General features: G+C 36.7%; 1 protein-coding gene and 1 non-coding gene across 2 annotated transcripts; one reads left to right on the top strand and one right to left on the bottom strand.

Annotated features, from left to right (window-relative positions):
• Window positions 1-1,931: 1,931 nt before the first annotated feature.
• DKK2 (dickkopf WNT signaling pathway inhibitor 2) lies at window positions 1,932-117,067 on the bottom strand. Its single transcript, XM_037829027.1, has 4 exons — window positions 116,611-117,067; window positions 5,894-6,044; window positions 4,689-4,844; window positions 1,932-2,366 (listed from the first exon to the last, which is right to left on the bottom strand). The coding sequence occupies exons 1-4, from the start codon at window positions 116,830-116,832 to the stop codon at window positions 2,116-2,118; spliced, it is 780 nt and encodes a 259-aa protein (XP_037684955.1). The 5' UTR covers window positions 116,833-117,067; the 3' UTR covers window positions 1,932-2,115.
• On the top strand, window positions 52,565-52,676 carry LOC119530742. The gene has a single exon (XR_005216124.1). It is a non-coding gene; the product is annotated as a U5 spliceosomal RNA (small nuclear RNA).
• Window positions 117,068-144,179: the final 27,112 nt, after the last annotated feature.

Here is a 144,179-nt window from a genome sequence, read left to right on the forward strand (position 1 = left end):
TTTCCCCTAAATTACAAAGTCAATAGCTGCAAATATATTCTGCTACAAAGCTTTCTGTAAGAAATATCTCTATAAGAAAATACATCTCATTAACATTTCCTGTAAATAAATTATTTCAAATAACAATTTTTGATGGGTGAACATAAGGAGAATAACTCAGAAACCAGATTGTAGATGTAATTGCTATATAGGAAATGCTTGACTTAAATGCTCCATTTTTGTGTCTCCAAGCTCATAGAAACCTGCTTGTATGGACTTTGGCTCTTAGGTAGGTTAGCTGATATATATATATATATATATATATTTTTAGCCAACTTGTGGGGAAAGTGTAAATCTTCATCATTCTAGTAAATGAGTGTAGGAAGCTGAAATTCTTAATAGATATTCAGACACAGGTTCAATTTCTACTGGGAGAAAAAGAATTTGAGATAGCAGATGGGGTTCAAGAAAAGAAAAGGAGTGACTTGTTTATAAAAAAAAAAGTCAAAAGTAACAGCTATGAGATAATCTTTTTTTTCCCTTTTATGCTCTAGACATAACATTTAGAACTGAGTGAGTAAAAGGTAATAAAGTGGTTTCAAGGAATTTAGAAACTGTGGTTTCTATAGATTAGCAATATGTAGATTTTGCAAGTTATTTAATTTATATTTTTAACCTCAGTGGGTGCAGAAGGCATAAGCTATATCTTTGGCAATAAAACAGCTGTTGTTGAGAGAGAATGGTGTAGAAAAATCAGATGGTGCTTATGGTGGGTAATGGAACTTCACTACACTATCTGCCTTGGAAGTCCATTTCATGAGACCTCCTCATACTAAAATTATTTTAAGACCTCAAAAATATAAAATAAAACTTTGGAGGATAATAAGGGTAACCGATCTCACACTATATTCATCTCGCTAGTAAATTTTGTTATAGCAGATCCCATGGAGAATTTCCATTTGGGGTGGATAGCCCCTGGGTTCAAAGTCAAAAAGCCAGCATGTGCTGCAGACTTATGACTGACGTGCTCTCCAAATGTGGATAAAAAGTTTTCCCCACTTCCTTGCTGTGATTGAGTGAAGGAAAGATAAAGCCCAAGTCTCTATTGTCAGTTTTACCTTATTGTATTGCAAAGTATGTAAAGAATAAAGGTATTTACCAGTCTAACTCTATCAAAACATGGGGAATTCCAAACCTTTAAAAATTAATGATCTCTCCACTAGCTTTTTTCCCTACTTATTTTGGAGCCCTTCAAATTTTTGGCATCTGAAAATTCTGCTCTGTACTATTCTATGCTATTCACAATTATTGGCTATAGTTTTGTAAATAAAACGTATTCAGGGTAAGATTTGCATATAATCAAGAGATGCAATGTATTTCATTTTAAATCTGACTGAGCTGTTTTTTGTCCTATCATGCCAGTTCTTATTAATTATAGGTGAATTTAAATTTTTGAAAAATATAAATAAGCAGTTTGAGGGAAAAACTTTTTTTCCCCTAAAGGGCTTGACAAAGGACCTGGAATTATTTTGAAATTATTTGGAGAGTTTTGTGTGCTTTTTTTCCATCTACCAAGGCCTTTAATTGAGAAGTAGAAATAGTGTTCCAAATTAATAAGTGATTCTGGGTTATAAATTAACTATGATCCATGCTTTCATTCCTTTTTCACCAACTCTTTTCATGTTGTAGAGCCTATTATACATCAAGGTATACTGGGAGAGGAATATTTTGTGAAACTACATCTTTGAATAGAAATATGGCTTTTAGGTTATTTTTATAGGCAATCACCAACTTGAAGGAAACCCATCCTCCAGCACCACCTAAACTTCCAGAGTTACATGGTATCCGTCAGTGATTTCCACCGTGTGCTTTTTTTTATTAATAATAGCATTTTCACAAATGTGTACAGTATTTACATAAACAAGATGCATAATGGAAACACACCGGTTGCACAGCATTTGTCACCCATTGTAAACCGCTCAGTTCTCTTTTTCTCTCTCTTTCTGTGATCTGTATTCTTACCACACTCCTCATTTTAGCCCTTTTTGTGGGTTCCAACCCTCATTTTCCACCATGCTATAATGCATTAAATACACAAATTCACAGTCTGCTAGTCATGCTTTTCCCCATCAGTGATCAGATTTTCTGACACACATGAAGTCTGGCTTTGGAAGAGTAGGTGGCATCCTTCCATACTTTACAAGACAGGCCCTTTGCGCAGTCACACCGCTGGAAAATTTCCAGCCCATGAGAGCCCTTCTTGCGCTGCTTGGTACAGACCTCCCCCTGATGGAGCACTGGTTTGCAGATTTTGGTCCAGAAATGACGAGCACAGCAAAACCCTTCAATGCAGTCTGATGATCGCAGGCAGGGGTCTCCTTCATGCCCTACGGAGATGATGACCAAAAGATATTACCCTGGCACTCTAGAAAAAGTTCTACTTTGCAATCAGAAGGGTTTAAATTACTTTTACTTACACTACCTTTCACGATTTACCATTTACAACAGAAAGTCTTAGATTCATACCAATTAGATCTTCCTCTAATCTCTTAGATCCATTATTGTCTATTTCCATTATTTTGGTTATGAATATCAAATTTAATGAATATCCATCTTCTCTTTGCTTTGTCCTGGTCTGATTTTTAGGTATTTCTCTGATCTTTTTATTTATTTTTCTGTCAGATGAGTGAAAAAATAAAAAGAATTACTTCCAAATTAGTTAAGTAGATATCTTCTGGGAAGGTCTGTGCAAAATTCTAATTTAAGGAGAAGAGTAAAATTCTTTGTGTCCAACCAGCAAAATGGAAACTCTCATTATTTAAAACAGAAGATATTTAGTGGTAGAACTAAGAAGTACTGGAGGATGGCAAGGCAGCTCAGAGATCAGCAGCGGCAGGCAACCATTACCACATTGGGAATGGAGGGTTAAATCCCAGGGCTGGAATCATGAGCCACGACTAATCCTAACAGGCCTATCTAGCAAGAGCTGAAGCCATTAAGGAAACACAGCTGTGTCAGAAACAGTACCTGAGCAGGTGAAGAGGGGGAAGGCATGGCTTGCTCCTTCTGCCTTTCAATCTCCCTCCATGGCCAAACCCAGACAGAGGGGGAGCCTGCTAAAAGCCATCCATAGGGCAGGGCAGAAAGGGGCAAATATAATTCATGGGAGAGTAAACAGGCCTAGGGGGAGCCCAGAAACCCATTATTAAAAAAACATGGAGCTACAAATCTGGATGTTACTTAGAACAAAAGATTAAGTTAGCAACTAGCACCCACCCATCATGGTTGGGTTGCAATCTGCCTAAAGCAGGAGCCAGCAAACTTTATCTGTAAAAGAGAGTAAATATTTTAGGATTTTGAGGACATATGATCTCTGTTGCAGTGCCTCAACTCTGCCATGGTATTGCAAAAGCAGCCAGAGAAGATGCATAGATGAATGGGCATGTCTTTGTTCCAGTACAACATTATTTACAAAACTAGTTTGCAGGACAAGACACATTGGGCTTATGGGCCATAGTTTGCCAATTGCTGGTCTAGAATTCTGTCATCCAGAATGGTGTCATTTGGACACAACTCACTAGTCCTCAGCATAAGATTCCTTCCAGTTTACCACCAGAAAATAAGTATAATTAAATAAAAGTAATTAGTACATTTGGAACTATACTGTGACATAGACACCTGTTGGGATAAAGAAAGATACTGATGTAACAGCAAATGCATGTGTATTTGGTGGAAAAGAAATAGGAGACATGGGAAAAGGACTTAGACCTTCAGGGAGTGGAAACAAAGAATAACTGAAGAGGAGTTATTTGTTAATCTCTCTTGCACTATCCACGTGACCACTAGTGTTTCAGGCCAGACAAATAGATCAGATATGCTATGGAACACTAGCTCTGCAGGGCATAAATATGTGGGGAAATGGTTCTGTGGTCAAACAAGCCGGGAAAATACAGTGTTAAAAAAAAAGTTGACCAGTGTTCCTCGTTGCTGTAATCCTCAGAGCCTTCTATACACCAATGTTTATTGTAAAGTTCCAATAACGGGGCAAGGCATTATAATAAAATGCATATAACCACTTTTATTTCACAGACTTTTATTCACAGAATATCTTTAAAAATGGAGAACTCCTTAGACTAAATAATTACACACTTTAAAAATTTTACTATTAGTGATTAGGTTTCCCAAATATTTTGATACCAAAAAGGGGACTGTATGGTTATGCAGAATATCACTAGAAATTAGTCATTTTTGGTAGATTGGTTCATGAATAATAGATTGTGCTTTAATGAAATAAAGTTTCTGAATATGCAAAGGTGAGAAAAAGACTCAAAAGATTAGGGATCCAAGCATACATCGGCAAGCACTTTTCCATTAATTTTTCAGAATATTTTACCCTCGTATATGTGACAGAAACAATCGTATAGTAGATTTCTTCTGAATTTCATGGAAAAAGGAAGATCTGTTTAGAAAATAGTACAGCTGATAAGGGTACTGCAATTTTCCTGAGATATATTTTCTGACAGTTTAATCTCAGAAGCCTCTAATATCCTTAAAAGTAGGAATTAATCATTTTGGTTAAAATCTTGCCATTGAAGTACTTTCCTTATAACTTTTTTCCTAAAAACCAAAGGGATTAATTCCCTAGATTTTTCTTTTGCTTCCTTATAAAACAAGAAAAAAAATAAACTTAGAACTGCAGATAGCCTTGCCTTTTATGTGCGACATCTTGGAGTGTGGCCTTCCTAGATTCTGCCATCCCAAGTCGTGGTCTGAGTAATGACCGTGGTTTCGATCTCTGTGCCGAGTGCCGTCCAGAGCTGGGATGTGAGGAGTCAAAATGCTTTCAGTGACTGGGATGCAGATGCCTGGGGGGTCATGCAAGAGATAAGACTAATTAAATTCTGCAGTGAGGTACTTATCCGAGTATTATCTTGATATGATGTATGAAGTCATGTCTCTATCCATTTATTTACTGAAATTGAGTATAACATAGTTTGGATCTGGAGCCAGGCTTCTTTGATTTGAATCCTGGCTCTTTCAAGACCAAGTGACCTTAGGTGAAAACAAGAATTAAGACAGAATCAGTTTCACTGGGTTATTGTGAATACATGTGAAGTGCTTAGAACAGTTCCATAGGAAAGAACTATGCAAGTCATATCTTTAAATTATTTGACCAGAGATCCACTTTCAGGGTCCAAGGTGCTTTGCTCAATCAACATTGCAATCCTAGTCTAGACTGTAAACATTTCTGATGATGTGAAGTCTCCTGCTCAAGGGACTCACAGTAGGACTATGCACAGAGATCAGGAATAGGCATGGGATAATAATATGCCTGATTATGTTTCATGTGACTGAATATATGTTTCTGATTACTTTCTGCAATGATTTAATCTTTTTGTCATGTGTTGTCTATGATTGTTCCATTCCCTCATTAATGCTGAATTGCCTGCCTATAGATCCACTGAGACTGGTTGGGGTCATGCTTATGTAAAGACTGAGGGATAGAATTCTGTGCCTGTTTTTGGAGGAACCAATCATGCCACCACCAGGAGTGGGCCACAGAGTGGGACCTTCTAAAGATGAGGCCTTGAATTTACTAAATTACGACAGATTCCTTTCTTTGGTTCTTTTGTACATATTCACTGACATGTTTAGTTAAATAAAACATTTACCTATTTATATGCAACACTTCCATATGGCAGCACCCTAGATCAGCATAGATCAGGAATTTCAGAAGGCAATCGCAGCATGGGAAAACTAAGCTTTGGTAGGTAATCCAAGTCACTTACACATATTTAACTCCAACCAGTCCTAAAAGACTCCCTACATCTCAGAGGAGAAGTGAGTCTTACTTGCAATTCAGACCTCCCACGTGAAAAGAATGAGCCCATCAGTATGTGCAGAGATTTCTTACCATTATTGCAACGGGTTCCAGGGCAACACATGCCATCTCTATGGCAGCGCTTCTTTTTCCTTCGACACACCATGCAGGCTGACGATCCTTGGTGGGGACTGTGGCAATACCTCCCAACTTCACATTCCTTGTCACTGCTGCAAGGGTAGGCCTGTCATGAAGTAAAACAACAGCAGCAAAAGCAAAGTATATTAGATACTGTTACATTTATGAAAAATTACTGTGGCCAATCATGATGAAAATATATCACAATATGCCCTTCCTACATGGAAATATACCATCATAATAATGTTCTGAACATAGATCCTGTCAAGTGGCAAATATTGATTGTTGATGGTGGCAAAGATAAAGAAAATGTCAATGCTATTCAAATATTTTCATTGATACAACTTTGGAGTTAGGATTTAGACTTTGTTGTTGCTTGGCAGAGTCCTTTGACAATGTCTTGAGAGCTCAGAAACTGTCATAATCATTGTGTTGCTTTTGGTTTAAGGTGCGAATGACACAGTCATCGTAGCCACTCTGCTTTTCCTCTGCTAAATAAGGATGAGGGTAATAAAACAACATTGCAAAAGGCTGTGCTGGACACTAAAAAATATCTCCTTCCCAAGTATAAAATGATTTTAAGAGTTACTCCTCACAATTTCTGCCTGGGAGGAGCAAGGGGGAAAAGCAGTTTGAGGCAATGAACAGCAGGGCACTGTGCTGGTTTGAAGCTGTTATGTCCCCCAGAAAAGGCTATATTCTTTTTATCCATCCCTTTGGATGTGGACCTATTGTAGGTGAGACCTTTTGATTAGGTTATTTCAATTGAGATGTGACCCACCCAATTCAAAGTGGGTCTTAATCCTTTACTGGAATCCTTTATAAGGATAAAAGATAGAATAAAGCCAAGAGAGCTCAGAGAGAGAAACACCCAGAGAAGCTTAAAGGAAAGCCTCTGGAGAGCTGAGAGAGCCACTGAAGCCAGGAACTGAAAGCAATAAAACCCAGGAGAAAAGGACCAGCACACCGGCTATGTGCCTTGCTATCTGACAGGAAACCCAGATGCTAGTGGTCTTTCGTCAGAGAAGGTATTGTCCTGTTGATGCCTTAATTTGGAAATTTTCATGGCCTTACAACTGTAAATTTGTAAACTAATAAATCCCCATTGTCAAAGCCAACCCATTTCTGGTACACTGCATTCTGGCAGCTTTAGCAAACCAAAACAGGCGCAAAGGAATCAAGAAGCATCCTCATTCCAAACACGATGATAAGCAGTAGCAGAGTTCTGAGTGGTCAGAGAAATGCTAAACTCCAGTTATAGCCTCGTTCTCCAGAAGCAAGAATAGCCCTACAGGCTACCACACCTGTAATTTATACAGGAAGGACTGCTGTTCATGCACTTCTCTACCAGGTTACACGACCAGAAGGCTACTTAAAGCATTGTTATGTATTATTACAAAAAACAGAAGCGTGTACTCCAGTTATGTACTCCTTGCCTCTTGGAAGTTTTTGGAACATGGAAAATGTCCTTGTTTTCAAAGACAGAGAGATGAGAAACTAAACAGATGCACCACTCATCAAACTTACTCAATTTCAAGGCACTCTGAGAGGAAGTCTTATTTACGAGCCTTTTTTATAGTTGATTGTTTTCTTGATTTTCAGAGTAATGAATAATTATTCTTTTTAATATTTTAGTCATTTTTATGCAGGCATAAATGATGAATATAAAACTATGGGATAAAACTTTCGTGACTCTCAAGTAATTAGTGTGATTTGAGTGTTTTATTTATGAAATTAGGATTGATGTTCAAACACAGCATGCATTGGTTATTCCTTTCCCCTTATCTCTCTCTCTCTCTCTCTGTGTTTCTTCCATTACCTTTCCTTCCCTTGCTCATCTAGTGCACATGTGTGTACACGCTCACCCCTATGTGTTTTCCATTTAGAGCTGATCATTTTCAGTTAAAAAAATGAAATAAATATGACGTTGATGTGTGAGTTTGAAAACATTGCATATGTGTTCTACGGGAAAAATAGACTTATCATTATTTCAATTTACTGTTTTCCCTTAAAGGAATGACATTTAAAAACCACTAACTTCAAATTGAAAGATTGCCTTGGAAAGAATGTACAGTGGCAATGTTTAATGCATGCCTTATAATTGGAGCCAGAAAAAGCTATAAAATGAATTTGCATATTATTGTCCCATTTGGTAACTCCATGTTTAGTCCTAAGAGAATCTGAATAAGACTGAATTCAGAGTATTAGGCTATTTTTAAAGAATCCCAGACTGATGAAAACAAAACAAATGTCACTTCCTGCCTTACCACACACTTTCCCCCAAGCACTTTACCCCCTTCATATTTAAGTCCAATAATTTTAACTGAAATACAAATCACATGTTTCTGATTCATTTACATTTGTTTCACCAAGTTGTTTCCTAAGAAACATTTGATGTCTTAAAAGTTTCTTTCCTTTCTCAAAAATAGGACATGTTCTTTCAATGGAAATAAACCCATGAAACCTAAAACATCATGTGCAATTTACATCTCAAACAACAAATCTTCAAGTGATTCTGAATATGGAATAATACTTGGTTCCAGCCCTAAAAAAACAAATCTATGTGATAGACAGCAAGTTGTTTGCTAAAAACAGTTCATTTACACAGAAAAACATGGACGGTGCATCATCTTCCCATTTTCATTTCATGGGAAATAGAAAATATTTGATGCAGAAGATATTAGAAAAAGCAAAATGCACAAGAGTCCTGCTACATGATTGGGATCACAGTAAAATTCTCACAAAAATTCAGTTTTTAAAGAGGGAAGCTTAATTTGTCTAAGTCATAAAATATATTTTATTATGTAGTTTTATTATGCTCCAATATATCTTTTAATTAGCTTGAAGCAGAAACAATGCAGGCAAAGAAATAATACAAGGACATTATTTTAAAAGAGCTGAAGGTTTTAGAGAAAGTGAACTTGGACTTGGAATGGAATCCCAGGATACACTATTAGGAGGAATTTTTTGAGATTTTAAAAAAATTAGATTTATAATTGAAATGCAAGGTTACATTATGTGACTTCTAATAAGCTTATGGAACTCCTGGCTTCAATAAACAGTGTTTATTTATGAGTGAATTCAAGAAAAGAGTAGCTAAATTGATGTAAAGCACGTTTTAGGTAAAGCAAGTGATATTTGGGGCATGCTTATGTTCTGAAATCAATGTTTTATTCAACCACAGTTCTTGCCCTGGCATGATGATTAGCAAGAAAACATACAGCAAGGAAATTTGGATCTGGCCCATTAGTAGTTTTTCTCGTGTTTCCCGTCTAATGCATTAGTTTTCAGTAAAATGTTTTGAAACAGGCATGTTCAACTTAACTATGTAGGCTCTGCAGTTTGCCACTGGGCTGTTTCTTACATTAACCCCTTTAACGAGTCTAGGAATACAATCACAGTAGGCAAAAGAGAAAGAGAGGGAGACAGGCATGTGTTTAAGGGCAGTTATGGAAGGGACTTTGATAAAGTGATGACTGTGACAATGAATGGATGGCGAAGGGAATTACAGACACTAATCCAAGTGCCATTCAGAAACTGACACATACAAAATCTTTATTTTCCATTTACTTTGCGCTACAAAGTCTGTTACCTGGTCCCATTTAATCATGGTTTTGTGACAAAAAGAAAGTGGTCTAAGTTTTCACATAATAGAAACAAAATGTTTCCCTGTTACTTATTCTGCAGGTGAATAAGAAGGCCAATTTTTTTTACTTGCTATAAAAATTATTAATGGTGGATTTTTTTTCATTGGTGGAATTTTATGGATCTTCATTGACATAAGCTTCAGCAAATGGATTAGAAAACATTTCTTTTTTTTCTAAAGCTATTGGGAATGGAGCGAAAAAATTAGGAAGGCATCTTAGCATGCCTGTCTCATACTAAAATGTTCCAGAATTGAATTAGAAAGTTGGCTCTGCGAGCATCTAGGATGCTTAGCTTCATGTAGAGTCATTCATTACTCAGCCTCAGTCATGATTAGGAGATGGATTAATTTGAGATGCGTAATAATAGCAGATGATCAGCCATAAATTAAAAATGTAGGAAAGCTGTCCATGATTGGGCCAAAAAACAAAGAAGTTTTGTCCAGCCCTTCTCTGGCCTAAAAATAGAGTGGTTTCCACAAATAGCAGTGCTAGTTATAACTACAACCATGAAATGAACTAAAAAAAGAGTGAGGACACTGGGAACAACTTGTAATTAAAATCTATTATAAATGAGTATTTCTTTTTGGCATAAAGTATTTATTTTTAAAGTCTATTTCCTCTGTACTAAGTTAGAATCATTATTTAAAATGTTAGCAATGAAGTGAAGTGAGGTTAAGTAACTTCTTCAAAGTGAGCTTTGTTTACACGTAAGAACTTGGGGATCCTGAACCCCATTCTGCCTTTCTGTCATGACTAACAGCACTTAAAAATGGGAGTTTAACATGTATTTAGATAAGGTGTTTGAATGATGACCTATGCACCGAATTTAGATATTAGAAAAATAATCTTGGCCACTACTATTTTCTAGAAGCCTCCAAATAGCAACAGCGCATCTTGCTGCAGCTATTGGAAAGACAGAACACTGGCAGAAAACACGGACAAATCTGTAAACATTTCCTCATTCTATTTCTTCATGACAGTTTTATGCCCACTTAAACTTGATGCAACTCAGAGTTACAAGACAAGTCCATTGTGCAAACAATGATACTTAAATAATTTTCTAATGAGCACAGTAAAATTAATTTTGCAGTTACTGTGTCTTATTTGGACTGAGTCTCATTTTTCCCCCAATTATTCTCAAAATTGTGGAGAGAAAAGACCTATTAAATCAAAACTTAACATATAAGGTTGAATGTATTCTTATTTTTCAATTACTGACCATCAACTAGAACATACAAATGCAACAATGAAGAAATAAGATCCCTAAGAAAAATGAAATAAGAAACAGTGTTTCAGGTATCTTATCAGTACTGACCATTGAATAGACCTTTGACCATAACTGAAACCTTAGTTTAACCACCAGGTTTTCTAAATAATGACATTGTTCCTGTTTAATAATGGGGGAAAAAAAAAGGAGAGAAGCAAATTGTTCATGTAGGATGGCCACCCATCAAGATTCTTGCAAGACCGTCCTAGTTTTGTTGTTGTTCTAATCAGGACAATCCTTTGTTCCCACAAGCACTGTTTGTAAAAATCTCACAAGTTTTCTGGAGCCAGAAAAGCATCATCAGCTGGGCAGGGAGAAGAAAGCCTGCAGGGATGACCCAGCTGTGGGAATGAAAAACATTTGGGGCAAATGGATAGAGGGAGGTAGCAGCTAAGGGCTGGGGACTAGATCGTATCTGTGCTGTCTGAGTACAGCAGAAGGTTGACAATTATTTTTGGGAAATCAGATCAAATTGGCTTCTCCGAGGCCCTTGGAGAATAGATTAATTTCCTTTGACATGACATTCCACATGATAGAACTATGTGTCCATGAACATGCAAGGAACACTACCCTTTCAGGTGGTCATTTCAAAATCAAATGTTAAAATTACAACTGCAGAAGGTGCAAGGACATATAACTATCCAGCTGATGTACAGTTATGTACTATGTGACAACGGTTGTGTAATCTGATCTTTTCCTTTGTCCACAATTACCTCTAGGGACTTGAGGTATACTGAATACATCTTAAGGTCAGGAGGATAGAGCTAAATTAAATTTGAGGGAAAAAGTTCAGATATTTCATGATTTTTGGATTTCTAGTCATAGGTTTGATAAGGCAGCTGCTTGGGTATTCATTTAAACACTCAATAAATATTTATTCAATATTTATTTATTGGGCACCAAACTACAAACCAGTTTGATCTACAAATGTTTTGCTTGTACAACTTCTAAACCAATTTTGTAAAACACATATCCTTTCACACACTTGACATCTAAATTTTTTAAGTTTGTTTTAATATAATACAGATTTAAATGTTTTATAAGATGAAGTTCACAATAATTTCACACAATTCAATCAAATATCCTTTAACTCTCATATTGATCAATGCATACTTATGTTGAAACAAATCCCAACGTATTTATCAATAGGTTTTTTCCTTGAAAAAATTAGGTAGTCTTGGGAAACACTCAGTTGCAGCTGAAAATATACAAATCATTAATTTCCACTAGTTTGAATGTTCTGTATTTAGAACTTTCCAACTGGAGCTGAACTTTACTTCTAAAGAATTATAGATAAGGCAAGGAAAGAAACGATCCTTGTGGGTTTAAGATGTCCCAATCAAACATTAAGAATGCCTTTATTAAAACCCATATTCTAAATTTTACTTTATCATCTAAAAGGTTTTGGTATCTCTGGCTAATGCACAATATTACAGTTTGGAATACATGAGGGTTTTGCCTTTTTTTCCATAAAATGGCAGAAGACAGTGTACTCTCAGGCATATTACCAGGCCATTTTAGGGAAATGCACACATGGAAGTTGAGAATCTTGAAATTGATTCTCTTGAAACAATCCATGCTATGCCCTCAATGGAAAATCTTTGAGGACCTTCTATACCCATTCATTTTACAGACTAATGTCTACAAATGTCATTTTATAGACATTTAGCTTTTGATATTAAAATTCAGAGCCTAGAGAATTTCCACTAATACTGTTTGGATTATAAATTAGGTATGATGGAATTCTACCAATGGCCCATTAGCTTCCCCAGTGTATTCAGAAATCCTCACTTAAATCCCAAGAAACAAAAATTCTGTGAAATAAAGGCAAGGTTCTTTCTAACTTGGGCTGCTCCACACTGTTCTTTGTATAACATTAAGCAGAAAGGAGATTCTAAGGAATTCCCACTTTGCACATAGACCACATCCTCATTTGTAACATGCACATTGTTGTTATTGATGTTTTTTTGTGAATGGGGAGAGCTAACCCTTTCCATATGTTCTCAGCACCTAGAGAAATGTAAATTATGTGGTTCACCTGGCTTTTGGTTATTTCATTTGTTTTGACCCATTTCTCCCTCATCTGGAATATACTTCTCTCTGATGCTTGAGAAGCAGTATCTTAGGAAGTGGTTTAGAAGCAGTGGCTAGAGTATACTCCCTATATAATTATAAAGCCCTTTATAATTCTGTTATTGCCTGAGTGTAATTGTTCTAAACAAAAGAGGGGAAGAAATTGCACAATTTCAAGGTCTGTTCCAGATCCAGATTGAATGGATTGAATGTCTGTAATGTAAATTTTTCATTGTAGTTTCAGAAATTTGCCTGACCTCATGATCTTCAGAAAGGTAACACAGTAGGAAGAATTTTGGAGTTATCCTGGAATTTGAATAATGCCTCCAAAGTTAATTTGTTGTATGACCCCAGACAATTACTTAACTGAGCCTGTTTCCTCCTTGATAAAATGAATATAATTTCTATCTTACAGCAGTGTTTCCCAACTTATCTTATAGTAAAAACCTCATGAAATTTCTTTGAAAACTCTTATACACACTCTTATTCCTTCTCCTAGAAATTCTAATTCTGTAGAACTGAATGCTGCCTGGGAATTTTATTTTAATAAGCACTGTCCTGGTGATCTTATGATAAGGGAAGATGGGGAAACACTGCTTTATACAATTGTTGCAAAGATTAATGATGCCTTCTGTGCATATATCATATAGACAGGCCTGGTCTGTATGCAATAGGGACTCAATATCATCTCCCAGAAATACATGATTCTAAGTAGGGGGCTGATTCCCTGACAACAGCATGAGTCTAAGTAAGAGACTCACCGACAACAACAACTATTTCAATGAAGTTTCATCTTCACTCCTAGGACTTAGCCACTGTGTTTAAGAGTGGGTTTGAGGCTTTCTAAAGCTATGTGAAAAAGTAAAGTAAAACACCTAGCAAACACACCCGTGTGCTTTGGGAGGAACAGTGCAGACTCAGAACTGTCAACACAGCCATTAAGGCTGGATTGTTTCATATCCTCATGTGGTGTACACCTGTGTGTTGTTGGCAATGCACAGCTTGGTGGTTTGCTTCTCATCTTGTATCCTGTGGGTCTTTACAAAACAATTACTCACCCTCCCCATATCAAGCATGATAAATAGATGATGTGTTTTTATTATTTTCTATTATTTGTAGAGCATCAAATTTCTCTTTTCCAGTGAAAATCACATATTTAAAATTCAAAAACTCGTACCTAGGTAGATATGAAAGCAACATACTTTCCAATCATTGTTTAGAACAGACACTGTTTATGATTATAGAATAAATCAAGGTTGTTAAATATTTCTATGCCCAAATTACTTAAAAAGTTTAAATGCTATTTTAGTTTGAGTCATTTTTCACTTACATCATGAATTTTGAAATTATGAGGTTCATTTGAGTATATATACATGTATATTTGAATAGACATATACCTACATATATACATATGTATGTGTATGTTTATAAACTTTTCTGAGGAAGTATACCCAAGAAATGGGCAACAGAGTTCACCCATGGGAAAGTGGACAGGGTTATTGGGAACAAAGGAAAGAGGAAAATTTGATTTCCAAGTAAATTCTTTTACATATTTTATAGTTTATTATAAATTTTTTATAAATTTACAGTTTACTATAAAAATATATTATAATATATTACCTATTAAAATTAACACAATTTTTAAAAGAAGAAATGTTATGGTATTCAAAGTGAAATTTCTCACTGTCTGCTAACTTATGCCTCTTGGTTTTCATATTAGGAAGACTTGGCAACTTATAACAACTTGGATTTCCCAGAGCCCTGGCTCTTTGCAAGAGGTAACCAGTCTGAACTTTATTGATTAAAATATTTCTGTTTTGTTTCATAAAGATCACCTTAGCAGAATCAGTGTGGTGGTTTGAAGCTGTATGTACTCTGTTCTTAAATCTAAGCCACTTCTGTGGATGTAAACCCATTGTGATTAGGACCTTTTAATAAGGCTACTGCAGTTAAGGTGTGACTCACCTCATTCAGGATCAGTCTAAATCCTATTACTGGAGTCCTTTATAATTGGAATGAATACAGAGAGAGAAAAAGCCTTGGAAGCAAGAAGCTGAAAACAATGAAACCTGGAAGAGAAGGGAGAGACCAACAGATGCCGCCATGTGGCAGAGGAGCCAAGGATCGCCAGCAGCCAGTCTTCGGGAAAAAAGCATCACCTTGATGATGCCTTGATTTGGACATTTTCCAGGCCTCAAACTGTAAGCTAATATATTCCCATTGTTTAAGCCAACCCATTTCAAGGTATCTGCTTTGAGCAGTCTAAGAAACTAAAATACACATATGCATACACACATATATATGAAAACACTGTATTGTTCCAACAATTAGTTGAGCTAATATTTTTTGGTCTTATTGACTTCATTTAGTAAGGAACATGTAAACTTTAATATTCTCAAATATTGTTCATTTTCCTTCATTTACTCTAGAAATCTGGCCAGGCTAAGAGACATATAGCCACTCACTGCATTCTATTCTTTTGAGGGAACAGCTGATGGAAGCAGATAAAATTTGAAAGATTGCTCTTTATGTTTTGGATGATGGATAAAATCACAGAAAATATAATCCTCAATATTCAATCTGTAATGAAAGAACTTTTAATTTAAGTTTAATATATTAAGCCCTATATTAATATTGCTTGAAAATATAAAATGTTTCCATTTGAGTGTAGAGGTGTAAATAAGAGGGCAGGCAGTGTTTTATCCCTTCAGCTGTGCTGGTATAGAGCCGCAATGACTTGAGAAGACACATGGTCCAAAATGATGACTCAGAAGTTTGGAGCAAGAGGTTTCCCCAACAATGATAGCCACAAAGATTCAGTTGACTGAAAAAACTTTTGATTAAACCTAAGATGAAGAAGTGGTTCACAATTGTAGCACAGAACTGTGCCTAAGTAACTCAGTTTTGTTGGCTTCTGTCATTTGGAAGAAAACAGACAGGAAGTTTGTGAAAAGTCTCGTACTAGCATCATTACAATAGGGTATATTGCCTTGAGTTATCAAAGGACTGAGATGCAAGTTCTATGTGGAACAGAATGAAGGACTGTAACTCCTGAAATTTGAACGACTAACTTGTCTGCTAGTAAGAGAGAGATGAATAAAGTTAACTCATATGTTATTTTGATATCTTTATGCTTGCTAATTTCTTAGCCTTTTTTCCTTCTATAGGTATCTCAATTGTATATTTTATAACCTGTAAAATAAATAAGGATCTGTGCTCTCTACCAGTGTTTCATTTTCATTTATTTGGAATGATCAGCTGATACAGTAGATACCACATAGCAATTCATGAAAGGAACACTTGTAAGTCTAATCAACTCTGTTTTCCTAAGATTATGACAAACTGTTGGGGAGAGTTTGAATCAGTTTGATTCCCTAATATAAGAATAGAGTTAGAGCAGCTTGGTGGAATAGTTGTTTGATATTCTGACAAATGAAATTACAATGGTCAAGGCTACCAATTTATTTCAGAAATTTATAAGATGATTGGGTTGAAAAACCCAAACTTGGAGAATATTTTTATTTTGCTTTCTGATAATAACAATAATATGACCATGCATTGTTTATTAAAGAAAAATACTTTCCAAAAATTATGTCAATACACACATGGCCTTACTTTCTCAACTTCCTGCCCCAAAGAGCCAATTTAAGTTCTTATTGTGTGGAAGAAGGAAGGAAAGTCAGTACAAAAGAGCAAAGAAGATTTACATCTACTGAACAACATGGTATATAGAAAGACATCAGTCATTGACTTGTAATCTATTTATATTAAAAGTCTATTTAACTGCTGTTAGAGGATTGGAAAGGGAGGAAATTATGAGCCAGATGCCAGATCCTTTGGTTTTGTGACCCTGGTGCTCAAATCTCAGCCTCAGAAATGTGGTACAGCTTGTGATGACATATTCAATGTGTTAGCAATCCCAAGGAGAACATACTGAAGATGTCGGCCCCCCACTCCCACCACCCACATCACAGTACATCTGCTCTGTTGTATATGACAAGCACAATGTCAAGAGTGCAAGAGAGGTCACATGATTTGTTACTAGATGAAAAAAATGAAATTATGTCTCAAAGTTTATGTAACTTTCCTTCCATCCCATTAGTTCTTTCAGCCTATCCAAAGAATACGTTCCCCTGTATTGCTGCTGCCTCTTTTGTTGGCCCTTGTTCATTGCTAAGGATCCCCACAATCACTGGCACCGGACACTAACACCTCTGTGTCTGGCCTCACATTCTAGCAGCCTTTGCAGCGAGTAAGGGGCTTTAAAATGTGAGGTGGGTGGGGGAGAGTGGGAAAGAGAAGTGGGGTGCAGATAAGAAGGCCAAGATCCCTCCAGGGAATGAGACAGCTATGTTCTGTCTCAAAACACTTCAAGTGCTATTTTGGTTAATAGAAAGTCTAGGCAACCAAAGAGCACAAAATTCTTCAGCCAAATGGTTGATAGGGTTTTTACATAACTCTGCTAAGGTCAGTCTCTAATCCTATAATTTTTCAATTTTCTTTCCTCACATGCAACAGCATGTATTAGAATTATATGAAATGCTGTCCTGTTTTGTTTCAATGTAAGAAGGAAACTATATCACAATGAAGAGGATCAGGAAACATCTTTGTTCTTAGCGTGACATATGATTCCTGTGACCCTTGCCTCTCGCTCCAGTGCCTGCATCATCTACTCCAGCTTCTCAGGGCTACTTGCATGTTCCTTGGTCAGCCGTACTCCTTCATGATTCTATGCATTTGCAGACACTTTTCCTCTGACACAAACACCCTTCCTCCATTCACTTCATCAACAGAATCATCCCAACTCATCATTCAGAGATTATATCAAGTGACTTCATGTCTGGGAAACCTTCCAGTTTGGCCCCCCAAAACCCAGCTAAAAGTTGAATGTCCTTTGAGTATGCACCGTGCTTTTACCTCTTGTTATCTGTATCATGGTATAGCTCACGTACTATTGAATTCTTAGTCTGCTTACTTTATAATCATGAGTATGAGAATTCTCTTTCATCTCTGTATTCCCAGTGCTCACATAATGCCTAGAATGTATTTAGCAGTCCATATTTTGATCACTAATGAAATAATGAATGAGATTTTGTTGCATCAGTGCTTGGAAATTTTATCATCTCCTGCCTGGTTCTTATGTGAGCATAAGAACCAGGCAGGAGATGGTAAAAAGAGAGAGCTTGAAAATTAGGAGGTGGTTTTATAGATACTTTGAAATAGAGTTTTAAAAATCAGCTAAAACCTACATAAACCATCTATAACCTATAGCTATATAGCTAAGGACATCGTATGTATCCAAGAAGAAAGGAAGTTGGCTGGTGAGCAATTTCCCAGCCAACAACATGGCTGCAAGTCTTTCATGTTGAGCTATCAGGTTAAAATTTCAAGTGGCATTATCAGTTCCTTTAGACGACATAGATTACCTTTCACGGATCATGTTTTCCACATATAAATTATCTAAATGTGAAAGTAGGCTCTTTCATTCTAAGCAGTGTCAGTTCTATCTCTGCCACGGCAATAATGCTGTGCTAGAAGCCAAGCTTGGCAGTAACTGCATTTCACCCCTTTCCTGAATGCCCTCAGGAAATTATTTAAGCCTAGTGTGGGGAGGGATATGGCAATGGGTACTGCTGAAGTTAGGATGGACCTGGTGACACTCTCCATCCTAAATGCTTCTAACTTTTCTTTGTCCTTGTCTTTAAATATTTTTCTTGTTGGTAGATACATCTGATAGTGTTCCTGGTTAAGTTCTACTGCTATGAGGCATTATTGCAATGAATCAAGAAAGTGAGTAACTCATTATGGCTATTTTTAAACATCTGGTTGGTATGTAGATGAAACACTAAGAGGATCACATTACTTGATATGCCTTAGTCACAGCAATAAAGTGACCAGCACATAACAATTAAAGCACTTTTTCCAGATGCTTGCCTCATGGAATGCCAACACTGAAACACTTACTGATATCTAGTTTTGTATGTTCCTAAACAAAGTCAGTTAGAGAAGGTTCTTAGCAGCTCTGCTAAATTCATTAAATCTCATTGGTATGTAAATTTTCACCAGAAATGTGGACAGTCTTCTTAGGTTTTCATTTCAAATTCCACAATTCAAATGTCTACAATTCTTGTACTTATCTAACTTCCCTCTTTGTGCCCACCCCACTGTAATTTTAGAAACACCCACACATATTTCAGGCCCTGTCCCAAGTATAAGAAAATGCCTTGTCCCAAGTATAACAAACTATAGAAATTTGCAAAAATATTTCTTCAGCCTAAGCTAGGTTCATATTTGATATTTGTAGAAAAATGATATAAGTCTATTACCTGCCCAAAGACCTATTTACCCCATGTTTTAAGTCCAGGCAGGGATGTCACTGTGTATATGAAAATGTTAAGCCCTTATAAGCCTCCTATGAAGTGCAGCTACAGAGACTAGAGACTAGAGTGATTGGATTCCCTTGTTCTGTAGGGATAGGAAAGACACAGTCACACCTGGGCACAGCAGGTATCAGATGGATGGATTACAGCCTGACTGTAACATTTCCTGGGTTTTAATGCGATCACCAGAACTTTATCCACAAAAACAAGTCAAGTTGTTTCCACATCAACAGCAGATGAAGTGATTTTTATTACAAAAGCCAGCACCAGCCAGGCTCTTGTCTGAGGGCAGATCAAAAGCATAAGCATCTGGTCATATACTGCTTTTCATCCTCCCTCCTTGAGCACAGCCCTGTCTAATACATGCTGATCGAATTCTGCCTGGGTTTAAAAGAAGGTGACTTGCAAAAGCCAAGAATGAATGCTTGAAATAGGACCGCATATTCCATAGTAATGAGAATTGGAACTGTACTTCTATAAATGGCATATAGAAAACTGTTTACAACTTGCAAATGATGCTTCCAAGAAGCATTAGAATCACTTTCTTATATAGAAACATTAATAAATAACAGCAAATTTGCTAAAAAGTCCAGGCCTGCTTCCTGGGGAACCTTCCAAATATAAATCACAGATATTTTTTTTTTTTTAATCTTCATTTTATTGAGATATATTCACATACCACGCAGTCATACAAAACAAATCGTACTTTCGATTGTTTACAGTACCATTACATAGTTGTACATTCATCACCTAAATCAATCCCTGACACCTTCATTAGCACTCACACAAAAATAACAAGAATAATAATTAGAGTGAAAAAGAGCAATTGAAGTAAAAAAGAACACTGGGTACCTTTGTCTGTTTGTTTCCTTCCCCTATTTTTCTACTCATCCATCCATAAACTAGACAAAGTGGAGTGTGGTCCTTATGGCTTTCCCAATCCCATTGTCACCCCTCATAAGTTACATTTTTAAAATCACAGATATTTAAAACAAAGTTTCACAGAATGAATCAGTTAGAGGTGTAATTAGCCATTGCTGGTTATATAATAATAATTAATATTAACACTTAACAGCAACTGTGCATAGAGCTTTTTGTTTTCAAAGCAGTGAACTTCTTAAGTATTAACAAATTAATTCTCTCTGTCACAATCTGCCAACATATGTTTGGGGAGCTCTAGGGGGAACTTTCATATCCATGTGTTTTATCCTGTTAACACTTTTGCTAGATAAACATGTTTGGATGTACAGCGATGGAGTAATAAAACACACCCATGTCCTAGAGTCTGGCTGGTTCTTTGCTGAGTCCTCAACCAATACCCAATCAAAGGCAGAAATGTGTTTCCAGTGATAGAGCTGTATGGTTTTCATTGAAGACAGACTTTGCCGAAAATAATGCAAAAATTGTCTGGGAATCTGGGTGTATAACCTGGGTGTGGTGAAGCGAACTTTTCACAATTCTCACTAGAGTTCAGTAATTCTCCACATACCCTCAGCCCAACCTTGGGTCCTTAAAATTACCATCTCACCAGCCAGAAAATTCCTCCTGTTAACAGATGTCACAGTTTCTAGATCTTCTCTAAAGACTGCACATTTTTTCATGAGACCTGAAAATAACAGGCTTCTGAAAACTACAGATATTTTGCAGATGTGCTCTTTACAAAATGATTTCACAATTTGCACAGGCACTTTATCAATGCATCACCATATACTGACAAAGACCAACTAATGATGGAAACCCAAGGCAACTTCTAATTGTACTCACTTTTCTTTGATGAGTTCCAAAATTTTAAAAATTCAAGAATTCCATTTATTAGAGATTTAATGATATTAAGGGATTATTATTAATTCTTATTTTTTATAAAAGAATGGCAGTTATTTTAAAGAATTACCTTCTGTTAAAGGAGCAATGAAAATGTTTATGGATACAATAATGTGATGTCTAAGATTTATTTTCAAATGCTTCATGGGAGCCAGGGATGAGTGTGAGAGTGTGAATGAAACAAGATTAGCCATGAGATGAAAATTGTTGAAGCTGGGAGATGGCACACTATCCTCTCTAATTGTGCATATGTTTAAAATTCCCATTAACAAAAAGCCTCAAGAATTTCTGCAACAAATTCTCCAAATTCATACAGCACCCTACTCCAGACATAATTTCAAATCTCTTGGTTCTCACATATGAAGTATAGGCAGCATCCTGACAATGTAGAATCAAAATCTCCTCTTTTTGAAATGGCAGCCTCTGATAAGGTTGAATCAGGCTGAAAAGTTCTTCAGTGGTCTGAGCAAACTCCTGATCTCCAGCAAGCTGGATCTGTAGGCAGAGGTATCTATTATATCCATTATTTAATTTGATTTATAAATCGGTATGCTAGTCCCTGGTCCTTTAATCTATAAAGTGCAGATTTTCCCAGGAGCCATCAGAAAAATAGCTCATTCCAAGCCATTGGAATTCATCGACTATTTACTGAAGGCTATTTATGTAGGTACCTTAGGGGAAGTAAAGGTGATTAAGACATGGCCATTGCCCTCAAGAGATTCATATTTTACAGGGCAGAAATAAGCAATTGTGTTCATGGATAGTCACAACCCTTTTGGTGATGATATGCTTACTCTTGACCCTTGTATTTTCAAGGAATACACAGGAACACCATCATATTGGAATGGGCAAAGGACGAAAAAGATAAGAATTGATAGGATTAGACTGAATCTAAATGAAAATTTTCTAGATTCATGAGTCTCTTGCCTTTTTTTTCTTTTCTTTTTTTTTTTGTTTTTTTTTGTTTGTTTGTTTGTTTGTTTTGTTTTGTTTTGTTTTGGTCTTGGAATGACTTGGGTATGTGTGACCCAAAGGTGTGGGATTGTATCTCTCTCTATTAACTACATCAGCCGAAGCCAATGAGCCAATGTTCCACTCCTTCCACCCCAACCGTTCACCCAGTAACAGTTGCTTGAAAGGTACTATAAAGATAAAATGTACTCTATGAAATGTCACATTGTTTGGAAACATTTGAAGAATGAGTATCTAGTTGGACTGACAGAGCTCTCTGTTTTTCAAAAAAAATAAAAGTAACTAAGGACAGTTACTCCCTAAGCGGCCCTCCTATAAGCTCACACACCTTTTGGCTGGCCAACAGCTTTCACACACATTCTCTCACTTGATTAGGGAGGTGAGTTGGGTAGGCTTTATTAACTTCAGCTTTACAGGTGAGGAAGTCTACTCAGACTTTTAGAGCAGTGGTTTTTAAGTCCTGGAGCCAGAAACAAAAATTTAGAGTTAGTTTTCTAACTCAAAATTCTTTACTACACTAGTGGTTCTCAAACTTTAGCCTGCATCATAATCACCTAAAGGGCTTGTTAAAACACATAGTGCACCCTCAAAGTTTTTGATTGAGAAGGTGTGGGGAGGGACCTGAGAATCTGCATTTCTAATAAGTTCCCAAATGACGCTGATGTTGCTGGTCCAAGGACCATGCTTTGAGAACTTTGCTAAACTCAGTTGTCCATTTGCCTGTATTCTTCTCACAGCTTTTGTTAATTCAATCATGATGACTAAATATTTAAACAAGTAGGTTTATAGGGGATGTCTGCTGTCTATACCTCCCAGGTTTACTGGTTGGATCAACATTAAAATGAAACCGTGTAAGTGAAAGCACTTCGTCAGCTTTAAAAATTATCTTGTGAATTAGATTCACATTTCTTGCTGAGGATCAGTCCTTTTACTAACCTACCTGAGTTTATTATCTTCTTCTAACCTGTCTGTGGAAACTGATAAAATGTGTAAATTTTTATTTCCAGAAGGCCAGAACTGGGAGCTATTTCCTATCATAGGAATGACACATAAAGCCTGGTATATGATCATCGTTAAATGCTTGTTCAATGAATTCCTTTACCTAACAATCAAAGGTAAGAGGGCTTCTTTTTGTATAACTTGAGGTACTGCCAAATCTGTGGCTGTGAAGCCAACAGTATAATTTATATTTTGGATGGAGTTTTACACATAGGTTATTCCTTAGTTGGATCAGGTTTCATGCCAGTGTCTCCATCTAATTGCACTCAAAGTTCTTTTTAAAAGCACTGAAGACACTGCCTGGGGCATCTCCTCTTCTCCTAGAGTCCAAACAATGCAACTCTGCCTGAGTTGATGCCAATGTTTTAGCATCAACCCCAAACCATTTTCTTTGCCCCCTCCTCTTTGAGTGTTTGTATGTGTGTATAGATGACAACCTGTAAGATAACCAACAATGTATATTCCAACATCTGCCCACCAGATCTGTGGAGCACCATGTGTTCGTCCTCCTGGTCACTTAACTTGAAATTGGGCAAGGAAGAAGATTGCAAGGGAGTAAACGGTAGATCTGACAATGTCTTGTTTCTAAAGTGCTGGGATCCTTTAATCTTCCTTCTTTCTTTGATGTCTGAAATTTCTTTTCTATGCAGTGACAGTGGGACTAAATGCTACACCAGGAAACCATTTAGCAGTAAAGGGTATATGTTACAAACACCTGCAGAGCCTGTGATACCAGGTGACTTGAATTACACATTTCTAGATCTCTGCCCTGAGGCGGCTATTTTGACTCTTTTTGTCACCTTGGCTAAAATATGGGAGCTTTGGTCACATTACTATGATTTCTATTTATTCTCTGCCCATATATCAAATAAAGGAGGGAAAACCAGGAACAACACACACACATACACATACAAACCTTCATAGCTCTTAAGAATATAAAAGTGATTGTTTGCAAACAGATAGAATCTTTGCTCAAATGGTTTTTGGATTCAAAAAAGAGATAATGCTTTGAGGTTAAAGTAGCTCTGGGACTGTAAGACACAGTTCTGGGTTCAAGTTCTGACTGTCATCAGTTAGCATGGAGACTGTACATACCACTTAACCTTGGTTTGCTTCTGGTTTTTCATCTATACAATGAAGGAAATTAGCTTTTAAAATGTCAGTTTTTGTTTATAAAAAAAATTTGTTAAGCTTTTTTGCAGCTGTAAAAAATTACTGTATTTCCAGGGGCTATTAGTCATTAATCTGCTTTTCTTTTACATACAGAAAGAGTATGATATGGCTGCCATTCATTGCTTGTTTCCATCTAGTGACAGAATATTTGATAAATATGAAATAGCATCAGCATTGTCAACACAGCCTGGTACTACAAGAAAATTCTGTTAATAGCTAATATTTATTGAGTGTCTGCTATGAACCATGTTCTGTGTTACAGTCTATAAGAAATAATGTGTGTGAAGGCTCATGGATAGTGTAAAAAGTGTCAAGGATTAAAAAAATATTAACAGTTCAATTCCAAATTGCTGTGTGTGTGTGTGTGTGTGTGTGTGTGTGTGTGAGTGTGCTTTTATAATCAAAAATGTCGGTAGATAAATGTCACTAGATAAATGTTTCACTAAAGTCATTATAGGTAGGGATGATTCTATGGAGATCTTCATAATATATTATAAATGCTATTCTGTTTCTTTTTCATAGCAGTTCATAGTGACAGTTGCTCAGGTCAAAAACATTAGAGCTACCCTTGGTTCCTCTCTTTCAAATCCATCTGCAAATCCTGTCAGCTCTGTCTTCAAAGTATTTTTAGAATCCAACTCGTCTCTCCATCTGTACTGCAACCACTCAGGTCCAAGTCTTCATCCCTGATGCCCTTCCATCACAATATTCTCCTGCATCATTTTAGTCTCAACAGAGCAGCCCAGAGTGTGCCCAGGAATGGAAGTCCTATGCGTCAGTTCCTTTGCTAAAAACTGTCCAATGGCTTCCCATCTCACTCTGCAGAAGGCCTGAGACCATTCTGTCTCTTGTGATCTCATCCTCTGCTGCTTCTTACCACTCACCCTTTGGCTCACTCTGCTCCAGTCACACTGGTCTTATGATTATTCCTACACATGAGACATCCTTAGACTCAGTCTTAGAGCTTCTGCAGTGGCTGTTCTCTCTTCCTCAAAGGCTTTGTCCCAGAAAGCCAAATGGCTCACTCCCTCACCTCCTTCAAAACTGCTCATATATCACCTTCTTATAGAGGCCCCTCTGAAAACCAACTTTACCACCTTCTCCCCCTTTCCTGCTTGTTTTTCTCTATTGATAGTATTTCTCATTATCTAATATGTTATGTATTTTAATTGTTTATCTGTTTATTGCCTATCGCCTCTCAGTGAAATGTAAGTCCTATGAATGAGAGTAGAGATTATTTATTTATTTATTTATTTATTTTTAATGGCTATATTTCCCATCTCTAGAATGGTGTCTGGAGTATAGTAGAAGCATAATAAATGAATGAATATATGTATTTTATTAACTTAGTTTTGTACATTCAGCATTAAGGAAATCATTTTTCCTCCACATTGCTTTCTTGTTTTTAGGTTCTATAGACTCTTGGTCCTTTATTTATTTTTCTTTTCTCTTGTAAAGTGTGCTTTACTATCTGAATAAATTGTTATCCTGAGTTTGGATAGTGAGAAATTAGATAGAGAATGCATTTTTTTTTTTTTTATTTCTCCCCATCTATTTAGCAACTTTTCTTTAGAAAATCTCTTATAGAAAAAAATTTCAGGATATTTGTTTTTCTTATTCCTTTGCTATGTTTTGTTTGGAATTTTTTTAAATTTTTTGATAAATAAAGTTAATTTAAAAAATTAAAAAAAAATTAAAAAGTGCCTAACTATTCTCAATCTCTCTTTCATTACTAAATTTCTTAAAAGAATAGTCTACACATGTAGCCTCCTCTTTCTGGCCACTAATTTACTCCTTGTTTTATCATTTAATCTAAAATCAATGCTACCAGTGTACAGATTACACCACTCACTCTTGGTCACCCTTAACATTCTGACAGCAAAATTCAAAGGGTTATTCTTGATTGTATTCCTTCTGTTGGAATTACTTTCCAATCATTTTCCCCTTAACTTCTAGCACACATCATTTTGATCCCCCTCTGCCCACTTTAGATGGCTCTTCCTCATCTCCTCATTCTCTCACCTTTCTAACAGGCCTGGCCTCAGAAAGTTTATTTACCTATAGACTCTTTCTCTCCAGAATTCTATCCACTTGCATGGCTTTCAATATCTTGTGCAGATGGTACTATAAACAGTGATGACTTCTAAAACTTGTCTCTTGAGACTCCAGACATTTCCCATTTTCAGCCTAACATCATCTTCTGGATGTCTTCTAGCATCCTAAATGCCACATGCTTATATTTGCACTCATTAAGATTCAATGAAAACCATCTCTTCTTCATGGCTCTCCTACTTTTAAGGAAATTCTCCAAACAAGGTGAACATTTAGAGTAGTGACTCAGGGTGTGGGGTAAGAGGTTCTGGATGGAAGGAAGAGAAGCCATGCTTAGAGTATTTTAAACTTTATCTCTTACATTTTATTTTCTTATGCAAAACATTCTAACATTCTTACATTCTGGATGGTGGAAACCTGGGAACTGAATTACTGTTTTTTAATTTTTAGTGTTTTAAAATTTTCCAAAAATATTTATCTTTTAAGAAAAAACCATTAATGTCTATCATTTGAAAAAAAAAATTGTATAAAGTGAAAAATAATGCAGTCATTTTCTTATTTTTTTCTGAACACTGTTAAGCACAAATATAATTGGAAACAACTGCATTTGGTGTGGTGTTGATTAAGCAACTGAAAAACTAAAGAATCTTGGATTTGAATAAGATCTTAGCAGTTATTTAATTTGACATGAGTCTTTTACTCAGTATCTTTGACATGTGACCATCCAGCCTTGGCTCCAATAAGGAAATCATGACCTCAAGAGACTGTCCATTCCATTTTGGAAAATTAATTGTTAAGCTGCTCTTCTCCATATGAACTAAAATTCTCATTCCCCTTCCAGTACTATCCACTATTCTTGGTTCTGTTTGGTAAATTTATTCTGAATAAATCTCACACTCTTATTACTACAGCGATTTCATTAACTTTCTGTGATTGCCTCTTAAACTACTAGAAAGTCTCCTCCTAGCTTTGGGCAAATTCCTCATTGGAAATGACCTGTTTCTATTTCAGATATTCTGGTATTACCTAGTATAAGGGTATTGTAGCACATTTTTTAACCATAGGAATTGGGAATTTAATGAACCCCCCAACTTAAAAAAGATGAAGTTGAAGAGCATTAACTACTTTTCCTGTCAACAACTTTTTGGTGAAGAATAATGTCCTGTCCCCTTCAAAATGAAGAGTAATATTGATTCTAACATTCCTTATTTTTATTAAGGTTAAAGTTTAAATGACAGCTACTTACATGTCAATAAGTATTCAGTGAATCCATAAAGTAAAAACAACCTTCTCAAAAATAAAAATAACCACAAATCCTTAAAATGATGATGATTTCTTTAATTCCATGAATAGAAATAAGAAGTTAAAAGTTGTTGGTCAGTTGTTCTAGAGAAAGGCCTGAGCATTTTCTAATCTTCCAGCACCTTATCCATGAATTCTCAAGAGGAACCAGTAATCACAGTTGCCAATTTGGTTAGGATTTGTAGAGACTCCTAACAAAATCCAGTCTGCTTTTGTTAGTCCAAATTCTCCAAAATTTTATTTTGCTTTCTCATCTTGCCAACATGTGTTGGTCAGTTTGCTTCTAAAAAAATTATGCAAAACTTAAATGTGCAATCTTTACTTTATTTTTAAGAGAAAAGATTCTGTTTTATCTTGAAAAAAAAAATTCCTGATATATTTTTCTTTGTCTTTTGCAAGTTTGTATCTAATTTCCTGCTTTAGCTTAGTTATTTCTTGGTATTCCTCCTAGGTAACCCCTTTTATTTTGTGGTATTCCCATTTGTATTTCAACTCCTTGTTCATTTTTCTCTGTAGACAACCAGGTGTTAAGCTTACGAACACCAGATGTTTGCATAAGATTTAGAGATGCTGTTACCAGGGCAACCAGCATGGAGGGCCGGCTAACCCATCACTGTGCTCACTACTCCAAAGGAAGGATTGGGCTTCACCTTTTTCTATGCAAATAAAATAGAAAAAAAAAAAAAAAAACTCGCAAATTTAGAAAGGTAGGTAGAACATCCCTCTGCTGTAAACTCTGTTTATATCTTTCCAGCAGTTCTGCTCTTTAAAAGAACAAAGTAGCAAATGTTTTATAAAGAACAATGGGAAACAGAGAAGGCTCTAGCCACTTGGAGATCAATTACGTTGTGAAGATTTTCAATGTTATGAATGACTTGCCTCACTTTGTAGATGAAAAGGGAAACTTTGAGTATACCTGTCCTTCCTACCCCTCCCTCAGTAGCTCAGAGTCTGAGAGACTGTGTGTACCCAGGCGAGGCAGCCCCTGATATTCAGGGTGTTCTGCAGAAAGGGGAATTCTTTGGCCTCCTTCTGTCATTCCAGAACCACAGAATCATAGAACATAGAGCTGACAATAATGTAACACAACCCTTTCATTTTCAGGTAATGCAATTAAGTATTTTAACCTACAAAGCTCTACTCATTTGTCTTAAGAGTCTAGCCAATTTGTCTTACGCTCTTGACATGAGCTTTCTTATGATGTGAAAGGCTTACTGTGCAATGTGGCAGGAAAACCCGAGTCTTGGATAACGTATGAGTACCATCTTTCACTAACTGCCACCTAAGCCTCAGTTTCCACAAATACATAAAGGGTATAATAAAATTACTATACTACTTACCACACCATGAGCAGCCATGTGAGATAATGTGTTAATTAAAGTGCATTTTAAAAGACTGTAAAAGTGTTAATATTGTTTCATTAATTTATATAAAAAACAGAATGGAATATAGCCTACAAGATGGAAAGTCAGTCTCATATCTCAGATGTAGCCAGCGTCACCACTATGCCATATAAAATGGCACAGACAAAAGACTTAGAAAGCAAGTGATTATAATGACTTTGCATATGAACTTGGAGATTTCAAGTTGCCATTTTGTTTGCCAATTCATTTTTCCTGACAGAATATTATCATTGCTTCCTTGTATGTTCCATTTGGACTTTCAAAAAGTTTATCATAGGAAAATAAGAAAGGAAAAAAAATGACTACTGTAATTGAATTTTCATCAATGCACAATAAATTCTTTAATATACCACTCCATGATTTGAAATGATAGGCTAAATCAGATTTGAGAAATATCCATTTTTATGTGATTAAGAAAAGAAGATCTTTGGAAGTTCATGGTATACAAAAATCTCCATCAGTGTTAAACAGAAGTCCATGTTTGTAGAGACTAAAATGGAAACATTTCCGGACACTTTGGAGGGATTTCCCCATTGTGGAATATGACCTCACAAGTTCATAATTAATAACACTGCTTTGCTTTAACTTGAGAGCCTCGAGAAATTGTGCAATGAGGCAACTTTGTATGCCCTCCCAATGGAAATTTGTTTTATTTATAAATCAGTTTTATTTATAAATCAAGGAATAATGAACAAGACATTTTGTGCTAGATTTTAATGTTAATTATCTTTAAAAATAACAACTTACTGGAAATGTAATGAGTTTTATTTTTTCTTTTATTATTATACTGATCCCCCCCCAAAAAAAAACTGAAGGGTAATTTTGCCATTCTTCCCCACCCATATTTTCCTAACTATTATTTTGAAATTATAAGGTAACTTATCTATATAACTAAAAGTCTCTGAAAATATGTATTATGAACACATTTTAAAACAGACTCACTTGCTGGCTCCATTTACTGTGGTAAAGCATGATATTTGGGAGATTTATGGGTCTGGCAAAAGAACAAACACACCACAATGTGGCTCTTGGACAACTGTTTTCCCTTCTACAGGATCACACCCAACATGTATCAGCACACTACCCACAACTCATCTTTCACACCCCATGATACAAAGATAGTATCAAATTATTACTGTTTTCCAACAAGGGTAAACAAATACATGATGTACCATGGAAACCTTTGGCCAAACTGCAGCTGAACCTAGATAGAGCAGATGGTTTTATTCGTCATAATCAGAAATATAAAGAAAGCAAATGAAAATATTTCTCAGTAGTAAGCTATTGCCATTGACTATAGAATACTGATTAAAAAGAGAAACACTAAATTTAAGTTACAGCGTAACCCAGAGAAGATCATCCCTCTGTGGAGCCTTCTTTCCCAACCCTCCCTTTCACACCCCAGCCCCAGAGACAGAATTCACCTACTCCCACTGGGTCCATATATCTTTATTGTGGCATTGATCTCATTATACTCTAGTTTGTAGAAGTTTGCAAAAGCAAGTATTTTACCCATCTCTGTATGTAAATCAATGAACCAGTTTCTGATATTCTGTTATTCAGTTAATAATTACAGAATTCTGAAATTGTCACTAATTTAATCTAGATGTTAAGCAAATATAGTCCATGTTTGTTAAGATAATACTCTCTTAGTATTTTGAAAAAGAATTCTTCAGAAAATTTAGTTGATCACTGCTATTGATGTAAAAAGACTGAGAATTTATTCAGAATTGTCTGCATTCTAAACCTTTTTCTTTGTCTTTTTTTCTGTTTTTTTTTTTTTTTTTCCTGTTTTTGGCCATTCCTATGGTCTAGGATAGAAATGATTGTTGCCATGATAATGTATATTAAAACATATTTACATAGTTGATGTTACATGGTCTTTGGATAGGACTGTTTTACTATCTTTTATCTTTGTTGAGAGCTTTATTAACAAAATACTAATTATTCCAATCTCAAATGACTATTAATCGCAATTCTTTCTTAAAGGATCATTCAGAAATAGATGTAAACCTGAGATCTATGAGATTTATTAGAGTAGGTCAGCATTACATATTATCTATGATTTGAAATATTTGCACCTATTATTCAAGAAACAAGGGTGATATTGTCACTATTCATCTCCATTCATGCTATATCTTCCTCACCCCACAAATAAAGTGAAATAAAATAATCCTGTTGGACTGAATATAATATAGGCACATGAAGTCTAAGTTCATAGATTCATGCCAGGCAAGATTTTCAAAAAATATAGTTCTCCAATCTTAATTAGCTAAGGAGAGGCAAAATTTATATACTTGAGCACATCTGCTTCTAATTTTTGGTATGCAGTTCAACCAATTGTCCTTATGCCTAATAGATTCCGTTTTCCTCAAGTTCTCTCCATCCCTTAAAAAACAAAATGCAAAGAAAGGTTGTTATTAGGAGAGCAAAAAAATGACATTAAATTTAGACTTGTCTAAATGTAATGTCTTATTAGATAACTATATCAAGTAGAAATATCTTGGAAAATCAAAAATATGTCCAATTATTGTTTTTGACTTTTTTGAAATCACAAGACGTCTATAAAAAGACATTTTATTTGCTTGTTTTGGAAAATGTTCCAAACATACAACAGGGTTTTCCTAGTGGATTAAGAATGAAATATCCCAAGTCTCAACATCATAAAAATTCATTACATTAAGTTATTGTGTAACTGCCTGATTGCCTCACATAAGTTTATGTTCTTGATTTATCTCATTTTTTCCTCCTCAGGGACTGTGGAAAATTGGTCTTCCATGCCATTAAGAAATAGTTGTCTTGTAGTACTCATTGCAAGGAAAGTACCCCTTTTCCTTTCATGTAATTCTTTTCATTTATCTGGGAAGTCTACTTGATCTTTCATGCCTATTTTTTCAAATGTTACTCAAGAGGATACAGAGATTAAGTGGGACCTAGACCCAGATTTGTAAAATTCCCGTAAGTAACTTCACTCTTGAAACAGAATGATCAGATGGGAATTTCAAACTTTAAAAAAAATTATTTGGATTCTGCTTGATAAGGAATAACGTAAAAAATCTCAACCATGAGCAAAGCCACAACAATAAAAGTTTGTAAACAGGCAGAATATTTTTAAAAGTTTATAATTGGTTAAAGCTCACTCCTCTTTCACTCAGTCACTCACTCATTCATTCATTTGGTCATTCAACAAAGCTTGTTTGTTGTTGCCCCTCATAAAGTCTATTTGCCCTTTCTACCATAGGGAGTACAGAGACTCAATTAGATCACAAACAACAAAACTCAAGTAATTTTAAACTGTGATTTCTGAGTGTATTCAGTATGTTGTCAATTTATGAAACAATTGGCTCACTGAAGTGAAAACTGAACTGAGAGTTGTTAACAGGCAAAAATGATAAAACTAGTTATGAATAGACAGAAAAACTTGGGATGTCTAGATATCCATAAACATACATTTATTTTCTGAACAGCGATTTATGTCACATTAAATAAATAGTCAACTAGATCTAGTAGACACTGCCTGAAGTTTCAGGGTGTGTCATTTGACATTCATATTATTATTAAATATGCAAAATTTCTTTGCATTGTTATAATTCATAATTTGAGTAAATACTTATAATTAATTAAATTCTCTCTACTAAGAGAGTCTTAACAATGGTAATTAATTAAACTGTAAAAGAACAATGATGTGACCAGGCTAATATGTTTCCTACTTTCCTCTTCCTCTCTGGTTTGTTCATTCCATTGTCAAAAGTCTGATCTACTTGAGAAACATATTTAACAGCACAATTCACTGTATCGTTAGTATTCATTATAACTATACATATTTGGAGGGTCCAGGCATTTGATTTTATTCTTTTCTTTCTTTTTATCTGGATTTTTCTTTTTTTACAGGTTGATACATGAAGAGGTTATTTCTAATCCATCTACTTGCTAGAATTTTAATTAACATTTTAATAAAGGAGAATGTTCATATTAGTATTAAATACCAATTTTGGCCTGACATTATATGTGAATATTCACACCATTTCACATTATCTTGCTCTGGAAAAATCAAGAGTTGACTAAACTTCTGTGTGTTTTAAAATAGTAATCCTAAGCTTATTAAAGCTTTCAACACAAAAAAAAATGTTTTGATGCTGTTGAGAAGTTGATATATGTTGAGGGTTGTCTAGTGCAAATTTTTTTAGAGTTGAAAATATTTAATATTTAATTGATAGTAACCATGTTTTTAACACCATATTAATTTTCTTAAATTTTTAATCTTATTATAACTTCTATGACCTTGACACTTTCACAATAAACTGGTTTTAAAATTCCAACATTTGAACAACCATATAACAGTAAATTATAAAATGTTTTAAACTTCCAAAGGAATTTCAAACTCTAAATTTGCAGCCACCAACAGCTTATTCTAAAAACAAAAAAGTCTGGTAATAGCTAAGAGTCACAGACTTTCTTAGAAAGCATGGGTTTTCTCTTTCTTGTGTCTCTTACATTAATAGTTTAGTTATACTCATTTATAGGTTAGATACACAATAATAAACTGCTTATGCAAATGTATAGGTATTCAAAATATGTTTCATAACTTTTTCAACTGACCCAAAATTGCCACAGAATCTTTCTATGCCATCACTAGTTGTGCAACTCAGGCAAATACAAAGAAACCAACTGTCAATTATATACACAATAGTTAAGATCATGCGCTATTGGATTTTTGTTTCCACCAATTACAAAACTGTGTGTCTTTGGGCAAGTTACTTTCCCTCTTTGTGTCTGAGTTTCCTCATCTGTGAAATTTTACATCATGGAGTTTCTCTGAGAATGATATGATGTGATACATGCAAAGCACTTAGAACAACGTCTGACACTTAAGTGCTGTAAGTGTTAGATATTGCTAGTACTATTTTTGTCACTCAAGGTAAGATTGAAAAATTAAATCCATGGAAAATGCCCATTATTCAGTAGGTCAAAACCATCATTTTGTTTTTCCTTATCAAACAGTAGACTGGTTTAGGGCTCTATGATCTTGGATGGGAAAAAAATGACACCTTTATTTTCACTAACCTCTAACTGCATGGCCTTCAATTGTGAATATACACAACACATCACGGTGGTGTTAATAGTATCTCTGACTTCATCAACAATCGAAATCACAGGCATATTTATATCCTATTACAGTTATTGCTGCATCTCAAGATACTGTTTCCACTCATCACCATTTAAAAATTATTGTAACTTTTACCTACAGCTAGATCTTGTTATTTAATATGTAAAGAAAGAAACACATATTGCTTTATTATAAATTTGGTTAATCATACTTCAATATAATTGGTGTTCCTTTTAATTCAATTACTTTATTTAAACATCATTCTGAGAAATGTTCCCTAGGATTTATCAGATTGTCAGAGGGGCCTTATATACTTGACCTATTGATCAAGTATTTGAATGAGTAAAGTTGTGCCTTATTTACTCTCTCTTCTCTTTCTGACATTCAGTTGGATGTACCAATATGCCACAAAAATGACAAAAGGGTGATCAACTGAAGAAAGAAAAGATATGATTATTCACAATTATCAGAGTTACTAGAGCTGTTCTATTTTGGAATTTAAATCAAGAATGTGAATTGGTTTGCAAACAAGGGCAGATTTCTGTCCAAGAAATCTGAAGAAAAGTATCCAAATTAGTGTTCATTACTACTCAACCTACTTAATTTCAAATAGAGTAAAGGTAAAAGAAGAAATGTATTCATCTTTCTCTTCCCTCATTTTTCTTATACTCCCATATCCTCTTTCATTTATGTCTTATGCATTTTATTTCTTGATTTTTAAATACCACTAAGATAGCGGTTCTGGAGACACAAAATACAAATATGCTTTAACTTTGTTTTGTTAGTATCCAGATAATTAATACTTCATGGTTTTTCAAATAGCTAATATCAGTCATTGTGCTTTAAACTTTGGCAGCATATCCTTTTGTGAGCCTAATGTGTCATTTCCACAAGTCTGGTAACAATAGATTTCCTCAAAATGTCAAAGCCAGGAATTATACAGGTCATCCCAATTAAAAAGAAATAAAACATTGTGGGACATCATGTCAAAAATAAGACAATGCATGCAACCTCCTTCACTTGCTTTTAATCTTTTATATAATTATTCCAGTTTTCTTCCAAAAATTATTAAATCCTCTGAGAAAAAGGACTTGATTCTATTTGAAATCCAGTGAAAAGTCCAGTGGTATAAAGCATAATTTAAGATTTAAAATAATTTGGGAAAACAGAAAGGATTTTAAGTATATGGTTTCAAATGAACTTGGCTTTAGATGTTTATAACAAGTCATGGGTAATTAACTTATATTAGAAAGATGGCTTAAATTATGAGATAACAACCACTTAGTAATTTAACACTATAATTTGCCAAAAACAAGTAGCTAATATACCTATTCTAGTAAAACATTGGCTTTTATGAAGTAATATTTCTTCACTTAAGAACAACAAAAGTTTCTCACTTTAAATCAGACTCTGAGTTTAAACAAAAGTCTGAAATTCCTTGATCCTTTCACGCAGTTTTCATACATGGAATTTATATGAGAACAGGCACTATAGGCTGAAGTTTGTGTAGCGTATACTTTAGGCACTAGTCACAAAATCTGCAACTGAATACCAACCTAATTAATTTCCTGGGGGTTTTCTCTTTATTAGCCAACTCTACCCCTTCTATATCTTCAACCATTCTAAATTTCCCAAGAACGCACTTGTGTTTTTTATTTAAATCTCATCTGTTAGGAAGTAAACCAAATGTCTTGACCATGGTTCACAAATAGTCATGTTTGAATGAGCATATTGTAAGCCTCTGGGTTCTTTCTTTCTTCAAACAATGTGCATCTTAATGAAGAGCCTGGAAGTCATAATTCTCCAGAGGCTTTTCAGCCATAGGTTTCTGGTTTACAATAAAGTAGAAGTAGAAGAAAAGTCACAATGAAGAGCTGTCTTCAAAGAATTATCTTTATTGTTATAATCCATTTGTGTAATACAGAAGCACCCAATTTAATTTTTATTTTTAATGTAGAAAATACTTTCTCTAAAGCATTACTGCTGATAGGAACAAGGGTTGATTACACTGAACTTCTTCAGTGGATTCATTCATTCATTCATTCATTCATTCATTCTGAGCATTTATCATGGGTCAGGCAATGCTATAGACACTGGCTATGCGATGGTGGGAGAAGACAAGCACAGTGTTTGCTCTCATGTAGCTTACTATGTAAGGGAGTGGACAGAGATTGATAAATAGGATAAAATTACACAACTACTTAGGTAAGTATCTAAAGCCCACAGCTCTGTCTTCCCTGCTGGATATTTTGATAAATCTGGTACCTAGCACACAATATGTGGCAGTTAATAGACTTGAGAAATATTTTTTTAAAAAAGAAAGTAAGAAGAAAGGAAGCAAGAAAGGGGAGAAGGACAAAGAAGAAAGGAAACATCAGAGGGTGAGGCACAAGATTTGAAGATAACTAAGTCAGTTAGAGCCCATCTACTTCTGTGGCTCCTCAAACTTTTTCCAGAGATTGCAGGTCATTTCATTTGGGTTTTTATCCCATTTTTACAAAAGCAGATAATAAACCCAGGATACTTAAACCAGGATGATATAATCATATCTCAAACCAAACTGCTCTCTAGTATACTATATTCACACACAAATATGTATATACGTTCTCTTCACTGAAGACGTCTTGATTGTGATTAAAATTTAAAATAAGAGTCTAGATAGTGGGAACATACTTCATATATTTTTGATAGTGATACAAATATCACCTTTACTTTTTTTATTATATACTAACTGCAGCCCCTGGTAACCTGTATTCTAATTTCTGTCTCTATGAATTTGTTTATTCTAATTATTTCGTATCGGTGAGATCACGCATCTGTCCCTTTGTGTCTGACTTATTTCACTAAATATTGTCATATCATCAGAACTTCATTCCATTTTAGGGCTGAATAATATTCCATTGTATGGATATATCACATTTTATGTATCAATTTATCTGTTGATGTACACTCAGGTTGCTACCATCTTTTTTTGGCACATGTGAATTGCTGCTATAAAAAGTGTGCAAATATCTGTTCAATTCCCAGCTTCTAACTCTTTTGGGTATGTACCTAAAAGTGAGACTGCTGGGCCAGATATGAATTCTATACTTAACTTTCTGAGGAAACACCAAACTGTTTTCCACAGTGACTGCAAATTTTACATTCCAATCAACAATGAACAAGGGTTCCTATTTATTCACATCCACATACTCTCCAAAATTTTTTATTTTCTGTTTTTGTTTTGTTCTGTTTTGTTGTAGCCATTTGAGTTGGTGTGAAATGGTGGTATGCCATTGTGGCTTTGATTTGTATTTCCTTAATGGTAATGATGTTGAGCATCTTTTCATATGCTTATTGACCATTTGTATATCTTCTTTGGAGTAGTGTTTATTCCAGCATTTGCCCATTTTTTAATAGGATTATTTTGTTGACTTGCAGGATTTTTAAAAATATATTCTGGGTATTAAACTAGTATCAGATATGTGGTTTCCAAACATTTTCTCCCATTCTGTAGGTTGTCTTTTTACCTTCATGATGAAGTTCTTTGATGCAAAAAAGTTTTAAATTTTTATGATATCACATTTTCTTTTTTTTTTTTTTCTTTTTTTGCTCATGCTTTTGGGGTGAAGTCTAAGAAAACATGGCCTAACACAAGTTCCTGAAGATGCTGCCATATTTTATTCTAGAAGTTTTATAGTTTTGTTTCTTATATAGAGTTCTTTGATCTATTTTGGGTCAATTTTTCTGTATCATGTGAGGTAAGGGTCCACAACCATTTTTTTGCATATGGATATCCAGTTTTCCCAGCCAAGCTCATTGAGTAGACTGGCACCTTTGTCAGTGAACAATTTGCTATACATGTGAGGCTTTATTTCTGAACTCTCAATTCAATTCCATAGGTCTGTATGTCTCTCCTTAGGTCAGTACCATGATGTTTTGATTATTGTAGCTTGGTAATAAGTTTGAAATTTGGAAGTGTGAGTCCTCCTACTTGACTCTTGTTCTTGAAGATGGTTTGGGCTATATGGGGCATGGGGCTTAAATTTAACATCCTAAATGCATAACAATCATGTTTGATTTGATACTAACTTAACTTTAATAGCATATACATACACACCATTTCTCTACCCCTCAGTCCTCCCACATTTTTGTTGGATTTGTTACAAATTATGTATTTATATATTGTATGTCCAAAAACATAGATATATCTTCGCAATTTATGCATTTGCATTATAGATCATGTAAGAATTAAAAGGTGGAGTTACATACCAAAAAATATAATTCAGTAGTTCGAGTGAGCATATAAAGTTATCTATATAGTTACCTTTACTGGAGGTCTTCGTTGCTTTATGGCCCTTTGATCCACTATCTAGTGTCATTTCCTTTCAGTCTGAAGAATTCCCATTAGCATTGCTTGTTCAGCAATTCTAATGGTGACTGATTCCTTCAGCTTTTGTTTATCTGGGAACTCCTTAATCTCTCCTACTTTTTATAAAGATAGTCTCAGTGGATAATAAATTATTTGTTGGCAGTTGTTTTCTTTAAGAACTTTAAATATTTCATCCCACTGCCTTCTTGCCTCCATGTTTTCTGATGAGAAGTCAGCATTTACTCTTTTTGGGACTCCCTTGTACATAACAACTTGTTTTTCTCTTTCACCTATCAGAATTCTCTCCTTTTCCTTAGCATTGGACTATTGTATGTCAGGTCATTGTTCTCTTTGAGTTTATCCAGTTTGGGATTCATGGGATTCTTTAATGTATACATTCATGTCTTTTAGTAAATTTAGGAAGTTTTCTGCTATTATTTCTTTGAATCTTCCTTCTGCCCCTTTCTTTTTTTCTTTTGGAACTCCCATAACACATATATTGGTAGACTTGATTGTGTCCCACAAATTTCTTGGGTTCTGTTCAGTTATTGTGTTTTTCAACTCCAATATTTCTGTTTCGTTGCTTTTTAAAATTTATCTCTCTTTATTGAGCTTCTGATATTGTTCATACATTGTTTTCTTCATATCTGTTCTAGTTTGCTAATGCTGCAGAATGCAAAACACCAGAGATGGATAGGCTTTTATAAAATGGGGGTTTATTTCACTACATAGTTACAGTCTTAAGGCCACAAAACGTCCAAGGTAACACATCAGTAATCGGGTACCTTCACTGGAGATGGCCAATGGCGTCCGGAAAACCTCTCTTAGCTGGGAAGGCACATGGCTGGCGTCTGCTCCAAAGTTCTGGTTTCAAAATGGCTTTCTCCCGGGATGTTCCTCTCTAGCAAGCTTGCTCCTCTTAAAAATGTCACTCATAGCTGTACTCCGTTCAGTCTCTTTGAGTCAGCATGTTTTATATGGCTCCACTGATCAAGGCCCACCCTGAATGGGTGGGGTCACACCTCCATGGGAGTATCCCACCAAAGTCACCACCCACAGCTGGGTGGGGCACATTCCAAGCAAATCTAACCAGCACCAAAACGTCTGTCCCACAAGACCACAAAGATAATGGCATTTGGGGGACACAATACATTCAAACTGGCACATTCCACCCCCTGGACCCCAAAATGACATTATCTTTTCAAATACAAAATACATTCATTTCATCACAATATCACAAAAACTTAAACCATTTCAGTAACAAAAGTTAAGTACAAAATCCCATCAAAATCAAATATAGGTGTGGTCAGTCCTAAGGCATACTTTTCCTTTAGCTTTGGATCTGTGGACTTAGCACAAGTTATATGCTTCCAGTATACAAAGGAGGGACATTCATAGGATAAACATTCCCATTGCCATAAGGAGAAACAATAAGGAAAACAGGGTTAACAGGACCAAAACAGTTTCTAAAACCTGCAGGACAAACTCCATTAGATTTCAAAGTCTGAGAGTCATTTACAGAACAACATTGCATCCTTGGGGCTTGAGAGAGCGGGAGCCTAACCCTTCCCAAGGGCCTTTTTGGCAGCTGTTTCTTCTCCAAATGCTTGGGTGAGTGCTCCAACATTTCCACACATTGGGGAGACCACCTTCTCGGCTCCACCCTCCTCAAACCTCGGGGAAGCTCCCGGATTCCCTTCCATCTCCGGGGCACAAGCTCAACCACTTCAGAACAGTGTGGTGGCAGCCAGGCTCTCCCCAATTCCCTGGAAATGTGCTCCAACCTCTTTGGGACCTGAGGTGGCAAAACTCTTCCAGAGCATCGAGGCGGAAAGCCCGCCCTTGACCTCCAGGGCAAACTCACCCTTTCCATGCATGTGGGCTGCTCCGTTCTCCCAGCCCGAGACCTCCTAACTCCAGACCTCAACCTCCATGGCTCTGTCTTTGAAGAGATTTTTCCTTTAATTTTTTCCTTGTCTGTCTCCTCCAGTCCAGGCAGGCAATGGCTCTGTCTATAAAGATCTCGCAAAAATTCTGTTGGCTTTGCATGAAGCATGCAGGGGTCAAAGCCATCAGACAACAGGATTTTCCACAAATCCTTTCTGCTTAACTCCTTTTCCAATCTTGGCTTGTACTGAAATGGCGGCTGGGTTCCATGTTTGGTTACATCCTCACGTTGGGCTGTAGCTTCTGGGATTCCACCCCCTAGAAGCCTGTAATTTTCCAAGCCATCAACTTCTGGCTTCTTTGAACCCAAGAGTTCAGTTCTAAGTTTATCTCTCTCTGTTCGCATTTTACTATAAACTGCAAGGAGAAGCCAGGATATGTCCTCCACACGTAGTCTGGAGATCTCCTCAGCTAAGTATTCCAGGTTGTTGCTTCCAAATTCTTCCTTCCCTCTGACACCAGGACTCAATTTTGCCAAATTCTGTGCCACTTTAAAACAAGGATCGCCTTTCTTCCAGTTTACAACACATTCATCATTTCTGTTCAAGTCCTCATCAGAAGTATCTTTAGAGTCCATATTTCCACAAACAGTCTCTTTAAAGCAGTTTTGGCCTTTTTTATCAAGCTCCTCACAATTCTTCCAGAGTCTTCCCCTTATTCATTTGAAAAGCCGTTCCAACATGTTTGGTATTTGCAAACACAGCAGCAAAAGCACCCCACTTCTCCGGTACCAAAATCTGTTTTAGTTTGCTAATGCTGCAGAATGCAAAACACCAGAGATGGATAGGCTTTTATAAAATGGGGGTTTATTTCACTACATAGTTACAGTCTTAAGGCCACAAAACGTCCAAGGTAACACATCAGTAATCGGGTACCTTCACTGGAGATGGCCAATGGCGTCCGGAAAACCTCTCTTAGCTGGGAAGGCACATGGCTGGCGTCTGCTCCAAAGTTCTGGTTTCAAAATGGCTTTCTCCCGGGATGTTCCTCTCTAGCAAGCTTGCTCCTCTTAAAAATGTCACTCATAGCTGTACTCCGTTCAGTCTCTTTGAGTCAGCATGTTTTATATGGCTCCACTGATCAAGGCCCACCCTGAATGGGTGGGGTCACACCTCCATGGGAGTATCCCACCAAAGTCACCACCCACAGCTGGGTGGGGCACATTCCAAGCAAATCTAACCAGCACCAAAACGTCTGTCCCACAAGACCACAAAGATAATGGCATTTGGGGGACACAATACATTCAAACTGGCACAATATCCTATAGTACTTTCTCCATGTTTTCCATTATCTCCTCAAGCATGTTTAGGAACACTTTTTTTGGTCTTTGTCCAGCATGTCCAAAGTCTGGTTTTCTTCATTGATTGCTTCTGGTTTTTATCTTGTTCCTTTCAATGGGTCATCATTTCCTTTTTCTGTGTGTGTCTTGTAATCTCTTGTCGCACTCCATACATTTTAATATTTTAAAGTGTTAACCATTGGATTTAGTCCTTGAGCTTCCTTAAGTTTGTATATAGCTAGTGGTATTACAGAGATTTCCTTGCGTTCCAGGATCTAACCAAAACAAATAAACCAATACCAAAAACAAAAACAAAAACAAAAAAAAAAAAAAACAAGCAAAAAAACCCTTTCACATTGTTTTAATTGTCTCTGCATTGGCTAGTGCTCTCCTTCAGAATTTAGCCCTCCTATCATAAGATCAGTCTAAAGTGAAAGTGAAGTTCAGGGTCCTCTCCCTCTTTTCTGGGTCTGTGTCTTGTCCTGGGCTTGTACTAGACTCTGGAACTAGGAACTCCCCCAATTTACAGGAATTTGAATGCTCTCTAGAAATAGCCTTTAACTGTTTCTTGTACTAATTTAGCTGTCTGCAAGCTGCCTCTGCTTGAAGGTCAAGTTCTTGGAAGGCTTTCCAGAGACAAGTTTCCTGGTTCAGTCTTTTAGGCTTCTACTCAGTATACTGGCACCAACATAAAGGCACCTGAGTATGTGCCTCAGGATTACTCTGCTCCCTCTGGAACAGGGCCAAGAGTCCACAATGGGAACTCAAGCTGGCTCAACACCACACCTTGGAAGGGGAGAGGAAGGGCCACCAAGGGCACCACAGGCTCCTCCTACTTTTTAAAAAGCCAATTCGGAAACCCTTTAACTGTTTTCCAGAGTTTTGAGGAAGAATGCTCTGCCAGTTTTTGCTAGGTCTTCAAAGATTCAGTGGAGGAACAGCACCCTGGAGTATCTTATATTGCCTTCTTGGTCACCAGAACATATTTACTTTTCATTTAAGTTGTTTTGAAACATAGTCTACCCAACAGATACTAGAAATACATAATGCATAAAATGGACTGTGTAATGAAGTAACTGGTTCTTCATTTTCCATATGGCTTTCTGGGCAGCTTAGCTTTGGATGTGTTGACAAGATTCTTGAGCTGTTGTCACCCACGAGGCTTACAGAAAATTGAATATCTGGCTCTGGTTATAGTTTCTTCAAGTTAAGGGGAAGGAGTTAATACTATTGACTCCCTTACTCAAGAGAAGATAAAAAGACACTCCCTCAAGATATACTGTCATATTCTTCTTCCTTTTCCCATGTTACCAATTTGGATTTCACAGAAGCATATCTGGTCAACTAATGGACACTCCCAAAGTTAAACAAAAAAACTCCAGGAAAAGTTTTAGCATTTGACCTAAAATAAATCTGAATTTATTCCTGGAATTAAGTTGAGTGCTTGGTTCCTAGAGAATGCGATAACTTATGTTTCTTTTTCTTTTTTTAATTTAAGAATCAATTACCTCAAAGAAATGGTTTCATAATCCCCGTTCAGAGTTGAAGCTGGAATTCCCATACTGTGTCTTTACTCAAACTTCTGGTCTGTGTTTTGGGACTCCACTCTGTCATCCTACATAGCCTAGACTATATCCCAGCTTCCCCTACTTCTTATCTATGAGTATTTTCTCTGGCTCTTCCACCCTCAGGACCAACTGGCTCAGTACTGCTGATGTTCCCCTTTCCCAGTCTATCATTTCCCACAATTCCTAGTGTTCCACACAGAAATCCAGCCCCATGCCAACTCCAGAATTCCTCAAGAAGGACTTTATTCTGAAAATCAATGGGATAACTTGAACCAAATGTAGTATTTTAGTAGGGAGGAGGAGGGAGTGGGACAGTTTTTTAAGAATGGTAGGATATGTTTTCCCTTTTGATATATTTTTGCCTGGGTTTCTTTCTGGCTTCCGACAATAAAACCTTTGAAAGCTTTTGAAATTTACCCTAAGTGCTTTCTTCAGGAGTGAGAAACATTCTATTGCCTTCTGAACTAAAGAGAGCAGGAGATAAAAACAATTTGGAATTGACTAGTGGTAGCAGTGGAAAGGAACTCACGAAAGGAGACACAGTCTTTGGAGCAGAGAAATATTCCCAGGAGTTTAAATTGATCAGAGATTCTCCCTCCCCCTCATAACTCATACTTTTGCCCCAGACCCATTCTGTGAGACCCCTACCCCAGGGACTAAACCAGTGAATCAGACATGGAGAAATTCTTGTTTCCACTATAGAGCTGGATGGCGAGTAAGAAGGAAGACTCTTAATACACATTTTCAGGGTTATTATGAGTTGGATAGATCTTCATGAAAATCCAGCTGCAGCTGCTATCCTTATTTCCACCAGAACATGTATTTTGAGTTTGGTTCAAACTCAGTACCACTCACACTCAAGCTAGGTGGTTTAGGTTTGAATGCCGGTTCTAACCCTTAGGAGATGCACAGCCTTCAACAACTTATCTAACCTCAGTTTTCACATCCATAAACTGTTGTTTACCTAACAGGACTATTGTGAGAATTAAATGAATTAATAAATGTAAAGAACTGAGAACATTTTCTGCAACTATATGGGATCATTAAATAAATTTGAACAAATTTTTGGAAGCCTTCTGAATGCTTGTGTAGCTGAAAACTTGGAATTGTAGTTCATTTAGAAGATAGAAAAATGGGTATCCATTTTTGCTATAATCACATTAAAGCATCAGTGAGATTCAATGAGATGATGTGTACAAAATTCTCATACTTGGCATAAAACAGACATTCAACAATAACTGCTATTATTATTATTTTTTTTTCATTATTTTGCATGACCACTTTTTATTACATTTCCTCACACAGTATATCAGGATTGGCAGTCCTTATTCTTATCATATAGCTTCTCAGATAGCTGACTTTTGGTGAAATGAAAATGCTTTTGGTCAAAATGCAATCTTATTGTTACTGCTGTGGCATAGTTTGTGAATTCCTATATCTGCACATGGCCTTATTGAATCCATAGAATGTTAGGACTGTGGCAATACTGGCATTGCTGATCATTGGAAAAATCTTTAATCAGTTCAGAAATTGCAAATCAACACCTAAAATTTATCTTGTACCTAAATATGGGAAAAGTGTCGGCCACAGTTCACATCTGAGAGGGCTGTTTAAAAAATATTGCTAGTAATTGCATTTGAACCCTTATTTGAGAAGGACCAAAGAAGTGAAGTTTTCAAAATGTCAACACAAGTATTTGGAAACAGAAAAAAAGGAATCAAATAACTTTTGTTATTTTTAAACTTTTAAAGTACCAAATTAGGTTTTGTTTTGCTTTGCTTTACTGAAGTAAACATTTGTTTGAGTGGCCATCTTAGAATCTATTCTAGCACTGACTTTGTCACAGTGTGCAAACATTTTTTTTCTTTGTGTTTTCTCTGTATAAACATAGAGAATGTGATTTTCCACATGCTCTCTGTCATTTGCATTGCTCTGGGAATTTGAATAGTCTGAGATATACAGTATCCATGAGTCAGGATAAGCCCTACTATTAACTTGCTAAGAGATACTGAGCTATTCCCTCTAAAATATATGATTTCTTTGTGTTACAGATTCATCTTTCTTAAAAGAAAACCATTCTGTGTTCCTCTTCATACTTCCTATACTATGAAGTAGAACCTTAAAACAAATAGTAGCCACATAATTCAATTTAATGTATTTCAAAAGCAATTATTAAAGAGCTTATATCTATGCCCTGCTAAAGGCTGGTGAAGGAAAGGACTATAAGATTAAGGGCACACTGATGGGACAGAGCATAGAAATCCCTGCACCCAAGATCATCAAAACCAAATACATGTGCAAAACTACCTATAACATACTTCAAATTACATAAATGCTATATGATGCTTTAAAATTTTCAGAAAAATTATGCTTTAGCTAAACAAAATCACCCTTCATCCTGAGTATGAGCGATGTTGCTGTAACTTATTTCTACCGTCTATTTTATAGTGTTCTTTGATCCATTCTTTGCATTCTTCTTGTCTGAAAGCAATATTCTTGATATGTTTAATAAGGAGACCCCTCCTTTGTTCCTAGATGCCTTGGCTGCTAATCAACAAAAGCCATTGAAAGACTTAATTCTCTAGGCTTGGCACTACATCAGTCTGGAAGTAGTTTACATGCGGAGTTCTTTAGAGTAAATACTCATTAGAGGTTCCGTTGGCTCATGTTGGTCACCCACATTTTGCAGTGGGTGGCCCAGTTGGCATCCTCATTATTTTATTTTCCACCCCTGAAAATAATCTAGATACAGCAACCTGAGACTACTTCTGTGGTATTGCAAGTCTATTGTAAAGAAACATCCACTTATTCGTGTTGCTAGTTAATAGATTCAGAGAAGTAAGGGCCTCCAGCTGCTGATGCTCTAATAAATTTTTGCTGATACACCATTTTCAGTGCAACCTCCTGAAATGCATGCTAATCACTTCAAGGGTAATTCACTGGTAATTTCTCACACCTGAGAACACAAAGACTTGACAACTTAGAGAATCCTACCCCACCCCCCTCTCTATCCCATCCCTTTCCTGTCCTCTCATCTTTATACAAATGAACAAGCCATTTCACAGAAGTAAATCTATCAAAGTTATTAACAAATTAAAAAGCAAGACTCCTGTTTCTTCATTTACTACCTAGATAGATTTTTACTACCTGGAGCTTCCTCATTGTTTTTTGTTGGATTAAGCAAGCAGTCTAGGATTTCATCATCTTTCTAGATTTAGCAATGAAAGCTTTCAAGAACAAAATCTCAATTAATGTTTCTTGACTGTCTATTAAGTACAAAGTAAATTACTGTTAAAACACAGGACGATAAGACATATCTCTTTATTCTTGTTGTTCATGCATTCTTGCTATGAAACCAATATACATGAGCTGGTACTTTTTCCCTTAGTGATTATTATTACAATAAGCACCCTCAAAATGTGTATTATAATGATGCCTATTTTGTGGGATATTTGTTAATATAAGAATTAAAATCATATCATGTAAAGCTCTATAAATAGTGGCTTGCTTTTTACTCTAAGTATCAATGTATAAGAAGTTATTGCATTCTTGTTATATTAAAAGCATTAATTTTCAGTAAGAAAACATTCAATATATTGTGTTTTACAATGTATAAAATTAAAATTATTTTCTTAATTTCCCCCTCTATGACAGAGAATGGAAAGGAGATGTGGCATCAGAGGATAAGGGAATGTGACCATCTAATATATGCTGGGCATTATGTTGGTATATTTACCTTCATTATCTCATTAATTATCCATAATGACCCCACAAGATACACATTGTTTTGCCTGTTTTGCAATAATAATAATAGCAACAACAACAAATGTTAAATAACTTGCCCAAGGAGTGAGAATTTGAAGGCAAATTCATCTGTCTCAAAACTTACATTCTTTCCATTCCTTGAGTTCTAATTAGACTGTTTAATATACTTTTTTTTTCAATGACAGGAAGAGTTTAGGAAACATCTTGCCATCTTGTGTAAAATCATGCAGTATCTTGGATTATAACTGCGACTAAGATTTAATAACTGCGGTAAAAACAACCAGCAAGGTATTCGCCTGTCTAGCATAAACAGGCAGTTCCATGGTAAATTACATACTCCTTTCTGATCCTAGAAGAGCCCCATATCACTATCGGACAGTGTTGCTGAATATGGCCCAAACCATGAGGGCTTGCACGTGTTCAGGATCTGCTCTGCCAAGTGTGTAACACACGGTAGGTGCTATGCTATTCCCAGACTTACCACTGACTTACCAAAACTTGCTGCACTTGTGGACAGATACAATTTCTGTCTTCTCCCATGCATCACAGTATCCAGGTGTTTGTTAAACTTGACATTTGACCACATCAGACCTTTTCACATTTTCAAATTTAGATTCATAAGGAGACAATTCATAAAACTAGTTGACTTAAGTATTTTCCTACCATAAGTCTTAAAGTACTCATCCACAAACCTACACATAAACTTTCCTTTGTGGGTATGTATTATTATTATTACTACTACACCAATCTATATTATAGAAAGTTCTTTCATATAAGAGGCTATGAAACCTCTCAAAGTCTTAATTTTAGCAAGACTATTGCTGTATAGCTAGACATGTTTGTTTTATTTCACTATCAGTGAGGTTTAAAATGCAGCACATTCTATGGCAGCAGTATTATTTATTCCAACTTAGACTATATGGCTGTAAACCTATAATATCTATACACCTGTATTTGTACCTGTATAGATATATACCTATAAATATATGTATGTATTCATTTACAGAAACATTTATGCATATGTTCATATGTTATCATAATTAAAAGATTTAATATTTAGGCTTAAACCTTTTGAACTTTGTTAAACTTTTCAACATTTCTGTATTTTATATATTGGCTATTTTGTCATGTGTTACGTCTGCGTAAATAACAAGGTGAAGCCAATGGAAGACACCTGGTTAACTTTCATTGCGCATTACATAAGATACCGCAACCCTGAAGTGTAACAAGTAATAATTCTGTAAGGTTTTTTTTTGGGGGGGGGGAGGGGGGTGCAGACAAGTAATACTACTTTTCTATTCTGGATGATGTACTATGATTAAATACGATAATATATGCTAAATCATTTGTAAACTAGACATCATAGAACATCATTTGTTTATTTAAAAACAAATGTATTAAATAGGTTTTATGTGTAAAAGTAAATCAATGTACTGCAGTATTGCTGGCATTTTCAATAACAATGCTACTAGTAAGAATGAGGTTCTAGGTGCCAGGTACTATTAGGCACTTGCAGAATGCAAAGATATAGAAGGGGTAGTCTAGGCCAATACAAAATTTATTATCTAGAAATGTTACACTGAGCTTTGCCAATTTTTTTAAAAAGTCATACATTCTCATTTTATCCTTACAACAGCAATAATGAGTAATAATTTTTATCTGTCACTCAAAGAGGACAAGTGATGTGAGCAAGGGCTCAATACAGGTCAGGACTCCAACTCTTGAACATGCTGTCCAATTTGAAGAAGCAAGTAGATGAAAAGTGTCTACTCATAAGTTTGCCCATGCAGGGTACAACAGATTTTTAAGAATTATTTAAAATATTGATTTACTCTGCTGTTTAATTATCAGAGGATTAGAAGAGTAAAGCCAATTTGTGCCCTGTGAATACTTGAAGAAATGTTCTGAATTGAAAAAAACAATGAATCAACAATAAAATTATTCTGATTTCATATCAACACATTTTGCAAATAAATATTTCCAGTCTTTGAGAAAATAAAGACTTTGCTTACAAAATGTTACATTTTATCCATCATTCAGTCTAAAACCTTAAAAAAAGCAATTACACAAATGAAAACATCCTTCTGTAGTGTTTAAAGCCTGTACCTGTGCTTGAATTCCTTTGGAAACCATGTGAGTCCAGGTACTACATGTGTCACCTTGCATGTGTGCCCATTTCTACTTTAATCTGATTTTAACTGAATTGCCAAAATAGTCTTGCAATCATTCCCTGGAGCAGAGGAGCCTTATTCTCTCTCTACACTGAGCCTTACTTTAAGCAATCATCTTCTTCTTTCCTGTCCTTTGCCTCCAACCTGATCTTTGCCTATTTGAAATCCTATCTGCACTTTAAGGTTACTGCAAAGCCCATCTTTATGATTTTGATCAATAATGCCTTCCACAATGATTCCAGAGGGCAGTGATTTTTCTTCTTCACGGAAACATTCTTGTTTTTAATTTCATTTATTATTCATCATATTTATTTGATACTTATTTTAATATATTTATATTTTATGTACACATCTTACCTCTGCAGCTAAATTATAGGTTTTGAGACACCAGGAATTATGCATTTTTTTCCCCTTTGGGGTCATGGTAACAACTAGGGCAATAACTAAAATGTAATGTACTCAATAAATATCGAATGATCAATACAAATAATATCAATGAATTCAACACCAATATCACTCTAATGACATATAATTCTAACATTCTAGCTAGCTTAACTAATATTCCAAGATTTGTAATAATCCAATGTATACCAGTGTTAAAATCTTATTAAATAGGGCTTACTCTAACTTGTGATTCTCTCGTTTATTTACTTGCTTATTTTCTTCCTCCATCCTGAGACCAGAACTTCTATGAAAGCAAAGACCTGTCTACTTTTTTTATTCCCAGGCATTTATTGAATTCATGTAGAAGTAAGGAAAGAGGGAAGGGAGGAAGATAGGGAGGAAATGTACAGGATCTGTTTACGTACATTCCTGCTTTTACCACATATTTACTAAATAGAAGATCAACATGTCTCATTCCCTACTTTCTGGTGCTCCTTTTACACCAGATCTGAAATAAACCCAGATGAATTGCAGCTGCTTATAGAGTACATTACATAACCTAGAGAAGACTAAAAATGTTGTACCTGTTTCTTTCTCTTTCTTGCTCATTAATTAAAGTGATAACCATGAAAAACACATAAGTTGACCTTTGAAAAGCAGATTTAGGTCTTTTCTAAATATATAAGAATACATAAATTCCATACTTTCCATTCACATATTAAGCAACAAACCCCATAACATGGATCTGCTGAAACCTTAGTTTACAAAAGAAAGAAACTACCTTTCCCTCTTTCCCGTCTAGAGCACTAGAGCATGGTGATGATACTGTAGGTCACGCAAAGCAACAGAAAAAGCTTGGAAAGAAGAAAGGAAACAAGGAAGGAAGGAAGGAAGGGAGGGAGGATGGAAGGGAGGGATGAGGGAAGGAGGGAGGAAAGAATGTAGTTTTAGGATCATTTAAAAAAAAAAATAGAAGATGACAGACTTTTCAACAAATGGTGCTAGAGCAATTAGATACGCATAGACAAAAAAAAAAAAAGAACCTTAATCTAAGTCTCCCAAACCTATTAAAAAATTAACTCAAAATAGATCACAGACTTAAATGTAAAATGTAAAACTACAAAATTTTCAGAAAAAAATCACAGGAGAAAATCTTGGGTATTTAGGGGTAGACAAAGAGTTCTTAGATTTGACACCAAAAGCACTATCCATAAAAGGAAAAAGTGATAAATTAGACTTAATTAAACTTAAAAACTTTTGCTCTGCCAAAGACCCCATTAAAAGAATGGAAAGACAAGCTACAGACTGGAAGAAAATATTTGCAAACCAGATATCTGAAAAAGGTCTAGTATCTAGAAAATATAAAGAACTCTAAAAACACAAAAGTAGAAAGACAAATAATGCAATTGGAAAATGGGCAGAGACCATGAAGAGATATTTCACTAAAGATTTATTTATCACAAATCAGCATATGAAAAGACTTTCAATATCATTAGTCATTAGGTAAATGGAAATTAAAACCAAGAGATATCAGAACACACCAATTAGAATGACTAAAATAAAAAATAGTGACAACTCTAAATGCCGAAAAGGATGGGTAAAAACTATATAACTCATGTTTTGTTGGTGGGAATGTGATATGGTATAGGCACGCTGGAGAACAGTTTGGCAGTCTTTTAAAAACTAAAAATACAACTATCATATAAGCCAGCAATTGCACTCCTGAGTATTTATCTCAGAGAAATGAAGGTTTACATTCATACAAAAACCTGTGTAGGAAGGTTTATAGCAGCTTGATTCTTAATAGCCCCGAACTGCAAACAACCCAGACACTCTTCAATGGGAGAGTGGTTAAAAGAACTGTTACATCCATATCATGGAATATTACTTCAGCAATAAAAAGGAATGAATTATACACAACAACCTGGATGAATCTCCAGAGAATTATGCTCTGTGTAAAAGCTAATCCCAGGAGTCTGTATACCATAAGATTCCATTTATGCAACATTCTTGAAATGCAGAATGATGGAAATGGAGAACAGATTAGCAAATGATAGGACTTAAGGAGGAGGTAAAGCCAGAGAGAAGTGGATATGGCTATAAAAAGCAACAAGAGGGAACTGGCGGTGATGGAAATGCTGTCTTGACTGTATCAATGTCAATATTCTGCTTGTGATATTGCACTATAGTTATATAAAATATTACTGTTGGAGGAAACTAGGTAAAAGGTATGCTGGGTATTTCTATATTATTTCTTGCAACAGCATGTGAATACACAATTATATCAAAATTAAAAAGTTTTAATGAAGAAGGAAAGAAGGGAAGGAGGGAGGGAGGGAAGGAAGGAAGGAAGGAAGGAAAAGGTGAATACCCACAAATGGAAAATGGAAAAATGGAAATTTCATTCATATTTTCTGAGATGTAGATTTATTTACAGAATTCTCTGAAGAGTTTTGTCAGGTGTGGTAGATTAAATAATGTCCCCTACAAAGGCATATATAAGGCTTAACCCGCACTCCTGCAGGCATGGACTCATTTGTAAGTGGGACCTTTTAAGATCCTATCTGGATGAGGCCAAATTGTGTCAAGGTAGGCCTTAGTCCATATGAGTGGAGGTCTTACAAGGAGAGGAAAATCTGGTTGGAGACTGAGCAGAAGGAGACAGCAGAAGTGGAAACCAAAGAGGAAGACAGATATCACCATGGGAAATAGAGATCGAGCCAGCACCAGAACACTAGACTCTGGGAGACGGCCTGGCCTAATGATATACCCTGATGTTGGACCGCTAGCCTCCAAAACTGTGAAACAATAAATGCCTGTTGTTTAAGCCAATCAGTTTGTGGTATTTTTTCACAGCAGCCCTGGTAAACTAAGATTGCAGGTACTCAATCTTGATGCTAAAAAGCTACTATCAGCGTACCCCCAGTTTATCTTACTCAAGATGTGGGTTACAGAAGCAAAAGGTGTCCTCTGGTTCTTCTTCATTTTGCATAAATCTTCCTTTTACTAAAGATTTCTGTGGAGAGGACTAATTTTGAGTCATAAACCAATTGTTTGAGGTTTGCTTTGACAGGGTTGTTTAGTTTTAATGAGAAAAGTTGTCTTCTGTGAAATGAAGGATGAGTTAAAACACACACACACACACAAACACACACACACAACTTGAGTTGGTTCCTTTTAAGCTCCTGGAATTTTCATGCAGTCCATAAGCAATTTTAGACCAAACGCTAAATAGGTTTTTCCTTAATATTCTTTAAAACATTACTGAATTTGTAAATGGGTAATTTCAGTGTAGATCATTTATCATATATCCTCTATAACCCAACAATTCATGGAAATGTTCTAGATTTTCTATTCACACATAAGTGGAGTGACTTATTCATACCCATACAAAAAACACCATCAGTGAACCCATATCAGAAGAGTCTACAGTCTCCCTAATTTGAAGCAGCTGGTGCTTTCTAAATATAGAGACTCCAGCCTTTTAGAATCATCTGTACCATCATTAAGAATCAGAATCCTTGATTTAAACTTTCCTTATTATTTCTTATTATTCTCTCTATACCACAGAGCTGTTAGCTCTTCCCTATTGTTCTCAGACCACCATGCATAAATGTCAACAAGAGTATATTTCATTCATTCTCTAAAATTAAATCCTTTATCCCACAATTAGCCATAATCATGGCCACATGTGACTGTGATTTACCATAACTAAAATATATGGCATGGGATTTATCATTGGCTTATGTTTGAAATAGCAAAGGCAAATCTTTATGTTAAATAATTTCATGCTAACTATTTGAGGCATAATTACTGGTTATTTTGTTTTCCACATATCTCCACCTTGTAGGAGAGCAAATTGTTACAATGACCCATTAGTAAACTTTTAAATAAAATCCAAGGGGCTTCTACCAGCCTCCCCTCAAAAAAAAAAAAAAAAATAGAAAAAATGTATATAAAGAGAGAAGGAGAAATGCTCTTTGCAAATGTGACCATGCTTAATAGAGAGGAATAAAGTGGATTGTGAGCCCTTTCTAATGGTAATTTTTTAAAAAAAAATTGTCTGTATTGATCATCTATATTTACTGGCATAGTGTGTGTCTGTATCAATTACCTCATTTGAACAACATAATGACTCTATAAGTAGGGAGTCTCTAAAACATTTCTGTTTCTTTAGCTTATACAACACCCATCTCCCTTTCTTTGGTAATATCACCCTGATACTTTATTTGGGAGGTAGGTCTCTGTGCATTTTGGAAGGGCTATTGCTTGGAATACCTTGCCTACTCCTGCCCTCCTCTGACCAAGGGGGAGATGCAAGGCCCCAACTAGGCCACTCAGACCCTTTCTGAGGAATTTGGCTCTTGGGTAGAGAAACATAAGGATGCAATTAGATTAGAGCTCATTTTCTTGGTGGTAGTGACCTAATGAGAATATCCATGTTTTTGTCTCCTAGATCCCTAGAGCTCCTCTGTTTCACACCCTTCTGAGGTCCACTTTTGTCTTTCCTTCAGTTCTTTCAACTGTTTCATATCCTTACAATGAATTACTTTTGAAAATATCTTCTCTAAGTTGCTTAAGAGTTGATTTCTGTTGCTTGCATCTGGAAAACTGTAACTGATAAGATGTTACTTCCTTCTTGTAGATGAAAAATTCAGGTGGAGAGAGGTGAAGGAACTTGTCCACAATTCCACAGAACTCAAGCAACACGGCTAAACTCAGGTCTGCCTGATTCCAAGCTCTGTTCTTAAACCCTAAGTAAGATTGCCTCCATTTTCAACTTCAGAAGAATTCAGATGAGAGGACATCTAAGTGGACACACAGTAATATCAGATCAGACCAAAATATAACATGGGTATAGGAGAAAGCATCTCCTTGCTTTATTCCATTTAGTAAGAGAGTCAGTCAATATTTGTTTCACACCCACAAGATTCCTTGCATTAAGTAAGGAGTAAAAAACCATGACCAATTTTGCAGAGATCCTGGAAGTTCCTGTCATTCTCCTTTTATTGTTTAATGTCACACAGCTGTGCACAATTCCAGAATTAGCATGGGTTCATGTACAGTCCCTTCTTGCCTTAAAAAACATTTTTATTTCACACCCATTTAGCAAGGAAGGATATCCGAAGTCCAGTGCAACAAGTGCTAACACATGTGTAAACATCATTTTAAAACTCCCATGAAGAAACTACATTTTACATAAGTCAGAGTCAAATGCAGGAGGATCAAATTAGATATGGATGGAAAATAAGAATGGAAGGCAACACTATAAAGTATCCAATCCAGAGGTTTAGGACATTGGTCCAGTTTGTGACTTGGGTACAGTGTGCACGTCTGAGCCTCTGAGTCTTCACCAGTCATATACAGGGAAGCAAGACCATCTAATGATCCACTTGGCACTGGGATAAGGCATCAAGGGCAGCAGGGGTGTGTGAGACTGAGGCTGGACTGAGGGCTGGGCTTAGCAGAATGCAACCTACCCAAACTGACCTATCTTGGTTTGCCCAACATTTGGCTGTCTTTTCCTACAACTGATCTGAATAGGAAACCCTTGAAGCAACTTCTGGAAGTATTGCAAGCTCCAGTCTTTTTTAGGTCTGTTTCAACATGGATATCCCTGAGGCCAACGAAGAAGTGGAACATGCTCTCATTGATTGCTGTGGGAGGGAGAAGGTATTTTAAAGACCACCTACATTGCAAGGAGAGTTTAAAAATCAGTATCTAGTAAAATCAACAGTTTAAGACACCTTGGGGTGAGGAATATTTATTGTAGGGTAGGCTGGAAGGATCCCCGGCTATAAAGTCAAGTGAACCTGGCTTAATCCTGGCGTCTAAGCTTACCAGCTGTGTGACCTTGAGCAAGCAACTTCTCCATGCTTCAGTTTCCTGGTCGTCAGGTGAGAGTTTCCCAAACATTTCTGTCTCTCAGGATTATTAGGAGAGTTGAAGTGGATAGTCTATTCAAAAACTGGCATAGGATAGCTACTTAGCAAGATGAAGACTTCCTTCCATTCAGGAAAAATTTTGCAGGATTGTTCCACTAGATCATGCTGCAAAAATTCTATCAATTGTTTAGAAGCCAAGTATTGACTAGCTAGTAGCCTCCACTGAATACATACTCCAAAAGAAGGCTGTTTCTTTCCTCTTTAAAAATAGAGTGGTAATTAACTCATAAGGAATGGAATAAATTAGTCCCAGTAAACTTTTGTTTGTTTGTTTGTTTTTGGTGACATCAGTTAAGGTCCTAGAAGGAAAACTGGTAGCATATTCAAATTCTGTATTTAAGGATAGTATAGTAAAGAGGCTCTTTACAGAGGTGTGGGCAAGGTTTAGAGCTTGGCTGTCGAATAGTGGGAGGCTAAATAATTTAAAATGTTCCAGTAACCACATTTAAAAAAAAAAAAGTAAAAAGAAACAGATGAAATTAATTTTAATAATATATTTAGCTTAACTCAATGTATCCAAAATATTATTTTAACATGCAATTAATGTAAACATGCTATTAATAAGATATGTTATATTCTTTGTTTTGTAATAAGTCTTTGAAATCTGGCGTGCATTTTATATTCTCAGCACTTCTCAGTTCAGATACTACAAATGCAGTCCCACCAAAGCAACAAAGTTGTGTTTAACAATATTTCACACTATTTCTGTTTTGCAAATTAAATTTTAATTAACTTTAATGAGATAAAATTAAAAATTCAGATCCTCAGTCATGCTATCACGATAATCACCACCAAGTGGTGAATAGTCACAGGCAGCTAGTGGCTCCCCTATTGGACAGCACAGGTTTAGAGAAAAAAACAGTTGGTGCAATAGTCTGAGGCCGGCAAGACGGGGATTGGTTATCTCCTTTAAGCCTGAGGGGACAGGGAACAGCAGTGTTACAGAAACTGAAAGAGTTTTCAGCTGCATGGAGAGAGCCCCCTCCAAGCACCTTTGGTTGAGGGACCCAGCGGGCCTAGATATCCAAGCACAGAAGGAACCAAAGGAATAAATACCCAGAACCATGCTCTGCTAGTTCCATGCTGGCCACCTGACTTTCTAGAAATAGAAGACCTGATTTGTAGCATATCTTCATTTCCATGGTGTAAATTCTCCCACCACGGCTGATTTCACGCCAATTCCATGATGTCACTGAAAGTGGTGTTGAGAAAGATAAAGAGTTAACTTTCTCCTACACACCACTGTATCTCTTCTCACTGTCCAGTGTTCTGCTAGTATCTTCTGTTGTCCAAACTCCACTGGGAACCAGAGGCAGGGGAGCTCCTTGCTGTATTTCTTAGAGGTTAACCTCCTAAGACACTTAACAGTATGGGGAAGGCTTGGCAAGGGCAAGTGGAAAATATATACAAAGCTCAAAATAAATAAGCATTGTCTATCCTTTTCTCTTTTTCTGCTTTACATATAGTAGAAAAAGGGTGATCATATGGCAGCTGAAATCTATAGTGTAACTTTTAAAGGTGGAATGCCAAATAAAGCAGGCATCAGATTATTTATTTCTTAGATTTAAAATGTTTGTTCCATGAACAGTATTTCTAAATGTAAAGTTCTAAAGTGGTTTTGTAGACAGTTAATTTTTAAAATGTTTAGTAATTTTGTGATTTGTGTTACCCTATTCTTAGTAGATGAATGTTGCAGTTTGCAAACGAGATAGTATAATGTAAGGCACCGCCTGTCACCTTAGGAAATACGGTAAATGTGTGTGTGGCAACTTTAAACTATTTAACCTGCAGGCTTAGTGTATAAAGTAGTGAGGAATGTTCTCCCCTAGCACACACGAGAATCAGTATTTTTGGTTCACTGGAAGCCCAATATCAACTCAGAGGGGAAGAGCCACTTCCTATTGGGCTACAGGGACAGCATTACATTTGCTGATTTCTGGGTCAAGTAAGGTCCATATTTAGGGAAAATCCACGCCAGCCCTTGGCTATCATCTATGGAATAACACTGCATATATGGGAGAATGTTTTAAAGTATAAAACACACGGTGAACATTTAAGCTGTTTATCATTATCGTCATTGTGAATAAAAACAACACATACTTCATTTATGATCAAACACTATTCTGTCTAGTTTCTGCCATTCTTATCTAAATTCCTATCAAGCGGCCTGGGTCGGTGCAGCCACCACAGGACGTAAATAGCTTTTATTATAACTTCCTTTTCAGCTTGTTGGACTTTGCTATTTTTGACCTATAGGCATCACACCCAACAAACGTCCCTTTGATACTCTTCACCTATGGCAGAAAATTCAAATCAACCTGGAGCCAGGATCAAAAGTACTAACTTTGAATTAGTCCATTGCTTTATAGGCACAGAACAAACAGTGAGTTTCAAAAGAAAGAGGGATAGAAAATTGGGAAAGGAGTATATGTATGTATGTTTGGGGGTATATATGTCCAATCAATGCATTCATAAGAGGGATAATTTGTTTTACGTGCTCATGATAAAAGCAGTGTACATATAAATCAAAGTCAAAAAATGAGCCAGGAACTTTAGTTTGTTGATAGTTATCTATTCTTTAAGATTTAAATACAGAAAAGGGAGATTTTCCCAAAGAGGTAAGGAAAATAAGAGCCAAATGGGGATCCAGAGGTAAAAATTAAATAACACAAATGTGACTAAATGTCATGATTAGTCCTTAGACTGCTCAAATGTTTAAAACCTACTGCAAACTGAAGTGCAATACTTACTCTTCACCTATCCCACTAATTTATATATGTTACCTAAATTTTGCTTTTTACCTGGAAATGTTTCTCATCTGTATTTCAGATGCTGCACCCATTTCAGAACTTAGCATCTTTTACCAGGACTGTTGCTGTAGACTCCTACGTGGTTTTTCCGCTTGCAAAATTCTTCCCATATAACCCTTTCCAAATTATAGATTTCATCACATTTTTCTTGGCTCAAAAACTAGTGCCATCTCCCTATGCTTAGAAAATAAAATCTAAACTTCAACATGGCATAAAGATACCTAAAGAGCATTTGTGTACCTTCATCTTGTATCTCATGCTATGTACCCTAGATTTTAGGAGCAAAGTAGTGCTTTAAATATTGTTGAGAGTATAATTAATAGGAATCTCATACACTATAAAAGTTTCACTCACTAAGTTTATTCATCAGAAACATAAATCCTTCAGAGTGCCCCTATGCCAGCTAACTCCCAAAACCCAGAGGCAATAGCCTCTTCAAGAACATCAACTAGATGTGTCCCCTTTGTTCATAAAGTTGCCACTCCTTTTCAACATGAACTGGTTAGGGTGGTCACTCCTAGACATCTCTGAAGATCAGGAAAGTGATTGAACTAGAGGAAGGGGTAGCAACAGACAGGATGAAATTTAACAAAGGATTATGAACACTGAATCTCTATACAATTTTCTTTTCCTTTGTTGCTAGGGTATTAGAATAGTTAGAAGGGAAAAAATGAAATGGTGGAACTGTAACCTATAGCATCCTTTGAAATTTGTTCTATAGCTACTTGTTAAATTGTAATTTGAAAGCTATACCTTTTTGTATATGTATTAGATTTCACAATAAGGAAATGACTGAAACTATAGTAATATAACTCATAATAACTTTGGAAATTTCCTATATATCTACTAGTTAAATCATACTTTGAAAAATACTGCCTTTTTGTATATATATTTCATAATAAGAAAATAACTGAAACTGTGGAATTGTAACCTATAATATTCTTTGAAATTTGCTCTCCAACTACTTGTTAAATTGCACTTGGAAAGTTATCACTTTTATGTATATATGTTGTATTCTACAATAAAAAATATGATTAAAAATATTGTTGACTAAGTCCCCTTTTATCTTAATAGTAACGATAAGTGCCAGATTAAATAGGTTTATCAGCATCATGTAAGTAGTGTTCTCTGCCAAGGTAGGAGTGGGTTGGAACTCCCAGACATTGCAATAATTAATCTTATCCCTCACAAATATGTTTGTATATTATAAACTCATCTGGGTTTGCACAGTTTTGTGAGTATAGAATTTGTGCAAAAGAAGAATGTCCCTCCAATATAGATTCATGATGGACACTACTTGGGAAAAAACCATTGATATCACCTTACAGATTATGAGAGAGCATATCTTTTCATGTTGGGTTAATAAAATTCCTTTGCAAAAAGAATTTTAACCATTTTTGAAATATTCTTTTTTGGTATGAAACAATGAGTTTATTTATATTAATAATGTAATTATTCAGTATATTGACAAAACTGATGTGCTGCATAAATAAGGTTGTGATTCAAAGTTAATTATTTCAGAGATACCTAAGTTTTAGGACTTACTTTCTGAAGCTTCCTTCATCCATAAACCCAGTTTTCTTGGTTTTTAGGGCTGCCATAACAAAGTACCAAACAATGTCTGGGTTAAAACAAGAGAAGCTCACTTTGTCACAGTTCTAGAGGCTTGTGCTGGTTTGGAGCTGTATGTACCCCAGGAAAACATGTTCTTAAAACTAATCCATTCTTGTGGGTGTGAATTACTCTAAGTAGGCCTTTTTTATGGGGTTATTTCAGTAAAGGTGTGGCCCACCTCAGTCAGGATGGTTCTTAACTCTATTACTGAGGTCCTCATAAGTAGAATGAAATTCAGACAGATAGAAAGAGAAAGTCACAGGAAGCAAGAAGTTGAAATTCAGTGGAACCTGGAAGAGAAAGGAGAGGCCAGGAAAGGCTGCCATGTGCATTGCCACATGACGAAGAAGCCAAGAACCAAGGCTCGCAGACAGCCAGCCCCAGACTGTCAGTCTTTGGGGAGAAAGTATTGCCTTGATGATGTTTTGATTTGGACTTTTTTCCAGCTTCAAAAGCATGAGTTACAAATTTCTGTTGTTTAAGCCAGCTCATTGCATGGTATCTGCTTGAGCAGTCAATGGAAACTAAGACAAGACTGGAAGTCTAAAAGCACGGTGTTGGAAGGGCCATACTGCCTCTGAAGTCTGTGGGCACACAGTCTGTTCCATGCCTCTTTCCTGGCTTCTGGCAGTGGCCAGCAATTCTCGGCTTTCTTTGATTACTTAACCCAATCTCTGCTTCCATTATCACATGGCTATCTTCTCTCTGTGTGTCTGTCTCCTCACCTCGTGTCTTCCCCTCCTGTCTCTGTCTGTTTGTGCCCATTTGATCTTCTTATAAGGACACAGTCATATTGGATTAGGACCCACCCATTTTGACCTTATTTGAACTAATGACATCTTCAGAGACCTTATCTCAAAATAAGGTCACATTTGCTGGAACAGTGATTAGGATTTGAATACGTATTTCAGGAGGGACACAATTCAACCCATAACACCAGTAGAACTTCAACCCCTTCCTTTTAATTCCATCCCACTAAAATCCTAATCCAGGTCTTCATCATGCTGTATTTCACACCTTTGCTTGCTGTGTGGCCCTCTGCCTCCTCTTTTTCCTTTCAGATGGCCCACAAGGCACTGCTAGGCTGTCCTTCCTAAAATACCACTTTTTAAGCCAATCCATTTTCTAAGAACCTTCGGGGACTCTCTTGACTACTAAAAAAGCCCAAAGTCTTGGCCTAGCCTTCAAAGGACTCCTTAACTTGAATTTAACCCACATTTCTAAAGTCCAAATCTGAGCATTTCCCTGAAGCCAGATCGTTTGTTGCTCTCTCTGTAACATGGGCCCAATCTGCCACGGTGCTTTTGTTCTGTGATGACTCCTTTTTGCCCTGTTCCTAACACAAACGCACACACATACACACACATGCACATGCACACACATATACAACAGAATACTACTTTTTCTCATGTGTATTCTTCCAAATCCTACCCATCATTGGAGCTCAAATAAAGACTTTTGGAAGCTTTCATAACCATTCTGCCTGCCTCACCAGCTTCATGCCTTGAACTCCAATGAGAGTTAATTCCCTGATTCGTTTTGTCACAGGTCCTCTCTCCAACCAGGTAGTACGATCTTTAAGGATAAAAACATTTGTATTCCCCTGAATAAGCACTGTTAAATACCATTAAGCCTGATACATTCTTAAGAAATGAATAAATGGCTGAATTAATGATTTCTAGTTGGTCCCATGGTCTCCTATGAATCACTTCTTTGTGTTTCTATCCTGGCATTAATCCCTAAAAGGGATCCGATGGATCCAGAAAGTTAATCAGATTTTGAATGTAAGTCACTTACTGAACCCTTCCTCAGAGTTCTGAGATAATCAGCAGGCTATAAAAGACCACCACTTTTTACAAGTAAATGTAACAAGATTATCTCTGCTTCAACAGATCTATCCTATCATTAGAAGTTATATATATATGGTGCTTGTCTGCTCTAAGCCCTGTATGGATGAAAGAAATGACAAGTTTGGGTTAAATGCTGAATAAAACGTTTTTTCCTTTATTTATTTCTGCACTGGCAAACAACTTTGTGATTGACACCTGGAAAGCAGCTTTGCTCAACTGATCCCAGTGTCAATTGGGTAGTATCTAAAATTGTTAGAATATCACCTCTCCCCATCTGCTGTGCTCCACCCCTCTCCCCACCTCCTGGCCACTGAAGGTTTCCATCTGGATTCAGTCTATGAGTGAAGGTCTGGGGCAGCAATCCTCAATCTGTGTGAGAAGTTAATGGGGGTTAGTGGGAATAAGGGGTATATGGTAAACTAAATTTGGGATACACATCTTAACTGCAGAATTCAGAATCTTTACTTGGCCAATGTGAAATGTGAGTCATTAAAAAGATGAAACAGTAGACAACATTTCACACACTTGTTTGAATAGAGAAATGTCCCCACCCCAACATATCTCACCCCAGAACATTGGAACATTCCTCGTAGGGTTGTTGTGAAGATTAATGGGGTTATTACATGGAAAGCACTTAGAATAGTACCTGGCACAAGATGAAAACTCTTTTGGCTTGTTGCTATTGTTTTCATTACACAGATGTCTAACTGGGCCCTCACCAGATGTCCCTGTGCCCTATGAGAAGGAAATAGAATTGCTTGTGCACTGAACAGGGGATCTTTATCAGAAAACATGAAAACCCCCTATAAACAATGCACAGAACTGATATGGGCCTCTTTGTGGGTTCCTTTGAATCAGTAACGAGTTTAAGCCCAGAGAAGTTTGTTCATTATCTCTCTTGCCAAAGCCTGACCAACCAGGGTTCAATTCAGTAGCATGAGCAGAGCAGTGGTTTACAGAACAGCCTTTGAGTCTGCTTAAATCTTGGTTCTTCCATTGTGACCACATAAACTAGAGCAACTTGTTTAATGAAATTATCCCTTTAAATCTGTAAAAGTTCAATAATATTTATCTTTCTGAGTTGCTGACATGAAATCAAGAGAACATGTGTGTGAAGTCCTTAGCCCCAGGTCTGACACATGCTAAAATGTTCAGTAAATAGAAGCTCCTCACTATTCCAGTAATAGACACATTTCTCTAGTTTATTTAAACTCCATATCCTGAAATGCCAGCCCATTTTACTCATGTAGTCACTGCCACAGCATACAAGAAGACCAATTTGCTTCACACCTAGTAGTTAGTAAATACGCTAACCAATTGGCTTGCTTACTGACTGTCCTTCTCATGCAATCTTCTTTGCGCCCTAATGGGAATGAAAGGGGAAGCCAGACAAGCTCTCGGTGACCACTGCTCTGGGAAAACTAGATTTCACAAGATTAAAAACTAATCTCTGCAGCAACTCTGGTACTCCTTTATATAGTAATGTTTTAAAACTCATAAACAATTTCTAACATAATGCACACAGATTTAGTTCCTAGTTAAAATAACAAGTCTTCCCAAGTTCACTGCTTTGATTAGGAACATTGTGAATAATACTGAAGTTATTCACAATCCAGTGGTCGGAAGCTGTGGGAAACATAATTTTAATTTTAGATGTTTCACGCAACACTGCCAATGTTATCTATCCTGTTTGGGCAGGGAGAAAATTGGCAGGAGTCTGAGATGGGGAATTTATGTGAGTTAATGGAAACATTGTGGCCAACTGACAAAGGAACTTCCCCAGCCAAAATAAAAACAAAGATATTAACTTGGAGTGGTGAAATAAAGCCTGCAGCATAATAATATCATGCATTGTAACCTTATCTAGTGGTTGGATTAATTTGGTTTAATGAACTTAAAGAACATTTTGTGGTTCATGGAAACTGTTGGCAGACACTATTTAGCAGCCTCTTCATTATTGAGCTCACATACCATCCTTTCCTCTCACCAAGTAGGGCCTTTTAGCCTTATCTCTAGGTTGTTACCAACCTGTTCAAGACCTCTTGAGGACAAAGGCAAAAATTTTAGAGCTTGCAATGCAATGCTTATGCTGGGTATTTCTGATGACCAAAATAGCCACAAAATATCTGAAGGTTTGGTCACATTCACTTGAGAACATTTTTCAAAGTCCGCTTTTACAATTTTGGCCCTGGATTTAGACATTCATCCCTCTTTCTTCCAGAAAGAAGACTTCCAAATCACACACACATACACACACACACACACACACAGAGCAAGATCCTCAGGAAAGGTTCACAGTTTAAGTTCATAACAATTCTGGGTTAAATAATTTGAAGAGTGTGCTAAACCAAATGAACCAGCTAGTGTAGAAAAAATAATGTGAGAGGTAGAGAAAAATTCTCTTTTTATCTTTTATGACTTGACACCATGACTTTTTTGTGTAAACATTAAGAGACTAAACTGGGAAGAATAAAAAACAACAACAATAAAAAAAACACCTCAGACTTAGGAATGTACCAAATTTATCCCTTCCCAGGTACCAGGGCCCTTCTGGCCCCTGGCTGCTCTCCATTGCAGTCCTGGTGCTCCTCCACAGAAGGTCCTCCACACTGTACCTGATCCTAGAGGAAGCACTGCCAGGGCTCTTGTCTGACTAACACATGAGGCACACATAGTTTATTCTGCTCAAACAACTATGTGGAGACGGTAGGACTGACTTACTCTGTCATTCACTTTTCCAGTAAAATGTACTATTATTCTACCACAGAAAATCTCTGAAGACTGGAACATTATTTTATAAAAATTTGAGATCATTGTTGATAATTAATATTATTAGTACTATTCACAATATTTGTTATATATAATGATAAACTTGTTACCCAAAATATTAATTTCCTATAATCCAATTGGCTTTCTGGACTAACATCTTTCTTTTTAAAGCTTCTGGTATTTAAAATATCCCTAATCTCATATTCATAGATAACTTCTTAGCAAATCAATCAATGAATCAGCTGTTAATGTGTGTGGTATTTTTGTTAATCCTTTTGGTTCATTTTGCAGCTATAGAAATTGTTGGAAATATGCTCATTAGAGCTCTGAAAAGTGTCTTCTTATTGAAACTACTGTGTATAAGAATTTGTAAGTTGAAAATAAAACTTCATCTCAGGGATTTCACCAGTGTCCCATTTGTGTTACTACTTTTTTCATTTTCAGATTAAAGTATCCATGGATATTCTGTTGACTTTCATGAAATAAGATATACAGAAAAGTTCATTTTTCTCTTACTTATTAACTTTTTTGCTGAAAGAATTTTTTTAAAATCAAATTCATCAATATGAATTTACATCATCTTTGTCTGCATTGTAGGAGGGAAAACAAATTATTCCCACGTGCAAAAGGAGTTCACTGAGCAGCAGGATGCTATGTAGCTTTAACTGCCATTTCTCCACAAGGAATCCAAAAAAAAAAAAAAAAAAAAAAAAAAATTCGCTTTCATATTTTTACTGAATCAGCCATGTAAACATCTGTCTCAAACTCTTAATTCTGTGATATTGAGACACCATAAAGGGGGAAAAATAAGCCTGGAGAATTAAAAACAAACAAACAAAATGTCTATTTGGAAGCCTGTCATTTGTCATGAAATCAAATAGAATGTGTAGAAACAGGTACATTTGTCATTCTGCATCTTCAGAGTAACAGATTCTTTTAGGTGATAAAAGTGTCCAGATACAAAGCTGACATGTATTGCATTATTACAATAATTTGTAAATCAGAAAATCACAAAATATGATTCAATTTATGAAAGACATAGAACATGCAACTTTAGAAAAAAAAGTAGACACACAGATTTCTTGTATTAAGTGTTCTGCTCAAGGTTCCATTCTGTTTTTAGTGAAGGTAACAAAACACCTCTGAAAGACAGCAGATTGTAAGGTTAATATGCTGCTAAGAAAGGTTCTTTTGAGCTCACAGCTCTTTAGTTTAACTCTGTGAAATCCATGGATTTTGAAGCTGAATGGGTGTTCAAGGCCACAACCACTCCTGCCCTCCAAGACATCAAAGAAAGGGCAAAGTCTGGTGATTAAATTCATGTACAAAATTACAGGGTCTTGGGATGGAGACAGGTTTTCATAGCTCCCTTGGTAACCTGTTTTGTAATTCTAAAAACTAGCAGGACCAGGAAACACAGCTGCACAAGACTGGCACTCTCCTTTCTAAGGCAGTTGTGACAGGAATACAACCAGTATGGTTTTTTCCTCCTTCTCTGAAAAATTATTCTCTGACCTCTGGTTTAGTCTTTTTCTGTAGGTCGAGGATAACTCTGAGAACCTAATTTTAATTCCACTAAAATAAATTACATATGATATCAAAATAGATCAAAGCACTGAGAGGAGCCTTAGAAAGTTTTAGCAACTACCATATATTAAGTATCCCCCACAAATAGGCACACACTTGCTTTTAGAATACTTCAAGAAAGTTCTTTGCCACAAAAGTCTGTCTATTTTCATAAAAGTTCTGATATTTAGAAATTTCTACCTTGTGTAAAAGTCAAGTTTGAGTGTCTATAATACCCACTCAGTCCCAGTTCTGCCTCCCAATTTTTACAAAAAAATAACTATATCCATCCCACTAGCCATGTAAAATGAGAGCTCTTTCTGTATCTTCAGCATCTAGCACAGTCTGGCTCTCAGTTAATCTTTATTAAGTGGATGAGTGAACTGATGAATAAATAATTCCCCCATACCAACAATTAAAATACCACTAGATGTTCTCTTAAGGTTAAAAAGTTTCAATTGCTTTATTTATTCATCTTGTGAAATGTTTTTCATATTTTTTTATCACCCTACTCCAATGTATGTTTGTGGGAATATATAGATCATACGTATCCAAGTAATGACCATATGCAAATAGGTTCAATTCCTCCCAAGATGTAGGTGATCACTGAGCATGTCAACAAGATTATCTGAGCCAAGAGATATATATCTCAATTTCCTTAGAGATCAATTCTTCCTTTACAGTGCTAACTGAAAAGCTTCCTTATTATCTCACCCAAAATAAGTTAAATTAATCATGGAACATAATGCTACAGCCCAAAACATTTATGATAAATGTCACAGTTACTTAATACTGAATTTTCTTCTTAAAAATCTCCAAGACTTCATGTGTACTGAAACAAATATTTCAGGTCCACAATTATGCATGTACATGCAATCAGTTACTCAGAATCTTTCTAATAGATGTTACACTTTGTCTTCCTTTTAAATAGTTTCTTCTTTTTTTCTTTTATGGTCTACCAAATTACATCTGACTAAACGTACCTATTTAGTGAAAATGGATTCCGTTAGTGTGTAATTCTACCCAACTATTGTTTTCTTCAGGAGGAAATAATGGAGAACATATGCAGATGCTTAACATCAGGCTCCTGTTCCTAGAATTACAGTCTTAAAGCTGTCAGGACTGTTCAGGAACAAGGATGATTCGGAGCTCACTCGGCATATGAAACATCCTTTAGAGTAACATTTAAGTAGGTGAGGCAGGAGAATGAATGCTAAACAACTGGCAAAAAGGGCTTGAAATATCTGAGCAAAAGAATATTACTTTTTCCTTTTCAGTTGTCAAGACATCCTGTTTTTTCACAAAATAAATGAATCATATTTTTCTAATCTATTTTGAATGCACTGGGTTTTTCTAGCCCATTTTGTTTTAATCTCACTCAATCTGGCTCCAAACAATTATTTTGCTTAAATTTCTTCTGGAAGAAAAGCACACAAAGTGTGTCCACATTTCTATATCAAATCGTTGTCATCACTTTGATTATGCAAGGTATGAAGGGATGTTCACTCATTTCCTTTACTCCAAGAAGGACAACCATCAATGTCCCTTCCAAATGCACTCTCTAAAATGGGCACCAGCAAGGAATTTACAAGAAGTTGCATTTTATTCAGCAGCTTAGTTGAAAAAAGAATATTGAATAAAAAGCAATGATAATAATTTTAAATGAACTGACATCTTCATTGGATTCTCATATAAAGGGAATAGTTCTGTAAAATATCAATAAAATTTTCCAACTATGTGCTTTTAGTAAGTTTGCTGTCATATTTTCTAAAGATGATCCATATCTGAATAGCTATAGTTATTCAGAAAAATTGCCCTATTTCCTGATAAGAGTAATCAGTTATTTTCCAAAATAGTACTTTCTATTGAGGACTATCTTAGATAACAATATTTGATATATATGACTGAGGCAATAAAATCCCAAATAATATTAAACTTTTATAAGTTGTTCATATTCCAAGTATGTGATTTTGCAACTAATAAAAACAGATTCCTGTATACTAGGTGAATATTTTCAGTGTAGAACTGAAGCATACAAATGGAGCTTATTGACTTAACCACTATGCAAATAAATTAACTCCTTAGAGTCATTTGCTTTAAGTTTTTTTTAGAAAAGAAAAAACAGGAATTGGCTTCTGGGTAAGAATAAAAAATTTGGGATCAGAAAGACCTGGGCTCATATCCTGACCCTGCAGCTTAGCTTTTGCATTTGTAGGCAAATTATTTTACTTTCTTGCTAATTTTAGGCCTGCCTTCCAGAGTTATTATACACATCACAACTGGAGAATATAAATCACCCAGCACAAGGCCAGGGTTGTAGTTAAAGGCTATTATTATAATTGATTATTATGTGATCAGTTTACTAAATAAATTGCTAAAACAATTTACTTTTTGGATGTTTTGATTTGTTTTGTTTTCAGATTTGTATGGACATTATTTTATTTAAAAAAATTACTCAAAATTACTATTATTTAATAGGAGAAGGGTACAAACTAGTACTAAGCTTAACACACATCAAATTTCATCATCTGGTTTTATTGATGCTAATGTTCAAGTCATTTTTTTTTTTAATTCATAAATCTTTAAAGGATTGGGGATTAATCAAGTTTATTTATTTCTCTAAATTTTATCTTAAAAATGAATGTTGATTATTTCAAAATCAGCTTGGAAGTGACAGCATAATTATTCTGTGGAAAACCTAAAGAATCTCATCTGAAGAACTAACTCTACCCACATCTTTATAGCACAGAGACAGGAGGGCTTCTTTTTTATGTCTGGGAAGAAACCACAATAGGAAGGAGATGGAAGGCATAACAGATAGGGTAGAGACGATGTTTTATAGATCAAAATGATTCAATAGGTAAGTTTCCTGCAGCTCTTCAACCTCTTCTCCAACATCATCAGTACTGTCTTTGATATAAACTAAGCTTCTTGTAAATGACATTTCTAGATGATCAGCTGCCTAACAGAGTAATACACCATATTGGTGATAACCTAGAAGAGCTTCAAATGGAAGAATCATGAAGAGAGTCTAGAGATATTTTAGGGAAGGTCACTAAAACTCTCACAGCTCATTACAACACCATGCATATGTTGGATACCAATATATGGCTCAGATAATCAAAAACTTGGGAAATAAAAGGAGAACAGTAATGTTTAAGAATGCATGAGAAGTGACTCTACTGTCTGAAGAAAATATTTAAATATACCTATATATCCTCAAATGAGTATATGTGCATGTATATGGATACATATGTATGTATGTGTGTATTTGTATGTATATATAACATTTTAAAGAGGACTTATTTCCTAATTCAATTTTGTTTTCTTTAGTTAGAAAAAAATATGGCTATACACCAACAAAACAAATACCTAATTAAACAAAGTTAAAGTTTTGCATTTTATATCTTTTTAACTTTTAATGTACTGTAGAGATACATAGAAATGTAAATTTCAAGTATAAACTATAGAATTTTAAGTTTGCTAAGATTTCAACTCTTTGAATCATTATGGTAGAAAGAACTGTGCCTGTGAAAGGAAGGTGAATGTTTTAAAACCTTATCACTATGAAAATGAACAAATGTGATAATGAAATATGTTATGTGAAAAAATACAAAAAGAAGTGATAGGAGCATATATAATGCGAGAAGAGGAAATTGTGTAAAAGAGTGATAAAATAGAAACATAAACATCAACCAACAAAATATTTAAAACAATGCATAGTTTTATGAATAATCAAAGATAAACACCCATTAAAACTTTTTTATTGTACTTAAGATTTGTCATATACCTAATAAATCTTTACTTTTTAAGATGCTTAGTCCCTGATTAATGGCACTTGTGACTTTTAATATGGATTCTTCTTTGCTGGTTTTGTAAAATGAAAAACCACAGTTCAAAAGTCTTGGAATGATGTTAATTATTGGACATTAAATTATAGTGTTTGTTTAATTCATCAAAAATATAACACATGCTAGTTAGAATAATGAATGTTGTCTAAAACATTTGGACAAAATGACTGTATTTTTCAATCTAAGCAAAACTTGCACCATGTATTTTGTAAGACTAGACATGGAAACTATTTTTAGCACCTGAAACATTACTCAAAATGGAGGTTTCTACCTAAGGAGCAAAAGAGCAATTGAAATTTTCATGCTTCTATTTCATATGCTAAATGGAGGGGGCCCTGAAGCAGATTTCCTAAATTATGACCCCTTTGAGATATGCTGTACCCTGTACCCATATAAGCCAGAGGACAAAGAGAACAAAGACCTGTGGGCAGTTATGCACCAGACACAGTGGAAGACTTTTTAAATGCATCATTTCACAAAATCCTCCTGCAATGTTTATTATCTCCATTTACATATGAAGAAACTGAAATCTGCCTGAAGTCTCTTGTCCATGGCCATGTAGCTAGTAAGTCTGAACTATCTTCAAAACCCATCAGAGTTGAGGCAACTAGTTACTCAGCAACAAAACTACTTCAACTATGCTAATTGTCACTGGTTCTGAGATCCAGTTATTCAAAGCTTCCTGGAAGGACTATACTGATTTGTGTATTGCTCTTTTATCACTTCTCTCCATATCATTTGAATAGGGCTGTCACTCTTACTTTAAATTAAAAAACAAACAAACAAAACTTTCCATTTAGAAATACAAAGCTCCATTGAGACCAGGCTATTATCACTCTCCAGTATCACAGCACTAGACAATATACAAAGGAATCTCAAAGTTTCTTTTCTTTTGTAATCTTAAAGCCCCTCCTCTTCCAAGAATTTCCTAAAGAAATAATTTAGCTCAAATATGATTATATTCTTCTTTCCAGAATTAAATTAAGGAAATAGCTTTTTGAGGTGGCAGAATTGGTATTCAAATCAGTCCTAGTTGTGCAAACCTTCAGAAGGTTGTTGTGAGGATCAAATAAAATGATATACTTAAAGCTCTGTCCTACAACCTGGGAGGTGTCTAGTGTTCAATAAAGAACAGCCACATTCTCTTTCTATTTTTCCTTTCCTAACCCATATTATTTGCAGGTTTTAAAGTCCTAGAGGACAGAGACTATGGTTTGATATCTCTCACACTATTTGGTCCATTTTCTTGTTCATAGATGACATTAGGTTGTATGTATGAAAGAATAAATGGACAATTATTTACCCTAAAGAAACGAATGGCTATTTGCCATAAGGAAAGGCATGTAACAACACATTAAAGACAATTTCTGGAATAATTAGGAAGAATAACCCTTTTGAATTCACAACAGTTATAAATCATTGTCCTTTGGAAACTCAAAGACTTGACATTACCTTTTTTCAACTACTACAGACCTCAACCCTGGAAAACCCACTGGTCTATGCTGACAAGAAATATACCCACCCAAAGATAAACAGAAAGTGAAATGTTAACGTTCCATGAAAAGCTTACTCCACACTTAATTTTTTGCTCTTGGTACATAATGACTTTTCCATCTTCCTTCAAAGAAAAGAAATATTTCAAAACCATGTGTTGGAGGAAAAAGTAATCTGTCCTGAATTATATAATTCTGAACTAGCTACAAAGACACTTTCTTTACAGTGCCTGATTTCGATAGTGCATAGCTATGCAAACAAACTCTTCATATCTTTTAAGTCCACACTTTTGTATCGTGAACTATCAGTATCACTATGTGACCATGTATTAAAAAGTTCTACTATTACTTGCTTTTTCCATACGCAGATGCTGGGTCAAATGTCCAAATGAAAAACTACTCTACCAAAAATTTGGTTTTATGAAGGAATGGCTTTTCAATGTTAGCGTTTGGATTCCTTTATTTGGCTTTTAAAAATCTCTCCAAAATATGACTGGAAAATGTTTAAATGCTGGCGGGCTTCACATGCTACTTCTTTGCAGGCTCAATGATTTCTATTGTCAAAAAAAACAAAATTAAAAAAAAAAAGGGAAAATAAAGAAAAAGCAAAGAGAAGATAAACCCACTAGTCACTGAACAAGTGTTGAGTCAAAGGCAAATTTGGTATGGTCTAAGAATGGTGTAAAAATAAAAAGAAACAATCTGATTTTAATAGCCTATCTTCTGGACCCAGGGTTCTGAGCCTATCCCTGTTGAAATAGTTATCAATACAGTGATTAAAAGTACCCTGGAACATAGATGTGTTTGACTCATTCTTTGCCCTTACGATCTGTGTAACTGGACAAATCACTTGACTTTAGCTTCCTTTTATCCAACTCTTGGCATGATTGTGGGAATTAAATAACATCTAACATGCTTAGAATTGTATCTAACAAGAAATTAAATCCCATAAATGATTAATAGAACCCAATTCATGACATTTACTTCAGGATTATGGATAGATTGAAAGAGAGATCCTTCATAACTTAAGTGCAGTAGAACCTTATTACTCAAAATGTGATCCCTCAATCAGCATCATCACATCACCTGGGAGCATGTTAAAATACAAAATATCAGGCTCTACCCCTACTGAATCAGAATCTGTATTTTAATAAAATCACCTGGTAATTTGTATGCACATTAAATTTTGAGAAACACTGTTCTAGAAGTTATGTATGTCTTGCATCCCAAACTGAGCTACTGTATCAGTTGGGTAAGAATTTCATCAGAATGTAGTTCAAATTCCCTATTCATTTTAATTTTTGGTATTCTTAAATTAGAATGGTCAAAAATTAGAACTGATGAAGCAACCTGATTCAACTTAACTTACATTCACATTATTTGGATTGAGAAAGGGAGAATGAGAAAATGAAAGAGCAAAAATCTACAAAATAGAGTGTAAGAAAGAGGACATTTTAAATTAAGCCCACCACTCTGGACCATATAATTAGTGGGTTTAGAATTGGATATGTGAAAATGCTTTTGCACATTTAATTCCAAAGTACTTCCCACATTGTGGGCATATCACTTCACTGTGATTCAAGTGTTATGCATTTCTCATTCTTTTCTGCAAGCTAACTACTACATCTGGTGCTCAGGAAGATCACAATTCTAGTGCTCTATTCCAGTGCTGGAGAAAAAACTGATTATGTTGGTTATTACTGATAAACCTAAGCTAGGAGTCACAATGATGCCTTTCTAAGAAATTTTCAAGGTTGATTTGGAGCTAGGCCCTGGTTAAAAATCTATTAACATCTATTTTACCAATGACTACAGATCATCTGCATTTGCCAAAAAATACTTCTAATTAAATTATTAAAATTTATTGTTGTTGTATAATTCTACAGTACAACAAAATTATATAAGATGTGGTATGCAAAAAGAAACCAAAACTGCCACACATGATGTAGTAGGAAGAATAATGTCTTCCCAAAGATGCCCTGGAAACTGTAAATATATTACCTTACATGGCCAAAAGGACTTCTTAGATCTGGCTAAATTAAAGACCTTGAGATGGGGAGATTATCCTGGAACATCTGGTTGGGCCCAAGCTAATCAGATGGGCCCTTAAAATTGGAGAAACTTACCAGACTGTGGTCAGAGGGAAATGTTTCCAAGAAAGTGTAGGGTCAGAGAGATGCAAAATGAAAAGGACTTGACCAGCCATTGCTGTCTTTGAAGATGGAGGAAGGGGCCAAAAGCCAAAGATTGTAGGCAGCCTCCAGAAGCCAGAAAAGGCAAGGAAAAGGATTCTCCCTGAAAGGATCCCAAAAGGAACCCTTTGATTTTATCCCAGTGAGACCCATGTCAGTCAGACTTCTGACGTAAAGAACTGTAAGATAATAAATTTCTGTTGATTTAAGCCACTAAGTTTGCGGTAATTAGTTACGTCAGCAATAGAAAACTAATGCACATATCGAATAGCAAAAAGGCCCAGAAGATCTGTTTATTTCAATCTCAATATATTTTAACACAGTTCTTCCCAAAATAGATGGAGATATTTTGATAGTACTATAGCATTATTCTATCCTTTCTTTCTTAGATGGTATTTGGAGTCTATCATTCTCTTAATTCACAAATGTATCCCATATATGCCATTTGCATTATTGTTCTGAACTTGAAAGTAAAGATGAAGAGAATATTTTCACAGTTTTAAGTGGAAAAATAAAAATTAGGATAATTTTGTTTTGTTTTTTCTAATAGAATCATATACTAACCATTACCTAAACTATAGTCTCACCTCACAATTATCACAAGTGTTCAGTGAAATATCTTTTATCACAGATTGTCACACTACTTACAAAAAAAGGCACTCAACCTTATTTAATGAACACTTTTATCCCTAGAACAGGAGGTTCCCAAACTTGACAGCTATCAGAATCAACTTGAGAAGCTTCTCTGAGACTATCATCACCTGCTTTTAAACAGCATAACTATACAAAAGGTAGAATCACAATGCCAGCAGGTTAAGAAAATAACAACCTTCTGAGTTAAAAACAGTTAGGATTTCACAGACAATTTCTAGCATTTAAGAAAATGTTTTCTTAAATGTTGAAAATAAAAATTAGAGAGCTAGAAAGGTAACCAAAGAGCCAGAACATAGTTAAAGTGCTAAAAGGTAGCTAAAATGCTAAAGAATAGCTAAGGAGTTAAAAGTAAAATGTTGGAAACAAAAACAAAAGAGCTAGAAGGTAATCAAAGAGCTAAAAGGTAGCTAATGAACTAGAAGATAAATATTGGAAATAAAAATTAAACAGGTAGCAGGTAACCTTGGGTGCTCATCTTAAAAGACTTTTTCAAACAAGCAATTTTTTCTGTTATTAATGATAATCATATTTTAACATAATTTGGGGAATGTGGGTAAGGTATTAGAGCATGATTCAGAAGGAAGAATTTCAACATCTCAATGTTAATTTCAAAGCAGTCAATTTCTCTCTATGTCTAACTAAACCCCAGGGAGCAAGTCCTCCCTGATCTCAGATCTCAGATCCTCTTTCCATTCTTAGCAGCACCTGGCTGTGGGAAAAAGAATACCTTCAGCAAACAATCTTTTGGTAACCAAGAAGGTTTGTTTGTTTGGGTCAAATTTCTAGGATCTGGCTGAAATCTTTACTGACTCCAAGATCATGTCAACTGCACACTATTTTCAAGTTTTAAGCTCTCTATGATTCATCTAATGGCTGAATTGAGTGCAGGCACTTTCCACTTTTCTTCTTATTTGCTGTTCACTAGCCACCCCCCACCCACCCACCCCCCCACACACACTTGCATAGCTCCCAATTTGACTTAAATGAAAGCATCACAAAGACAAGTGAAAGGGCAGTTGAGAATCTCTGGTGTGTGTCTGTATTTATACAAAGCTAATCAAAATGAAAATTAAGGAAACACAATTATTAATGAATATCTTTTGGTCAAAATATTGTTTTCAATACAGATTGTAAACTGTATCTGTTTTGCAGGAGGAAAGTGAAGGAAAATAAAGAGAGTTAATATGACAATGTCAAATATTGATGAACTGTGAAAATTTTTAAAAGGACCATGTTTTAGATGTGGTAAAGAACAGACATTTTTAAAAATAGAACTTCACTTCTACTCTTCAGAGCTAATGGATTAAAGAAATGGATGCATATACCTTGAAAGTGCAACTATCATAGAATCTATGCTTTACAGGTTAATACTTTTTATTATTTCCCAAGTAGTATAATTCTGAATTCATGCATTTAGGTGATTTGTTTGTTTTGATTTTTAACTTTGTGTTTTGTTAATTGAGGTTCCTGGACAGAACTTTACTTTCATATCAACAGCAAGCACTTATGTGTAATGGGGGTTCTTTTCCTGAAAAATTCAAGTTTCTTTTACAGCATGGGTCCAAGGAAGGCAGCACTAAGAAAACAGATTACTTATTCTTATACATTATATTTCTTTCCCTAAATAGCACATTTATTTCAGCACTCCTGAAAATAATTAGGGTGACTCCATTTATCCTTAAAATAGGGAACTCACTGATATATAAATAAATGCATTTCTAAAATTATTCCACTACAAAGTAAGAAATTATTTGAGAAGAAATCAAATAACTTTGGTGTGATCATCATTGCTATAGCTCACAATGAGAGGTGACTTGCTAACCCAAGGTTTTCATTAATACCTTTCTTGAACAATGCCTAGTGATTTGGGTGTGATTCCAAGTCAGCAGCCCTGTTGTCATCTTCAAGTAGATCACAACTTAGCTGCACACTGGAATCACCTGAAGAGCTTCAAAAACTATTGATGCCTGGATTTCATGCCAAGAGATTTGATGTAATTGGTCTGAGGTGCAGCCTGGGCACCAGATGATACTAGAGTATGGTTCAGGAGTTCTAGTGGATGACATCATGCTATGTGGTAAGTATTTACATGCAATACATGCTCCATACTGTTGATGCTCAAGGGAAACACAGGGCAGGAGGCAGGTGCTGAAGGATCCCTGGTATCTCATGACCACGACAATGTACAGCTTTGTTGATTCCACGGGAAGCATTTATTCTCAGACCTAGAAAGCTTCACAAGCTAAACTTGTCCCTTGAAATTTACTTCTTTTCCTGGCTGCATTTGTTTGACCTAACTCCAATGCTCTCTACTGTTATGTCCCTAGCTTTGTTTTTGTCTCTGGTAAAACAGAGTTAGAAGAAGATGTTAACCTCTAATGCCAACATGATTGTAAGCAGGCCACGTAGACGAAGACTATATAGGATCATATTTCAGGGTAGAGAGGGATCTTACCGGACTTATAAATTGGTTGGCATCCATTCATTAATTCATTCACTCAAGACATATTTACCGCATATCTACTCTGTTTCTATTACTTAGCTACTAGACATTGGGTATACAGTGGTGAAAAGGATATATAACCCTTCAGTTCAGGTTGGATTAGGGGATGTGGAGTAAAACAGACCAAAAATATTCAGAATAACAACAGTTACAATGAAAGTAAAAATAAAGGCGCTATTCAAACACATAGAAGGGAACCTTGTTTTGTCTTGAAAGACCTCCTAGAGAAAATGATGTATAAACTAAGACTTGGAGGATGAGTAAGAGTTAATCCAAGTAAAATAGAAGGGAAAAAAAGAAGGGGCAACATGCGCAATGCAAAAAATAAGCAGTTTTATAGGACATGCACTAGTAAATCATGTCAAGATAGTGAGACACTCTTAAAGGGGACACACATCCAGATTTTCAATTTGGAAAGTTCATTCCAACCACAATGGGGAGGATGGAAGGGAGAGGATGAAGCCTCCTTCAATGTTTCACGCACACAAAGACACTGAAACACACACACACATGTTCTAATTGAACCTTCACAAAGCATGTGTCAAAGCACATACTTAAAGACTGTAAGCTTAAATTTAAAATATTTATTTAGTGTCTAATTAGGCTTACACTTGTTTCCAAATTCTGAAGGCCCAATAGTCTAAGAAATTTAAAAGTCACATAAAATTACTTTAATATTAGCAATGGCAAAGAAGAATGTTCTAGATTTGCTCTTTTATTAAACAGAAATTTTTAAGAGTAGAAAGATGGCAAATAAATGTAATCAAAATTGGATTTGCAAACAGAAATGTCCATTCATTACTTGGTAAACAAGAATATTTGATAACTTGCAATGGCTTTTCATGACCTGTCAAATAACAGAAAATGTTGTCTTTGCAAATATGATAAATGGAAACAAAACGAAACATCAAGGAATATCAGGGTTGAACCAAGTATCTTCTCAACAACTGAAATGCTTTCATATGCCTGAATTTTTAATATTAAGTAATTACATATCAATTAAAATATGACTTCAAAGGTAAAGGCATATCATTTTAAGCACATATAAAAATTTCCCCTTAATTTTAAACTTTGAAAAATTATAAATACCATTAGCTAATACTCAATTTGTAATGAATTGAGGCCTGAAAAAAAATTAAAATTAAATTAAAGTAATGGAATTTAAAATATTAAGGAAGGGTCTGGGTTTATATCTTCCGGTAGGAATCAGAACCCTTAGAGTCCAGGGTGACATGTGGTCTTGGAAAGACATACTGGAGATTCTGATTTGTTTGTTTGTTTGTTTTGTTTTTTGGTATTTATGAAATATTACTACAAACAAAATGCTGAAAAACCATGAAAGTGCTGGAAATCTGCAGCTGGAAGGGTAGAGGATAGAAGAGTTTTTATTTTAAACATATGTGTTGATTATACAAAACAGGGTAGGAGTTGCAGCTGGAAGGGGAAGGGAAAGGGAAAAATGAAATTTTATTTCAGAATAAATTTATGAAATTGTTTCACAAGGGAACTTGCAGCTGGGGGAGGGCAAAGGGACAGCAGTATTTTTTTTTTTGAGTAAGTCACTAAAATAAAATATCCAAGCCCTCGCTTTGACACAGCATTGGAAGGGATGCTCTTGAATCAGTATCCAAGTGGAATCAGGCATTTTGTTATGCAAAAAGCAATTTGGACTCCTTGGCTAAGGGAGATTTTTCTTTAAATTGCTAACCAATTTCTACATCTGTAATTCTGTAGAAATTCTCCTAGAATTACAGAGAATAAGAATTTGGCCCCAGGTGACTGTTCTTCAATTCCTCAAATTTGTACTTCAAAAGGTTTTATTTCCTTCTTAGGATCCCAAAGTATTTGCCATCTGAGAAGTTTACTGTCGCTTTATAGCCTTGAATTAGCTGCTTTTTACACTTAAAAAAAAAAAAAGCAAAATTAAAAAAAACCTTTACTTTCCATTAAAATGATTTGATTTACCTGCAAGTAAGTAGAAAACAGGAGTAACAAGGCAGAAAACAGGAGTAATGATATAATGTCTACACTCATGGTGTGTGCTTTGAGTTAGATTACAGTCATGACTTTTTGCTTAAAAGCCCTCAGACTTAAAACTATAAAATTTCCAATAATTCCCTTTCAAAGCATAGGTTAACCATTCATTAATTCAGCTAAACATCATAGGCATTAGACAATAAAACAGTTAATACCTTTATTCCTACATTTCAATTGAAATAATATACTAAGTACACATTGGTGCTTTCACACTAATCTTTCACTGTTATAAAAATAAACTAAATCCAGTATTTAGTTTAAATACTCCTCTAAGAGAGAAGAGAGATGTTCGTCTTTTTTCTGTATTCTTAGTTCTAGGGCAGAATTTTGTATATAGGAGGGTCTCAACAAATACTGATTAAGAGAATAAATATAGGATTCAACCTTAAAACAAAGATGTTAACACTCAAAAACTGGAAGAGTGAACTAATTAAAGAGAATGGATCAAGTTGCCATTCTAGTATTCCTGATGAGTTCTGAAATCCCTGAAAGTTTCTATGTACTTTGCCTCTGACCACCAGAAGAAAAAGAACAAGAAGTTGCATGATGAAGCTGTTCTCAATTTTGGGGGTCTCAGGATCCCCAGAGAGTCTTAAAGATTGCTGAGAGCCTGGAAGAATATTTAAGTTTGTTGTAGCTATCCATAGTTAGGTACTGGAAATTACAACTGAAGAATATATTTATTTATTAATTCATTTAAAAATAACAATAATGCCCCCATTATTCATCCACACAACACATTTTTATGAAAAATAACTATATTTTCTGACACAAAAGCATAGTGGGAAGAAAAGCATTGGTTTACACTTTTGAAAATCTCTTTAATGTCTTACTTATAGAAGACAGCTGTATTCTCTTATCTTCTGCATTCAGCCTCTTGTGATATGTTGTTTTGGTTGAAATAGATGAAGAAAATCTGGTCTCAAACAGATATGTAGTTTGAAAGGGAGGGAGGATTTTAATACCTTTTTAAGATAATTGTGAATATTCTGCTTTGATAACTATACCAAAACGTGACAGACGGTAGTTTCTAAAAGGTTAATTATAATGTAGAATCTGAGACTATATCAATGAATGCTTCATATGCTATTACAATAAAATCTTTTGATCTAACTGACACTAAAATTTTGCAACATCATTCACTGATCATTTAGAAAATACTGTTTCATAATTATCCAGACTTTCCAAATGTTAATGTATTTCATCATACAATATCAAAAATCACATTCAATAATAGCATCACTGCTCTCATCAGAAAAGTCTTGTTATGAAAGCTATCACAAACATGGCAGTGGACATAAGTTTCCCAAAATTTTAATTTTCACTTGAAAGCTTAATTTTACCATGGCAACAAATATTGTCAGTAATTTTCCTTGAAATAACAGGTTCACTTTGTTCATTTCTGAGAAAATGTCTGCTTAATACCTAAGTCTAAATAACCACCTTTTGTTTGTAAGTTATTCTTTCAGGTAAAAAATGGTGTTCTAAAGAAAAGTAGCTAGTTCAGCTAACAACTCAAGTATTGCAGTGTGCTTTTCCTTAAAATAATCATATCTTAGTATGCAGCAAAAGTGTTTTATGCACTCTTCTGATTTCATTACACAGGATATTCAAGACATGCGTACTGCAAGCTCAAGAAGTAATACTGTTAATAATTTTTACCATTTCATCAAGGACATTTTTAAGGGAAAATGACATTTTAAAAATTATTATGAATTTGTCAGTGAAGGATACAATGGCTGCTAGTACAGTTTGATGCCACTGCCTTGACTTGGGCTAAGGCACCTGCAATTTTACCCACCGTTGTTTTTGTACCACCAGTACAAATGTCAACACAGTGAGATAAGGCGAATAACATCTTAGTATTATTTTGAAAAGAGTTTGGACTTTTCAGAGAACTTAACAAGGTCCTGGGCACACCTAAGAGCCCATGAGTCAAGCTTTGAGAACCACTGTAATAAGGCCATCTTTATGTCAATAAATTAGAAAAAGGAACTTTCTATTTTGCTCTTAAACAGGAGAGTAACAACCACTGCCCCGTCACCTTCATAGCAGAAAGTTGCTACTCTCCAAGCATAATAAGCAAAATGCACCCAAAGTTAAACCCCTAAAAGAGTCATATCTTTTGTATATAATATTGTTGAAGGGAAAGTTTAAATATAGATTGTAAAGAGATTTCAACCCATTTTACTACAGTTTAAAAATTACCACCTACTTTACAAGTAAGGAACCCAGGGAGCAAATGGGTTTAATAACATTCCCAGTAGAACATTTCATCATCAGTTTTGCGTAAATATGATTTAAATAAGTTTCATTCAGTATTTCTGTCAGTTTCATTGTTGACACTTTAGAATTCATTATTCTCTTTCGTTTTAAGTCATTTCATCTCTAATATCCTTGAAAGTTACAGAAGTAAGTTGGAGACATGTTTTGCATAAAAGTTTGTTTCTTGGATCCATGAATGCTTTTCTTCTACAAAAGAAAATTTTTCTAGATGCTAGGTTGAGTAGCAAATATTCAAGACCATGATGTTTTCAGAGATGGTGAACAAGCAGAGGGATATCCAGGTTCACATATCAGGAGAGTATGGCACAAAGTGGCGGGTTATGTGAGAGGGGAATAGAATTGATCATTGATGGGGAGGAAACTCATAAAAGCTTTGACTACATTGTCTGTGGTTGGAGTCCTGCTCAGCCCATTTTACTTCTCTGATATGCTTTATCATGGTATAATCAATATATCACCTCTAAAAATTACTTTAAAAAAGATACCATTTTTGGAGAATGGGCTCAGTATTTACCTTTCTCTGGACTCCCATTTGCACAACCCCATCTGAATGGAATATCCCTAAGTTAAGAAAAGATTCTCAGATCTTTCTTTTATATAACCTTTTTAAAATTTTGTCTTTAAAATATCTTAAAATATATTTGACACATACAAATATATTTAAATATTTGTACCTAGAGGAACTAGAACAATATGAATAATTTGCCTCCATTTAGTAGTCTTTTCCTTTTCCTAACCCCTTAACTCTCCTCCAAATTAACATTATCCTGATTATTTTTTACTTTTTCTTAGATTGTCTTGGGAATTTATGTTCTTAAAGATGTAGTATCATATATAGTCTTTCTTGATTTGTTTCTGTCACTAAGTATTATATTTCTAAGATTCATTCATGTTAACTTCTAGCTGGTGTTCATGTATTTATTTTTACTGCTCCATAACACTCCATGGAAGTAATATACCATTATGCATGAATACAATCTCCTGTTGATGGACATTTGGGTTTTTGCTAATTTTTTTATATTGCAAGCAGTGCTCCTGGTACATACACTAAAGCATTCCTCTAGGCTATGTTCTTAGGAGGAGAATGGCTCATTATTACAAGACCTTGCCAGGTGGTTGTAGCAATTAAGTCCCATGAACAATATAAGTTCTACACACACACTTACAAACTTGGAATTGTCAAAATTCTTAAGTTTTGATAATCTAATATGTATAAAACGGAAGCTCGATATCTTAATTTTCATTTTCTTTGTTACTAATAAAATCGAGGCTCTCTTCAAATATTTATTGGCCATTGAAAAACTCTCCCATCAAATGACTTTTCATGTTTTGTACTTATTTTGTTAGATTGATTATTTCTTTTTATTCCTTACTGATTGATAGGATTTTGTTGGATATTCTGAACTCTAATCCCTAGTCATCTAAGATTTCAATTAGTTATATGTGCTGCATACATATTTTCCCAGTTAGTGGCTCATTTTCTATTTTCTTTATGGTGTTTTTGGATAAACCAGTATTCTTACTGTTAATGTAATAAAATTTATCAAGTTTTCATTCTTTGGTTAGTGCCTAGTCTAAGAATTCCTTTCTTACCCCAAGCTTTGAAAGGTATTATATATATTTTCTTGAAAATGTTAATTTTTTTTCATTTTCCATTTAAACACTTAATCCATTTGGAATTGACTTTTGTATTCAGTAAGTTAAAGTTATAATATCATTTTTTTTCCATATGGAAACTCAATTTTTCTGTCATCACTTTTTTTAAATTAAATTCAGTTTTATTGAGATATATTCATACACAATCATCTATAATGTACAATCAACTGTTCATAGTTTGATCATCATCATATAGCTATGCATTCATCACCCCAATCTATTTTTGAACATTTTCCTTACAACAGAAAGAATCAGAATAAAAATAAAAAATAAAAGTAAAAAGAACACCCAAATCATCCCCCCAATCCCACCCTACTTTTCATTTAGGTTTTGTCCCCATTTTTCTATTCATCCATCCATACACTAGATAAAGGGAGAGTGATCCACAAGGCTTTCACAATCACAGTATCACCCCTTGTAAGCTACATTGTTATACAATTGTCTTCAAGAGTCAAGGCTACTGGGTTGGAGTTTGAGAGTTTCAAGTATTCTAGCTATTCCAATACATTAAAACCTAAGAAGGGTTATCTATATAATGTGTAAGAATGTCCACCAGAGTGACCTCTCGACTCCACTTGAAATCTCTCAGTCACTGAAGCTTTATTTCATTTCATTTCGCATTCCCCTTTTGGTCAAGAAGATGTTCTCAATCCCACGATGCCAGGTCCAGATTCATCCCTGGGAGTCATATCCTGCATTGCCAGGGAGATTTACACCCCTGGGAGTCAGGTCCCATGTAGGGGGGAGGGCAATGAGATCACCTGCTGAGGTGGCTTCATTAGAGAGAGAGGGCCACATCTGAGCAACAAAGAGGCACTTGGGGGAGACTCTTAGGCACAATTATAAGTAGGTTTAGCTTCTCCTTTGCAGTTACAGCTTTATAGGAGCAAGACCCAAGACAGAGGGCTCAGCATACCAAGCTGTCCGTCCTCAATGTTTGTAAGAACATCAGAAACAATCCAGGAGGGGAAGTCCATCACTTCTGTATTTGCATTTTCCCCCAGCTCCTTGGGTGGGGGGGGACTGCATATATATTTTTATTCTCTGCTCAAATTATTTTGGGATGTGTTGTATTCACTTTAACCTATACAGACCTACCATAGATCACTTCCTATTCAAAGTTCCATGTAGTTGTGGTGTTCGAACAAACTGACTGTAGAAGTTATATTGTTTAGAAAATATAGATCCTACACCAAATAAACATCTCTTCCCTTGGTCTCACATGGAAGTTGAAGTTTTAACACAGTTTCAACCTTTACCCTTTGGCCTGATTTGCCCTAGTCTCAACCAGATATGCTTCATTCATATATCTAATTGAAGTCTGGGTTCTTTTTCAGCTTTTTTTTTTTTTTTTAACAGTTGCTGTATGCATTAATACTGACATTCATATCTGCCGAGCTCTAGCTCTGAGTTTCAGGTGTCACACAGATACCCAATGTTCCAGAGATCAATCAGGTTACATACAAAGGGATCAACATCTCGGAGTTTCGAGATAGCCATTATAATTCAGGAATAGATTTGACTGCTGTAAGAACTTACAATCTAGGGACCATTACAATAATCGTTTCCCTATTAGGCTGTGCTCTAAGATTGAATTCTGTTATTACACATGGTAGTTAGTCCACATTGGTGAGGCATTATAATATTTGCCTTTGTTTCTGGCATGATTCACTTAAAATGCTGTCTACAGGATCCATTCACCTCATTGCCTGTCTCAGAGCTTCACTCCTTCTCATAATTGCTCAATATTCCATTTTATGCATACACCACAGTTCATCATTCTGTTCCTCAGTCAGTGTACCCTTAGGCCCACCTCCACCCATTGCAAATCATGAATAGTACCTCCATAAATACCAGGGTGCAAATGTCCATTCATGTCTGTGCTCTCAGATCTTCCAAGTATATACCCCATAATGAAGTTGCAGGACCTTATGGACCCCACATACTTAGCTTCTTGTGGAACCACACACTGACTTCCAGAAAGGCTACACCATTCTGCCTCCTCATCAACAGTAAATAGGTACATCCCTCTCTCCATGTTTTCTCTAGCACTTTTACCCCTATTTATATTTTTTCCTGTAATTTATGGAGATATATTCACATACCATACATTAATCCACAGTGTGCAGTTAGTTGTTCACAGGATCATCATATAGTTGTACATTTATCACCACAATAAGCACTTAAACATACTGATTACTCTGAAAAAGTTTTTTTTTTTTTGGCAAATAATAAAAAATATAATAAAAAGTTCTCCAAACACCATTCATTGAAGAGGCTGGTCTGTCCCAGTTCCTTTAGTTTGACTGCCTTATCAAAGATCAATTGTCTTACAATATAATAGTAACAAATAGGACAAAAAACAACACCATTACCAAGAATCCCATATTCTTTCCTTATATCCCCCTCTCATACACATTTAGTTTTGGTATATTGCCTTTGTTACATTTAATGGAAGCATCTTACAATGTTACTGTTGACCATAGACTCCAGTTTGCTTTGATTATGTTTTTTCCAAATACCATCCCTTTTCAACACTCTGCATGGTTGACATTCATTTGTTCTCCCACATGTGAAAACTTTTTTATATTTGTATATTTAGTAACAGTCATTGGCTACTTCAGTTTTTGCCAAGTTAAACAGTCCCAGTCTTTATCATCTATCTTTACCTCTGGGGTCATACATTCCCCTATCCCACCTCTTTAAGCTTTATTCACAGACATCTTTGTTCAGTGTACTTACAATATTGTGCTACCATCACACAGTATTATACTATCTATTTCTGGATCTATACAATCAATCCTGCTGAACATTCTGTAGTCCTTCAGCATCAAATGCCTGATTTCTACCCACTTTCTATCTCCTGGTAGCCTGTGTTACCAGCTTTTAACTCTCAAAGTTTGCTCATTAATGTTAGTTCGTATTAGTGAGACCATACAGTAGTTGTCCTTTTGTTTCTGGCTAACTTCACTCAACATTATGTTCTCAAGGTTCATCCATGTTATTTTATGTTGCATGTCTTTGTTCTGTCTTACAGCTGCATAATATTCCATCATGTGTATATACCACAGTTTGTTTATCCACTCGTCCATTGATAGACATTTGGGCTGCTTCCACCTCTTGGCAATCGTGAATAATGCTGCAATAAACATCGGTTTACAAATGTCTGTTTGTGTCTTAATTTTAAGTACCTTTGAATATATACCTAACAATGGAATAGCTGTGTCATATGGCAAATCTATACTTAGCTTCCTGAGGAACCTCCACACTGTCTTCCAGAGTGGTTGCACCATTCTACATTCCCATCAACAATGAATTAGTGTGCCTCTTTCTCCACATCCTCTCCAGCACTTGTCATTTTCTGTTTTTTGGATAATGGCCACTCTGGTAGGTATGAGATGATATCTCATTGTGGTTTTGATATGCATTTCCCTAATAGCCAGGGAAGTTGAGCATATTTTCATACGTTTTTGAGCCATTTGTATTTCCTTTTCAGAAAAGTGTCTGTCCATGTCTTTCACCCATTTTTTAATTGGGTTGTTTCTATTTCTGTTGTTGGGTTGTAGGACTGCATTATATATTTGGGATATGAAACCCTTATTTGATATGTGGTTTCCAAATATTGTCTCCCATTGTGTAGGCTGCCTTTTTACTTTTCTCACAAAGTACTTTGACATAGAAAAGCGTTTGATATAGAAAAGTGTTTGATTTTGAAGAGATTCCATTTTTCCATTTACACTTTGGGTGTAAGGTCTAGGAAACCACCTCCTATCATAAGATCTTTAAGATATTGCCCTACATTTTATTCTAAGAGTCTTATGGTCTTAGCACTTATGTTTAGGTCTTTGATCCATTTCAAGTTAATTTTTGTATAGGGAATGACATAGGGATCCTCTTTCATTCTTTTGGAAATGGATATCCAGTTCTCCAAACACCATTTATTGAAGAGGCTGCTCTGTCCCAGTTCCTTTAGTTTGACTGCCTTATCAAACATCAATTGTCCGTTGATGCGAGAGTCTATTTCTGAACACTCAGTTCGATTCCATTGGTCGGTATCTCTGTCCTTATGCCAGTATCATGCTGTTTTGAGCACTGTAGCTTTGTAATATGCTTCAAAGTCAGGTAGTGAGAGACCTCCCACTTCATTCCTCTTTCTTAAGATATTTTTGGCTATTCGGGGCACCTTGCTCTTCCAAATATATTTGGTTATTGGTTTTTCTGTTTTTGCAAAGTAAGTTGTTGGGAGTTAATTGGTATTGCATTGAATGTATAAATCAGTTTAGGTAGAGTTGACATCTTAATTATATTTAGTTTTCCAATCCATGAACATATTATGTTCTTCCATTTTTTAGGCCCTTTTCAATTTCTTTTAGCAGTTTCTCGTAGTTTTCTTTGTATAGGTCTTTTGTGGCCCTCGTTAAGTTTATTCCTAAATTCTTGATTCTTTTGGTTGCTATTGTATCCTGTGTAATGCTCTCACTGTTTGTCTTTAGTTCTTTGATTAATTGCTCCAAGTACTGTGTCTCCTCTGATCTTTTGGTTTGGGTGTTTGGGTTTGGGTTATCCATATTGTCTGGATTATCATATGCTTTAAAATCTTCAGTTGTTTTTAGCCTCTTGGCATTTGCTTTACTTGATAGGCTCTTTTAGGATATGTAGGATTATTCAAAGACAAATCTCTCATTTGTCAGATCTACAACTTGGTGGCATACACTTTAACTAACCAGCAGATGGTGTCCACGAGTCACCTATTCCTCTCAAGTCAGTTCTCCCCCACTTTGTCTTTGTGGTGTGTGGGGCCCTGATTCTTGTGGGGTCCAATTGGTGCACCAAGTTTGGGTGTGTTGTTGGTGCGTGCTGTCCACCCTGAATGTGGGGCATGTGTCTGAGTGGTTAGGGAGGGAGGGCAGCTTTAATAATCAAACCTTCCAGGTGTTCCTGGAGAATTAAGGCTGTTGTAAGAGTCTAAACCTTCATTTCAGTTTCACCACAGATTGTCTCTGCCGCTGACCCACAAGTCTTTGGTGTTGGCGTATGGTCCCTGGGATTTCTGAGTGGGTCCCTCTTCCAAGCCATGCCCTTCTAGAACTTCTGCTGAGGGAAGGTTGTGCTACATCACAACTGCGCACCATCCCTCAAGGGAAGCCCTGGGCCGCTGGGCTGTGTAGGTGCATTGCCATCCTGCTGTAAGGATGGCTGTATGGGGCATGTTAATTTCCCCCTTTTCACACAGCTCCACCTTCCCAACTCTGGGACAATTAGCTGTGGGTGCACAAAAGGCTATTGTCCACACCCGAGACTGTGGTGTGTTTGTGTGCTGCTGGGAACAACCCCCATCACACTGGGTTTCTTGGCACAGCTCTGGGCTGAGGCCCCGGCACTGGGCAGAAGCATTCCCAGCCTGCTGGGAAGATGTCTGCAAGGGGCATGATTTTTTTCCCCCTTTTGGCTAACTACTGCCTTCCTTACTCTGAGACAATTAGCAGCGGGTGCACGAAAGGCTATCTTCCATGCCAGATACTGAGGCATTTGCACAGCCCATTCCTGCCACACTTCACTGTGCGGTTCTCGCTGCCATAATTGCAGCCACTTTTGGGTTTTTTAAAAAAAGAACTAGTCTGCCTCCAAATGACAACCCTCAGTTTCCCCACACTGCAGCATGGCTGCCATATATTCAGCAAGCTTACTCACTCGTTTCAGAATGCAGACTCCCAGTTTCACCAAGTGCATGGTCCCTGTGGATTTAGCAGACCTTATCCAGCTGGTGCATCACTGGAACTGGTGTTCTGAGTCACTTTCTGGCTTTTATCTAGTATTTTTCATGGAGGTGTTTTTTTGCCCTGTCTCACCTAGCTGCCATATTAGGTTCTCTTGGTTGCTATTGTAGATGGAATTTTTTTATTTTTTTTATTTCTTCCTCTTGTTGCACTTTACTTGTGTATAAGAACTCTACATATTTTTGTGTGTTGATCTTGTAGCCTGTCACTTTGGGTATTCATTGATTAGCTCTAATAGCTTTGCTGTAGATTTTTCTGGATTTTCTACATACAGAATCATGTCATCCACAAACAGTGAAAGTTTTACTTTTTCCTTTCCAATTTGGATGCCTCATTTCTTTTTCTTGCCTAATTGCTCTAGCTAGAACTTCCAGCACAATGTTGAATAACAATATTGACAGTGGGCATGCCTGTCTTGTTCCTGATCTTAGAAGGAAAGCTTTCAGTCTCTCCCCATTGAGTACAATGTTAGCTGTCGGTTTTTCATACATTGCCTTTATCATATTGAGAAAATTCCCTTCTATTCCTATCCTTTGAAGTGTTGTCATCAAGAAAGGATGTTCAATTTTATCACATGTCTTTTCTGCATTGATCGAGGTGATCATGTGGTTCTTCTGCTTTGATTTATTGATGTGGCGTATTACATTAATTGATTTTCTTGTGTTGAGCCAACCTTGCATACTTGGAATGAACCCCACTTGGTCGTGGTGTATAATTCTTTTAATGTGCTGCTGGATTTGATTTGTGAGTATTTTGTTGAGGATTTTTCCATCTGTATTCATTAAAGAGATGGTTCTATAATTTTCTTTTTTTGTAGTATTTTTGTCTGATTTTGGTATTAGGGTGATGTTGGCTTCATTGGATGAGCTGGGTATGTTTCCCTCCTCTTCAATTTTTTTGAAGAGTTTGAGCAGGATTGGTATTAATTTTTTCTTGAGTGCTTGGTAGAATTCACATTGAAGCCATCTGGTCCTGAGATTTTCTTTTTGGGAGCTTTTTCATGACTGACTCAATCTCTTCGCTTGTGATTGATTTGTTGTGTTTGTCTACTTCTTCTTGGGTCAATGTTGGTTGTTTCTGCTTTTCTAGGAAATTGTCCATTTCATGTAAGTTTTCCAGTTCATTAGCATATACTTGCTCATAGTATCTTCTCATTACCTCCTTTATTTCTGCATGGTCAGTAGTTATGTTTCCTTTCCCATTTCTGATTGCATTTATTTGTATCAACTCTCTCTCTCTCTCTCTCTTTTTTTTTTTTTTTTTTTGTTAGCCTAGGTAGGGGTCCATCAATTTTGTTGATTTTCTTGAAGAACCAGCTTCTGGTTTTGTTGATTCTCTCTATTGTTTTCCTATTCTCAATTTCATTTATTTCTGCTCTAATTTTATTATTTATTTCCTTCTGTTTGCTTTGGGGTTAGTTTACTATTCTTTCTGTAGTTCCTCTAGGTGGACAGTTAATTCCTCAATTTTTCTTCTCTTTTCTCTTTTAATATAGGCATTTAGGGCAATAAATTTCCCTCTCAGCACTGCCTTTGCTGCATCCCATAAGTTTTGATATGTTGCATTTTAATTGTTATTTGCCTCAAGTTATTTACTAATTTTTCTTGTAATTTCCTCCTTTAACCACTGGTTTTCTAAGAGTGTGTTGTTTAGTCTCCATATATTTGTGAATTTTGCAATCTTCTGCCTGTTATTTATTTCCAACTTCAGTCTGTTATGATCTGTTAAAGTGTTTTGTATAATATCAATATTTTTAAATTTGCTGAGACTTGCTTTGTGATCCAACATGTGGTTTATCCTAGAGAATGTTACATAAGCACTTGAGAAAAATGTGTATCCTATTGTGGGGTGTAGTGTTCTATAAATGTCTGTCAAGTCTAGTTCATTTATCACACAATTCAACATCTCCATTTCCCTATTGATCCTCTGCCTAGATATTCTATCCATTGATGAGAATGGTGTATTGATGTCTCCAACTATTATTGTGGAGTTATCCACTTCTCCTTTCAGTGTTCTCAGTGTTTGCCTCATGAATTTTGGGGCATTCTGGCTCGGTGCATAAATATTTATGATTGTTATGTTTTCCTGATGAATTGACCCTTTTATCAATATATAGTGTCCTTCTTTGTCTTTTTTAATTGTTTTACTTAATTGTCTGATATTAATATAGCTATTCCCACTTTTTTCTGGTTGCTGTTTGCATGAAATATCCTTTTCCAACCTTTCACTTTCAGTCTATTTTTGTCCTTGTGTCTAAAGTGAGTTACTTGTAGACAGCATATAGATGGGTCCTGTTTTTTAATCCATTTTGCCAGTCTGTGTCTTTTTATTGGGGAGTTTAAACCATTAACATTTAGTGTTATTACTGCAAGGGCAGTGCTTTCTTCTACCATTTTGTCTTTTGGATTTTATGTGTGATGTCTTATTTTTTCCTGTCTCTCCTTTTACCCTTCCTGATAATCTTCATTTCTACACTCTTCTCCAAACCTCTGTCTCCCGTCTTCTCCTATCAGCCTGTAACACTCCCTTTAGTACTTCTTGTAGTGCTGGTCTCTTATTCACAAACTCTTTCAGTGTCTGTTTGTTTGAAAATATTTTAATCTCTCCCTCATTTTTGAAGGATAATTTTGCTGGATATAAAATTCATGGTTGACAGTTCTTCTCTTTCAATATCTTAAATATATCATACCACTGTCTTCTTGCCTCCATGGTTTCTACAGAGAAATCTGTAATAGTCTTATCAAGCTTCCCTTGTCTGTGATAGATTGCTTTTCTCTTGCTGCTTTTAGAATTCTCTCTTTGTCTTTGACATTGGACAATCTGATCAGTAAGTGTCTTGGAGTAGGTCTATTGGGGTCTACTCTGTTTGGGGTGTGCTGTACTTCTTGAATCTGTAATTTTCTGTCTTTTATAAGAGTTGGGAAATTTTCAGTAATTATTTCTTCTATTATTCTTTATGCCCCTTTCTCCTCTTTTCTCCCTCTGAGACACCCATAACACATATATTCATGTGCTTCATGTTGTCATTCAGGTCCTTAAGACCCTGCTCATATTTTTCCATTCTTTTCACCATCTGTTCTTTTGTGTGTATGAATTCAAATGTCTTGTCTTCCAATTCACTGACCCTTTCTTCTGCCTGTTCAAATCTACTGTTGTATCCTTCTATTTTCTTTTTCATTTACTCCATTATGCCCTTCATTCCCATAAGTTCTGACATTTGTTTTTTCAAGCTTATGAATTTTTCTTTATGGTCATCCAGTATCTTCCTTATATCCTTCATCATTTTCCTATATCTTCCCTCAGTTCATTGACTTGATTTTCGGATTGATTTAGGAGATTTGTTTGAACATCTTTAATTAGTTCTTCCTTCAGTTCATTGAATTGATTTAGCATTAGTTGCCTCATCTCCTGTATCTTGGTTGAACTATTAGTTTGTTCCTTTGGCTGGTCCATATTTTTGTGTTTCCTAGTACAGCTCATTATCTTGAGCTGTCTTGGCATCTGACTTTCTTGATTAGTTTATCTTGAGTTCATTTTCTCTCTTTTACCTTGGGTTTTCTTGTTGGTTGGCTTTGTTCTCCAACCTCTGGTGTTTAGTTTGGCTTATTCTAGGCCTCTAGCTTAGGTTCTATTTAGTTGATTAGAGTTTTTCACCTCTTGATTTTCTGTGTATTGCCCTGCCTCTATGTGGCCTTTCTGTGTGAGGGTCTCCTCAGATATGGTCAACCCCAGTCAGGTTTTCCCAGTCTAGAAAGGCCCAGGTCTCGCGAGGAGCATATGGAGTTTGCTTGAGAATGAGACCCTCCTGTGAGGCCATTGGACTCTGTGCTTTTCCTATGCTGTCCAGCAGGTGGCATTGCCAGCCCACAGTCCCCCCCCCCCCCCAGTGTAAGGGGAGTGAAGCCTTTAGTTCTCCTGGTGACCCTGACCCTGTCAGGGGCATGGCTGACTGAAGCTGGTTTCTGAATTCCAGCCCCTAGGGTCTGAGTTCCCAGAAGGAGGGCTGCCACTGGAGCTGGGCCATGCACCCTTTTATTGGGAAGTTATGGTGTTTAGCGAATTTTCTCCAACACTAGACTTATTGCTTTGTCTCTCAGAGCTATCTTAGCTCTGCTCTTTTCTGGGCCCAAATCGCAGGTCTTGGAGGCTTTCTGTAATGGGCCTCATAGTGTCATTACTTAAAAAAAAAACAGAAAAAGATTAAAAAAAAAAAAAAGGAGAAAAGAAAAAGAAGGGCCCACTATGAACTATTTACAGACCTTGCAGTTGTGATGGGCTATTGAAATGCTAAAAGACAGGGAGCTGAGGGCAATTAGAGAACAATTAAGAAAGCAGAGAAACTGGCTTTTCAGAAAATGGATCTGGCCCCCTGGATTTGCATATATGCCTGATTCTGTTTGAGTCTGGCCTTTCTCTCAACTCCAAAGTCTCTGTTTTTATATTTGTTTTGTTTTCTTTTGCTTTTTGCTGTTTTTGCTAGCCCTTTCTCCTCTCAGCTGGGCTGACTGCTCCCAGATTCTCAGGTGTCTGGTCTCAGCTTGTCTATGGTTGGAGTATTTGTTAAGCAGTCTGTGTTTGTTAATCAGAGCTGCAACTGCAGTTCTCCCTCCTGGTTCCCAGAACTGATGGCCCTTCCTCCCTCAGGACTGTGCCTGGCAGGGAGGGGTGTGAGCCCCCTAGCCACAAGAACTTACAGATTTCACTGATCTCAGCTGCTCCACATGTTCATGAGTATTGTATGATGTATGTCCAAATCAAATTCTTCTGCGGTGTCCAGTCTATGCAGTTCCTGGCTTTCTACCAACTGCCAGAGAGGAGAAACTAAAATCCACACCGCACCACTCTGCCATCTTGTCCCACCTCTGTCATCACTTTTTAAATAGTTTCTTCTCTCCTTGATGATCTATGCCTGGACCTATATCCAGGATCTCTATTTTGTTTCACTGGTTAGTTTGCCAATACCAAAGTATCAATTAATGTAGGTTTATATTCTGTTTGAAACACAGATATTAATTCCTGTAAAGTATATCAGAGAATAACCTGAAAGTTAGACAAAATAAGATTTTTCTAGTTGCTAAAACAAAATCTAAATTTCCCCAAATGTCTTATGTACCGGTATGACACATAGATAAATCATATGGATAATATGTGATCATTAAAGAAAAGAAACTTAATGCTTATGATAAAAATAAGGATCCGTGATACATTTGTGTATACCAGTGGTGTGATAACAATTATTATGTAACAATGGTGTGATAACAATATCATAACAACTCCTGTGTGATGTTGCTTTCCCTAACCCTGAACAATGAATAAAATCAAGAAGTCAAATTAAAGCAAAGGTATTTGAAAGTCTGAGTTCAAGGAGCCAAATGACAACTCACCATAAGACCATCAGAAAACATCATGGCATACCATTCTCCTTGTTGGTATGAAATCCACTGCTAGCTATTTATGTACCCTAACAGAGAGAAAACTCAAAAAAACTCTTGGGACGCACCAAGCAAACAGCTAATGCGTAGGCTTTGATCTAGTCTAATTACTAAAAAAAATGTTTGAGAAATCCAAGTCTTACAAACCAAGAACATGATTTATGAAGCATCTGTTTTTATAGGGGATGATTAACAAGTGCCACTTCAGTGATTTTTGCTGCCCTGGCAGTGGCAGTCTTGATGATTTCATAGGTTTCTACAATACTAAATGTTTTTAATGTTCTAAATGTGGACAGATAAAACAGCTCATGGACTATAAAATAAAGATGTTTCTCACATTTTTTGAAGTTATTTGCTTAAGAAGCTCTGCTGTGCCCTCTTCTATCCTATTCAGTCTAATTCAAATTCTTAAGTCTTTTTCTCATACCTTTGAAGGGTGCCTTTTTGAATCTGAGGATGTATTTTCAAGAGCCAATAGTCTTTCCTGATGGGCTAAATGTAGGTGTGAGAGAAAGAAAAAAGCTAAGGATGAATCCAAGGCTTTTGATTGAGAAATTAGAAAAATGGATTTACCATGAATTGAGATGGGGAAAACCATGGGTGCATCAGATCTGGTAAGGGAAAAGATTGGATATGGAAATATTCCTAGTATGAAATACCGATTAGTGGAAATGTTAGATAGGAACTTGGAAATATAAGTCTGAAGTTTTGAAGAGAGACTTTGTCAAAAGATGTAAATGTGGGAGCCATTGACGTGTAGATGGAATTTAAAGCCATGAGACCTTATGGCACTTACCCTAATTAATGGACCTCTCCCTTTTTGTTCAAAACAACACTTAAACTACATTGCTCTGTGGTCAGAATCACTTCTATATTCACCCCAGGACACTTCTTTCTTCTTATTTTTGTTTTTTTTCATGGGATATACATACATATGTGTGTGTGTTTCTTAAACTCTGAACTGATTTTCATCACTGCAGTTTCTTGAAGTCTGTAAAGAGCCTCCTTTTGTTGCATATGGGGGACACTTTCCATTGTATGTATCCTGAACTTCTTTGTTGAAAGTCTCCCAGGACTCTTGGGTATTTTGACTTTTTTATTATGGAATTCTAAGCTGTGGATTCAGTCATATCTTCCCTTAATTTTTTTTGAAATCAGCATTACTGTAGCCTAAGATACCTGGCTGAGGCACCCTATTTCTAACCATTGTGAATTCTTAACTGCAATGGACTCTTTTCTCTGCACTTCTGTTTTATTCCTTTGTGAGTAAGAATTAAATCCAGAATTTTAAATTCCCTCATCTCTTTCTCAGCAATCATGAGGGAAACAATTAAAAGTCAAGTAAAAAACATATTAGCTATACTGCTTTTAAGAGATTGAGAGTCCCTAGGTTTGTGGATAAGACACAATTTCTGCTTTAAATAATTAATTAGTTCATATATGAAACTGGTATGTATTCAGATGGGCCAAGGCATAGAAAATGGTTTGTAAATTTGAGAGACCAAAATATTCATTTGTATGATAATGTATGAAAATGTAGGCTGTGAATATAAATTTCAAATGATATTGAAAAAGGATCTATTTGAACACAGGTAGGTTGAAAAAGGGAAGAAACAAACAAATATTCAAAATTAGTTGAAATGTCAATTAACATTGAAAATATTCTGTGAGTCGGTTGGGTATGGGAAGTAAACCACTCTTGTTACCAGCACATGAAGAAAGAAGTGAAGATATTGGGTGATTCTTAGACATTAAGACTTGGAGAGTTTGAGTTGAAGGAAAATAAAACAGAAATGACAGTTCCCTTTTGATCTGAGTAATTATGTCCTCTTATCTAAAGGCAAGGCACATCAATTATTTTGTAGGGTAAACTTCAGTAAGGATGAGTAGATTTTAGTAAATAAGATAAAATTTGAAAATTTTGTTTTTGTGAGAGAGAGAGGAAGAAAACAATTTAAAGCTCTAAATTGTAGTACTATCTACTTCTACTTCTCTCATTTATTTCCATTACTGTTTTTCCTACATAGCCATACTTATTATAATATAAGCATCTGTTAGAGACAGCTGTTACTAAAATGGAAAGGTATGGGAAAGTCCGTAAATATTTCTTTCTTGGAAATAAAAAAACTTCAAAACATCTGGACTCTGCACTGAGAAATATTTTTGGTGAGACTGGAATGATTATGTAAAAGATTATGTGGAAGGAACAGTGACTAACTCTTCTTTGTTGCTCACATTTTAAAATCTCCTTTTACTTTCAGAGTAGTTTTTGTCAAATTCTATGAAAAGATTAATTAATTTGTCTCATTTTTTAAACTGATGATGACTACTTAACATTAAAAGGTGGTTTTCCAATATTTATCAATGAATATACAAGCCACCTATTTCACGTACAATTTTTAGCTTTTGTTTTGTTTTATTTACTCCAGCCTTTTCCCCTGGTCGGGACTTTCCCAGCCTTTTCAGAAATATCCAAAATTCTGAAAGGTGATGAGAAGAAACTTGAATGACAAACATGAATAAAAAGAGGAAATAAAAACCAGGAAGTTGGCCCAGATTTAGAGCAAACACTACCCCCTTGGTCTCAGCTAAATCTGAGCTGGAAGGCTATGTTATCACATGCGTCAGGGCTGTTACTGTTAGGAAAACAGTATATTTGTGGGTCCCTGGGAAGTAGTTTAGCTAAGTCTTACATCCCAGTGGAGGAGACAGTGGTGTCAGAATTTCAATACGGTCCCAATCAGAACACCTGTGTGCCAGACAGGCCCAGCTGTGCATGGGGGCAAGCCAGAGCTGCAGGACAGCATCTGCTTGGCACATGAAATGCCAATTGCTTTGCTCTGAGGATAGGTTTGAAGGATGGCATTCTTTGAAGAGAAAGCCCACAGCTCTGCTGTGACATCCTTAGCCTTTCTCACATTTTAAAATAAACAATTTTAGGAAGAAAGGATTAAAGGATTATTTCTGAGAGATGACAAGTAGGGTATATTGCTAGCTCCAGAAGAATTGCCTCAGAAGTTCTCTTTCAGATCAGCATTTGGCTTTTCATTCTAGTGCCTGATTAAGTATGACTATAACTCCCAGAAAATTCCAGGTGTTACGCATGTGCACATTCCAAAAATTCTCCATGATCCTGTTGCTGGGTTTGCAACAAATCAGAACAACAAGGGAATATCGCTCTTCTCTAGCCCAACTAAAATATGACACATTCAGCCCGTATCTTGGCTTCCTGATCATCAATGAAAATACAGTCAGAAAAACACATGGCAGACAATCCTGAATCTATTGAACAAATAGCATTGACTGCCTTTTTTCCCAACTAAAACTGATACCTAGAAGAATGAAAACCAACACTCACCTCCTTGCAATTGTTGGGAACTGAATTTCCCATGATCTATCTCAAAGTCCTTGTTTGGCAATCTGTTACATTTCAGTAACCATTAGTAATTATCAGGTATTTAAAATCTTCATTATGCTTATAATGGAGATTTTCAACCTATTCTCCTTGTATATTATGGTAATTTTGGTTTGAGAAGACAAAAACTTCAACAATGTTTCCAGATATATATAATAATATCAGATAGTCTGGATTATCCAGATATAGGCAATGACTGAGATTTGGAGATAGGTCTATTTAACCTGTCTGATTATTTTTTTCTGATTCAGTCACAGGTAACTGTCAGCAATATTTCCAGAGGTCAGGGGCACAGTCCTATAAAGATGTTAGAAATGAAAACAAAACAAAAAATGTAAATGGCCTCTCCACTTAACTCAGCAAAGCAAAACTATCCTACATTATTTCCTTTCCATGCAGCTCATCTGCAGAATATCACTTTTTCAAATCTTCACATAAAATTTCACTAATTATGATTGCTAGGGGCTTTTCATTGAGTGTTTAATTCTCAAGTCTGATAGAATAGATAAAATAAATCTTTTGTCCATTGCTTCAGCCACTCTACTTTTGATTTCCTAGGAGATTTTGAACAGTCCTTGAAAATTCAGTGTCTTGATCCTACCACCAGAGCATCCATTCCAGGTAGTCTCTGACTCTTCTGGAAATGTACTTTTAGAAAACAAATTAAGGAGGTGGCCTAAGAGTACATCGACTGAGGAACAAAATGGTGAACTGTTGTGTGTGCATACAATGGAATATTGAGCAACTATGAGAAGGAGTGAAACTGTGAGACACACAACAAGGTGAATGGATCCTGTAGACAGCATTTTGAGTGAACTTTGCCAGAAACAAAGGCAAACACTATAATGCCTCACCAATATGAATTAACTACAATGTGTAAACTCAGAATTGAATCTTAGAGCACAGCCTAACAGGGGAATGATTATTGTAATGGTCCCTAGATCATAAGGTCTTACAGCAGACAAATCTATTCCTAAATTGTAATGGCTGTCTCCAAACTCTGAGATGCTGATCCCTTTGTGTATAACCTGGTTGGTCTCTAGAACATTGGGTATTTATGTGATACCTGAAACTCAGAGCTAGAACTTGGCAGATACGAATGTCAGTATTAGAACTTATAGTAACTATTTAAAAAAAGCTGAAAAAGAGTCTAGACTTCAACTAAAGATATGAATGAAGCAAATGTAGTTAGGACTAGGGCAAATTGGGCCAAAGGGTAAAGGACAATACTGACCACATTTTAAAACCTCGAATCCCATGTGAGACCAAGGGAAGAGATGGTTAGTTGGTGCAAGAGCTATATTTCCTAAACAATTTAACTCGTACAGTTTGTTCAAATACCATAATTACATGGAACTTTAATAGGAAGTGAGACCTGGTAGGTTTGCATAGGTTAGTGTGAAACAGAGACATATCCCAAAGTAATTTGGGCCCAGAATAAAAATATATATGCAGGGCCCCCTGAGGAGCTGGAGGAAAATGCAGAGGTGTTGGGCTTCCTCACCTGGATTGTTGCTTATGTTCTCACAAACATTGAGGACTGACGGTTTGATGTGCCGGGCCCTCTATAATGGAATTTGCCCTTATGAGGCTCGTTGCTGCAAAGGAGAGGCTAGCCCTGCTTATAATTGTGCCTAAGAGTCTCCCCCTGAGTACCTCTTTGTTGCTCGGATGTGGCCCTCTCTCTCTAACTAAGCCACCTTGGCAGGTGATCTCAAATCAACCCCCAGGGCTGTAAATCTCCCTGGCAATACAGGGTGTGACTCCAGAGGATGAATCTCGACCCGACATCGTGGGATTGAGAACATCTTCTTGACAAAAAGGGGGATGTGAAATGAAATGGAACAAAGTTTCCATGTCTTAGAGATTCCAAATGGAGTCGAGAGGTCACTCTGGTGGGCACTCTTATGTACTATATAGATAACCCTTTTCAGGTTTTAGTGCAGTGAAATAGCTAGAAATAAATACCTGAAACTATCAAATTACAACCCAGTAGCCTTGACTCTTGAAGACAATTGTATAGCAATGCAGCTTACAAGGGGAAACAGTGTGATTGTGAAAACCTTGTGGATCACACTTCCTTTATCCAGTGTATAGATGGATGAGTAGAAAAAAGGCAATAAAAAACTAAATGAAAAATAGGGTGGGAGGGGGGAATGATTTGGCTGTTCTTTTTTACTTTTATTTTTATTTCTTTTTTTCACTTTTTGTGATACAAGGAAAATGTTCAAAGGATGGATTGGGGTGGTGAATTCACAGCTATGTGGTGGTGCTGTGGACAGTTGATTGTGCACTTTGGATGACTGTATAGTGGTGACTATATCTCAATGGAAATGAATTTAAAAAAACAGAAACAGAAAAACAAAACAAAACAAAACAAAAATACAAATTAAGGTGAAGTCAGGCTACACTATATATTTTTTTTGTCTACTGGGGACCAGAGTTACATTTTTACGACTTACTTAATTTTCTAAGTTCCAGGCCATCCAACATAGCTGCTCGTTTGTGTTGGAAACTTGCATTTTCTAACTAGAAAATCTGTAGCACACATGCCAATACAATTAGTAATCAATCACTGAGGTGGCTGTGGCATGAGACCTGAGTTTTGGTCACCTGCGATTTTAACAATGAGAACCAATAGAGACCAGAGTTCAGTTTTAGTTGCAGCTACTGTGGCCAGGACCCCCTTAGAAATATAATTTCAAGAGGCTTTTTCTTGCACAAAAGCCATTTCCTTCTGAAGACTGCTGGGAAGATAGTAGCAGGGTAAACAGACAAGCAAGGAAATTTATGAAGATTTCCAAAGAACATTTTGGAAGAACTGTATTCATTTGAACAATTGCAAAAACATTTCTACTAAGTGAGGCAGTTAGCCTTTTCTCTGAAATTTTAATAGGATATGTTTGCATTAAAAAAAACAACAACAATAGCTTTTGAGAACTTAGTTTGCCTCGGAGGACACATTTTGACTATTAAGCTGCACATGAAGTAGCATGTGTCCCCAGACTGGACTCTAGGGAGTTGCAGTGGGTATGATTTGTTCCTTCCGTCTTTTTTAGAAAAGAGTGGGTTTTGGGTGGGGAACATGTTGCTGGCCTACATTCATTAATTGCTTCCTGAACACCATGATTCTCTGGGAGATAGCAACCCTGTTATGTAAATTCTGACCAGGTTCTTCTAATGGAGATTTAATCACAAAGTAATATGACAGCTTTATTTTTTTTGTTAATTATAAAACTTTATAGATCCAAGTGGGGCTTTTCACCTTAAAGCAATCAACACTGAAAGGCTTACAATTATAACCACAATATTACTTCCATCATTCAAAATACTTTTTGGAATACTTTGGAATTTATTTCAAAAACTATACCACAGTTTTGGACTTCCACACCTTTCATGAGGTATTTGGTTTATAGAAACAATGAAAAGCCACTTGGAGACAAGTATTTTGAATACTGTATGCTAATCAATATGTGTAACATTGTTTATGGTCTAAAATAGATAATCTGATAAACTAGTCCTGAAGTTAGTTCAGTAAGAATGGTCTAAACGACAATAGCAAGGGAATGAGTTTTCTGTGGTGACTAATTTGAAAAAAATTATATTTGAGGGTGCTTGTTTAAAAAGTCAATATCATTTTAAACTTGCAAGTCTGTTTATTAACTTTCTTTGTTTGTTATATTTCAGCACACATTCTGTTCCTCCATCCTTCCTGTGGTAAGATCTTGTCCCTTTACTCAACAAACTATCTTCCATGGCCCCATTCTGAGGTCACCAATGACTCCTACACTCATATAGTAAGAGCTGTTTTCTTATTTCTTACCCTACTTCTATCTTCTTGTGAGCCTGCCTCTCCCTACTATTGTTTCTTTAGTGCTCTGTAAGATATAAAATCAGGGTCATACTTCCTCAGGGTGCAAAGAAGCATTTATGAAAGAAAGAAAGAAAAACTTTGATTCCTTCTAAAATTGTTGACAAAGGAAAACAGATACCACTTCTGTACATTACTGTCATAATGTCCAACACTATTGAACCTTTTGTCAGTTTACTAAAATAATTATAGTTGCTTAAGTCAGACTGACTGTCCAACAATGGAATTAGTATAATCTGTGAAGAATGAAGAATGAATAACTTTGTTACATTTTCTATTAATGACAAAAGATTGTTACACACATATTTGTATAAAACTTTGTTTTACTTATGCTCTGCTTATAGGCAGAAAGAGGAATGTTTCCATTCTTTATGTCATTGAAGTTATCCACATAACTAGTATATGCAATACTAATGTTCAACCTTAGACATCTTTTAAAAGGAAAATTCATCAAATTGCCCAGCTCTAATAGTGTGTTATAAATAAAGTCGTGAACTGGACAACTTCTGGGAGCCTCTTTGAACCTTAACATTCTAACTAGATTCTTCAAATACACTGCATTTGCTTATACGACTATATACATAACCAAGGACACAGCATAGTGTATGTGTCTAGTAAGTGTTTGTTGACTGTGATCATAGCATCTAATACACCTAAGAATTAAGTAATCAATTAGCAAGTTGACTGACTTAACTTGGAGAATTGGAATCACATCTGAATTTTGAAACCTACCAATAAACAAGTCTCTAGACAGCTTTCTGGCCTCCAACCTAGGCTGCAGTGTAACACACTGATTAAGTGTAGACTCAAGTAAGCCTGCCTGGCTTTAAATACCATCTCTGCCACTCATCAGCTATGTGTCCTGAGGCGGAAAAAAAAAAAAAAAAAAAAAAAACAGTAGTAAGGAAGAAAATAATTGATGACATTATGTGTCATGTTGAGTAGTTTACACTTCATATTCTAGAAAATGGACATAAGATGTAGAATGCATGATCAGATTTTCATTTTAGAAAGCTCACTTTAGAGATGGTGTGGAAGATGGTTTGGAGACATACAAAACTTTTCCAATATTTTAATAGTCCTTTCAGAAATGATGACAGGCTGAATCAAGGTGATGACATTTGGGATGAAAATGAAGCAGCAAGAGAGATCAATATTAATGAAGTAGAAACCTATATTTTAGAGAATAATTGCTTAGAAGCTGATACTGAAAGAAGGAAGCTTAGATTGCTTCTGGCTTGGCCAATGGTGTGGTGTTTTAAAGCTGTATGTATCCCAGAAAAACATGTTCTTAAATATAATCCATTCCTTTCAGTGAACCCATTGTAAGTAGGACCTTTTGATGAGGTTATCTCAGTTTAGAGGTTACCTCAGTTTAGGTGTGGCCCACTTCAATCAGGATGAGTCTTAATTCTATACTGGAGAGCTTTATAAATGGAATAAAATTCAGATATAGAGAAAGTCACAGAAAGCAAGAAGCTGAACATCACTGGGAGAGAAGGGAGAGACCAGGAGATGCTGCCAGGTGTCTTGCCACATGACAAACTAAGGATGAAGAATCACAGATACCCAGTCCTAGAACATCACACTCTACAGGAAGAAAGCATCACCTTGATGATGCCTTGATTTGGACTTTCTTCCAGCCTCAAACCATGAGCGAATAAAGTTCCATTGTCTAATCCAACCCATTTCATGATATTTGCTTGAGCAACCTAGGAAACTAAAACAGATAGTGATGCTAATGACCTTGATATGGGATATAAAAGGGGAAACAAGTCTGAGAGAAATAAATAATGGGTTTAGTTTAGGACATATTGAATTTGAGTTGCCTGTCAGACATGCAAGTGGATGTAATCCTTGGGAAGATGAATATACAGAACTTATCCCCAAGTAGCTAATCATATAATTGATAGTCTATAACCTTTCACCTCATTTTTGCAATTATAATCTACTTTGCAGTTTTTCCATATATAATCATTAAGTTTCATTCTTTCTATTAAGGAATAATAATCATGTTTTACAAATTCATTACTTTTGCTCATATACCAAGAAGACTGAAAGTCAAAAATCCTATTCAGAATAGGATAAATTAGGACTATTTATTTATTTTGGAAAACTATTTTAGCTTAAAAAAAGAGTCATTCTAGTTCTCTGAACAGAATTTTTACCCTGATATTTTCATATGTATAGTCACTACATTTACCACTCTGAAAATCCCATGCATGTAACATCAATAATTGGAGTCATTATATTGTTTTCTGGGAAATGGCAGCCTAGCAAATGAGAATATATTTTCAACAGCCTTATAAAATATCCACTTTCCTTTTTGAAGAGCTTTGGACAAAATTCATGTCCTCTGTTCCAGTCCATGTGATTTCACACTTACACAACTCAAATTTGCAATTTAATTTTTCTCTGAACTTTGCCCATTCTGAAGCCCATAACCCATAAAATGTCCAAACTATGACCCTCAAGTTTAGTTTCAGAGCTTTAAAAATACACTGATTCTATGAGGATCCCCTTTTTAACTACTGCTGACCCTCATCAGGCCTTTCCAATATGGCTGAAAAAACCATATAAATAGTACCATATACCAGAAGCAATAAGAATAAAAACATAGGAATTTTCTTGGATATTCCAACAGCAGAGAAGAGAGCTGTTTGTTGCCTGTGAGAATAAAAACAAACTTAAGTTTTAATCATGTAATATGAAATTATTATAACTGATATTGACATTTTGAAGAAAATCAAAAGAAATAACCAAACAAGGAAACAAACCAAAAATCACCTTCCACTTTTAATCTCTCCGCTGATTAAAAATCGGGAAATCCAGCAAAACAGAAACTGAATTAGTGATTCCAGAATCATAAAATCCAACTAGATTAATTAATTTGGGGGTTGGTTCTCACTGTGTAAACCAGATTTGTTTTTCATGAAGTCAGGTTGGAAAGGTCTTACATTTGCTTTTCCTAAAACAATCTAATGATATTGTTGCAGATAAGTAGCGTTTCATAATTTGCAGAGAAGTAGGAAAAGGCCCTTTTATAAGGGCCTTTTTAATGATTTTACTAATGAGAAAACTAAAGTTTAAAGGTATTGAATAAAACTAAATCTCAGATAAAGGCCTATTGAAGACTGAATCATGCCTCCCACAAAATGCACATTCAGGTCTCAACCCCTGGTCCTGTGGAGGCAAACCCATTTGTAAATAGGACCTTTTAAGATGTTATTAGTAAAGGTGTGCCCAAAGTGAATGACAATGGGTCTTAATCCAACATGGCTTAAATCCTTATACACAAAGGGAATTGGACACAGGAAAAAGAAGCCATGGGGAGCAGCCAGAGCTGGAGGCCTACAGAACCCAGAAGAGAAAGGAGAAGACACCACAATGTGAGTAGCCATGTGACGGGAAAGTCAAAGAACACCACGGAATTACCCTCCAGTAAGAGGTTACTGAGCCTGGAAGGAAGTAAACCTTCTAATCTCTGAAACCATGAGCCAATGAATTCCTGTTGTTAGGCTAACCCATTGCATGGCATTTGTTTTAGCATCTAGGAAACTTATATGTAAGTATCCTTACAACTCAACAACAAAAAAGACAACTCAGTTGAAAAATGGATGCAGGACTTGAATCGACATTTCTCCAAAGAAAATACACAAATGACCAATGAGCATATATGAAAAGATCATTTGCCATTAGGGAAATGCAACTTAAAATTACAATGAGATACTACTTCACACCCACCAGGATGTCTATTATTTTTTAAAAAATGGCAAATAACAAGTTTGCAGAGAAATTGGAACTCCAGTGCATTGTTGATGGGAATGTAAAATGGTATAGCTTCTCTGAAAAGCAATATGGCAGTACCTCAAAAAGTTAAATATAAAATTACCATATGACCCAGCAATTCTACTTCTAGGTACACACCCAAATAAAGTGAAAATAGGGTCTCAAATAGATACTTGTACGTCATTGTGTATAGCAGCATTATTCACAATGACCAAAGGTGGAAACAATCCGAGTGCCCATTAGCATATGAATGGATAAACAAAATGTGGTAGAAATATAAAATAGAATATTATTTGGCCATAAGAAAGAATGAAGTTTATAAGACAGGTTGTGACATGGAAGAACCCTGACAACATCATGCTCAGTGAAATAAACAAGACACATACGGACAAATATTGTATGGTATCACTTATAAGAGATGACTAGATAAAGCACATTTGCAGATAGAAAAATAAATTGGAGTTTACCAGGGGGATAGCAGGGGGAGGGGAGGAGAGAGGAAGGGGAAGTATTTATTTGGGGAAATAAAACATATATAAAAGCAAATAAAATAGAATTGATAATAATGGAAAAAATAGCTCCCTCTTTCACTTAAACACTGATAAAAGAAAAAAAAGATACTGGATCATTTCTTAAAGGTCCAGCATACTAAACACTAGGCCAACCACAACAGAAGATTCACATCTTCTGAATCTATATTCAGTGCTCCTTCAGGGTCACCAGCTTTCCCACATAGAAAATGTAACCATCTTCAACAAAATGTTCTTAAAATAAAAGTGACAGTGTACATGGTATACACCCAGAGGGAACAATATCAGCATGGGATAAAAGATTCAGATTAAACACAACTGAACCTTCAAAATATCAAATACAACATAGCTATTTCTCATTTACTCCTGGGAACTAGTAAAAGGGAAGAGGTTGAGCACATCCTCTGGGAGGGAGTTACACCATGTGTAGGCTAGAGGCTGACATGTAGTTGCCAAGGGGAAAGTGGGAGAGATCTGAGGTGCTTCTCTCTCTGGAAACTTGCCCATCTCTGCTCTCTAACACCCTCAACAGGGCTGATTCCAAGACAGTGTCTTCCTGAAATACTGCTGATTTCCAAGCAGTAAGAGCAAAAGCTATAGTCTACTGGATCAGTGGTTCTCAAACTAGAGTTTTTTGATCAATGAATTCAATGAGTCATGGCTATCATTAAAAAAAAAAAGAATAGAACAGAACAACAGAATCGAATAGCACAGCACAGAACAGAGGAAAGGGCTAAAATATAAAATATTACTTTGCATTACTCAGCCTTACAGGTATGTTTCAACATAATTTTTTTTTTTGAAAGTTTTGTTTCAGGAAAATGCGCATCTGTGGATGCTTATGTGTGAGTGCTAGATCACAATGTAAAATGTATTTCTTTCTGTGGATCACTGTCAGAAAAATTTTAAAGCCATTAGTCTCTATCCTAGAAAATGCTTGAGCAAAGATCAAGCAATCTGTGGTTCTCAGCAGCCCACCATTACTTTCTTCTCTTCTTTGATTTGCTTCTCCCCTTCCAGCCAGACTTCTTGCCAATCACGCCATTAAAGTATCATGACTGGAAAACTAAGCAAAACCATACAAGCCACTTCCTTTCTTTAATTTGTTTAAATTATGACATAATTGTCATCATGACATTGTCTTCTTTGATAATACATTTTGTTGTAAGCAAATGTAGAGCTGCAAAGGAGTTTTCTATACAATTTTTCCCTTACCAGCTTTCTAATGTACTCAAGACAATTGAATTTAATTCTTCTACAGAAATTTGTTATTATAAATTTAACAGAAAGCATTGCTTTTGATTATTTGGGGTCAGATGATCCAAGTTCCAGTGAAAATTCTTTACTATCTGCAGTACATTGGAAGATCACGAAACATCTTTTAGTCTGGTTCCCTCATGTGTAAAATGGGCAGGTTAAACAATGTGATTTCCAATGTGCCTCCCAACTCTAAACTATGTCCTATTTTATTCTATTGTACAAGTGTTCCTGTTTTTTTTTCTATAAAGCTCCCCGTTCTGAATAATAATGCTTAAGCACATTTGGATAATTCTCTTATTCAATTATTAAATATTGCATTAATGTGTCTCTTGAAATCCAAAGTCTTTTATTCAGGACTCATGCTCTGAACCCTGCAGCCCATTGCCTATCCATCATACCTAATTGCCCACCTTCCTTGACAGGAGTTTATCAGGTTGAAAGTAAATATAAAGGAGGTTTTTCACACTAAATATTAACAACTAGCCATTTAAAAAAGAGCAAATAGCAGAACAATTTACTCTTTAGTATATAGTTGAAGATTTGTAAGCTCCAAAAATAAAGGTTATATATTGTTTAAAAACTGTATGTGTATATTATAATTATGTAGTATTTTATGAGAATTAACCATAGGTAATTATACATTCTAATCAGACACAAGTCTCTTTCAAAACAGGCCCATCATACAGAAAGAAATTGAAGGCTATTTAAATCCCAAACACTCAAATAAGGAGGGTTAAAGTTTTGTCCTAATATGAAACTATACAGCTTTCTTTCCCCAGAGAATTCTAGGCAATCAGACTTGACTCCTGTGGCTTACTTTAGTCTAACTGAGGACATTTTGATAGTCATGAGAAAACTTAAAAATCTGGCTGCCTTACTCCTGACAAATTTCAGCTTACACGTATATGGTTTAATTTTTGATGTGAAAAGTTTTTGTTCCTGGCAGGGCTTCCAAGCAGACTATGGGGATCAGGAGTTTGATCAAGCTATAGGTAGATACCTGCACTTGAGGCAAATGAATCCAAAGAAGCAAATCATTTCAGTAAAGGAGAAAAACTGGTACAAAAAACCAATAGAGGACAGAGGACAGAGCCTGAGGAAATGCCCACATTTATGGGTACAAGGTTAAAAGGAAATAAAGAGGAATGAGCCAGAGAGGAGAACAGAAATAATGCAGAGTTACATACGCAAGGGATAAATAGGTATAAGGGATATACAAGAGACTGCTGAGTTCAGAGGATGATTACTGTAAAAAAAATACTTTGCATTTTAAGATACAAATTAATGCAATTGCTATTGAGCTACATTGCAAAGGGTAGATCAAGTGAAGTTAAAATGAGCAAGTGAAGACCATTATTTGAATGTGAGCTGTCATTTCAGTTGATTTTACCCCTGCCTTCACATTTGAATAAAGTTTTTTAGTCCATTATCAGATATAAACACTTGGCAACCAGCTTGTTTTCAATATGTTCAAATAAACTGATCACATGTTTCAATATATGAAATTCACTCTTGATTTAACATTATTAAAATATTTCCAAAATGCCTAAATTGTGGGGGGAAAAAAAAAAGTCAAATAATACAAAGAGGGGAGGGGGCAGGGGGGAGAAAGGAATGGGATGGAAATAATGAGCGCCAAGTTTCTGGTCCTTCTAGAACAGACCGTTACAGTCACTGACAATTCAAGAGAGTCATTATCCTTCCAAATTCCCAGCAAGATAGCTGGGCCCCAGGCACTGTGCATACATAAAGCATCAAGAATCTAGCCTCTGAAGGGGCTATTTTACTTTGGATAATATCACATAATAGCTATTGGAAGCAGATTCTAATATGTTGTTAAATTATTTTGGTTCCTGTGGTGAAATAACTAATATTCCTTGGCTGTTAGCAACTCCATTTATTGTGGTTATATTTCTAATGTCTGGGATACACTTACTTCTGTGTTCTCTCCATAATTTCACTAATTAGGTACAATTTCCTTACTTTCTACAAGACAACATTGACTTACCATCCCTATTAAGGATAACATGCAAAACAAGAAATGTTGTGTGTATATGTTTGACTTGTTTCGTTTTGTTTTACAATGTGTGGCCTTGGTGTACTCAAGTCCATTTGTTTCCTTCATGTGCATCATATGCATTAGTTTAGTCACCCCTACCCAACTCTGTGGGAAGATTTAAGCAGCCACTTCCCATTGAGTGCACAAGCACTTGCCTTACTTCAAGTGACAGTAGTAATAACGGCATCACATTAACACATAGCGCTTTCCTTTTCTAAAGATTTTCATGTGTGCTATTTCATGAGATCCTCACAACAGCCCAACAAGAAAAGTATTAGCATAACGGTTGTAGTTATTGTCATCCCCATGTTACAGATGAGGAAAAAAAAGAGCAGAGCAATTAAGTGACTTTTGTAAAGACATTAATTAAGCTAGTTATTGGTGAGCCCTAATTTGAAACTTATTAGAAACAGTAGTGCTGTAGTACTGATACAGATCATCTGATTCTCTGAAAGACAAACAGGAGGGGTCAAAAGTAAAGGAAAAAGTGAAAGCAAACACAAATTCTAAAACCAGACAATTTTCCCCTTTTTGATCTGGATGTGAGGGATGCCAGCCAAACTCATTTGAAGCCATAATAGAGAGAAGAAGGCCTCTGCCTCGCTGCTGTCAGTGGCCTGTGGGGCACCCAGGTGTGGGGAAGAGGACACTGGGGTGTGTGTGATCACTGCCATGGGGAGAGAAGAGAAGATACGGTTTATCCCAATAGCATCTCCCTCTACTTGGGACAACACCATGAGTAGAAGAAAGAAAGGTGTGTGTATACATGCGTGTGTCCCTTGATGACAGTCAAGATCCCATGGCAGAGCTGAAAATAATATTCTGCTACAGTGCTTGTCTTTGAATCCAAGAAGTGATACCATCCTTTGGACTATTCAGAGTAGCAGTCGGCAGCAACAGAGGGTGTGGAATTTGTTGTGACTTTTAGTGATGCTAGGATTATATTGGAAAATATAAGGTCATTGGAAAATATAAGAAGGAAGAGTAAAAGAAAGATTCAGTTTCCCACTTAAATCAGGAATAACCCTAGTGTAGCCTGATAGATAAGTACAGAAAGATAAGCAGGCTTTAACTTCAGATTACTTAAATTTGGATTTTAGTTTACTCCAAATGCTGTGTGACTCCTGCAAATTGCTTAACCTTTCTGTGTCACAGAGAAATTAAAGTTTCATCACTTACAAAAATTTAATCATTTATAAAATAAGAATGATACTAGGACCTGCTTCAAAGGGCTGCTGAGAGGACTAAAATAGTTAATTCAAGTGAAGCATTTAGAATAGTGAATAATCATTAAATGGTAACATTATAATTTAATATGCTAGTATAGTTTAACTTGCAAGCTAATTTAGGAAAGTAATGCATTCTAAGGACTACTCACTTCATCCAGTCCCCAGAAGAAAGAACATTCTTATTCTAAATGATAAAGAATAACATGAAAACCTAAAATGTCTTAGGAAATGTTTGCACAGATCTGTCACTTTGAGAAGTCACTTCTACAAATTGTAATGTTTTTGATTTGTGTTGGAATTTAATGTACTTATTCGCTGATTAATTTTATTTGTTTTCAACACGGTACAGAAAGTTAAAATGCTTTATGATTATGAAATATTTAAACTTAAGTTAATCTATGTACCAAATTATAATTCACTAATGGAATCAACCAATTAAATAAAGCACTGTAATATATTTTAATGGAAATTTGATGCATGTTTGTCCTTTTTATTTGACTATAGGGCAGAGATAAGTAAGACTGAAAAATTTTTTCACTGCATTTGTGCTTTAGCTGATTTTATTTCTGGATTTATTTATTTGGAGCACATAGATAGATCAAAACTAGTATTTAGAGCCCTGAAATATAATCCGTTATAAAGGGTCAGTGGTTATGGAATAAGTGGTAGAATAATAATTCTGTTTGTAGGGCTACAAAAATTCATTATGGAAGTTGAAAAAACAACAATTTGGATATGATATTGAAATTCCTGTGCCATAAAAGTTTCTCTGTTTCAAATAACCATTACAAAGAAAAGGACTTATTGGATGGGTTTTCTTGCAGGACATCTATTAGACGTTAGTGTTATTCATGATCTTCTCATCGTTGGTTTCAATCCAAAGAAGTGGGCAGTGACCCAAAATCATTAGCGTAAGAGACTTGTTAGGAAGCCTCTATTTAAAATATTTGGATGGTGACTTTTTTGATAGATAGTTGTTCATATCATACGCACACTCACAAGCACAACTTCTGTACTTTATGCCAATTAACTTCTATCTTTGAATAAAAAGTTTATATTTGTCCTAACAAAACCAACAATTACAGAAAAACATTTTGCCGTGTTCTTGTCCCTGCAAGAATAGATAGAAGAGAAAGAGAAAATTGAAACTTGCTAACCTTAAGTAGTCATAGTAAATTCTCATTATACGTTTCATATTTAATCTCTTTCTATATAATGCTAAAACGCTGCTACACAATATGAAAAGCAAATGACCTACTAATTAATATTAATTCACTTCCTTTTGTTTTTTTGCTTCATATTAAAAAAAAACCAATTCAATAATAGGCTCAGGCAGACACAAATATCTTGTGAACATTTTCAATAATCAGGTAAAAAACTAGGAGTAGTTTTATTTATATCCTTTTTATAGGTGAATACAAGTGAATAGAGGTATGATGAAGTAAAATGACTTTAAAGGGTAGCCATGGAGCACAGGCAGAAATAAGATTTTAATTCATGTTCAATGTTACATCCATATCAAAGAACGAATGACCATAAATGACTGCAGTCTAAAATGGTAAACTGATTAAAATACTACGAATGACTTCTAAAATTTAACGGATTATTTTATTGTTCGTTTTAAATAATTGTGTAGGGAAAGGAAGAGCCCCGAAATTCTCCTAGAAGAGGATAAACCAGTTACCCTTCTGTTGTACTGCTCTTTCTACTTTCACATCTATAATATTTGAAACATCCCAGGAAGGAGGAGAGGGGTGAAATTTCGTATTGGAGAAGAATTCTAACGAACACTGTGGCAGGGTCAGAGTCACAGCTGGAATGAGTTTAAGTAACCTTGTCCTTATGCTCTCTCTAGTCTAACACAAAAATGAAATGATGGATGCTCATACTCAGATTATCATTAAAGTGCTTTTCTTGCTCTTCATGAGGTAATTTTCCACTTGTATCAACTACCAATTCTCTGTTTTTCGTGATGAATGAAAAGGAACTTTAGTGTGGATCATTCCAACATCCTTTTAATTAGTTTAGAAAACTTAATTTTAAAAATGATTTGTTTTCCCAATTATGTTTAGTATTGTTTGGTGTTGCGAGAAAATAACAGATATTTACTCTGTGTCAGGGGAAAGTTGGGCGGAGGTTAAAAAATTGTCGTCAAAAATTTCGGAAAGAGAATAAATAGATCAACAGTAGAAAATAGTGTATGGCTTGTTTCAGTGGGCACTTTCATGGGTATCCACTTGTACAAATAAATAGAGCAATTTTATTAAAGGAAATGCAATATGTAAATATTAATGCCTTCAAACTGACTCCCTCAAGCTTCTGTTTCAATGTCTTTCAAGAATTCTTTTCTTAAAACATAACTTCACTCAAACCACTCCAAGTCCAAGTTATATTAGAATATCATGGAATCAGAATTTAGCATTAAACCAGTTTCAGCTTCTTTTAAGAGACACATGCCAGGAAGCTTATCTACATTTAAAGTATAATTGTCACTGTTCTACTTGTCACTTTAAAAAATATTGCAAAATGCTACAGCATTGCGTTCAAATGAAATTCATCCACTTGTCTTAAAAAGACAAAGCTAGGAGGAAAGAGTAAAAGAAACAATTATAAACACAAATCCAAGAGGATTTCCATTCACATAAAATATTTGTGAATTGCAAAGGTAAACTGATTTTTAAAATTGTTTTTTCTTACTTTGTTTTTTGAGTAGCACGTGAAAATCAACAGCTCAAACTCTAGAGGTGATGTTGAATAACAGTGTACTTAATCAAAATTTATTTATGCACAATGATAGTCAAGATTTTGGTTAAAACTACACATTGTGTAATGTGTGTATGTGTGTATCGCATAGTAACAGTTGTGCAATTTAATTTATCCTGAACACATATACAAACATACACTACCCTTTAAGACACGTTAGCAAAAGCTGCAAACGGAAAGTCAAATTAAAACTTACATGTGAATAATTCGACAAAATCATTTTTGCTATTTCTGCATCACTATCTGAATACTACCATACTTCAATTTTCTATGTTAGTTTCCATCATATACCATGGCTCTGTCTTTGAAGGTAAATCTAAGAATGAGAATTGTAACACTCTGGAGAACTGTGTGCTTTCTCTCCTGGCTCTCTAAATCTTTCCTAAAATTAAAGGGCATGTGTTTCAGGGGACATTTACAAATAGTCCACCATGCCTATAGAGCAAATAGAATTCCTATGAATATGAATGTTTCTCTTCCAATAAATCCAGACAACCTTGGGGCCCTCCTTATTCTTGTTTTCGCTTTTGTAGATTTATGAATTAGTAAATTTCTTCAATAATTTCTTCTTTAATGGCAAATACATATATATACTCTATATATTTATATATACTATATATAGTATATATACTATATATAGAGTATATATATTTATATATATAAATATATACTATATATATACTATATAGAGAGTATATATATATTTATATATATATATACTATATATATTTTTATATATATATACTATATATATATACTATATATATATATATATATATATATATATATATATATATATATATATATTCCTTAAAGTGAATAAGAAAAATCTAATAGACAATTCTTGATTTTTCCATTTAAAGAAAAAGGTGACCAAGGACTAAATTTCTAACCTCCCAACTCGAAGTTGCACCCTCACCCTGTAACCCTGAAAGACATATTTCATCATCACCAATCAAGGATACAAGGAAAACAGACTTATTAGACTTAGGATTATGCTACGTAATTAGCTAGGTTGGCCAGTTGGCACTTTAGCCCTCTCTTCTCAATCATATTTTTTTCTCCTACGATGGTTAAAAATTCAACTCAGCACATTTCAATTCTAAAGTTTTTCTCCATAAAAGGAAGTGGCATCTTCCTTTCTGAAGGAAAGTCTATATCATTGTAAATAGTCTTTCTGATTCTCATTACATTGGTCAAAATAGGAGTATGAAGAATTTTGGTAACCATATATTCAGTAGTATATAAAAGATAAAGAGACCATAAAAATTCAAAGAATTCCCCTTCTTACTTCAAAGGAAGAGGTTTTTCTATTTGTTTCTTCATAACAGCACACATTTTAGACCACCCATTAACCAAGTGAGAAGCCAGAATACACAAAATATAATCTTTCCATTTGCCAACTATCTTCCTGCTATTCAACCCAGTGTTTTATTTTACTATCACCTGTTGCAATGTTCTTACAACCCAGTGTTAAAGTTTAAGGATCTGGTACAACAGGTAGTAAATATAACAAAGTATATTTTGTAGCACCTGTAAGTTATGAAGAGCATATCATAATCAGAAATGCAACTCATTTGTAAAATAAATAAATAAATTCTCAATTTGAGGAGATGCAAGTGGCAAACACTTTAAGAAGCATAATTAAGTAGATAATTGGAGAGATCGAATATTAAACATACATATTTTATACCCAAGTATAAAGCTATATATAAACTATGTCCAAGGTGCATGCCTCAGTCTACTCAGGGTGATACCATGGCCAGTCAAGGGACAGTGCTGATGTGGCTGATAATGGGCTGAGGAATATCAGTGTGGAGCCCAATTATGTGACAGAAACAGAAAGTGCTTTACAGAAACTCACAGAATATACAGGAATTAGAATCCAAAGTCACCTCAAATAATGGGTTCCCTGCCTCTGCCCTTGGCGGAACTAAACATTAAGCTCTCTTACTCAACTGATAATGTGGAATTTAATGCTGATTGAAATCAGTGACATTAGAGAAGGGTTTTTATGATTTGGAAGGAAAGCATCCTTTCTTTCTAAGCTTTACTCCTTCTCATGATGGACTGACTTCTAAGAGAATGTTAATTCCATTCCTGTTGAAAATTTCAATGTGTTTCCAAGGAGAGAGGAAGAAGGGATGAGAGTGGAAAGTATTTAAGTGTAGGTATGTGTACTCTGTATGAGTACATGCAATGGATATGTATATGTATGTAGTATATAGAAGGTATGTTTTCTTATTTTCCTTGAGGCCTTAAAAAAAATCCTGTAATTGAGGACTTGGTATTCCTTTGGGAAGACAGATGAAAAATTTGACATTTCAAAGCCCGGGAAGCATTCTTGAACTGAAAAAAAACAGAAACAAAAAAACAAAACTACCCCCTCCAGAGGGCAGTAGGGGGCCAAGTGGGGACCTGAGTCTTCCTTCGCCGTCCATCTAGGACTGGCTGGCGCTGCCAACGTTCATCCTCCGCCTGCCCGAGGACTGGGGTGGCAGTGGCAGTGGACACTGATCGCGCACAGAGCGCGGCAGCGGCAGGCTCCTGGAAGAAACAAGGAAACCTGGGTTCTGTGGGAGAGGGCCGCCGCCGGGGGTTGACACTTGAGCTCGGCGAGGTGCGTGTGCTGTTTGGCAAACTGGCTTTCGGTTTTGGCTTCCCACAAAAGGAGCGGAAGGGGGAGCTGTCGCGGTTCCCCGGGCCCACAAAGCCCCCTTTCCTGGCCGTTGCGCGCTGATCACAGCGAGCGCTGAGTGTGCGCGCTCAGTGTGTCTCTGTGTCTGTGTAACTATTTGCATGCGTCTGTCTGTCAATCTGTCTGTCTGCGAGACGCCGGCGGAAAGTTCTCACTGGCAGAACTTGCTCTGTCGCCGACGCCCCTATCGCTGGCGCCTATGACAAGGTCATTGTCACCTCATCATTTTGTTTCCTCAGGATGATTTATCTACAGTTCTACATAAGCGAGAAAAGCGGTCTACTGGAGCTGTTTTCTGTCTGTGTCTTTACTTCTTTGAAGGGAGATAGGGGTTGGGAGGGAAGGGAACCCGAAGGGGGGAAAATTCCCCTCCAGACTGTAAGGATATAATGGTTAACAGCCCTGAACCTGGAATCAGACTGTCCAGACCGATATCCCGCTCTGCATCTAATACTAAGCTGTGTGCCTTGGGCAGGTCACTCAATCTCTCCGTGCCTCAGTTTCTTCATTTTTAAAACAGGGAAAGTAACAGAGCCTAGCTCACAGAGTTCTTGCGAAGATTAAAAGAGCGAATATATGTAAAACACTTAAAACAGTGCCTGGCACATAGGAGCTGCTATGTGTTAGCTACTACTATCATCTTCATCATCGTCATCACCGTGTTAAAACTGGAGAAACACCATTCTGACCTCTTTCCTCCATGAGATCTTGGTACATGCCCACGCATCAAAGCAAAGGTGAGACAGAACCCTAAACCGCCCTTCCGCGCTCTGCGGACCTGCAATCACCCAGCCACCCCAGCCAGTGCAGCCCGCGCTTCAGAGGACCCCTTCCCAGCTGCGGTGCGCGCCACACCTGGGGGCGCGCTGGGAAGGTCGCAGAGCTCCAAGGCTAACGGCGCGCGCAAGAGCACTGGTCCCTGCCTCTCCTGGCTGAAGAATGTGTTTGGGAGATTTTCCTACCTGCCCCAGGTTTTTGCCCTTCTTACTGCCGCCGAAAGCCAGTCCTTGGTATATGCCCGCAGATCGATTGGCAGCCTGGGCAGGCGTCTCCCCGCCCAGAGAGGACTTGATGGAGTTGAGTTTAGTCCGCGAGCTGCCGAGCTGTGAGCTCTCCACCATCAGCACCGCGGCCAGTAGGAGCAGGCAGTAGGACGAATCCTTGCCCCGCATCAGTGCGGCCATCTCCTGGAGAGGGGTCCCCGGGAAGGCGCAAAGCCCAAGACCCAATACCCGGCCCCTCACTCGGGCGTGGGGAGTCGCAGAGTCTGTTCCCCCAACCCCTTCTGGCTTCGGGAGCCCAGGATCGTGTGAACTCAGTCTCACTCCTCCGGCCAGGGGCGCGAGCGCGACCCAAGAGAGACCCACTCTCCACCAGGGCAGGAAGCTCTGCAGTAACTGGAAGCAATCAAAGGCAGGGCGCCTTCTCGGCCAAGGAGGCGTGACCCGAGGTGCAAGAAGACCCAGCCCGGCTGCCCGCACCGCTTCCGTCGCTCCTTGCCCCGCACCTCCTTGGTCCCACCCGAATCTGCGAGGTCCAATCCTTCTCTTAATTGCTCAGGAGATCCACCCTAGTTCCTTCTCCTTCGGCTTCAGTTGCTTTTCCCTCCTCTCCTTTCCTTCCCTACCCTTTATGTTCAAACTTTGCGGGACACGAGTCCTCCTTTTCGAGGTTAGCAGGCGTTACTATAGGGGATCAGGATCTGCCACCGAGAAAGACCCTCGAGGTCCGAAGCCAGACGAAATCCTCCAGGCGCACACTCACAGTCGCGCCGAAATGTTGTCCCAGGCTTCACAGGGGGCAGACACCCGCTGCCAGGGACTCTGGGAGTTGCCCTGCGAGCCTGCTTACTTTTCCGCGCGGTCTCGCTCTCTCTCTGTGTTCTGTCCCTGCCGCCCCCTTTGCTTTTTATAGCTTCCCACAGTGGGTTTCTTTTTTCCTCCGCCCCCAACTCAAGCGTGACAAAGAATGAAAACGCTTTTTTTCACCCCCTCCCCATGCTCCATCCCCCATCCTCTGCGCCCCCGCCCCTCGTTCCTTCCGTGGCTTTGCGTCCTGCTTCTCCCTCTCCTCCCCTCCGGTTCCTCCTCCACCCTCGTTGCTGAATCTCCGTCCCACAATTGGGAAAACGGAATTCGCCCCCAGAGGAACAAGCGGGCTACTGATTCCTGACGACAGCTCCAGCGGGTGGAGGGACCTTTGAAAACAGGCGGAGGGCAAATGTGGAAGTGGGGAGAGGCAAGCTGCCGCCTTGCGTCGGGAGCTCTCCCACTCTTGATTCTGTGCTCCCACCTACCCTTAGCCCCTGACGCCGAGAGGAGCGCTGGAAAAATCCTGCAGAAGCTTCAGAGACGTGAGGTCTGGGTGTTAGTACTGTGGTTTGATTTTAGCTTGTGACTCCGGTGGGTGTGTGCGGCTGGGTAGGTACGCCAGAGGGTGCCCAACGGATTGGGATCGAAGCTTTGGAATGGAGGAGAAGAGGAAAGATGCTCCTATTCTCCCCCTCAGGAGGCTCTTGGGTCTTTCTGTTCGTATCCTGCTCCCACCTATCCCGTCCGCCACACCACATCCTTTGTCTAGTCTCTTCGGTGGTGGGAGGTAGGAGATTTCCCCGGGTACGCTCTGAGGGTTTGGACATCACAGCTCGGCTGGACATCTTTACCGGTGCCAGGCAACTGTCCTCTTTAGGAAGAGGAAATCACAGACAGGAATGAACGAGGGCAGGGGAGGCTTTGAGTTCATGCGTTCCCAGGCTTCCTGCATCTTAGGTCCTGGGAATTCCCTAAGAAGCCTTTCCTGCCAGTCCCCGAGGCTCCCCAGGTCGGGTTAGCTTCTGTGAAGGTAGTGGGCGGTTAGGAGAGGGATTGGGGCGCGCGGCGCTGGGGGGCGCCAGTGGCAGCGGCTGTACCAAGTGCGAACGCACTGCCGGAGACACAAGCTGTCCCGGGCAAGCTCCAGGTTTGGAGAAGTTGGGCCTTTACGCATCAAGAGTTCCAAAGCAATGTTAGGATAGTCTCCGTTGTCGGCGGGCAATGGTCAGAGAACCTGCATGGCGGAGGGGTTGTTCGGCAGTTACTGCATTTCTCCTTTTCAGGCGCTAATGTCTGGGCCCAGAGAAATCAAGGCAGTGCGCCACAACTTGGAGTTAAACTGTGGCTGCTCTCTGTCGTCGCCCTCTTCAGAATTTTCGGACCTGGGTTTCTCAGCTTTCACACCTGAACCCGGCATACCCTGCCACGCACAGAGGAACACATTTAACATGTTGCCGCCAAGTAAAATGCCCGCGACTCTATTTTCCCCAGAAGAGCCTGGAGTTTTAAAGTGTGTTTTTACAGTTGGTCTCTCCGTGACAGCTCCAGTTCTGCATGTTTCACTGCCCTGGGCCTGTGAGTCTGTCTGTCCTGCAATTCTTCATTTTCACAAAGTTTTTTTGTTTGTTTTCTTGCTTGCTTTTTAACTAAACAAGCAAACAAGAATTAAAAATTTATTAGCTATCTGACAGGTTTTCTTTTATTTGGATTGCTTTATGGTTCCTTAGATGGCCTGAAAGTAGAAATTTTCACATTGTATTGTTTTTTGTCACTTTTTAAAAATATGCCCAGGAATGAATTTGTAAGCAGAAGCACAGCATTCCAGGCACCAATGGGAGTTGGGGAAACTGAGAAGTATACTACAAATAAGTACTTCGTATTCAGTGTTTAGATTTTACAAAGGAATATAACTTTGCCTTCATTCTGATTTACCAAACAGGAAACATTAGACAAATGGAGACAAGTTAGGAGGCTACTGGTTCAGAAATTTCTGAAGAGTATTTTGCAGCATAGGGAAAATAAAAAATAAAGCTACATATGTAGGCAACAAATGTCTCCACATCCACTTTGAAGGATTAACCATATACAAAGAACAAACTCAAATGAAGTAAGAGAAAATTTGAAGATGCTTTGCCTGTTTCTGTCACTTCCCTCCAACCAAAATAAAATTCCACATACATAGGCCTAACTCTTCTCATACGTACTGCTAAAATGAAAAGTGATGTCAAGCACAGTGCATTTACTCTCAAGAAATTAGTCAACTTTGGGTACCAAAATAAAGAGATTATCTCAGAGGCTAACACAATACCCAACAAACTCCAAAAGCAAACTTTTACAAATATAGTTAAAATCAAAGTCCACATGAAATTTACTTGCACAAACATTCTTTCTATAAAACAAAATTACACATATGGAATCAAACACTAAAAAATACACAACTACATTGTAGGCTGAAAAGGAGAAAAATGCTAATTTCAATCATGACCCGAATGCTTTTTGTGTGATTATATCACGTACACTAACAGAAGTAGACACACATAACCCATCTGTAGACAAGTAGATATGCATACACAATCAACTCACTGCAAATAAACATAGTCCTTTGGATTACTGTCATAACCCCAGATGTGTTTTTCTACTGTTTTTTTTTTCCTAAGTATGAAGAAAAAAGTCTCACATTCTACTTGGGAAAAAAAAAGGACTATTATAACATCTCCTTTTCAAATATACTTTACCATACGATCTGCCAAGCAGGGGAGAAAAAAAAAAAGAGGGGGAAGGGTAAGCAGATAGGGCAAGGATTTCTTTTCCTGGTAATTCCCCTCAGATTAATAATAATAGTAAGAATAATATCCTCTTGCATTAGTATATATTATTTTCATTTGGTTATTACCACCAGGAACACACATACCGGTGTGCTAACTTTATGTTCAATGTTCCTTTCCTTATTCCAGGCTCTCTCCCATCAATGATGTTATTTTGTTGCTTTTGTTTGTTTTCATATTTTTCACAATTCTTTCACTTTTTGTTTTGCTGATTGGAAAGAAGTTTAAAGTACATTACAGCCATCTGCTTTGGAGAACAAAGAGAACTTTTCTGTGTGAGACCAATGTGGATGAGCTACTTCAGTTTCCTCCACACTTGTCAGAACCTTCAAGAAGTGAGAAGCCAGAAGCCAGGAGTGAGAAGTCCTGAAAGGTGTCAGAGAGCCCTGAGAAGGCTCAGGATCGGAGGCTACCACAGCCACACCTGAGGGAGGTGATGCAGAAGATGGCCTTTCCGCAAGTGCTGGGAGATGCTATCTCATTCTGTCCTAGTTCATATTTGTTTTTTGTTTTTTTTCTGTACTGTCTGTACATATCTGATATTTGCCTTAAAGGCTTGCCTATGAACCAAATGCAAGGTCTTAGAATCCTTTATATTAGATTTCATAGAGGGCTTAGTACAGATTCTTAAACACAGTAGACACTAAGGTATTTTTTGATGATAAAAATATGTCTTGATATATATGCTTATGTGTTGCATAATGCATACAAACCAGCTGTAATCTAAGTAATTATAGCTAGCCTTATTGTGAGTTGAGCAGGGCTCTGGACTAAGTGATCTGCCTTCTTCTGTGCAGTCATCACAACAACCTCAAGATGTAGATACTGAATTATTCTCATTTCCTAGATGAGGAAAATGAGCAATAAAGAAACAATCTGACCCCTGACCACACAGACTAATTAAATGTTAGAATCAGAATATGCAGCAGAGAGCTCGTTCTAGAGACCGTGCTCTGACCCACCAAGCAATACCAGTATTAGAAGATGTAATTTCAAATATTTTACAGATATTATAATAGGTTGTCTTAAAGAAATGCATTAATATGCACTTCTAACCTTTGCTGCTACACCCTCAGACAATCCTCCTTGTAAGAGGCTAAGCAGCCTATCCAAGGCACACAGCTAAGGGCGATAGAGCCATGATTCAACCTCAAGCTTCCGGACCTCAGGGTCTGTGCTCCTCACCACAGTGCCTTACTGCATGTAAGTCAGTATTTACTGCCTACTTCAAAATGTTTCACTTTCTGAATTTTTAAATAGATTTTTATGCCTTTTGCAATAACATCATTACGGAGTAAATATATTAAAACAATACTGTACTGAAGTAAGGATAGGGCCTTCTTGTCCAGCAGAAAGTTCCTCTAAAAACAATTTCTTCTTTGGCCATCCATTCCCCTGTCCTTCTCCATCTGCGGAGTCATTTGGGTTCGATAAAAAAAAACTCACAGCATTCTCAAGGTTTGTTTCAAGATCTTGGTTTCTGTCTGAATATTTAATCATGGAGAGTAAGTTAAATGTGGGTCTCCTCTCCTCATTCTGGATTACTTTCATCCTATTATCTCTCCCCTTGTATTAGAGGTTTGTTTCACACAAAAGTCTATGCAGCAGTTGCTCATGGATTCACTGCACATTTATTAAATGGAGGGTCTAGAGGATATAGAGGTGAGTAAGTCGGGACTATGGCCCAGAGAGGCTTGCAGCCACTGTCAAGGCCTTGCCTGAATGAAGTCTGCTTTTTGCCTCTCTCAAGAATTGCTGCTGTGATCCTTCTTCTCTTCTTACCCTCCATTGAAATCTGTCAGTTTCAGAGTTCATTCTCATTGCAACTTTCACACTGGCTTGAATTCATCTAATTATGAAGGGGAAAATAAAAGATTAAAGATGTCCTTCAGAGTCTTTCCTTTCATCAGAAGCTACATATATATTTTAATCTTGCCCTCTGGAGACAGTTCTTCTACATTTGTGGCTGAACCAAAAGAAATGACATTTGTAATGGTCATTTTAGGTTAGTGAGAACGGAAGTACAGTGTCATGGCAAACTTGGGGAGGGGAATTACTTTTTGGTAAGTCCCATAGGACCCAAATCCTCTTGCCCATACAGATGGGTCATGGAAGTACTCCATGATGTGGCTGGATCTTGATGGATGTTAAGGATTTGGAAAAGAAGCATAGGTAGATTTCCTCTCTCCATAGTAAACCAAGCTACCTGGTACCATATTCTAGTAGTGCTCACAGTGTTGGTCTTACGATGTAAGAATTTTAAGTTTCTCACCCTGCCTAAGGAAAAACTCTACCATGTGTTCTGTCAATTACATTTTAAATAATTTGCAGTAACTGCAAGTTACTACTGCTATTGTGATTTTTTGTGTGTGTTCCCTGAGAGGACTAATTTTGATATCAGACATGAAAACAATGCATCTCCCATTTGATCCCCATCATAGTTTCAGTTCTTAATTCTCTTCTTCCTTTACCTTATGGGACAATAGAACCAGATACCAAGAGAAGGCCTCAGCCACTCACATTTGAGTCACTAGCTGTGCTTGACACAACAGGCACTTGTGAAACATTTCAAGGGATTTCATAGTAAATCCAACAAAAACAATAAATGTTTAGTCAATGGCTTGTTTTGCTTTTTTTTATCTTTGGCAAATCAGTCATTTTCTCAATACTTTACCTACCACCAAATGAAAGAGAATTACTGAATATATCTTTTCCCTAAAGCCTGAACCCAAATAAAAAAAAAAATGCAAACATCATAATTTGAAATTCAGGTGAATAAACTTCTACTGATTCTTGTGCGTATAAGTGAACTTAAGTGGGGTTGGAATTAGAAACAATCTCCAAATGTTTGATCTCAAGCCTTTCCCTTTGTGATGCTCAATTTCTGGTGGTTCTATATGCTGCAGAGTTCTGGCAGGCAGTTTAAAGATCTTTGGAAACCGAAGTACCAAGTAATTCTTGGTGATAAAAGGAAAATACGCCTAAGTCTTATACCGTGATGAGCGACAAAGCAAACAACTTTTAGATGATCTGGACCAGTGGTTTTCAAACTCAGTTCCTTAGAGCTCCAGGGTTCCACAGTTGTTTCACAAGGAAACAGAGAATTGCTGTATTTTTGATAGGACTTCACAAGAGAAGAATCCAGCAACAATAGTTTGGAAATGCCTGTTTTTGATATTGTTGTTATTTGGTGGAGGACTGTGTTGGTTGGCTGATTGGTTGGTTAGTTGGTTGGTTTTAATCAACTGTTAACTACCCAGATTTGGAAGCCACAGTAAGTTGGACAAAATGATCTGTGAGCCCTCCTGTTAGCAACAGGATGGATTTATTTCTACCCTGTTATTATTACAGATTATTTCCAAGACACACATTGCTTGAATGGGGAAGCTATTTAAAATCTGATGATATATTCAGTCAGAAATGAATTTGGGTGATTTGAAGTAGAGAATATTAAGAAATGAAGGGCTGGGTAGCTAATCCAGTTATAATACAGTATGTCTGTTCCTGGTCAGTTATCAGAATCTATGACTAATGAACATGGAAAAACTTGAATTGCACTCATACCATGCATTAAAATAAATTGTGGCACAGATTGAAAAATAATGGGAAATCTTTTTGTAAACAATAAAGTAATAGGTTCCCAAATGGCAATACAAATTTAGGTTTGGTAGCATGATATGTAAATTGTGTATGGTTTGTCTTGGGAAGGTCATTTTGTCATAGATGCTACCATTTGATATTCTAGGCTTATAGTGCCTAAGCCCAGAAACATGTGAGGGTTATGAAAAATGTCAAAATGCTAAACTTAATCAATTTAAGGAATTTTCTAGGTAAATGATTTGGAGTATATAACAACAATAAAAAATAACAATAATCAAAATATACTGAATGCTTACTATGTGTTAGGCTTGTTAAATACTTCAACTATATTACCTCATATTTGTATCCAATAATTAGTGTCTTTGAAAATATGAATGTATAGTTCAATTTTAAAATAATACTAAGCAGAGAGTAGCTTACATCAGAGTGGGTCCCATTTGTAGTTATAGATGGCAGTTATGCAGCAAAGGGAAGTGCACAGAAGAAAAGGAGAATCCATCAGAAGAAAACAGAGGTGCCCTTGCCACATTGCAGTAGGAATCAACACTGTTTCTTCTGAGAAGGACAAGATAAACCACTGGGAAGAGGATTACAAATAACACCAAAAATATGAGTAGATAAGCACATGTATTGCAGCTTTGCCTAATACAGTAAAGCATTTAAAGACTGATCATATCGCAGAGAACCAAAATAGGCACTCTGCTATAAGGTTATTTTCTATACTTAGTGCATATTAAACCCTTTGGGTAATGAGTAGCATTTTTGTACAAAGACATTACAGCAGCCTACCACAGTTCCTAAACTTAACAGGGGAGACATATCATATATCCACTCAAAAACATTATCTAAATCTTCCCTATTATCATTTTACCTCTGGACCTGTGATAATGATATTAACTCTCCCACCTCCCCTCTGTATATGAATTATGGCCAAATTTGGACCCAGCTGACTAAGTCTGAATGTGATCATCAAGATTCCACTAGGGCCCTGAAGAAGAAAACAAAGAATACAGGCTATTTGCCAAGAAGATAAGGTCATTTCTATATTTTTAAAAAAAGACCTAGTTAATGAAAGATGGAAACAATAAAATACAGGAGTACAAGATACAAACATGAAATCATGGTAGATCAAAGAAAAAGGAAATGACAAGCAAAAATCAAGTGATCTAGCAATCAGCAAGTTGTTCTGTTACTAACTTAATTTGTCCATTTATTTAATTTGATTTGTTCAATTTACTCAGTAAATTAATAGTAACTTGAAATCACAGTACCTTTAATTAATTCAAGGCAGTGCTAAATACATGAGAGCAGAGGGAATATCTAATTTCATTGAAACTGCTTGTGAAATCATTTTTTACTATATGTGTACTTCAACACTGAGTCTTTAAGTTATTAATCAAGAAATCTGAATTAGAATAAGCTCAAATTTATTTTTTTTATTGTTCTTTCTAAAGTCTACAAAATACTATTTTGTTTGTTGTTATCAAGACTATATGTGCAGCTTTGGATATACCAGAGATCAAATAACACCTCCCAGAATATAACAATTGTTTATGTTACAACTAAAAACTAAAATTGTGAAAGCCTTGTTCTCAAGCTCCAAAGTTATATATCTTAATTAACAAGAAAATGAAATTTTTAAATATGTGATCAATTTGCATTTTAAATATTAAAGTGTATTGTATAAACAGGATGTTAACAATGACAGGATTATTTAATTTTGAGGATTATTCAAATCTTGCAAACTATCCTTTTGCTCTGCAATCTTGGATATATTTCTTCCCCTCACCTGAAGCTAGAGCTAGCACTGTGGACAGGGATATGCAAACTGGGACATTACTAATATGAGAAGGCAAAATACTTTTAGAATTTTGTTAAGTATTACTTTCTAATTTACTGAATTGCCTGTTTATCCTTCTACATGTTAGAATAATTTTAGCAAGTTTTCCATTTGAAGAGCCCACGGTTGCAAGTTCCAACCAAAAGCTGTGTTCAGTACAGTCTGTTACTCATCATTCTCTTTAACATGCTTAAGATTGCTAATTATAAATTAATTTGTATAGTAAATACCACTCATTTGTAAAGCAATTTCTAAATAAAGTGGTTATGATCATCTGATTTTCTTGTTTCAAGGGCCATTTAATATTCCAATGCCTCTAAGGAAACCACAGTGTCAGTAAATCCATATATATATATAGGGGACACAAATTTTAATCCTCTATCATATTATTGTCACACAACAGAAGAATTCTTGTTAACTATTAGTAATGGGTTAAAAAAAAAAAAAAGACCTTACACAATTATTAAGTCAGAAAGACTATGAGTCAGAAAGACTATGAGAGGTCCAAGTTCACGCAATAGAGGAAGTAACATATCTATAGGGAAAGATGATGAGCTATAGATTATTACAATAACTTTCCTTGAAAGAAAGTGTCTAAAGGTCTTTCCTATACCAGAGGTATTGAATGGAGGAGGTTTGACAAAAGATTTCCAGCTACACCTCCCATGAAAAGGTTGTAAAACTCCTCAAGTCTTAGATTACAAAGATTTAAAAAAATAAAATAAGAAAGCTTTTCCTTATATAAGATACACACAGTAAGCCATATTCTTTTGTTAGAGCCTATACAGAGGTTCTTTATGTGTCATTGAAGTCTATTGTACGTCTCTTCCAAACTAGTCAGAAACAAGGCAGTTGTATAGTGCTGCAAATGGTCCAATGAATGTCCAGAATGCATTGGAAATCAATAAAATCTACTTAAACTCACTTCTCACTGCTTGATTCTCAGACTCTCTGGAATTCTACAAAAATAAAATGAAATCCCTTTTTGAATCTGGCTACTTGTCTTTTTATTGTTAAGTTGTAGGATTTGTTTATATATTCTGGATATTAAATCCTTCTTGGATATGTGGTTTCCAAATCTTTTGTCCCATTAAGTAGGTTACCTTTATACTTTCTTGACAAAGTCCTTTGAAGCACAACAGTATTTAATTTTGGGAAGATTCTACTTACTATTTTTTTCTTTTGTTCCTTGTGCTTTGGATTTAAAATCTAAGAATCCACTGCCTTCCACAAGATCTTGAAGAGGCTTCCCTACATTTTCTTCTGGGAGTTTTATGGTACTGGTTCTTATATTTAGGTCTCTGATCCATTTTGAGTTACTTTTTGTATGAGGTGGGGGTCCTCTTTCATTCTTTTGCATATGAATATCCAGTTCTCTCAGCACCATTTGTTGAAGAGACTATCCTGTCAGTTAAGTGGACTTGGCAGCCTTGTCAAATATCAATTGGCTGTAGATGTGATGGTCTATTTCTGAACTTGCAATTCAATTTCATTGTCAATATGTCTATCTTTCTGTCAGTGCCATGCTGTTTTGAGCACTGATGTTTTGTCATATGCTTTAAAGACAGGAAGTGTAAGTCCTACAATTTCATTCTTTTTCAAGATGTTTTTGGTTATTCAGGGTCCCTTACCCTTCATGGATTTTCCATTTGCCTACAGTCTTGCTAAAGAGATATTTCAAACATTCAGATTTGGTTCAAACAGACAAACCGAAAAACAAATAGGACAATATTCATTGAATATAGGAGGCATGCCAGTTTGGATATGTTATGTCCCCCCAAAAGCCATATTCTTTAATGCAATCTTGTGAGGACAGACATTAATCTTTTGATTGAATGTTTCCATGGAGATGTGACTCAATCAACTGTGGGCAATACCTTTGATTGGATTATTTCCGTGGAGGTGTTACCCCACCCATTCAGTGTGGGTTGCTATTAAATCACTGGAGTCCTATAGGAGCTCACAGACAAAAAGAACTTGGTGACAGCTGAGAGAGACTTTTGGAAAAATGCTTGGGAGCTGATGCTTAGAGATGCTTGGAGATGTTTGGAGACGTTAGCCCAGAGTTTGCTCCAAAGAAGCTAAGAGAGAAAAGCCCAGAGGCATTTTGGAGAAGGCCATTTTGAAATCAGAACCCCAGAGGAAATGCCAGACACGTGCCTTCCCAGCTAACAGAGGTTTTCTGGAAGCCATTGGCCATTCTTCAATGAAGTTATCCTATTGCCAATGCCTTAGTTTGGACACTTTTATGGCCTTAGAACCATAACTCTGTAACCAAATAAACCGCCTTTGTAAAAGTCAATCCATTTCTGGTATTTTGCACAATGGCAGCATTAGCAAACCGTAACAGGTGGTATTGCTAATTTTTAAGGTGTGATCATGGTTTTTGCAAATAAGTTTTTAAGATACCTATCCTTTACAGATAAGGTAGAAAGCATATACTTACAAAATGAAATGTATTTACAAGATGAGATGGTATTATGACTGGGATTGCTTCAAAGTAATTAGGGAAGGATGAGTAGGTAGGGTAAAACTAAAACCTGATTGACCAGGAGTGTTGGTTGTTGAAGCTGAGGGATATGTACATGTAGATTCACTTACACTTCTCTGTATTTTTTATGTGTTAGATATTTTCTGTAAAATAAATGCTAAAACAAAAACAATAACAGGGATGTTAAAGCAAAAACTCCAATCTACAAACTGGTGGCCTTTAAACAAGGTATTTATTGGGCATTCATTATAGCAGTTCACATTCCTTTAGACTCTTCAAAAGAACTGAAAATATTAAAACACTGGATCTGTAATGATCTTAAATGCCTCATGAGAGCCTAACCTCTTCTAAATTGCTCTGCAATGACAAATTGGTCTCAGTGCCACTATCTATGTATATTTCTTATTAAGACACATACCTACAACTAGCATGTTTTGATTTTTTCCAGGAGGCATCTGATTTCCACAGTACTATTCTGTAGTTTCAATAATAACACTTCAGCTGTGTTTTGATTTTGTTTGGGAAAAGCATAGTCAATGTATTTTCATTGGATCAAATCCCAAGGCAGTGCATTTTATAGTGTGGAACTGATGATGGTGATGAAGGCCCAGAAGCTAGAGAATAAAAAGAGGTCCCAAAAACACGAGGTAAGAAGATAATTCCTATGCACATTACGGAAATAATGTATTGCTATTGAGAGTCCTCCTCAGACAGGTAAGTTTTACAATTGAATTGGAATTTTTAAGAGGCAATTTGCCTATAATGGAGGCTTCCTGAATTGGCTGTCTAGACTCCCACCAAGTTCTCAATTTCTACAGTTTTCATAGCTTCAGGCCAAGATTTCTGGCAGTTGTGTTTCTATAGCACCATCTGCCTCCTTGGTCACAGTAAATCGGATCTGGGATGTACATCTGATCCAATAAGATCAATGAGCCCTTCCTTCACTGTGACACTTGGTACTAAAACTAAAAATTCCAGTGGAAGTCTAAGTATATTCTTAACAGAAGAAGATTCAAACTCAGAATCTATTGGCAGTATTTTCTGTCTTGTGAATAAGAAAGAGAGAAAGCCAGTCTTTGGTGAGAGAGACTGGAGCAGATAAGTAGACACAAATGGAGAGGAATGATGGAGAGAAGGGACTTACTAGGTGATGTTAAAAAGGGAAGTTGATAGATAAAGAAAGAAAGAGTTATCATATGAAAATATCTCAAATCTATATTAAATGAAAGAAGCATGATGTGTTTCTGTGTGTGCACACAAATCAGCATTTGAATGAAACTCAAACTCCTAATGTTGACTTCCCCATGGGCAGGGAAGTAGGATTGAGGGAAAGAGATTTGGTGAAGGGTACTTTTCACTTTTTATTCTGTACACTTCCATATTATTTAATTTTTTTACAGTTCATTTGTGTTTTTCTCTTATTTATATAAATATGAAGGTACCCTTCTATTCAAATACTACTTGATCAAGTTTTAAAAATCTAAAAATTGTAATATCCAAGGAAATCTGATTCAGAATTTAGGACTTAGAGGAAAGACAAAACTTACTTTAAAACAATTAGTAAAAGAAGACCTAAATTTCTATGAATTAAAAAAGGATATCAATTCCCAACATTGCCAGTGAAAGAGAAAAGTAGTGGTATAAGGCCCATTTTTGGAAAATAATGTTTGATTTCCTTCTATAGACCTGCTTTCTTAACTCTTGTCTCACTTAGACTAACATTAAAATGGTTAATCCCTAAGCTTTCAAAGTTCCTGGAAAGACAATACTCTAAATTGTGTCACTTGGTGGCAGAAACAGTGCTGGGAATCAATATTCAGGACAGGAAATTAAAAACATATTGTAGTAACTAAGAGTAAGGATACTGCCTTCTGTTGATTTTTTTTTTTTTTTTGTCAGAATACCTCAGCTCCATTCACAGAGTTTGATATTGATAAATGTTTACAAAATAAATGATTAATGGTTTTCTAGAAACATAGTTACAAATTAACATGCATGGTAGAGACATTTCAGATAACGTATTTTGGCAGGTAAAAGTTACTTGACCTCTCTGTTTATTGTAGAATCTGATCAGTAACAGTCCCACAGTTATGCAGCGCATCAGTGGCAAAGCCCAAACTGGACCCCATCCCTTGACTTCACTTGAACACTCCCACTCACAAATTCTACTCAATTAAGGTTTGCACACTTTCCTTTGTGGACGCTAGAGGGAGATTGTTCACAGTTATCCACTTTCAGTCATATTTGTCAGCAAGGTGGTGCCTTTTCCCTCTTCGTCTTGTCTGTGGCCACATGCAGTCTCTTAGGGCAGCTTCACTCCTTGGAGCCCACCAGAATGCACATTTTTGAGAACAGTCTTCTGTCACACCTGGGAGAAATATCAACTGAGGAAATAGTACACATTTACTTTTTTATAAAATGAGATTCCAAGTTGAGGAAATTTAAAATAGGTAAACTAACATCAAACCAAGGTAGGTCAAGCTCAGACCTTGTCAATATGATCATGTTTACAAAGCAAAACATCGTACAAAAAATGCAATAGCTAAACGTTTTTTAAATGCAACTTTATGGAGATATATTCACATACCATGCAATCATCCAATATGTACAATCGTTTACAGTATCTTCATAAAGCTGCACATTCATCACCACAATTTTTTGAACTTTTTCATTATTCCAAAAAATAAGAATAACAATAAAAATAAAAGTAAAAAAGAACACCCAAAACATCTCATACTCCTTTTTCCCCCTATTATTCATTTACTTTTTGTCCCCCTTTGTTTCTACTCATTGTCCATACACTGGATAAAGGGAGTATGAACCAAGGTTTCCACAATCACACAGTAACATCTATAAGATACATAGTTATATGATTGTCTTCAAGAATCAAGGATACTGGATTGCAGTTCAGCAATTTCAGGTATTTCCTTCTAGCTCTTCTAGTACACTAAAAACTAAAAAGGGATATCTATATAATGCATAAGAATAACCTCCAGAAGGCCCTCTTGACTCCATTTGGTCAGGAAGGCTCTCTCAATCCCATGATGCCAGGTCCAGGCTCATCCCTCGAAGACATGTCCCACATTGCCAGGGATAGTTATACACTTGGCAGTCATGTTCCACACAGAGGGGAGGGCAGTGAATTTACTAGCCGAGTGGACTTACAGAGACAGGCCACATCTGAGCAACAAAAGAGGTCCTCTGGGGGTGACCCTTAGACACCATTATAAGTAGGCTTAGCCTCTCCTTTGCAGTAATAAGCTTCACAAGGGCAAGACCCAAGAATGAGGGCTTGGCCTACTACAATGGTAGTCCCCATTGCTTGCAAGAATATCAGGAGTTCCCCAGGTGGGGAAGTTTAATGTTTCCACATTTTTCCCCAGACCCTCAAGGGGTGTTTGCAAATACATTTTATTCTCTATCCAAATTACTCTGGGATGTATTGGGGTTCCATGCTAACTTGTACAAACCAACCAGATCTCACCCCCTATTCAAGGATCCATGTAATTATGGTGTTTGAATAAACTGACCATACAAGTTAAATTATATAGCATGCTACAGAAAGTATAGACTTTGCACAAAAGAAACAATTCTTCCTTTTGTCTCACACAGAAGTTGAGGTTTTAAAACACAGTTAACATCACCCTTTAGTCTGGTTTACCTTAGTTCTAATCAAGTCCATTTTGTTCATATCTCTAATTGAAGTCTGATCTCTTTTTCAGCTTTTTATGAATGTCACACAGACATTCATAGCTGCCGAATTCTGGCTCTGAATCTCAGGTGTCACACAGATACCCGAAGTTACAGGGACCGACCAGCTCAGCATCTCAGAATTTAGAGATAACCATGAATAGATGTGACTGCTGTAAGAGTTTACAATCTAGGAACCTTTACCATAAGGCTTCCCCAATAAACTATGCTCTCAGATTCAATTCTCAGAGTTTGCACGTTATAGTTAGTCCATATTAGTGAGGCATTATAATGTTTGTCTTTTTGATTCTGGCTTATTTCACTCAACATACTGTTCTCAAGGTCCATTCACCTAGGTGCACACCTCACAACTTCATTTCTTCTTGCCCCCACTTGGTATTCCATTGTATGTATACACCACAGTTCACCGTTCTGTTTATCAGTCGATGTACCCGTGGCCACCTCCATCCATTATGAATTATGAATACTGCCACCATAAATACCAGAGTGCAATGTCCCTTCATGTCCCTGCTCTCAGTTCTTCCAAATATATACCCAATAACAGGGTTACAGACTATATGGCAACCCCATAGTTAGCTTCTTCTGGAGCCACCACACTGTCCTCCAGCTGGGCTGTGCCATTCTACTTCCCTACAAACAGGGAATAGATATCTCCCTCTCTCTGCATTTTCTCCAGCACTTGTATCTCTCTGTTTATTTTCTTAACAGTTTTATTCACAAACCCTACAATCCACCCTAAGTAAGCAATCAATGATTCCCAGTCTAATCCCATAATTATGAATTTACCACCACAATCTATATGAGGACATTTCCATCTCTTCCCTAAAGAAAGAGAAAAAGGAGAAAAAAAGAAGAAAAATACAAAAGATAGTAGAAAAATAAAATAAAATATGATGAAAAGGTGAGACAACATAACCACCACCAAGAATCCCATGTCACTCCCTTAAAACCTCCTCTTACACATATTTAGCTTTGGTATATTGCCTTTGTTACAGTTAATGGAAGCATCTTACAATGTTACTGCTAACTGTAGAGTCTAGTTTGCATTGATTGTATTTTTCCCCTATAGCTTCAAATTTTCAACCCCTTGCAATGTTGACATTCATTTGTTCTCTCTCATTTAAAAACATTATGTTTGTACATTTAATCACCATAATTGACCAGTCTGGGTTTTGCTAATTTATACAATCCCAGCCTTTACCTTTACCTTCTGTCTTTCCTTCTGGTGTCATACCTGCCCGTAGACTTCCTCTTTCAACCATACTCATACTCATCTTTGTTCAGAGTACTTAGAATATTGTGTTATTATCAACACTACTATGTTATCCATTCCATTTCATTTCTGGATGAATACAATCAATCCTGTTGAACCTCTGGATTCCTTCAGTATCAAATGCCTAATCTTCAACCTCTTGCTATCTCCTGATAGCCTGTGTTCTCAACTCTCAAATTTTACCCATCAATGTTAGTCCATATTAGTCCATATTGTTTCTAGCTAATTTCACTCAACATAATATCTACTGTCTACCAGTTTGTCTTTTGGATTTTATATGTCATATCCTATGTTATTTTTTTAATTAATTAATTAATTTTTTTACTGAAATTGTTCAGATACCATACAACTATCCAAAGATTCAAAGTGTACAATCAATTGCCCACAGCACCACCATACAGCTGTGCATCCATCAATATAATTATTGTTTTTTCGACTTTTAGAACATTTTCACTACTCCAGAAAAGAAACAAAGACAAAAAAAAGGAAACTCACATCCTTCCATACCCCTAATCATGCCCCCCCACCTCCATTATTGATTCATAGTTTTGGTATAGGACATTTGTTACTGTTGATGAAAGAATGTTAAAATACTACTAACTGTACTATACAGTTTACAATAGGTGCATATTTTTTCCCTATATGCCTCTCTTTTATTAACCTCTAGTTATAGTGACATACATTTGTTCTAGTTCATGAGAGGATTTCTAATAGTTAATCATGGACATTGTCCACCACAAGATTCACTGTTTTATACATTCCCATCTTTTAACCTCCAACTTTCCTTCTGGTGACATGCATGACTCTGAGCTTACCCTTTCCACTACCTTCACACATCTTTTATCACTGTTAGTTATTCTCATTTCATGCTACCATCACCCCTGTCCATTTTCAAATATTTAAGTTCACCCTAGTTGAACATTCTGCTCATAATAAGCAACCGCTCCCCATTCTTTAGCCTCATTCTATATCCTGGTAACATATTTCATGTCTATGAGTTTATGTACTATAATTGGTTCATATCAGTGAGATCCTGAAATATTTGCCTTTACATGTCTGTCTTATTTCACTCAATATAGTGCTCTCAAGATTTCTTCATCAACCCATTTCTTTTACGATGGTTTTGTTCAAACACTACACATTCTGTCCTAAGTAAACAATCGTTGCTTCCCCATATAGTCACGTATTTATGTATTGAGCACCATCACCACTCTCTGTATAAGGACATTTCTTCCACAAAGATGGAGGAAGAGTCAAAGAAGGCAGAGAGGCAAAAGAAAAAGGCAAGAGAAAGAGAATAAAACAAACAAACAAACAAAAGAACTTGATAGCTAGAAGGTGACAAAAGGAAAGACAGCATTAACCTAAGTAGAATAAAGAGTCAGACATCACCAATGCCAGGAGTTCCATACCCCTAGCCTATGTCCCCTACCCCCAACCATATGCATTTTGCTTTGGTATATTGCTTTTGTTACATTAAAGGAAGCATAATACAATGTTTCTGTTAATTATAGCCTCTAGTTTGCATTGACTGTATTTTCCCCCCAATCCCACCCTATTTTTAACACCTTGCAATGTTGGCATTCATTTGTTCTGCCTCATGTAAAAACATATTTGTACCTTTTATTACAATTGTTGAGCATCCTAGGTTTCCCTGAGTTACACAGTCCCAGTCTTTATCATTCTTCTTTCGTTCTGGTGTCCCACATGATCCCAGCCTTCCTCTTTCAACCATATTCACAGGCATCTTTGTTCAGTGTACTTAGCAATTTCTCTTGCTTTTCTTCTTTAACCCACTGATTGTTTAGGAGTGTGTTGTTTAACCTCCAGGTATTTGTGAATTTTCTAAGTCTCTGATGGTTATTGACTTCTAATTGTATTCCATTGTGGTCAGAGAATGTGCTTTGAATAATTTCAATCTTTTTAAATTTATTGAGGCTTGTTTTATGTCCCAGCATATGATCTATTCTGGAGAAAGTTCCGTGAGCACTAGAAAAGTATGTGTATCCTGGTGATTTGGGATGTAATGTCCTGTAGATGTCTGTTAAATCTAATTCATTTATCAGATTGTTTAGGTTTTCAATTTCCTTATTGGTCTTCTGTCTGGTTGATCTATCTATAGGAGAGAGTGATGTGTTGAAGTCTCCCACAATTATTGTGGAAACATCAATTGCTTCCTTTAGTTTTGCCAGTGTTTCTCTCATGTATTTTGTGGCACCTTGATTGGGTGCATAGACATTTACGATTGTTATTTCTTCTTGCTGAATTGCCCCTTTTATTAGTATGTAGTGGCCTTCTTTGTCTCTCAAAACATCCCTGCATTTGAAGTCTATTTTATCTGAGATTAATATTGCTACACCTGCTTTCTTTTGGCTGTAGCTTGCATGAAATATTTTTTTCCATCCTTTCACTTTCAGTTTCTTTGTGTCCCTGTGTCTAAGATGAGTCTCTTGTATGCAACATATTGATGGTTCATTTTTTTGATCCATTCTGTGAATCTATATCTTTTAATTGGGGAGTTTAATCCATTTACATTCAACGTTATAACTGTGAAGGCATTTCTTGAATCGGCCATCTTATCCTTTGGTTTATGTTTGCCATATTTTTCCCTCTCTCTATTAATATCCTTTATTGTACCCACACCGAATCTCTTTAGTACTGAACCTTTCTCCAAGTCTCTCTGTCCTGTCTTTGTTTCTCTGTCTGTAGGGCTCCCTTGAGTATCTCCAGTAGGGCAGGTCTCTTGTTAGCAAATTCTCTCAGCATTTGTTTGTCTGTGAAAAATTTAAGCTCTCCCTCAAATTTGAAGGAGAGCTTTGCTGGATAAAGTATTCTTGGCTGGAAATTTTTCTCACTCAGAATTTTAAATATATCGTGCCACTGCCTTCTTGCCTCCATGGTGGCTGCTGAGTAGTCACTACTTAGTCTTATGCTGTTTCCTTTGTATGTGGTGAATTGCTTTTCTCTTGCTGCTTTCAGAACTTGCTCCTTCTCTTCTGTGTTTGACAGTGTGATCAGTATATGTCTCGGAGTGGGTTTATTTGGATTTATTCTATTTGGAGTTCGCTGAGCATTTATGATTTGTGTATTTATGTTGTTTAGAAGATTTGGGAAGTTTTCCCCAACAATTTCTTTGAATACTCTTCCTAGACCTTTACCCTTTTCTTCCCCTTCTGGGACACCAATGAGTCTTATATTTGGACGTTTTATATTATCTATCATATCCCTGAGGTCGATTTCGATTTTTTCAATTTTTTTCCCCATTCTTTCTTTTATGCTTTCATTTTCCATTCTGTCATCTTCCAGGTCACTGATTCGTTGTTCAACTTCCTCTAGTCTTGTACTATGAGTGTCCAGAATCTTTTTAATTTGGTCAACAGTTTCTTTAATTTCCATAAGATCATCCATTTTTTTATTTAGTCTTGCAATGTCTTCTTTATGCTCTTCTAGAGTCTTCTTGATTTCCTTTATCTCCCGTACTATGGTCTCATTGTTCATCTTTAGTTCTTTGAGTAGCTGCTCTAGGTGCTGTGTCTCTTCTGGTCTTTTGATTTGGGTGCTTGGGCTTGGGTTATCCATATCGTCTGGTTTTTTCATATGCTTTATAATTTTCTGTTGTTTTTGGCCTCGTGGCATTTGCTGAACTTGATAGGGTTCTTTTAGGGTTTGTAGACCTATTGAAGTCCTTACCTCTAATTTATCAGATCTACAGCTTCATGGAGTACACTTTCTCTAACTAACCAGCAGGTGGTGTCCACGAGCCACCTGTTCTACACAAGCCAGTTCTCCCCTGCTTAGCCTTTTTGGTGAGTGGGGGAGTGAGTCTTGTGGGGCCCAATTGGTGTACCAAGCTTGCGTGTGTAGTTGGTGTTGCCTGCCCTGTATGTGGGGCGTGTTTCTGGGCAGTCGGGGAGGGGGGGTGGCCCTAACAATCAAATCTCCCTGGTGATCCTAGAGTTTTAAAGCTGCTGCAATTGTCTAATCCTTCAGTTCAGTCTTGCCACAGTTTGTCTCTGCCACTGACCCACAAGTCCTTGGTATTGGCGTATGGCTCCTGAGACTTGCAAGTGGGCCCCTCTTCCAGGCTGTGCACCCCGGGTCCTCTGTTGAGGGATGACTGTGCTATGTCACAGGTGAGTGCTGTCCCCCCAGGGCAGTTCTGGGCTGCTGGGCTGTGTAGGGAGGCTCCCAGTCTGCTCAAATGATGGCTGAATGGGGCTTTGTTAATTCACACTGCTCCACCTTCCCAACTCTGGGACAATCAGCTGAGGTTGCAGGGAAGGCTAATGTCCACGCCCAGTTTTGTGGTGTGTGCCTGTTATTTGAAGCAGTTCCGTCACACTGGGTTGTCTGGGGCAGCTCTGGGCTATGGGGCTGGCGATGGGCAGGAGTGTTTCCTGTCCACCAGGATGGTGGCTGTGAGCGGACACCCCCCTTTTCTTGGGAAGTTGTGGTGTTTAGTGAATTTTCTCAGCCACTGGATTATTGCCTTTTGTCTCAGAGCTCTCTTAGTTCTGCTCTTGACTTGACGTGCCCAAATTGCAATTATTTGAAGCTTTCTGTATTGGGCTTCTTAGAGTAATTGTTTTAGAAAAAGAAAAAAGGATCAAAAAAAAAAAAAAAAAAAAAAAAGGCCCTCCTCAGAGATCTAATGGGTTATTGAAATGCTAATAGACAAAGCAACCAGGGCCATTAAGGAAAGGTCCACAGGGCAGAGAGATCAGCTTTTCTTCGGGATTTGCATATGCACCTCAAGGCCTGAGCTCCGCCCTTCCCCTTTCTTTGTTCACCAGAACTCCAAAAATCCTCTGCTTTTATTTTGGAGTTTTTCGTGTTGTTGTTTTTTTTTCTATGCCTGTCTCCTCTCTGCTGGGCTGGCTGCTCTCAGATTCTCTGGTGTCTGGTCTCAGTCTATCTATGGTTGGAGTTTGGATCAGTAGAATGAGTTTCCGATAAGGGCTGCCACTGCGGTTCTCCCTTCTCCTTCCTGGAGCTGACAGCCCCTCCTCCCACGGGACTGAGCCTGGCAGGGAGGGGCGCGGGTCCCCTGGCCGCAAAAACTTACAGATTTCGCTGATCTCAGCAGTTCGACATTTTCATGAGTGTTGTATGAAGTATGCCCAAAGACAGATTGCTCTGTGGTGTCCAGTCCACGCAGTTCCTGGCTTTCTACCTACTTTCCCGGAGGAGTAACTAAAACATACAGCTCACCAGTCTGCCATCTTGCCCCGCCTCCCTGTTCAGTGTACTTATATTACTGTGCTACTATCTCCCAAAATTGTTTTCCAAACCTCTCACTCCTGTCTTTTCCTTTCTGTCTGCAGTGCTTCCTTTAGTGTTTCCTGTAGAGCAGGTTTCTTGCTCACAAACTTAGTCATTGTCTGTTTGTCAGAGAATATTTTAAGCTTTCCCTCATATCTGAAGGACAGTTTTGCCAGATATAGGATTCTTGGTTGGTGGTTTTTCTCTTTCATTATCTTAAATATATCACCCCACTTCCTTCTTGCCTCCATGGTTTCTACTGAGAAATCCCCACACAGTCTTATTAAGCTTCCTTTGTATGTGATGGATCGCTTTTCTCTTGCTGCTTTCAGGATTCTCTCTTTATCTTTGATGTTTGATAATCTGATTATTAAGTGTCTTGGCGTAGGGCTATTCAGATCTATTCTGTTTGGGGTACGCTGAGCTTCTTGGAGCCATAATTTTACATCTCTCATAAGAGATGGGAAATTTTCGTTGTTTATTTCCTCTGTTATTGTTTCTGCCCCTTTTCCCTTCTCCTCTCCTCCTGGGACACCAATGACACATAAATTCTTGCATTTCATTTTGTCTTTAAGTTCCTGGAGACATTGCTCGTATTTTTCCATTCTTTTCTCTATCTGTTCTTTTGTGTGTAGACTTTCAGGTGCCTTGTTCTCCAGTTCCTGAGTGTTTTCTTCTGCCTCTTGAGATCTGCTGTTGTATGTTTCCAATGTGTCTTTCATCTCCTGTGTTGTGTCTTTCATTTCCATAGATTCCGCCAGTTGATTTTTTGTACTTTCAATTTCTACCTTATGTGAGTCCTGTGTTTTCATTATATGCTTCATTTCTTTTGCCATATCTTCCATAAACTTTTTGAATTCACTTATTATTATTTGTTTCAATTCCTGCACCACAGTTGAAGTGCAAGTTTGTTCCCCTGATCGGGCCATAACCTCTTTTTCTTGGTGTAGGTTATAGTTTTCTGTTGTCTAGGCGTGGTTTCCTTGGTTACCCCAATCAGGCCTCCCCAGACCAGAATGGGCTAAGGTCCCAGAAGGAAAAAATATTCAGTATCTGGTTTCCCGGAGGGTGTGTCTTAGAAAATTGGTACACCCTGTGATGCCTCTGGTTACTGTGCTTTTCTGTCCAGCAGGTGATGCCTGTTAGCCCATAATTCTTGACTGGTGTAAGTTCTGAATGAAAGGCAGGTAGTAGAGCTGGGCCCTATCCCTTTCCTCTTAGAGAAGATAGACCCCCTAGGGAGAGGTTATTAGCATTTCAATGGTCTCTCTCTGCCTGTGCCTTACCCTTGTCTCGGTCACAGAACTGGGAACTGAAAATGGCTTAGGCTTTCTCCACTATGTTGAAAAAGGAACAGAGCTAGTCCAAGGTGACCCTCCGGCTCTCCAAGGTCAGTATTCACCCAAAGCCTCTGTCTACTTGTTGGGGATTCGTACCTCGTAGTGAGCAGTTCACACTCGCTAATTAAAACCCCAGTTGGAGCTCAGCTGAGCTATATTCGCTTTCTGGGAGGAAGCGTCTCTCTGGCACCACAAGGCTTTGTAGCTCTGGCTGTGGGGGAGGGGTCTCCCAATTTGGATCTGCAGTTTTTACTTACAGATTTTATGCTGTGATCTTGGGCATTCCTCCCAATTCAGGTTGGTGTATGAGTGGATGGTCACATTTGTCCCCCTGCAGTTATTCCAGATTATTTACTAGTTGTTTCTGGTTTTTTTTAGTTGTTCCAGGGGGACTACTTAGCTTCCACTCCTCTCTGTGCTACCATCTTAGATCCTCCCCTATGTTTTTATTTTTTCCTCTCTCTCTCTCTCTTTACCCTTACTGATAGTCTTCATTTCTACACTCTTCTCCAAACCTCTCTCTCCTGTATTTTCCTATCTTCCAGTACTGCTCCCTTTAGTATTTCTTGTAGAACAGGTATCTTGTTCACAAACACCCCCAGTGTCTGTTTGTCCAAAAAATATGTTAAATTCTCCCTCATTTTTGAAGAACAGTTTTGTCAGATATAGAACTCTTGGTTGGTAGATTTTCTCTTTCAGTATCTTAAATATATCATACCATTGCCTTCTCACCACCATGATTTATACGGAGAAATCTGCACATAGTTTTATCAAGTCCCTTTGTATATGATGGCTCACTTTTCTCTTGTTGCTTTCAGAATTCTCTCTTTGCCTTTGATGTTTGATAATCTGATTATTAAGTGTATTGGAGTTGGTCTACTCAGATCTATTCTGTTTGGAGTACTCTGAGCTTCTTGGATCTGTAATTTTATGTCTTTCACAAGAGATGGGAAATTTTCAGTGATTATTTCCTCCATTATTCTTTCTTCCCCTTTTCCCTTCTTTTCTCCTTCTGGGACAGCCATGACCCATATTTTCATGCACTTCATGTTGTCATTCAGTTTCCTGAGACCCTGCTCATATTTTCCTGGTCTTTTCCCTATCTGTTGTTTTTTTGTAGGATTTCTGCTCTCTTGTACTCCAGCTCATGAATCCTTTTTTCTGCCTTCAAGTCTCCTGTTTTGTCTCCACTGTGTTTTTCATCTCTTCTATTGTGCCTTTCATTCCCAAAAGTTCTGCCAATTGTTTTTTCAAACTTTTGAGTTCTTCCTTATGTTTGCCCAATGTCCCCTTTATGTCCTTCATCTCTTTTACCATATCTTCTCTCAACTCATTGATTTGATTTTTGAATTGATTTAGGAGATTTGTTTGATTAATAGTTGTTTTAATGCCTGTATCTCAGTTGAAGTGTAAGTTTGTTCCTTTGACTGGGCCATATGTTTGTTTTTCCTAGTGTGAGTTGTAATTTTTTGTTATCTAGGCATCTGGTTTCCTTGATTACTCCAATCAGATCTTCCCATACCAGTCAGGCCCAGGTCCCAGGAGGAGACTGTATTCATTATCAGTTTTCCCTGAGAGTGAGACCCAGCAGATTATCAGACTTTCCTGTGAGACCTCTAGACTGTGCTTTTTCTATCCTGCCCAGCAGGTGGAGCTTGTCAGCCCACAGCTCCCCACTGGCATAAATGGGTGCAATTATTTAATTCTCTGTAGACCCTTTCCAGCCAGGGACTGAGGGTGTCACAAGCCAAGCTTAGGCTGTTGCTGTTTTTATTTTTTCCTACCTGAAGGCTCTGGCATCTGAGTTTTTTGAGGGACGGCCACTACTTGAGCTGGGCTCTGCCTCTCCTTTTCATAGGGAAGATAAGCCCTTAAAGGAATTGTCTCCTACTCTTGATATTTCCTTTGACTCTCTGATTATCTTCACTCCACCCTTGCCTGGGTTAGTGGTGACAATTGAAACTGCCTGAGGTTTTCTCTAATGAGCTACTTAGAATGAGAGAGAGAAAAAAAAGGGGAAAAAGCAAGAAGTCCCTTTTTCAGAGCCAGTCTCCAACCCTCCAGATCAGCAGGCAAGAACTGGAATTGGTACCCAGTTCTGTGTGCCCCTTTTCTTGGGACACAGCCCTTTTCCAGTATTCTGAGCTCAGTGGACTCCAAAAGCCTCTGTTTTTATGTAAGTATCTTTTTTTTTCATCAGCCCTGCATCATCTCTGCCAGGATAAACCTCTGGGTTCCTTTCCTGCTTCCTCTTGGTTTATCTGTGCTTGTAGCATGTACTCAGTAATCCAAATTTGTTATTTAAAACTGCATTTGGGCTTGGTTAATCTATATTCCCTTGCTCCCAGCAGGGACTGCTTCTTTTTCCCCACAGTAAAGTTTTGCAACTCAGCCTGCTGTGCAGGTGGGGAAGGGTGCTCTGCAGTTTGGGGAGCTTTACTTACACTTCTATGCTGCATTCTCAGCCATTCCACCCATTCTTGACTCATGTATGATGTTGTCCAGTCATAGCTGTCCCTCATCAGTTGTTCCAGACTATTTTCTAATTGTTCCTGGCTATTTATTAGGGGACTAACTAAATTCCACTCCTCCCTATGCTGCCATATTGCCCTGCCTCTTTGCTTTTAATCCTCAGAGGGCACAACCAATTGGTAAAAAGTATTTTGGTATCAAATATACAATGGTACCTTCTCTGTTCTCATCTCCCCCTACTGTCTCCCTTGCTCATTCAATACCTGCACACAGGCATACCTGCTATTCCTAACCCTCACACATTCTCACCTGGGACCTTCACACTGGCTGGTCCCTCTGCCTACCACTTCTTCCTGTCAACATCCATGAGGCTCTCACTCACTCACTGACTTCAAGTCTTTTCCCCAAATGGGTAGATTTCCCAATCAAGTCTAATCTATTTAAAATTGCACAACCACTACCCTACAGCCCTCATTATCTACATTAGTTTATTCTATATTTTATTTTTCCCATGGTATTTGTGTTTCTATAATTCTACATAGTTATTTATTATGTTGATTATTGTTTACCTCCCAACTATCATTAAGGCTCAATGATAATAGGGATTTTAGTCATTTTATACATAACTGTATCCCCCATATCTAGATCAGTACTTAGCATGTAGTAGGCACTTAATGTTAAAAGACTTAATTAAATACTCTATAATTCAATGCAATAAAACATGATTGCTTTATACTTGTGTCTAGTAATATTTTCCCAGTCTCAACATCTGTTATTGATATCACTCTATTAAAATGAGCTTTTCCTGCCAGAAAAAAAACTCATAAAAACAATAATACTATGTTACTTTGATGTATAGTCTTAACACTCTACAAATATTTATGAATAGCTATCACATTTTGTGGTTTGGCACTTGACATCCTTCTTATTTTTGATCAATACCTATAAATAAGAAATCATTTTGTCTCTCCTCGTATAGCCATTATAATTTATCTGTATTTTTTCATTAGAGTTGAAGAATTACAAAAGATGACTTTAAAGCAGAAATAGCTATGCCAAAATTGTGAAGTTAGACCAAGTAAATAATTTATGCTGTGCCAACAACAGCCATGAAATACTCCATCTCCCTTAGACATCGCCCTTCAGGTTTTACCATTAGCCATCTAATAATCTCTGCTAGAGCACCAGCTCTAAGTGGCTGAATATACTGCTCTAGGGGGTATTTGTGATTAAATAAAACTGGAAAACTCTAAGTCCTTTAGGACTCAAAGAAGGACCTCTCTGTGCCAGGAAGCAGGAGGGAATATTTGTAATAAAGAGAAAGTCTCAGATACTCTTTAAATCATATCACATAAGAAGTCTCAGCTCATAAGATGATTGCTAGAGCACCGATTTTCTTAATTGCTGGATCCCTTGAAAGGTAATGCACTATCAGTGCATGAGAATGAGTAGGTACAATAGTCCATAGCTAACAACAGCAACAAATGATAACAGCCACAGTGGGCATGAGAAGTCTGAGCGAAGGGAATATGGATTCAGTGAAGCAATGGGTGGATGTAGGAGACATTTGGTCTTATGACACCTAGCAGTATCTGTCTGTCTTCTTATGGTAGGACCATCCTGGTCTTCCTTTGTGGAACTACTCAGTCATCATTATCCAGTCCTCATTTCATGTGATTCCAGCAGTGGATACCGGTCCCACACCTAGCAACTCAGAGTTTCTATCCCTGGCCAGAAAAAAATAGATTCTTTGTAACAGGGTCCTCTCTGACATTAGTTGGAAACATTGGGAAAAAGAAATTCTCTTTTTGCCTAGATTCCTTAACTGACAGGTTGTAAAATAGGAGAGAATCTGCTTGAGAAAGAAGTCACAGGGGCAAGCAGAGTCAAGAGACAAAGAGAGACA

Source organism: Choloepus didactylus, chromosome 3 (assembly GCF_015220235.1).
Source record: "Choloepus didactylus isolate mChoDid1 chromosome 3, mChoDid1.pri, whole genome shotgun sequence".
Lineage (NCBI taxonomy): Eukaryota > Metazoa > Chordata > Mammalia > Pilosa > Megalonychidae > Choloepus > Choloepus didactylus.

Excerpts from the sequence above, each read along its gene's own strand:
- DKK2 (XM_037829027.1), bottom strand. The coding sequence starts at position 116,832 with ATGGCCGCACTGATGCGGGGCAAGGATTCGTCCTACTGCCTGCTCCTA. Across the intron at positions 6,045-116,610 it reads AGGGCAAAAACCTGGGGCAG|GCCTACCCTTGCAGCAGTGA; the intron begins GTAGGAAAATCT and ends ACTTCATGACAG. Across the intron at positions 2,367-4,688 it reads CAAGATGTCGCACATAAAAG|GGCATGAAGGAGACCCCTGC; the intron begins GCAAGGCTATCT and ends TCATCTCCGTAG.